At 31.6% G+C, this 113,400-nt stretch overlaps 2 protein-coding genes and 1 long non-coding RNA gene across 3 annotated transcripts; 2 read left to right on the top strand and 1 right to left on the bottom strand.

Annotated features, from left to right (window-relative positions):
* The first annotated feature begins 8,160 nt into the window (after positions 1-8,160).
* On the top strand, positions 8,161-29,894 carry LOC127720789 (store-operated calcium entry regulator STIMATE-like). The gene is made up of 7 exons (XM_052227544.1): positions 8,161-8,627; positions 12,480-12,528; positions 15,076-15,174; positions 16,098-16,219; positions 17,932-18,044; positions 19,119-19,202; positions 24,746-29,894. The coding sequence occupies exons 1-7, from the start codon at positions 8,453-8,455 to the stop codon at positions 24,971-24,973; spliced, it is 870 nt and encodes a 289-aa protein (XP_052083504.1). The 5' UTR covers positions 8,161-8,452; the 3' UTR covers positions 24,974-29,894.
* A 12,945-nt stretch (positions 29,895-42,839) lies between these two features.
* Positions 42,840-68,093, top strand: LOC127720757 (uncharacterized). The gene is made up of 7 exons (XM_052227514.1): positions 42,840-42,953; positions 62,092-62,180; positions 62,834-62,902; positions 63,704-63,897; positions 64,159-64,230; positions 64,623-64,677; positions 66,427-68,093. Exons 2-7 carry the CDS (start codon positions 62,138-62,140, stop codon positions 67,221-67,223), a joined length of 1,230 nt encoding a protein of 409 aa, XP_052083474.1. The 5' UTR covers positions 42,840-42,953; positions 62,092-62,137; the 3' UTR covers positions 67,224-68,093.
* A 36,811-nt stretch (positions 68,094-104,904) lies between these two features.
* Positions 104,905-113,190, bottom strand: LOC127720892 (uncharacterized). Its single transcript, XR_007990988.1, has 3 exons — positions 112,847-113,190; positions 107,415-107,506; positions 104,905-105,656 (listed from the first exon to the last, which is right to left on the bottom strand). It is a non-coding gene; the product is annotated as an uncharacterized LOC127720892 (long non-coding RNA).
* Between the last annotated feature and the right edge of the window lie 210 nt (positions 113,191-113,400).

Genomic DNA, 113,400 nt, shown 5'->3' with positions numbered 1-113,400 from the left:
AAAAGACTGAGCAACACGAACCCCACCAAAAACTGGGGGTGATCTCAGGTGTATCGGAAGGGTAAGCAGATCATGCTCCACATTTGGCACCCGTCTAGTTGCTCATGTTAGTATAAACCCGGTGATATTTCTAATTCGGTAGGTCACATTCGAGGAAAATGGGACGACATCGTAGTTACGACAATTGGAACATATCCGTCGTCATCTGTGAAACATATATTCCATAATGGTAAACCAACTCGTGATGGCGTCCGTAAAATTTACGAAGGGACGATTTCAACTTCACCACTTGGAACTCTTGGTTTAATAGCTTCCTTGTGAGCAGCAACCTCTATCAAGGAAATCATGATATGAAATACAAGCCCTCGAATATCGTATCAACTGGAGATATATACTCCGTATGCAGGCGCTGCTGAAATGTTGCTACATAGAAATGGAAAGTTCACAATTTGGAAGATGAAATCATCTCTTTTGTCGTAAAGTTTTGTTTTCAACCGATCCTCATTGTTAAATTTAGTATCGAAAGAGGTCATTGATCATCATCAACATAAATGAATCATTTTTTGATAGATAGACAATATTTAAAATATTATCGATAAAATGATGGTTTATTTGGTTGAGAACGTCCTTATAATTACTCAGAATTTGACAAAATTGAAGTGTTTGACCATATTTATATATAGGTATCTATAAGTTGATCAAATGTTCTGAAACACATGTACCGAAAGTGTTGTTTAAAGCTTAAAGTACCTCAAATGAACTTATGGTACTGTAGTAAAGATTGAAAGACTTTTGGTGAAAACAATTCATAGGAAATTAGTCCTACCTACTTTCTGTTTGATTTAGACAAATTTGATTATAAGTTTATTTCATTGTAAAGAAAAAACTGACATATTGTATATATTAAAAAGGAAGACGTGGTATGATTGCCAATGAGACAACTCTCCACCAGAGATAACAACTATAGGTTACCGTATGGCCTTCAACAATGAGCAAAACCAATACTGCATAGTAAACTATAAAAGACCCCAAAATGACTAATGTAAAACAATTCAAACGAGAAAACTAACGGCCTGATTTATGTTCAAAAGAATAAACGATAGCAAATATGATATACAGCAACAAATGAATTACAAGATCCTGGCTTGGGTCAGGCACATACAGAATGTGTCGAGGTTAAACATGTTAGCTGGCGCCGACACCTGGGACAGTGGTGTAACAGTACAACATCAGAACAAACTACACATGTATAAAAATCAGTTGAAAAGGGTTGAACTCATCAGATGGATACAAAACACAAAACACCTTAACAAATACATCAAAAGACACAAAATACAGATCTGAGAGCACTCGCAGTTACTGAAAGCTAGTTCAAAGCCAATAACAACTAATACAAACTCACGCAACTAATACTAAAATATAAATCAGTACACATCAAAAATCCAATAGATTTAGCGTAAAGACGTCATTAACAGTCAGAGAAAAGCAATGCCTTGCGCAATTTGTCCATCTGGATATCCTAATTTGTACCAGTAGATATTGTAGATTATGGAATTCTGATGTGTACTGGATTTTAATTAGCATAAATCAGGCTTCCAATTTCTAGTAGTAGATATGATACCTGTATACATTATACACCTATTGACTGATTATGAGGGTAATAGCAAGTTTGTTGTCCCTGAGATACCAACTATTGCTCGAGGCGAAGCCGAGGCCAATAGTTAGTATCAAAGGGACAACAAACTTGCTATTACCCTCATAACCAGTCATTAAGTGTTTTATTATACCAAACAAAAAAGTAAAATCACAAAAATACTGAACTCCGAGGAAAATTCAATCGGAAAGTCCCTAATCACATGGCAAAATCAAATGACAAAACACATCAAACCGAATGGACAACAACTGTCATATTCCTGACTTGGTACAGGCATTTTCAAATGTAGAAAATGGTGGATTGAACCTGGTTTTATAGCGCTAAACCTCTCACTTGTACGACAGTCTTATCAAATTCCGTTATATTTACAACGATGCGTGAACAAAACAGACATTATAAATAAAATAGTCAAAATATGGGTACAGCAGTCATCACTGTGTTACAATATCAAAACAAACAATTATTTACAAAAAAGAAAAAAATCATCTATCAAATTAAAAACCACATTCATTGCTTCGCGTGTCTTTCTAAAAAGACTACATGGGAAAAAACAAATAGTCACATAAACATGCACAAGATGAACTATCAGGGTTTTTTTTTTTTTTTTTTTTGCCCGTGTGGTATTTGTCAATATCTTATTTACTGTAATCAAGATCAGGAATCCTTGTGTAAAAATTCCCGTGCATATAATAAACGCTAGCTAAAATATACTACCGTACACCAAAGCAATCTCAGATTATGAAGACGACGACAGACCCATACCATACATTTGTTATGTTTTAGTTTTTAAAATATGTCGCGTAGATGTATTCTTTCTTCTTTAATTGCTTCTGGTAAGTAAATATCAATTTGAAATTACGACGACAGACACATACAGATTATGCCGTTTACGATATTTCAGAGTTTAACGTTGCAAAGCAAAATAGTCAATGACGTCATTGTTGTCCAATGAAAAATTAGTTTGAAAAAGTACGGGAAATATGTTTATAAGACTATTGACCGGGGTAATAGTCTTTGAAACTATTGACTGGCAAATAGTGAAATAGCACAAATATTTCATTCTTTTTTATATAGAAAAAACATACTGAGGTATAATAAAAAAAACTATTCTACATTGTCCATTATTTATTGGGGAAACATATTGTTGAACTTAATTAAACATGATATAATTGGTTGTAGAACAGCAATAAAACCAATTAATGTACCACAGCTTAAGGTTTTGTCAAGTGCATGCAGATTTTGAGTTGCCCCCACATGTTTAATTAGGTATTGCTGCAAATACCTTCATCCGGTTGTGAGGCTAATGACGTACAATGTTGGAGAGCACCGGAACTAACTTAAAGGGCCATATAGGGTAGCCTTCTATTCTTCACTCACACATATAAAGACAATTTCTTATCATAAACATGTACTGGGCATCTGAGAATGACCAGAGCCAGTTTAACTCCACATACGCTAGTCAATTGGTTTATCGAAACTGCCGTCCATCGGTATTTTTGTAAGATATGGCGACATCTGATTATGTTCTATTGAAGTAAAAAATTATCTTGCAGAATTTTTTTTCCAAAAGTTTTTAATATTAATTATTTTGTCCAAAAACATGATTCAGCCGAAATCAACTCTAATAATTAATAGGCTCCAAAGAAATTCTTACTCTTTTTTTTTAATTTGTGGTAATTTTATTTTGAGGTATTTGGCTTTGATAAGTTACATTGAATCGAGAAATCAAAATATGAATAAAGATTCGGCAATCTGATCAAAATTCGGATCTAGCTATCGTAACTCGCTTACTCTTTGAAGTCTATATTTGGATTAGATTGAAAAAGTCAGCGACTATTTGTGTTTGAACATTTATATTACTGAACATATATTACGAAAGATGAATAATTGTTGTTGTACTCTGTCTTCCTCTATGACAAAATTTAATTTCTACGAAACAAAATAAATACTGTGCATAAATCGCAATATTGAAACTAGGGAACTCCAATTGTATGCCACTAACACACACTGAAGAGGAATTGGAAAATTATTGGTCTCACAGACTTTTAAGTTCCATTTTAATTTCTACCAAATATGAAGAATCCAGTCTTCCTTTACTCTTAGTTGATGCCACATACAAAAGAGTTCTAACAAACGATATGAAATGATATAGAGATGTATGATCGTCACTGTTATATTACTGGGGTCTGCAAAACACCTTTCTTGGCTAGTGTTGATCACTACAAATGTCTTGGTTTATGAAGGGATAAGTCATACGTAAAAACCCTCCTTGATTCTTACCAATAAAAAAAAATAATGAATAAAAAATAACATGAAACTGAAATTACAATAATGCCTGAATTTTTGTGTTGAATACATACATATACTTGTTATATTTTGGTGAACGTGTTTTTTTTTCTATAGTCAGTCAGTATTCCTGTGGGATTCAACTGTGCTCCTCTTTTCGCACGCTGATTTTTCACATTTTTATTTTTTTTTACACTATATTCCAATGGATACTGTATTTCTGCAGTTATGTCTTCATCATTATTTCCTAAATTGATATAGGTTTGATGCTCACAAGGAAATTACTGACATCCTTTAGAATAGTAAAATAGTTGTCATTTGTATGACGTCTATTTTTATTTTACACGATTATTAACAACGAACACATTTCTTGCAAGAGTTAAAAGAACTAGGCCAAAGCAGTCAATAATTTGCATGATGTACCAAAAATAATGGTATAAAATTTTGAGTAATCTCATAAGGAGTTTTTTTTTTTCATTTCAAGTCTTCAATTTGATCAGCTGCTAGAAGCAGATCTCTTGATTTGTGTCTGCAAAACATAGTCACAAAATCTATCAATTTAGAGCTTGACAAGTAAGCGGTATTGAAACTAATCTTTAGTTGAAGACCGTGTACGCGTTGCACATAAAAATATCGGGCAGTACAACAGTCTACCCAACAACCAACACCCGACTCGTCCGAGAAAAAAATAGACGTACAAAAAAGAAAAAAAAAACGAGCAACACGTTGTTTGGTACAAGCACGAAACAGCGTGGGGTTATAACACAGTTTTACGTATGCCAAAACCTCCCTTTGTCTATCTATACCATGTTTCGTAAATCGTATACAATAGAAAATCTACATCAAGCAACATTAACAGGATTCTCAATGTACAAGGGGAAAAAGGTTGCTCATAATTTGGTATATATAGGCAAGATCATAGTTTGATATCCTACTACACTGACGGGATAGCTAAGGTTTGTACAGCTGTTGATTGCATACTGCCTCTCAAGAAAAAAATATCAACAACACCCCCGACACGTTTCATGAAGTCTCTTTGTGCATGAGATGTAATTGGAATCTACAGTTTTTATTATACCCCAATAAGTATTTGAAATCGTCAGATGATCTTAAGAAAATGAACAAAAACCTTGCAGAAATGATGTTCATTTCTCGAATTTTTTTGTCGGTGTTCATCCTCTTCGGTCTTTTGTTTTCTATTGAGTTTCATGTAGACTGGTGCTTGTGTTTTCGTCGTTTTTCGTTTTTGTCGGTGTTCATCCTCTTCGGTCTTTAGTTTTCTATTGAGTATCATGTAGACTGGTGCTTGTCTTTTCGTCGTTTTTCCTTTTTTTGTCGGTGTTGCAACAAAATGACACCATGGTGTCGTCAGTTTTTCATTGTCCCTTTGGTAACTTCTATCTTTTTTTTTAACTCTCAGTGTACCATCTAACCATGTCTGCTTTAATAATAACATGACCACACAATATAAATTAATCTATTTCTACGTAAGCATGCCAGTAACTACTGCTCGTCCGAGTTGCTTATGTTATTTAGACACTTCAAATTCTCACAAAGATGTCACGTTCAATACACTGCGTTAAAGATAAACATTCTTTTGGTTCGTGCATCTTCAATAAAAACATGCCTGGATACTGAAATATTTTCAAGTAAGATGCTACAAAAAGACAAAGACGCACCCCTTTGATCCAGAATAATAAAGTCAAGTCCACTATCATTGTAAACATTTTTGAAATTTTTTCTGAGGATGATAACTACTTTTGTTACTTGACGTTGTTTTCGCAAACGAGCGCATGAACATTTACATCGATTTCGATTTCTGAAGAAAATAATCCGATAATCAGATTATGCTAATTCATATGTAAGAGCCTCCATAATTATAACGGTCTCAAAAAGACAAGTGAATATGCCAGACCCCGAGGAGAAAGTGCATTAATCTTGATTTAAAAGCTCCAAACTCGGTATCCTTCTGTTACCAACAATAACACTACATGTGTATATATTTCACAACGGACTCATACCTACACCGACGTACATCTCTATTCAAGTGAATTATCGTAACAAACTTCATTAACGTCCATTATTAAAAACAAAAAAAGACATTTTTCATCTGCTCTTGAATCTACACATTACGAATATCGTTTTAAAAAAGATTTATACAAAATTTGACCAAATGATGTACACATAGATGAAAGCAACTATAAGTCATCGTAAGTCACCGTACGACCTTCAACAATAAGCAAAACACATACCGTACGTAGACTATCAACTGTAAGCGCTACTCTTCCGTTGGCATAATCTGATCAAAAATAGATTTGGCAAACTCCATGCATGGATTGGGTTTAAATAAACCACTCCTTGGACATTTGTTGCAAATAAGAAACGGGCGTTCTTTAAAAAAACATATGGGAATTTTTGTTTCTGGACATGCGCAGGCATAATTAAGCCTTTCCGATAATGTATTGGTTTGTTTTGGCAAGATTTTACATCTTAATATTGTAGGAATTCCTATGCATATACATGGGTACTTACTGCGCACCTCTAATTGCTTTTCCTTTTATTCGCTGTTACAAATCTTCTTTAATTGGAAGACTTCAGAAAGGGAATATTTACAATTTTGAAATAATATATATATATAAGTAAAAAACCTTGATAAATAAATCTGAACTTTTAACAATATACTACTATCAGATATCTTGATGATACGCAGGCTAACTGTGGCTAATCTCGACTTTATTAAACGTCGAATGTCTTTATACTAAGGAAATTTAGCTAAATAAAGCTAATAATAGTATTTGGAGAAAATAGTGTTTGATTGTATTTTAAAATTTCAGTATTCACAACTTCTATGATTCGAGATGGTTTAAGGCTTTGCATATTTTATAGACACCTGACTCATGATTGTTGGAGACAACATGTTGCCGTCTTGATGTCTTTTGCTTATTTTTGTCATTGGATTGTTGTCTCATTCACGAATACCGTCCACATCTCCTTTTATGCATACTCAACATTGTTTTTTTAAGCATACATGTATTAATTTAGTACAAAATCATAAATATCACAAACTTTTTTAATTTTTTATTGTCCGTATCATGATAGCTTGAACTATAATGTTTGTCGTAAATAATAATATTAAAAGGCATTCATCAACGTATTGTAATGTCGTAGTCAGAATGTAAATTCATGACTGATCACTGATATATTTAAAAAGGTTCGAACATCTCAGTTTCAACAAAAAAAGTTACATCGCATGTGCAGTACAAATGTGAAATAATTTAAACAAGAAAAACGAATGACCTGATATGTGTAAAAATCAACAACTTAACAACAACAACAAAAAGAAAAAGAAATGTCTTCAAATTCAATATATTCTAACTGAAATTAAAAAACGATACAATCTTTGGTGACATTCAAAAAGGTTTATTTTTCAAAATTTGGTAGAAAATATAGTAGTTCACCGCGTCGTAACTGAGACCATGATATACTACAACATTATAGTACTAGTATATACATATCTCTAATCGTACAACGAGGAAACTCTTTCTGCAATCCAGATTTGGTAGTTTCAAGTACTAAAGTCTCACCACATACAACAAAGACGTCAACAAACATTTAGAAATATATGTATGAACATGTTAACAGCTAAAATGTATAAAACAAGTGACACCATATATGTGCCATTCTTAAATTATGAGAGACTTCATGTATATAAATACATGTACATATTTACATCATGATCAATCTATAATCATATCAAACATGTAAAAGCTAGAGTAATTATGATATAACATACTCAGGCACGGTCCATACTGTTTCTCTTCGTTAAAACCTGTATAAAGTAGTCCCATTTAAAATGTAATAACAGGTTTTGGCAACTTTATAAAAAATATTTTGATAATTATCAAATAGAAATGTACTTTTTCTTCAAAACACAAATTAACTTTTTTGTTGAAAAAATAACAATTATTAAATGAACATGCATGGTCATATAGATCTTGGAACATTTTAAAAGTTCCATGTTTTCATCTTGCACAAGCAGTGATTGTAATTACTCTACAGTATAATTAATATTCTGAAAAGGGCATTTGACTCAACAGTTGATATCTAAAATTAAATGGGATTTCCAATCGTTCTCGCAGTTTTTTTAAAATATCTGTTCGGAAATTTTACGTGGTTTCACCGCTTGTTCCCGTGGTTATTATTTTTCATGTCAACTTCCTGTAAATGACAGATGACAGAATCACAGAAAATACCAAAGAAACGAATCACCATGATCATTCTATAGCCTAACCTGCTATTTTCATACTTATAAGTGAATTATCCATCATCTTCTTAAATGATGAAAATCCCATCTGACTGATTGCAAAGATATTTCACTGCATTCTTTGCAGCCAGACTGAGGCCCAGGATACACAAAATACTTTGTTGTATCTAAACCCAATAAATTCAAGAAACCAAAAAGTGTAATAGCATAAACAATTGTCAACGGAAGCCATTTTTATCTTGTTATTAATGGTTAATAATACCAATATGAGTACCAACCCAAACCATACCGTTCTGTCTGGAGAGGAACCAGTGAATCCTGACCATGGGTTTCACTATCATTGTTCAACAGGAGATTTGATGGGTCCACTAGGACTACTGGTGCAAGGACTGTTAGCTTTTCTGGCCTTTTCATCATTAATAGGTATATGAAAGTTTGTTGTAAATTGCTAAAATTAAGATCTGACTTGGTATAAAATTAAGTTCAAAATTAACAAAACTAGTCATTACCAAAACCATTTCACTTGGTTGTCATTTAAACATATGGTACAAAATTTGCCATTTTGTAAAGACAAAAATTTTTTGTTTAGCCTGCAACATTTATGTCGTAAAAGCAAGACATACCAATCCTGATATTCTGTTGTCGGTGGCAGCATTTTCAGTGGTGTCGTCATTAAGGTTCAGTCTGTGGTTAAAATTTTTGTCAAACCTTCATGGAATTCTATGATGAAGACAGCAGCAAAAAAGAGCAGAGAAAATTTTGGAAAATGTTCATCTTTTTTCAGAATTTTGATGATAAATGGACAGATTTTTTTACAGTCAACATTTAGATACATTTTACAGCCTAAGGTTTAAGTTTTTTAGCCATCAGTTACTTTGTGAAACCTTCAGGGAATTTTACTTAGGTTGGACAGAAGCTTTTTTTTTCTTTATCAAAAGACGGTATCCATGGTATCAAGAGCAAAACAATGAAAATATTTTTTGTCATTTTTATACGACCGCAAAAAAATTTTGAGGTCGTATATTGGTATGACGTTGGCGTCGTCGTCGTCGTCTTCGTCGTCGTCCGGCGTCGTCGTCCGGCGTCGTCGTCCGAATACACAATGGTTTTCGCACTCTAACTTTAGTTTAAGTGAATGGATCTCTATGAAATTTTACCATAAGGTTCAATACCACAATAGGAAGGTGGGGATTGATTTTGGGGGTTATGGTACCAACAGTTAAGGAATTAGGGGCCAAAAAGGGGCCGAAAATAAGCATTTTTGTAACTTCCAGACATAACTTGTGTGTTAGCATATGGATCTCTTTGACATTGTACCACAAGATTCCATATCACAAAAGGTCAATGCTGGGATTGATTTTGGGGTTAATTGCCTCAAAAATTTAGGAATAAGGGGCCAAAAGGGGGCAAAAAACAAGCATTTTTCTAGTTTCATGACAATAACTTGTGTGTAAGTGTATGGATCTTTCTGAAATTTTACTACAAGGTTCCATTTCACAAAGGGAAAGCTGGAATTGAGTGTTGTGGTAATTGCCCAAAACGTTTAGTAATAAGGGGCCTAAAAAGGGGTTTAAAATAAGCATTTTTTAGTTTCTAGACAATAACTTGTGTTCAAGTGTATGGATCTCTCTAAAATTGTATTACAAGGTACCATACCACAAAGGCAAGGCTGTTATTGAGCTTGGTTTGGGGGGGAAAGGGGGGTGGGGGTGATTAATCATAAGGGGGGCGGGGGTCAAAAAAGGGGTAATTTTTTTTTCTTTTTTTTTTTTGTTTAAAATTTACATTTTAAGTTAGTTATTTTTTATCACGAAGAGAAAGTAGGAATTGAGTTTTGGGGTTAATTGCTCAAACATTTATGAATAAGGGGCCAAATATTGGTCAAAAATAAGGATTTTTTTAGTTTGCAACAAAAACTTGTGTTCAAGTGTATGGATCTCTGTGAAATTGTATTGCAATGTACCATACCACAAATTGAAGGTTGTGATTGAGGTGGGGGATGATGAATCAAAAGGGGGTTGAAAAAATGTGTGGGAGGTAGGATTTTTTTTTTCCTTTTTTTTTCTTTAAAATTTTCCATTTAAAGATGGTTGTTTCAGATTTATATATGAAAGAAAATAATAACGATATGGTTATATATCATGAGGAATTGAAATTTAAAATTATGTATATTGGAAATTTAGGTTACATTGGAAAGTAATAATTGGCTTTGGGGGGGGGGGGGGGGGGGGGGGGGGGGGGGGGGGGGGGGTGGTTATGGCTCTAATGTTTAAGGAATAAGGGGAAAAAAGGTTAAAAAACAAGGGTTTCCATTTTAATAGACAAATAATTGAGTAAAGAACATTATTTAAAAGCAGTGTAAGGTTGGTAATTCAAACTCATTTAAATATCTCATCTACACTGCTTTTAAATTATGTAAATTGGAAATTTGCCAATAACTTTATTGTTAATAAATGCATTGGAAATTTGCCAACAATTTTAGTGTAATAAACTTCATTGGAAATTTGCCAATATAAAATTTTGCTGATGAAGGTTTTTTGTTTATCTTTAGCCTTGACTATGAAGTCATTTTCTATTTTTATAGCCTTATGATGTAGTTGAATTATTTAATACTTTTATGATGTGTTTAAATGGGGTTTTATCATGTTTATGGTTGCAAATTTATTGTTTTAGTATAATAAACTCCATTTAAAATTTGCCAATAAAAAAATTTTTGTTTATTTTTAGCTATGATTATGATGTCATTTTCTATTTTACTTTTATGGTTGCAAAGAAATTTTTATTTTTAGATATTACTGTTAAATGATGGTGATTAAGGTTTTTGCTATGTTTAGCCATGACTATGATGTCATTTTCTATTTTAATATCTGTTATGATGTATTAAAATGGGCTTTTATGGTTACAAAGGAATTTTATTTTTAGATATTACTATAAAATGTTGCTGATGCTGATTAAGGATTTTGTTTATTTTTAGCCATGACTATGATGTCATTTTCTATTTTAATACCTTTATGACGTAATTTCCATTTTTAGATATTACTGTTAAATGATGCTGATTAAGGGTTTTTTGCTATGTTTAGCCATGACTATGATGTCATTTTCTATTTTAATATCTTTATGATGTATTTAAATGGGCTTTTATGGTTACAAAGGAATTTTATTTTTAGATATTACTTTAAATGTTGCTGATTAAGGATTTTTGTTTATTTTTAGCCATGACTATGATGTCACTTTCTATTTTAATACCTTTATGATGTATTTAAATGGGCTCCCATGTATTTAGATTTTTGATTATTTATACATGTTACCAAATTGGTCCACATTGAACAAAAACGGTCCAAATTTCAACTTTATTACATTACATCAAACATTGAATTCTACATATTCTTTGATATATTGAAATAAACAAACAATTTAGTTTATGGATATTCCACCATAATAGGTAAATTAAATTTTTTCCAGTTCTTACACCACATTCATCCTGTGTCAGAAACCTATGCTGTGTCAAATATTTAATGACAATCCAAAGTCATAGCTGTATCAAGCTTGAATTTTGTGTCCATACTTGCCCCAACTGTTCAGGGTTCGACCTCTGCGGTCGTATCAAGCTGCGCCCCAGCGAAGCATTTTATTCTGTATTTTACGGATAAAAGGACTTAGTTTTTTTTTGCAGTTAACATGTACAATCAGGTTGGTGTGAAAGTTTGTTCGACATCAATTACTTTGTCAAACCTTCATAGAATTTTATGAAACTTTGGCAGAAGCATTTTTTGGATTAGGAGATACATTGTTGTAATGTCTGAAGCAAAGTTTGGAAAATGTATTTTTTTCATTTTCATTATTGTATAGAGAGAGGGTTTTTTTTGCATATGACATTTTCAGACAAGATTACATTTTTTGGACATCACATATTTGTAAACCTTCATGGATTGTTATAAAATTCTGTATTTAACTGATTGAACTTGCTTTTTACAGTGCGGATCCACTTTACACTGACAGCAGCAATCACCGACACAAAAGCCGGGTTCCGTGAAACCCTTAATGAGAATAAAATCTTGTTTGAAAAGATTACTTTATTGAACAAATGTATGAAGAAGAAAGAAGGAAGATACTGACAATTGGATTAAAATGAAAGCTATCACTACAATACAATTCTGTTCTCAATGACATCTTTAGAAAAATTTCTGTCCTATTGGACACAATTCATAATAGTAAGAATTAAGAAATATATGTACATAATTTATGCATTTTATATATGTTCTGTTATTCTTACAGCAAAGAGGTATTGTGAACCAAGATATGAAAGGAGACCATGGAGGATTTGGTAAATATGTTAAAAATAATGATAAAGATATTATAGACAGTAGTTAACTTAAATCTTTATTTAAATGTCTCCGACTCCCATTGCAAAGGTAGAAAAGGATGGGTATAATACCCAGATATCCAAAGTAAGAAGGTACATGTAGTTGTCAATCCAACATTGTAGGCACTCTCACACTACAGTTCTCATCATAATTCAGAGAAAGATGTACATAAATGTCAAAAGGTTTTACATCATCAATATCTTGGACAAGTTTGAAAATCAGGGCTGATCAATTAATTTTTTATTTAGTTAAGCCCCTTAGAAATGTAATTGATACAGAAATCAACACTGTCATGACTGTAAGCACTCTTTTGTCAACATTTCTAATTTCAGTTTTATAAAAATTATGTTAAAGGCTTACATCATCAAATCTTGGATGAATAAAAAAATCAGTAATACTAAGAAAGGTTAATTTTTGGGGGGATTGTATGCCCCTTTGAAAGTAAATGATATATATATATGTTGTGTACAAGTTGTAATTTCGTACAAATTATAATTTGAACAGGGTTTTTGTACAAGTTATCAGTATTTTGACACACACCTTCTTTCACCATGTGATACAAGTTTACCTTCAATAATTATCCAGTTTGGTGTTTTACTCACAAATTTATATACTTCAACCTAACATTAAGCACTGTCCTCTATGTCATAAAACTACAATTAAGGACACATCATTGGTTTAGATTATATTTTTATTTTTTGACTTATACCAAATTCTATGTCCACAAAATATATTTTAGTGTTTTTGTATAAACTTTTTGTCAGTACTATGTGCAAGACTGTAGCATATAGTTGTGGAAATAAAACAGTGATAAGCTTAACCAAAGACACTGTGTATTTTATCTAGTTATGTAAAGGTATTCACAAAATACTGACAACTTGTACAAAAATACTGTACAAATTATAATTTGTACAACATTACAATTTGTACACAACATATATATATATATAGGATAAATCAATACTGAAAGCACTCTCACACTAACAGTTCTATTAGTAAACGAAATTTATGTCCAAGGTGTACATCAGTAATATTTGAAGCATATTAAAACATCTAGTAGATCAAATGTTTTTTGGAGGAGTTTGTTCCATTTAAAGGAAATAATATGAAAAATTAACATATACAAAAGCTCTTTCATGCCAATTTTCTTCAATTTGAAGTTTAAAGATACTTGTGTTGATGGTTTACATTGGCAAGAAAAAATGTGTCAAGCTCTAAATTGCCAAGAACTCAGAAAAGAGGTGATTGCATTTTAGAGAAAGTGTGACTGGGATACACTAGTTTTAGCTCACCTGTCCGAAAGGCCAAGTGAGCTTTTTCACATTACTTGGCTTCCATCATCGTCGTCTTCCATCAATGTTAACTTTTATAAAATCTTCTTCTCTGAAACTACTGGACCAGATTTAACCAAACTTGGCCACAATCATTATTGGGGTATTTTATTTTAAAAAAGTGTTGGATGACTCTGCCCGCAAACCAAGATGGCTGACATGGCTAAAAATAGAACATAGGGGTAAAATGCAAGTTTTGTCTATTGTTTTGAAAATTGTTATAAATAGAGAAATTCTGACAAGGCAAAATTTACCATTTTTTTCATCTTTGTCTTTTATCTTAAAAACTATAATGGATGGAGAGAAACTTTAAAATTGCAAAAAAATCAGCAAGACAAGATCTATGAAAAAGTATACATGGTTGAAATCGTCAGTCGACTCCTAATTAGAGTTATTGCCCTTTGATGACAAATTTTACCGATTCTTGCTTTTTTGCCTTATATCTTAAAAAATTATAAAATATAGATAGAAACTTAAATAAGGAAAAATGATCAGCAAGACCAGATCTACATTTAAGACCATATGGATGAAATTTTCCGACTACTCCTTATTGGAGTTGTTGCCCTTTAATGAAGATTTTTACAATTTTTTGCACTTTGCATTATATGATAAAAATGATCATAGATAAATAGAAACTTAAAATAACAAAAATTATCAGGAAGGCAAGATCCACAAACAAGTCAAATTTTGCCGATATACATGTAGATACTTCATAGGAGTGATTGCCCTTAAATGAGGATTTTTTTACCCTCTTTTGTGTTTTGAGCGAAAACTAAACAAGATAGAAACTAAACAGACAAAATGATCAGCAATACAAAATCAACAAAAAAGAAATTTTTGTCATGAACTCTGTTCTTGTCTATAATGTTGGAGAATGTCCATTGTTGATTATGCACATAGACCTAGGTGAGCGTCACAGGCTCTTTAGAGCCTCTAGTTTTATTTTATTTCAACCAACTATCTTCATTAGTTAAACTAAAAAAAGGTGCATAATGAAATATACAATAAAAATGCCAGAAAAACATGATATATTTGTAGGTAAAGATAGGTGTAATATTTTACAAACATCAAGAAAGATTAAGAATTCAGTTGATATACTGGGGGAAGAAGGGGCTAAACATAGATGTTTGATGTTTAAGATGAGTAAAATATGTATATTGTTATTTTCTATTTTAGGTTTTTTGACACATCAAAGCAAGCTTTTGGAGCTTTCCTGATCCACTTTGCTAATGTTTTTCTAGCAGATATTTCCAAAGGTGGTGATCCCTGTACCTGGTAAGTTTCATTTCAGAAATGGTGATCAAGTTAAAAATTTCTCCCATTATTCCTGGGTTAGCTTTCAAAAATCACTGAGTTAATCAGGAGATTGGAGGGGGATTCACTCTGAATTATCTCTGTTTATACTCCATAGAATTAATATGACAGGATTGGAGGGGGGATTCACCCTGAATTATCTCTGTATACTCCATAGAATTAATATGACAAGGCTGTAAATCAGAGTGTTATCACCTTGTTTTACATTTTTCATTAAACACCAGGAAGGTTGATTTCTTATGCCCCCTCTGCCGTATTGAGTGTTACCCTTGTCTGTTCCAAAATTAGTTTCCAATCTCTAATTTTAGTTTGCTTTAACCAAAAGTTCTGAAACTTATACACAATGTTATTACCATAAAAAACAGATCAAGTTTTAATTTGGGTGGCATCACTTTTACAGTTCTCTAGTTATGTCCCTTTATAACGTTCTATGCAAGCTGGGGCTTCATCTTTGTCCAATGGACACATTCTCTAACTATTTTACATTAAACACCAGGAAGGTTGATTTTTTTTCATGAGACACCAGGAAGGTTGACTTTTTTCCATTAAACACCAGGAAGATTGAGTTTGAACTGAAATATTTGTAAGTACTGAACACTTTTAATAACTTTTATCAAATAATTCAATTTCTTTAGTTAGTGATATGAATGATTATGCTGACTTGCTTATTGTTTAAAATGCTGATAAAAAGGATTATTAGTCTTCGGTAACATCAACACCACACATTCTTATAATTTTATTAATAATATTTTGCAAGTTCATTTAATGTTTAAGACTCAAAGATTAAAATTGGGGTCAGTGTGGAGACTAAAAAATATATTTTTGTGGCCTAAGATGATTGTAAAGGACAAATACTTTTGATAGAATGATAATATTACTTTCAGGTATGTTGTCAGTTTCCTGTTAGATTCTACCATTGGATTGGTTGTCATATATATTGGTCTGAAAATCACTCAAGCTATTGTTGATAGATATAAATGTGAATCACTTAAATTTGGGGAGTATGGTAAGGATCAAGTACTGCTGAAGATTCAGTTTTAACTGTATTTGTTCTTTGGAAAAAAGCGCATAGAAATGGCACCTTGAAAAATTGTGCCAACAACAAAAAGACACTGAATATTTAAGACTTCTAAAATAATCTGAGTAAAAAAATTTAGCAACATATATTTTAAAAACTTCATATAAAAAATTTCCAAAGATCTGACAATAATTCTTAGAATAAATTCTTTGTAGATTAAAAATTGCACTCTATGGTTTATTTTCTTTCTAACAATAAGTTATTTATTGTTATGTTTAAAAGAATAGTTAAGTTTTGAATATAGAATTAAACTTTTTTTGTTGCTAAACTTTTTTTACTCAGTACATATATATACATGTATACATATACCTGCAAGTATGCTATTACTAAATAAACAGAACAGAATCCAGATTTCAATGTATGACACATGGTGTAAAATTTATATATTTAGAATTTTGTACATGTAAATGTTCATCTTTACAGTACAGAAACATTCAGTTTTAACTTTTATCAGTTGATCTATATTGACAGATTTTTAATCGCAATTGTAACTATATAATTAACAGTGAAAAGTTTTAGTATCAAATCATTATACTAAAGTAAGAGCTACTTGCAGAGATTTGGAAATGGCGATCTCTTCTAACAATTGTTGTCTATATGAATTTAATGATACTTTGGATTAGCATCAATGAGACAGCAACCTAACATATAAGTTACCTAAATCAGACAATAATAGTGTATTGACTTGACATAGTAAAAATATAAGGATGAGGATTAAAAAAGGAGGAAATGCAAGGTTCTGCTGTCCGTCTAGCGGAAGTGTGTACATTTCATTACATATTTTAAAGGGGTAGGTGTGGCTTAAAGCATTATATGGTAGGTGACTGTATATCACATAAATTTATACGGACAAAACATTTTGACTGCTCAAATAGAACTATTTAGGTCTATATACACCTATAATGATTATATTGGTTGTGCTAGTTAAAACTTTGTAAATAGTTTATGCTAACAAATATTTAAGGTATATAAACTAAGTTCCTATAATCTTGCAATCATTTTATTTAGTGAAGGTAAATTGTTGATTAAAAAAAATTGATCTGATTAATCCATTAAAATGTTTAAAAAAACGAAAATCTATAAAAGCAAAAATGTTTTTTTTTTAATGTAACTTTTTATGGAACCTCTTGACCTGAAGTTAAATGTAAGGATGGCCTTAAGCACCCAAAAAACATCCCTTTAGTACATTATGTATTTAACATATTTAACATATACACTTTTTTTTATGTACAATTCTCTGCAATTATAGAATAATAAAATCCTACCATTATATTGCATATTAAAACAGATATAATCGAAATTGACATTGGTCAAAATTTTCCAGCAGATACCAAACACTACTTTTATTAGTTGAAATAAGACGTGGAGATCTATTTTGTATGACATTCTGGCATGTATAATACTGTAACATTCTGACATTATTAGCATTTGGGTTAGTTCACATTTCATAAGATGCATATGTCAAATTCTTTATTTTTATAGGAAGTCCTCCAAAATGTTGGCATTGTAGTGATATAGCTACATCATACTGATGTGATTTTAAGCAATAATCAATCAATTTACATCCAAAATGCAGTACAGTATATATCGATTTAAAATATGTAAAATATTACTTTTTATTTGAAATGATTTTATTGCAGGAAGTCCTCCAAAATGCAATGCATTTATTGGTCAATGTGGACTCTATTTATTGGTTATGATAGTAGAAAAGATATTAATGACACTGCTGATTTCATTTCACTTCTGGAAAGATGTAAGTATGAATTATCTCCCTTCTATCATTAATGGGTGTTATCTCCTTTCTATCATTAATGGGTGTTATCTCCCTTTTATCATTAATGGGTGTCATCTCCCTTTTATCATTAATGGGTGTTAAATGTTTTTATATTTACTTTGCATTTAATAGAATGGAAAAATAAGTTCTTGTCTTGAATTTGCATGAAATATACTTTAAATATCAGTAATTGAATTGTTGACATTTAAAGTATATTTAATTGAGGTTTTATAGAATAAGATATATTAGTCACACTAGTGAGAAGGATCAGTTGAAAAAAGATTTAAGTACATAAAGTTCTACGATAATATGTAAATTACAATGATTTGACTTGTATAATCTTAGATATCTATAACAGTATCCCCAGAAAACAAATTGTGTGTTTCAGACTTCATTGAGGTATGATAAGTTTGATCTCACATTTCAGTGATCTGATATCAAATGACATACAATCACATTACTAGATTTAAGGATGCATTCATTGCCCATGATTAATGCTTTGATGTCTTAAGTTAAATTGTACAGCTGAGCTTATAACTGAAATACATTGTATTATTTAACTATAATCAAGCACCAGATACTTTGATGTTTTTATTTGTAAATATCAGATTAAATATGAGATATATGCATAAGAGAGAATATGGGGTATATATCATTGAGACAACAACTATATAACCCAAAACACACAGTCAGAGATCAAATTAGTGTTCTAACTTTTGTCAAATATTTCATGCTTTGCTATTTTTAAACAAGAATGCATGCATTGTCATTTAAAAAAAAAAAATAGACATACGCTTTTCAAAGTTAATTTTGATTGTTTTAAGCAAAACAAAAAACTTTTTATGTGCTTACATGTTATTTTATTTATGTGCTTACATGTTATTTTATTTATGTGCTTACATGTTATTTTATTTACACCAAAGAATATCAAATACTAAATATAATGATTATTTATTAGATATAGAAATGTTACTATGAGTGGATGTGATATTAAACTGTTTCAAGGATATAATAAATAAAGTAACAAAGTAATAAATTTATTGTCTATTTCAGGTTAGAAAATTCATAATGTCACCTGTAAAAGATCCTCATGTAGAATTAGTCATAGTTATGTTTATTATACCGTTAGTAGTAAATGTAAGTATGTAATATTTGGTACATTACACACATGATAATTTAGGTAAGAATATCTCATAGTGAAGATTTTGGGGTATGGGTGGCATAGTGGTGTACATAATTTATCTACAGTGATCACTAGCCTATCTTCTCTGAGGTTAATGCTTTGAACCCTGCTCGTGGTTGTGTTCGACTCTGATCTTAATTGTGGAGGATTATCAGTTTTCCTACCTAAGTTTGTTGGTTCTCTCGCAGGAACTTGGGTGTCCTTCCCCAATATAAACTGGCTGCCATGATATAGCCAAGCTAATTGAAACTGATGTTAAATACCAACAACAATCAATAGTGATGATCTTTTTCCATGCATGTGAGATAGTTAGTTTTGAACATCTACATGTTAAAAAGTTAACTTATTAAACCAAATCAAAATACAGAAAGATATCAGATTAATAATGGAAATTGATGGAGTACATCTGCCATGAGACCTTTATTTTTAAAAGCATTTACTTTTATTGTCATTTTGTAAATGCCATTTTGTTGCTTGATATAGAGTATATACATTTTTCATTCTACAATTCTTTCAAGATTGTGTAAAAGTGTGTGTTTGCTAGATTTTTGTATTGAAAATAAGTTATTTTGAGTAAGCATTCCTCATACGCAATATTTAAAAGGAAGTTTAATAGTTAACCCTTTTACTTATAAATTTTGATCCGTTTAAAGTTACGCAACAGACTTCATTTTCAAACGCAGTGATTCAAGAAATTCAGCGCCCTCTATCGGCTAATCTCGATCCATCTTATAACCAGTTTAAAGTGTACCAACGGGGTTAGTTTTATTTTTTTACGAATTAAATTTTGCTGTCATTAAAGAATAAATTTTGGCTCTCTTGCTTGTTTAAATATCAAAATACTTTTGTTTATTTAATCAGAGTATCGTATTGGTAAACCTTACTGTGTTTGCGGATCTGCAACAAGTCGTGTTTATTTCCACGTGGTAATTTGTGGTATTAAGATATAGCATTACCGGACTGGTTTACGATTCCGGGTATTTCGTAAGGAAACACTGAGTTTAAAAGAAACAATCTAGATTTTGACATTTTCTGTAAGATATGGATGGTATATGGCAAATGCTTTTTCCAGCGCTATCATGCTTTGATTTATATGGGATTGCTTTCAAGTTCAAAATAACTTACTTTATCAAACCTTGGATGAGTAGGTCATACAAAAATTTAGGAATAAGAACCGTTTTTATACTTAGGATATGGAAGCTTGCTCATATAACACTACAAACCAGTAAAGTCTGAAATGGCCTATATCTTTACTTGACTGTACTGATTTTTACTCGACCAGTCTGAATTGGTCTGAATTTTACTCGACATTACTCGACCCCAGTCTTAACCATACTCGACCGTACTGATTTGTACTTGACCCTTATCTTTGCCATTGAAAATAGTCTGAACTATTACTCGACCAGTCTGAAACAGTCTTAACCCATTCTCGACCTGTACTCCACCAATTTTTTCAGTCTAAACCATACTCGACCAAAGGTCTGAACAATACTCGACCAGTCTGAACCATACTTGACCAAAAAACCTATATTTTTTTTAAATGTTAGCTGTTAAAATTAATTTCTTTTTTTCTGACAATGAAAACAGCCACAATAAAATAAAGATATATATAAAAATATATTTTTACATCCTTACATGATTCTCAGATTTATCAAATAGAGATAGTTAAATTAAATTATCTTATATAATAATTTAATTATATTAATTTTAAAGTTTTAGAGTTTTGTTAAAAAAAAAAATTTCTTTTAACTAAAAACCACACCTTTACTGAGAGTAATAAAACCTTAATAAGGTGCTTCTTGTTTGGCATGTGTGTTTTTTTTTTTAAACTTAATTTTCCTAAATTCCTAAAGAAAAACTATATAGGTTTCATGGTTATATACAATAGTTATATAATTATCTTTTTAATGAGGTAACAACAGCCAAAAATTCACTGAAATTGTTTAACCTTATATTAGAAATATATCCATTTTTGTTATAATTTGGGATATATTATATATAATATATATCAAAAGGGGATAAAAAAATTAAAGAAATAGATAAATTTTTTCTTCTGATTTATAAAGTAATACCTCCTGCTTGGGGCAAACTCATTAAAAGATCACACCTGGTCAGAGAGTATTAATTTCTAATTAACATTCATTAAAAATTGCAACATCCTGTTAAACTTAAATCACAAGGCCTTTCACTAGATAAGTAATACACGAGTTTAAGAAAAAAAGGGCTTTCTTTTTACCTGTAAAACACACATGTACTGAGATAAATAAACCTTATTAAAGTGCTTCTTGTATGCCATGTCTTTAATTTTGACAAAAGTTATTTAAATTTAATTGAAATAAATTTTTTCTGCAGCTTTGGAACACATTTCCTTTTTTAAATGGTTATCAAGGATTGCTATGGAAGTTCTATTATCATGATTATCTTAAATTCTTGGTTTTACAAAACAAAGGTGTTATTTTTTAAATTTATTAAGTTGCTTTATATACTATTTTAAATATATTTTAATAAAAAAAATGTTCACTGCATTATTAACTAAACTCAACTGACACCATAAATCTATACAAGGCTTAAGTAAATGGTGAAAATTGTCCAGTAACCATAAAATATATCTGAAACATTCAAAAAAATTTGAATAACATTGAAAATGTTAGTCCCAATTCGGTTTGAGATTATTTGATCAGTTTGTTTTATTTTTATTTTAAAGGTGATATATATATATATGTAAGTGTTGATAAATATGGTGTTGAATTTATATTATGTTTATTGTGAAATTTTGGTTTCAATATGCCATATTGAACATGTTGAATACATTTTGAATTTCAAATTGTTGTTCAAATTTCTAGCCAGGGGAAATAGCTGTTAAAAACAGTTCCTAAATTGATGAAATACAATAGATAGATACAAAAATTAGGTCTAGGTTGGTTAAGACTTAGTCGAGTATGGTTCAGACTAGGTCGAGTATGGTTCAGACTAGGTCGAGTATGGTTCAGACTAGGTCGAGCATGGTTCAGACGAAAATAAAATGGTTAAGTACTGGTCGAGTACAAGTTCAGACTGTTAAGTATGGTTCAGACTACAGTCGAGTATTATCAAGTAAATTTCAGACCAATTCAGACTGGTCGAGTAAAAATCAGTACAGTCGAGTACAAATATAGGCCATTTCAGACTTTTACTGGTTTGTAGTGTAAGGAATTGATGGGGTGTCTGAGTGGTCTAAGTAGTTCATCTACAGTGGTCTTTAGCCTGTCAACTCTGGGGTGGTGATTTGGAACCCACCTTGTGGTGAGATTTGGACTCTGATCTTAATTGACAAGGATTGCTAGTTTTCTTCTAAAGGTTGATGGTTCTCTCCTGGTACTCAGGCTTCCTCCACCAATAAAAGCTTAGGTTGCTGAAAGTGGCATTAGACATCAACGATCAAACTAACAAATGTAGGGAATTGTAAACAACAAATTTTGTATTCAGTAGAAGAGACAAGAGTTTTCTTGGAGAACAGTTATTTAGATTCATTTAGTTTTTATACGACCGCAAAAATTAAAAATTTTTTGGTCGTATATTGGTATGACCTTTGTGCTCTTCGTCGGCGTCGTCCGAAGACACATTGGTTTTCGCACTCTAACTTTAGTTTAAGTGAATGGATCTCCATAAAATTTTACCATAAGGTTCAATACCACGAAAGAAAGGTTGGGATTGATTTTGGAGGTTATGGTACCAACAGTTAAGGAATTAGGGGCCAAAAAGGGGCCAAAAATAAGCATTTTTGTAACTTCCAGACAATAACTTGTGTGTAAGTGTATGGATCTCTCTGACATTGTACCACAAGGTTCCATATCACAAAGGGGCGGCTGTAATTGATTTTGGGGGTAATTGCCTCAAAATTTTAGGAATTAGGGGCCAAAAAAGGGGCAAAAAACAACCATTTTTCTAGTTTCATGACAATAACTTGTGTGTAAGTGTTTGGATATTTCTGAAATTGTACTACAAGGTTCCATATCACAAAGGGAAAGCTGGAATTGAGTTTGGGGGTAATTGCCTGAAACGTTTAGGAATTGGGGGCCAAAAAGGGGCCAAAAATAAGCATTTTTCTAGTTTCCAGACAATAACTTGTGTTCAAGTGTATGGATCTCTCTGAAATTGTACTGCAAGGTACCATACCACAAAGGGAAGGCTGGGATTGAGTTTGGGGGTGATGAATCATAAGGGGGTTCAAAAAATTTGGGGGGGGGATTTTTTTTTTTTCTTTTTTTTTCTTTTTTTCATTTTTTTTTCTTTAAAAATTTTCCATTTTAAGTTGGTTATTTCTGATTTATATTTAAAAGCAAATAATAATGATATGGTAGGAGATACACACCAAACAGGATGTGTAAATTATTATATAATAAGTATTGTGCAATAGCAAGAAATTTTCAATTGCATTGCACAATAGCAAGAAATCTTCAATTGCACAGTATTGCGCAATAGCAAGAAATCTTCAATTGCACAGTATTGCGCAATAGCAAGAAATATCCAATAGCACAATATTGTGCAATAGCAAAAAATTGTCAATTGTACAGTATTGCGCAATAGCAAGAAATATTTAATTGCACAGTATTGTGCAAAAGAAGATACTTCGTATAAATTGCTTATTTCTTGATCAATTTCAATGGGGTTTTATTCTTGAATTCTTTGGGTTCTTTAATATGCTGAATCTAACCGTGTATAAAGTTTTTGGATTTTGGGCCCCGTTTTTAAATTGGTCCACATTGAGGTCCAAAGGGTCCAAAATTTAACTTTGTTTGATTTCATCAAAAATTGAATTATTGGGGTTCTTTGATATGCCGAATCTAACCGTGTATTTAGATTCTTAATGTTTGGTTCCGTTTTCAAATTGGTCTACATTAAGGTCCAAAGGGTCCAAAATTAAACTTAGTTTGATTTTAACAAAAATTGAATTTTTAGGGTTCTTTGATATGCTGAATCTAAAAATGTATTTAGATTTTTGATTATTGGCCCAGTTTTCAAGTTGGTCCAAATCGGGGTCCAAAATTAAACTTTGTTTGATTTCAACAAAAATTGAATATATGGGGTTCTTTGATATGCTGAATCTAACCATGTATTTAGATTTTTGATTTTTGGGCCCCGTTATCAACTTTGTCCACATTGAGGTCAAAAGGGTCCAAAATTAAACTTTGTTTGATTTCATCAAAAATTGAATTCTTGGGGTTCTTTGATATGCTGAATCTAACCATGTATTTAGATTTTGGATATTTGACCATAACAGGTGAATGTCCAATTTAAGATTTTTAAGTTCTTAGACCACATTCATTTTGTGTCAGAAACCTATGCTGTGTCAAATATTTAATCACAATCCAAATTCAGAGCTGTATCAAGCTTGAATGTTGTGTCCATACTTGCCCCAACTGTTCAGAGTTCGACCTCTGTGGTCGTATCAAGCTGCGCCCTGCGGAGCATTTTATTAAAACATGCGAGTAATATATCTTATATTTTTATATTGCAGGCTTTTATATTTTGGGTGGTAGATAATTTCTTGAAGAGAAAAATAAAGGGGACAAAAACCATTTATGTCACAGAACATGATCCGTCAGTCACTTATCACAGACGACTAGAAAAAGCTCACTCTTATAATAAAATAGAAAGGTCAGAAGAGTCAGATTTGCTAGCATCCACAGATGAAGAAATAGACATAAGACATAGGTCTTCATCAACTGACCATCTGCTGTCTTGATGTAAGAGGAAGTTGATAGAGGGAGATAACTCAGATGAGATGCTTGCCATGTGATACTGTTTGGTTTTGTGATAATGGGTGCTAAATCCTGTCAATTGTCCAGTTGAGTGATTTCTTGTGCAATAATAGTTGGAGAATCTTAATACTGGAAATGAGAAAAAGAACTGTGTGACACAGTTTACATGATTTGTGTTTTTAATCAAGATGGAATTTATTGTCTTTTTAAAATAAAGGGGTATTTGCTTGTAACATATTCTGTAGGAATGTTTTGTTTATGTACATTGTTTGACAGCCTTGCACTGAAAGTTCTACTTAATATTTGTTTTTTGTGTTACACTTGTTGTCTTTGCATGTTGATTGGTGTTTGTTGTTTTATAATGTGCTTTTTAAAATAGTATAATCAATTTATTTAAGAATACTAGTGTAAATATTATCTTATTATTGCCAAAGATGTTGACATCATAGTTTTCAATAGTGAATGTACCACAGAAGAATTGATGCAATGGAATTTAAAAAAATATATGATTGTAAATGATAAGGAAAATGTAAGAGATCGTTACAAGTATACATAGTTTTCTGTTGAAGTGATATATCAGTTAAAACTGGTAATAGTCTGCTGTCAACATATTATGTCCCGGGTAAAAATATCCAGTATTAATCACCATCAATGTATAAATGTAAAATTCTGAAACTCTCATAATTGTACATCTATCATTGCAAAATGTATGGTCATAATTATTTTTGGAACAGTATGTCCAAATGTTAGTAACGTAGTTTTTAAAAGCAAAAACAGATGCTTCTTCGAAGCAATATACAATAAAAGACTGCTCTCTTTATGCCACCTTTAAATAGTGTAAATTGGGTATTAAAGAATCAGCTTTTGTTCAGCAGTTAAATTATAAAGAATGACTTTTATATTGTAAAAATAATTTGACTTTTATAACATGGGTAACCATGAATTTTTCTTGCTTAATTTCCATGGTAACTTATAAAATCGTCATGTGTAATTTCAAATAATGCAAACAATCAATTATATTTATAAAAAGCAAGGAAAATTTGTAAAATTTTTATGAAAAAAACAATTTTAAAGAGCGTCAATTTTTTAATAAACAACGATTATTTTCACCTTGCCACTAATTTGTTAATTCACATCTGTTGTAATTTTTTGTCCCATCAAATTTGATGAGCTCAGGGAAAGTTTTACAAGTTACATGATCTTAATTCAGTTGCAGTCCCAGTTTCACATGTTTTTTTTTAGAATAAGTTTTATTTAAAACTTTATCAATTTGTTGATTTTTGTTTATTTTCTGCATTATGTACATCCAGTTTTGTAAAAAAAGTTATAATAATTTTAAGTTTAAGATATAGATTTTTCTCATAGATGTTTGAAAATTATTGTTTTTGAAAAAGGTAATTTTTGTCTCGCCTTGATGGAGTCAAAAAGCGAGACATAGGTATGCTGTTTCTGGCGTCGGCGGCGGCTGCGTCAACAATGTATTAGTTTGTGATTAGGTCTAGTTCATGGTGAACCACTAGTGGTAAGTCAATGATATTTGGTATGCAGGTGTATTAGCATTGGCACATCTTATTACCATGGAGATTATTTGGCCCTGCCCCCTCAGTCGAGGTCTATTGACTTTGAAACTTTTCATAGTTTACATGTATTAGTTTGTGATTAGGTCAATTTATGGGGAACCACTAGTGGTAGGTCAATGATATTTTTGGTATGCAGTTGTATAAGCATTGGCATATCTCATTTCCATGGAGATTATTTGGCTCCGCCCCCTTAGTCATGGTCTATAGACTTTGAAAATTTTGCTAAGTTAACATGTATTAGTTTGTGATTAGGTCAGTTCAAGGGGAACCATTAGTGGTAGGCTAATGTTAATTGGTGTTCAGTTGTATAAGCATTAGCACATCTCATTTCCATGGAGAATATTTGGCCCCGCCCCCTCAGTCATGGTCTATTTACTTTGAAACTTTTGCTTAGTTTACATGCATAAGTTTGTGATTAGATCAGTTTAAGATGAACTGCTAATGTTAAGTCAATGACATTTGGTGTGCAAATTTATTGGCATTTGCAAGTATCTTTTCCATGGAGATTATATAGCCCCACCCCTGATCATGGTTCATTGACTTTGAAATTTTTACATAGTTTACAAGTTAATGTTTGTGTTTAGGTTTGTTTAAAGGGAACAACTTATAATAAGTCAATGGTATTTGGTATGCAGTTGTATTAGCATTGGCACATCTCATTCCATGGAGATTGTTTAGCCATGTACCTTCAGTCATGGTTCCTGGACTTTGAATATATGCATAACTTACATGTTAAAGTATTGCTATTTTAATTTCAACATTTGCATTATCAAAATTACAAAAAGGCGAGACATATCTCTGTGATAACAGTTTATATTGAAATTTAAATCATTGGCATTGAGCATAACTATTTCAATTCAGAAATTGCAACTTAAGTCATAAAGTACATGTATACAATTTTGGATGTATTTTTAAATCAATATTATAGTTGTGAAAGATATAAATATTGCCATGATATTAGGCTGAGTTAGTAAATTTTACATGGTATTTAAGTGGGTTAGTGTTTGGAATTTTTCAGAAGATTGTGGATGGGGCATTATTGTCAAATTTTTAATAACACCCTCTTAATTTCAGGGGATATTAGACATGTTTGACAAATCCAACTAGAGAAATTCTTGTAATATATTGTTCCTATGGGTTTTATTTCAGTTTTTCTTCTTTCTTTACTTTGACTGTTACATTCGAATCAAGATTTGTTTCCAAGATGATTCTTAAAATTTTGGACAGATTATAGTACTAGAAGTTTGTTGATCTGCTAAAAATCTTTCTTTTATTTTTGGCAGATTTTGGAATTTTCATTTTAATTTGTTTTGCGTGTTTGTGTTGAGAAGATATTTTGAATAATTATAATCAGTACAGATAGCAAAACACTATCCTTTTGTATTAATAATATCTGCATAGCTTTCAATGTACTATAATATCTGATTATTCAATAGTTTTTTGTCATACCTTCTAATAAGAGGACAAGACTTAGTTTAAGCTAGTACTTTTCTAATCTTAGATATAATTAACAATCCATATACTGTGGATTCATTTATTTTCGTGGGTACCAATTTTCGTGGATTGAGGAAAACTTACATTTTCGTGGATATTTGATTTTGTGGTTTTGCCAAAGTCTGCATGTAAGACTATAGGAAATTTTTTTATTCGTTGAACATTTAATTTAGTGACAAGGAAATCCACGAAAATTGTTATCCCACGAATAATAACGAATCCACAGTATTTATTTGTATACCAACTTTCACATGCATCAAACAAAATTTATATTGATGTTGTTAATGTTCAGACTTTGCCGTCCAGTCATTGACATCCTTGGAATCATTTTCACTCCACTAAAGTTAGGTTTATTGATTTTCAAAAGTTTTTTTCTTCCTTTACCATGTGATAAAAGGTCAGTAATTTATTTATATGTGGATTATATGTATGCAGTAGATGATAATCTGACACATTGCCCTGGACTCATTTTCAAGCTTTAGTGATCAGGTTAATTTTTCAGTATTACATATTTTCCTCAGTTACTGTATATGATATATAGAAGAATAGTTGGTTAGTGAATTTGTTGTAACAGCCAACTTACATCTAATGGCCTTGATCCCATTTTCATGCTCTAGTCATTATGTTTTAGTATTTTGGATTAGTTAGTATCTAAGAAATTATACATGGGAGGTTAACAATAATGTGATACATTTTGAGATAATCATGTGCATATTTCTACAGTTCAGCAGGCTAGTTATTATCATCTTTACTAGCCAAGGGTTATGATCCAGTTCCTATCTCTCCACCCTAGGGGGATTAAGATAGAATTTTGGATCCACGAGGTGAGGTAATGATTTTCATTGGTCGCAGTTGTAACTGGCTGCATCCAATCAAAAAGCACCTTTAAGATGATCACATGTAAATGTACAAAATGTAAATAAACAATTGCCACATGCTGATTGTGCAACAAGTCTTTATCACCAAAACATAGGACAATATTTAGTGATAATTCTAAAGTTCTTAATCAACTGATTGAAGTTCCTGGGTATATTTCTCGTGGAAATGTTAGAATGTCAATGTATATTTTCGGTTCCTGTTTCATGAAATTTGTAAGTGCTAGACACAACAACAATTACACCTCCAAACTGAAGAGAGTATAAGTGCTGTCATTGGTAAAAAATGATGTAGTTGGAATGGGCGTGACTTTTATCTACTGGTAGATGGCGCAGCATTGTATTCACAAATGTTGGCTTAATCTGCCAAGGGTGGAGAGATGGGGACTGTATTGTAACCCTTGGCTAGCGAAGATGGGTATTATAAGTGGTCAACTCTTGTATTCTTCAAGGCTTAATGATACTTATAATTAACACTCATACCTTATAAAACAGTCATGTATTTTATGAGCTTTTTGTCATAGCACTTTTACTGAGTCACTTAAGTTGTTTTTGTGCATTTGAGTCATATTGTAATTTCTTAAGTGATACTGAATCCAATTGCTCAATTATTATGAAAGATTTCAGTTTTTCTGTAAATTGAATTTCATAATGTGATAGCAATAAACAGTTACAGAATTCTTCTTGACTTTAATAATTGTTTTAGAAAAGGAAAACCTTAGACATTTAAATTTATTTATGATATAGCATGTTTGATATTCATTGAAATATAGTCTTGCAGTAGGAAGTAATTTTAATTATTTTAAGAAGAGGGAAATTTGTTGATTACTTGATATTTTGATTTTTTGTCAACTTTGTGATTCATCTGACATTGTATTTGCAAATTTTGGTGTTTTAATTTGAGTCATAGTATGTGCCATTTATTTGTCTTGTGTACTTTAATGTATGTGAACAAAAAGTGTTGTCTTTTTATTTATTTTAGTTGATTTTTTTTAGATTTTTAAATGCATTTTCATTTTTCATATGGTAAGTTTTAGAATGTCATCTAAATCAATAGACATTATGATGTTAATAACACAAATTTCCCAATATAAAATACCTTTGTGACACAGGTTTTCAATATATTTAAGCCCTTTTTGAATAAAGAAGGTGACATTCAGTTACAGGCAGTGGACTAGATAATTACATGTACAATTAATGGATTTTTTAAAAGTTATATTAGTCACTTTGGGAAGAGAAGTTGGGGTGTTTAACGCCCTACACAACAAGTTAATGCTCTTAGTTTGACAGAAAGGGAATATTAACAAGTTGGTAGAACATTTGATATTGTTGGACGGTTTTTATACGACCGCAAAAATTGAAAATTTTTTGGTCGTATATTGGTATGACGTTGGCGTCGTCGTCGTCGTCGTCGTCGTCGTCGTCGTCGTCGTCGTCCGGCGTCGTCTGGCGTCGTCCGAAGACACATTGGTTTTCGCACTCTAACTTTAGTTTAAGTGAATGGATCTCCATGAAATTTTACCATAAGGTTCAATACCATGAAAGGAAGGTTGGGATTGATTTTGGGGGTTATGGTACCAACAGTTAAGGAATTAGGGGCCAAAAAGGGGCCAACAATAAGCATTTTTGTAACTTCCAGACAATAACTTGTGTGTAAGTGTATGGATCTCTCTGACATTGTACCACAAGGTTCCATATCACAAAGGGAAGGCTGTAATTGATTTTGGGGGTAATTGCCTCAAAATGTTAGGAATTAGGGGCCAAAAAAGGGGCAAAAAACAAGCATTTTTCTAGTTTCATGACAATAACTTGTGTGTAAGTGTTTGGATATTTCTGAAATTGTACTACAAGGTTCCATATCACAAAGGGAAAGCTGGAATTGAGTTTGGGGGTAATTGCCCGAAACGTTTAGGAATTGGGGGCCAAAAAGGGGCCAAAAATAAGCATTTTTCTAGTTTCCAGACAATAACTTGTGTTCAAGTGTATGGATCTCTCTGAAATTGTACTGCAAGGTACCATACCACAAATGGAAGGCTGAGATTGAGTTTGGGGATGATGATTCATAAGGGGGTTCAAAAAATTTTGGGGGGGGATTTTTTTTTTTCTTTTTTTCCTTTTTTTTTTCTTTTAAAATTTTCCATTTTAAGTTGGTTATTTCTGATTTATATTTAAAAGCAAATAATTATGATATGGTAGGAGATACACACCAAACAGGATGTGTAAATTATTATATAATAAGTATTGTGCAATAGCAAGAAATTTTCAATTGCACAGTATTGCACAATAGCAAGAAATCTTCAATTGCACAGTATTGCGCAATAGCAAGAAATCTTCAATTGCACAGTATTGCGCAATAGCAAGAAATCTTCAATTGCACAGTATTGCGCAATAGCAAGAAATATCCAATAGCACAATATTGCGCAATAGCAAGAAATTGTCAATTGTACAGTATTGCGCAATAGCAAGAAATAATCAATTGCACAGTATTGTGCAAAAGAAGATACTTCGTATAAATTGCTTATTTCTTGATCAATTTCAATGGGGATTTATTCTTGAATTCTTGGGGTTCTTTAATATGCTGAATCTAACCGTGTATTAAGTTTTTGGATTTTGGGCCCTGTTTTTAAATTGGTCCACATTGAGGTCCAAAGGGTCCAAAATTTAACTTTGTTTGATTTCATCAAAAATTGAATTATTGGGGTTCTTTGATATGCCGAATCTAACCGTGTATTTAGATTCTTAATTTTTGGTTCTGTTTTCAAATTGGTCTACATAAAGGTCCAAAGGGTCCAAAATTAAACTTAGTTTGATTTCAACAAAAATTGAATATATGGGGTTCTTTGATATGCTGAATCTAACCATGTATTTAGATTTTTGATTATGGGCCCAGTTTTCAAGTTGGTCCAAATCGGGGTCCAAAATTAAACTTTGTTTGATTTCAACAAAAATTGAATATATGGGGTTCTTTGATATGCTGAATCTAACCATGTATTTAGATTTTTGATTATGGGCCCAGTTTTCAAGTTGGTCCAAATCGGGGTCCAAAATTAAACTTTGTTTGATTTCAACAAAAATTGAATATATGGGGTTCTTTGATATGCTGAATCTAACCATGTATTTAGATTTTTGATTGTTGGGCCCCGTTATCAACTTTGTCCACATTGAGATCAAAAGGGTCCAAAATTAAACTTTGTTTGATTTCATCAAAAATTGAATATATGGGGTTCTTTGATATGCTGAATCTAACCATGTATTTAGATTTTTGATTATGGGCCCAGTTTTCAAGTTGGTCCAAATCGGGGTCCAAAATTAAACTTTGTTTGATTTCAACAAAAATTGAATATATGGGGTTCTTTGATATGCTGAATCTAACCATGTATTTAGATTTTTGATTATGGGCCCAGTTTTCAAGTTGGTCCAAATCGGGGTCCAAAATTAAACTTTGTTTGATTTCAACAAAAATTGAATATATGGGGTTCTGTAATATGCTGAATCTAACCGTGTATTAAGTTTTTGGATTTTGGGCCCTGTTTTAAAATTGGTCCACATTGAAGTCCAAAGGGTCCAAAATTTAACTTTGTTTGATTTCATCAAAAATTGAATTATTGGGGTTCTTTGATATGCCGAATCTAACCGTGTATTTAGATTCTTAATTTTTGGTTCCGTTTTCAAATTGGTCTACATAAAGGTCCAAAGGGTCCAAAATTAAACTTAGTTTGATTTTAACAAAAATTGAATTTTTAGGGTTCTTTGATATGCTGAATCTAAACATGTATTTAGATTTTTGATTATGGGCCCAGTTTTCAAGTTGGTCCAAATCGGGGTCCAAAATTAAACTTTGTTTGATTTCAACAAAAATTGAATATATGGGGTTCTTTGATATGCTGAATCTACCCATGTATTTAGATTTTTGATTTTTGGGCCCTGTTATCATTTTTGTCCACATTGAGATCAAAAGGGTCCAAAATTAAACTTTGTTTGATTTCATCAAAAATTGAATATATGGGGTTCTTTGATATGCTGAATCTAACCATGTATTTAGATTTTGGATATTGGACCATAATAGGTGAATGTCCAATTTAAAATTTTTAAGTTCTTAGACCACATTCATTCTGTGTCAGAAACCTATGCTGTGTCAAATATTTAATCACAATCCAAATTCAGAGCTGTATCAAGCTTGAATGTTGTGTCCATACTTGCCCCAACTGTTCAGGGTTCGACCTCTGCGGTCGTATCAAGCTGCGCCCTGCGGAGCATTTTATTAAATCTTGTAGCGATATGGCAGCTGCATAGCATAGTAAGTTGATTTATCCAATCTTAATTATATTTAGATAACCACAAGGTATGGGAAAAATTGTAGAAAATGTATATATTTATGTGTTAGAGTACTTAAGGGGTGCTGTGGATTCATTTATTGTCGAGCCTTCGACTTTTGTCGAAAAAGCGAGACATAGCGATCCTACATTCCGTCGGCGTCGTCGGTGGCCACAAATATTCACTCTGTGGTTAAAGTTTTTGAAATTTTAATAACTTTCTTAAACTATCCTGGATTTCTACCAAACTTGGACAGAAGCTTGTTTATGATCATAAGATAGTATCCAGAAGTTAATTTTGTAAAAAAAAAATTCCTGTTTTTCCGTATTTTACTTATGAATGGACTTAGTTTTTCTGCCAGGAAACATTACATTCACTCTGTGGTTAAAGTTTTTAAAATTTTAATAACTTTCTCAAACTATCCTGGATTTCTACCAAACTTGGCCAGATGCTTGTTTATGATCATAAGGTAGTATCCAGAAGTAAATTTAAAAAAAAAAATCCTGTTTTTCCGTATTTTACTTATAAATGGACTTAGTTTTTCTGCCAGGAAACATTACATTCACTCTGTGGTTAAAGTTTTTAAAATTTTAATAACTTTCTTAAACTATCCTGGATTTGTACCAAACATTGCCAGATGCTTGTTTATGATCAAAAGCTAGTTTCTAGAAGGAAATTTTTATTAAAATTTTGTACTTGTTTATCCATATTTTACTTATAAATGGACTTAGTTTTTCTTCCAGTTAACATTACATACAGTCTGCAGTTAAATTTTTAAAAATATTTATTAGATTCATAAACTATCCTAGATTTTTACCAAACTTGGACAGAAGCTGCTTACAATAAAAAAATTGTATCGAGAGGAATATTTTTATTAAATTTTTTCCTCATCTCATTTTTGTTGAGCCTTGCTTTACAGCAAAAGTAGGCGAGACTCTGGGTTCCGTGGAACCCTTACGAATTTTTTTCATGGGTACCAATTTTTTGTGGATTATGGAAAAGTTGTTTTTTGGTGTATATTTGATTTTGAGGTTTTACAAAAGTCTGCACACAAGGCTATAGAAAAAGTGTACTTGTCGAACATTTAGATTCAAGGTTTTCCTGTACCCATAAAATCAACAAAAGATTGTATCCCATGAATAATATTAGTTTATAATTCTTATATGATTTGCATATCTATAAATACTTGAAACGGATTGGTTAATTAGAATTTTTTACCTTGGTTTACACTTCGATAAACCATGTTTCCGAAACTACTTTCGTACCATCTATTCATGCGCGATACACATGCATATGCAGGGAGTCCGGGATTTTCAGCAAATTGAGATTGAAAAACAAAAACATAACAGTTTTTTTTCTATTTTAATGCATATGTAACAAAAAAAAAATATTGCATTAAAGCTCTGAAAATGCATAAAATTAAAATTCATGAAAAATTCCGCGAAATTTCATGAATGATTTAGCGCATTTACGTCATGGCAAAACACGACGTCATACAAATAAAAACTTTCAAGCGAAAGATTATTTCGTTACTTGTACGCTTCAAATTCGGATAATATCTCATTAAAATGCAGTTTTTGAGGTAGGTGCTATTTCATTTTAGATTCTGTTGCATTTATCGAACATTTACGGATATTAGAAATTCAATATGGCGGCTAACTCCTTAGTTACGACATGTGCATTTGATGGTAGTAACCATCAAACAAAAAATCTTATCTAAAAATCGCGAATGTTTGACTGAAGAATTATAAGGATTAAACACATTTTTTCTAGAGGTTATTGATGTGTAAACCGGGGCGATTAACTCACAAACTGAATAAAAGTCCTTCGGACTTTTATTCAGTTTGTGAGTTAATCGCCCCGGTTTACACATCAATAACCTCTAGAAAAAATGTGTTTAATCCTATAGTATTTTCTGACCCCATATTCAAAGTCTTATTGTTTTTTTAAAGGGATGTAACACCACTACTAACTGTGTATTAAAATAAACCACGCCTTCTAACCTTATATTAAAAATATACAGAGTCTCCATGCTGTCGCTTTTAACCAATCATATTCCTAGAAATGTATTGGAGGTAAGATAATAATGAATCCACAGTAACTGTTTTATTTTAAGGATGTTCGCTACTCTGTTTCAAAATAACAAGCTTTTTAAAAGTGTGTTATAAATTAACTGTATATAAATAAAGGAACTAAAAAAGCAGAAAAAAAATATGGGTCCGTGTGCTCGCTTTTGAGATATAAGCCATTGAAAATTTGGCGGGAAATCATTCTCTCTAGATTTTTCATACATTTAACATTGGCACCTTTTTTCTTTTAAAAACTATGAAAAAAATAACAAGGATTTTATAAGATTTTATGATTTGGGTTTTTAAACTATATTTTATAAAATTATGAAAAGAAAAGTAGGTGTTAGCTTGCAAAATTTTTAAAGGCACTACATGGATAAAACCAGAGGATTCCGAATATCTGGCAAAAATTTTAAAACAAGAGGAGCGAACATCCTTAAACAATACAAATATGGATTGATAATATAGATTTCCCCCTGTCGGTTTGTTTTGCCTCTACCTATTGTGTGTATTTATTTATCAGAAACCTTTGATACATATTGATAATAATTTCACCACTGATAAACCATTGTACATTAAAAATGTACACTACATCTTGTATCCATGTATAGATTATGACACATTATTTTTTAAATAAAAGAAATGTATTTCATTGTAATTGACAATCAAAATCTTAATCAATTATTATTATAATAAACATCAGACAAACTTAATATGAAAGGATGTGTTGTCTCATATATATTTATATATAGAAATATACTAAATTGTATTAATATACCAATTGTATACAGTATAAGTCTGTAATTTTTTTTAAATAGCTTTTTTTCAAGAAAATTAATTAATTTTCTTTAAGATGAAGCTTGTGCCCAATAATTTGCTAATATGATATCTCTATTTTCAATTCTATTTAATATATGTTTGTTATGATGAAAACATTGCAATTCATCTATACGAACAGGATGAGTCGTCAGCTTTGAAAGTTTTTCTGTTTTAATAAAATTAAAAAAAAGTGCATTTATTTCACAATGCTAATAAAACATTCAATTGCCTTATGAATAGTTTTCCCTAACATGTAGTGTATTCTCTAATATATTTGTATTGGGTTGTTTGAGGTTTTTTTTGTCCTATAGATTTTCAATTTCTTCTCAATACCGTAGAACAGCTTTTGTAGTTGTCTCACCTAAAATATGGCTGTAGTTGAGATAGACAATATGATTTGAATACCAATTTATATAATAAATTATAAATGAAATATTCCACTTCAAAGATAATTTTTGTTTTTAACATTGACCTATCCTAAGTGTAAAAGGTCTTTTTCTGATTCCATACATTTTCTTTTTTTGTAACCTTAATTTTTTGTTGATTTCAATTAGATATAAAAAAAATATACCGATTAATATTCTACTGCTGAAAAAATCAAGGTATTTTGTAACTTAAAAGGAAATGAAGTATTTTATCACTTAAAATTTAGAAATAAGCTCACATAAGAAATCCAAAAAGATGTACCTGCATGCCTTTATTTGAAACCATGAAAACTGCCATTATATATTCATAGTCATTTTATTGCCAAAAGGTTTTTTTATGAAATAAAGGTTCTAAGTATATCAAATGTGTTCAAAGTAACGAAATACATAAATGCATTTTTTTAGTGCCAAATATATATAAAAAAAAGTCAGGGCTGAAACTTTCTTTACCTTTTAGTATCTAAGAAATATGAAAAAAACTTTTTTTTTCCTTTTCTGAGAAATATAACCTGTAAATTGTGTCAAAAGTATAAACTTGCCTGTTTACTAGAGATTTTGTATTATCTTATTTTAGTAATACTGAATATTATTTATACACTAGGATTCAGATTTAAGGTAGTATTACAAACCTTTGTTGGAAGAAATACAACACTAACGTTTTAAAGTAAATGATATTTGGATGTAATTTTGGAAAATAATATTGTATAATCTCTGTATATCATCTCTAATAAAGCTTCTGAAATATTATGTATATTTTCAATATTTTGATGTTTCTTGTGGGTTTTTCTATATCATGACTTTAGTACATTGTTAGTAAAATTCATTTTAATGCATGTTTTAAAACAAAATGTTATGAAACATTGAAATATTTCCTCACATGACAAAACAATATGGTTGCATTAAAATTAAGGCCCTTTTCAGTAGACCTACTTTTTTTCTATTTTTTTGCTCAATAATATAGGCATTTGCTTGTTATACTAACAGTTTTATGACATTAGTTATCAATTTAAATCTATTAAAATTTATTTAATGTATAGTATTTATAATTTAATCAAATAGCACTCTTTAATACATTAATATTTCCTATCTTCTTGTTGTTTATCTTGATTTTTATATGCAGGCAAATTTGATGCAGCCATATAAAAGTGAGGATGAATTGTTATCACCTGTTTTTTTAGGCACAATGTTTCTCACAACAGTTTTACCCGTTTACCTACTGATTTCATGAAAATTCCTCCAGAAATTATTATGTCCATACATTACCATGTCAAATATTATACCGTGATTACATTTGCTGGATATTAAATTGTTGAAGGTTCACCTGTTGACATATTGCAGTCCTATCATTCTATGCCCAGCAATGCCCCGTATTTAAAAATCATTTTATTTTGGGTCCTCAATGCTATTTTACTTTGTACTTTGTTTGGCTTTTTAATTTTTTTAATTGAGTGCCACTGATGACTTTTTTGTAGACGAAAAGGCGTCTGGCGTAAAAAAAAATGTTTAACCTGGTATCTTTGATGAGTTTTTTTTATAGCCTTCAAGATTTCTTTTTTCTTTCTCAAAATTTAACCTATATTTCAATATCAGAAACAAAAAATTCACCAATAGATAGGTGAATAAGTCATGCTTTTAACTTAGTTTTAAGACAAAATTACCATTTCATAGATGGTCAATAAGATATTAATTTCCTTTCAGATTTAAAAAAAAGCCATTATTTACATTCAAAAGAAGACTTTTGTACAAGTCACAGGAATATTGTAATCAAAAGATTATTTGGTACAATTGAAACATTCATTATAACAGGCTGTTATATAAAATTTCAGAATTTTAATAAAATATTTAGTTCTTATTTTTTGTTGTTGTAAAGTGTACAGTTCACAAGTATAGGTTTAGAAATTGTACATATGTGTGAAAGGCAGGTAGTTTTAATTTGGTTTTGATACATTTTATTAGATTGGTAAACATCAATTAAGGGCATACGATACAGTAGCAGGGGCAGATTATAACGTTTTCAAAACTTTTCCTGTTGTTTTTCGCGACGTTGTTAATCAGAACGTTGTTATTTCGCAATGTTTCTAATAAGAACGATTACATTTTGCGACGTCGCTTTAGATGTAGTCACATTTGCGGAAATCCACTGACGTCATAATCCCGATTGCGCGAATTTGAAAAAAGTACCTGCAATGAAAATCGGCCAAATCACAAGAATTGTTATATTTCTTCATTAATAACGAAGTCAACAATATTAACTTAGAATGGGAAAAAAATCTAATCCACATTCTTAACTTTGTATGTCTGTTATTTCATATAGGAAATGATTAAGAGATATGTTTTTTAGGCACAATGTTTCTCACAACAGTTTTACCCATTTACCTACTGATTTCATGAAAATTCCTCTTGAAATTATTATGTCCATACATTACCATGTCAAATATTATACCGTGTTTACATTTGCTGGATATTAAATTGTTGAAGGTTCACCTGTTGACATATTGCAGTCCTATCATTCTCGTATTTAAAAATCATTTTATTTTTGGGTCCTCAATGCTATTTTACTTTGTACTTTGTTTGGCTTTTTAATTTTTTTAATTGAGTGCCACTGATGACTTTTTTGTAGACGAAAAGGCATCTGGCATAAAAAAATTGATTAACCTGGTATCTTTGAGGAGTTTTTTTTATAGCCTTCAAGATTTCTTTTTTCTTTCTCAAAATTTAACCTATATTTCAATATTATAAAACGTCGATGAGAGAGAAACCCAACTACACAAAAAAAAAAAACATAAGTAATTTATATAGTAACTTGATATAGGAAGATGTGCCCATTTGGCTAACTCTTAATCGTGATGAGAATTGTACAGATAAATTTAACAGAGACTATCAACAAAATGACAAAAAAACGTAATAAATAATGACAGCGCATCTTACTGTTCCTGACTTTGAAAAGGTACATTAAAGAGTTTAACGGCATTTTTAGAATTTAACCCATGGAATATACAAGTGTATGAAGAAGAATTGTCAGTTAAAATGACTCAGTTTTAAGCCCCGTATTATAGACCAAAAACAAAAACACACCTGTTGATGTGCTAAGCATATCCTATATGTACATATTGAGAGAGAAAAATCGGCACACAGGAATTAGGTATTTGACAGACCAGAGTTGCAACTCATTGATGTTAAGTTACTGACCAAATACGAAGTCTTTTTGTAAAGTAGTTTCTCAGATAAGAAACAAAATATTTGTTGGACCGGACAAACAATGTGGTTTCACTCACTCCTAGATTGAAGGTATAATACAGACAAGTAATTCAATGACTATATGTACCGTAATAAAAAAAAAAATACCCTGAAGACAAGCGTAGGTAACTTATCTATTGATACAGAATCATTAAATTTCATGCTCTAATATCGACTGCTGTATGAAATGTTATACTACACTGTAATGGACTAAGCTGACCCAATTTAATGTGGGTATGATTTTGTATTCATGTTATGCCTTTAGAGTAGGTCGTTAGTTTTCTTGTTTGAATTATTTCACATTTTCATGTCGTGGATTTTTAAAGCTGACCATACGGTGTGGCTTTTTCTTTTTCTTTTTTTTTTTGTGTTGAAGGCTGTAGGGTGACCTTTAGTAGCGTTTTTGAACTATGGTTGATAGTTGTCTCATTTGCAATCATATCAAATGTCCTTATTTTTATATCATCCCCTTACTTTATAATTGTTGCACATTTTGTCATGTCGGGGCCATTTGAATAATTAAAACTATGTTCAAGCTGTGTTGTCTACATGAATTGTATGACTAATGTCGGACAGAGATGCAATTTAATTTTTTTATTATAGATATATAATTGTTTTTTTTCCGAACATTTCTTTTCTAAAAGTAATTTACTATAAGTTTTTCTATCCAAGTTTGAATTCGTAACAATTCATAAAGGTTTGGCAAATATGATGCTATTTTACGAGGAGCCAGCTTTATTAATTTTCATGATTAATATCATTGGTTTAAAAAAAAAAACACCTTGGCTCTACCACTGAAATTGACAACGTAGTAGTGAATGGCGGGAAAGATTTCACGACATCATTGCGAATAAAACTTATTTCAATTTAGTTTGGCGCCTTATTGGCAAACGTCCCGTTTGCTAATAAGAATTAAGGTTTATTGCTTTTATTGAAAAAACAAGCACATGGACCCCCAGTTTTTTCTTTTGCAATCGATCAAATTCTGTTTCAAGAACCCTCCGCCAAAATTTTAAGAAAAAATCAACGATAGAATTTTTTCTGCACTTCTGTGTAGATGCAAAAATATTTTCAACTTCTTTATTTCACTTGTATTAAAATAATTTTTTTGTTGAAAAACAATATTATTCTGACATATAAACAGAAGATTTTGTTAACTTAGATACAGCCTATGGCTAATAATAATATGGTCCCTGAGTGATGTCAACATCTTTTTTCCAAATTATCTCTCTGCTTTGAAGTTTTAGCAGGGATAAAGAAACCCCATCGTCCATCTGTCTGTCTATTAGTTGGTATGTGTCTGTCCTTAACACAAGTTCCACCAAACTTTTGTATATTGGGTCATCATGAGGAGAACACTATTAATTTTTCAGAGATCAAGGTTACATCATTATGTTATAGAAAAAGCTTTGAGAAATTATAGATCTTCAATTATTCAACCAATCTTCTTTAGTGTAAAAGTGTTGGACCATGTATCCTCTGTTGTTATAAACTTTAAAATATATTCTGAAGCCGCTGGACCAGTTTCAATTAAACTTAAACTGATTGATATTGATATAGGTTTTCTGTCCTAAAGTTTGTGTGTGTTTTCTACATGACTAAAAATAGAACCGAAGGGGTAATACAAGTTATTGTCTAAAATCTTGAAAATTATAATAGATATACATTGGAACATCAAAGAAAACAGACAGGGACACAAATACTTATAATGTCAAGATCTACTTACTTTCTATATCATTAAAATAAAAAAAAGGCATAGTACTAACAGTGGCGGATCCAGAACTTTTCATAAGGGGGGACCCGCTGACTGACCTAAGGGGGCCCGCTCCAGTCATGCTTCAGTGATTCCCTATATAATCAACCAAATTTTTCCCACAAAAGGGGGGGCCCGGGGCCCCCCTCCTGGATCCGCCTATGACTAATAGTCCTTAAATGATGATTATTTATACATTTTTACGTTTTGGCAAATTATCTTGAAACTATAATACTTTAGTAGATAGAGAGAAACTGAAGATGAAATTGGTATACATGTGCACAAGAGGGAATCAATGACGAATTTTCCGAGAAATGTATTCCGGATATATAAAAATAAGGAGATCTGGTATGCTTGCCAATGAGACAACCATCCACCATCGACCATCTGATTTTAGCTAGATTGAAAAGTTCGGAGAGCCAAATGTACAAAAAAGCATTAAGGAGTGCAACACAATAAAATAAGTTTATAATATTTAAGAATAATATTCCTAATAAATCCCCAATGCAGAACATAACGAACTACTGGTAGTCATTTAGTGACTTGCAATCCACCACCAGTGGTAATAGATAAAAGCAAAATGTATTGCTTAAGATGGGTTCTATGCATATTTATTGATAAATGTTCACCAAGAACGATAAAAACTAACGTTTGGATAAAAATAAATTGGGAAGCAGCATAACTAGAAGAAAGTGCTTTTCTCTTTTGAGTTGTTTTACATTTGTCATTTCGGGGCCTTTTTTAGCTGACTGTGCGGAATGGGTTTTACTCATTGTTGAAGGCCGTAAGGTGACCTGTAGTTGTTAATTTCTGTGTCATTTGGTCTCTTGTGGAGAGTTGTCTCATTGACAATCATACCACATCTTCTTTTTTGTTTGTATTTCTACATAATTATACAAGAGTAAATAACGAATAGCAATTCCAATTGCATTAAACCAACAAGAAGGGTAAAGCAAGTATTCAAGTATGCGTTATAAACTTCTGCCTTTTAAATTTACATGAAATGTTGTATTCAAATTTATATTTGTAATTGAAACCGCAATAATTCATCTATTTACTTTTTCCAATTAAAAACCAAGCGATCCTTTTTATAATTACTTTAAAATTTATTAAAATTATATATACAAAGGATTACGACTTGACTACTCGTAAATTACACTGACCTTTCATGCTATAATTATGTTGTTTACCAAAATATAAGATTTTAACCTCTTTGATGGTTCTTCATTTTCTGAAAAGTTGTCCATTGATAAATAACCTTTAAACGAATTAACGTATTGGATTGCAATTATTAAATGAATAAATGAAAAGTTGAAGACGTACACAAACGTAACATAATGCAATCAACATATTTCACAATGACAAAATGGACGACGGTTAATATGGATACTTTTGCGGGTGAATATATTACATTTATATTTTGTTTACTTATTTAACATGAAACATCCGTCATTGCTTAACTTACCCGTATTGGAATTAGAAGTACTTCATCTAATAACCTTTAATTGTACAAAAAGATGTAATTTAATTCGGCATTGTAACGTTTATTTTTTTAAGTTGCACTCTTTTAAACTGGGTTTCTGTTTGATACTTTTTGTACACATTTATTGAGGTAGTCAGCATTTGTAATATGCATTCAGTTATCTATAAATTCATGACTTTAATTTTACTTGAAAACTCAACTTCTCTTGAAAATCGTTATACATGCCTGATTGTCTGAAGTTTCCATCGTTGTCCTTGAACTCTATTTGGTATAAATGATCATTGCTAGGTAAACCTGCCCGCGAGACAGGTTTCACCTGACCTTAACATCATTTTTATATAAAAATAAGGAGGTATGGTATGATTGCCAGTGAGACAATTATCCTCCAGAGTCATTTCAGTGGTTCATTAATCAACGATAGGTCAATCATATTAAGGATTAAAACGATTGTAATGGTTATGTTCCCGACCATATGAGTATTTGGATCGTACGCATACGGTCTGGTCTGGACCGTATGCGTACTTTTTTAAAATACGCATACAGCTGGACTGTATGTAAAGCAAAATATTGTCCTATGAAATATTGTTCCTCAAGACAATATTTCATGACTATGTATCTATGAAAAAATGTCCAGAGAAGGACAAATTTCCTGTGTGAAATTTTGTCTGTATATAGACAATATTTCACAGATGAATATTATGAAATTTTGTCCAGTTAAAGGGAGGTTATATTTTGTGTGTATTAAGATAATTTTTCATAGACAGATTGTCATGAAATTTTGTCTCATGAAGGGGAGGTTATCAACACATATCATGTAGGATAATGATATTTTATTTGACTGATAATAACATATAAACACAAATTAATATTCCAGTTACATTCTACTGCTGTACCTCCAAAACTCCTTTACCAAAAGATTCGTCAATCTAGTATTTACGAATACTATTAGTACATTCAATTTTGAACATAAATAAGTGATAGTCAGTACATTACTTATATTCATACAGTATAATGTAGTACAATGGAACATACGTTAGACAATTCTTTAATCTATAACAAACAAATTATAAACTTAAAAGTATCTATGCAAATTTGAAACTAGCTTATGTTAAAATAGATATTAGTTTGAAATATAAAATACTTACTTTACAAAATAATTTCAGTTATAAATCTAAAAATGTGCATGCTGCATGCTTGTGTACTATTTCTAATTTTGTAATAATTTGATTAAGAAATATTTTCATGGGCAGTATTTCACAGTGAAATATTGTCATGGACAGAATTTCCCATGAAATAATGTCATAATAGACAGTATTTCATAGTGAAATATTGTCATGGACAGAATTTCATAATGAAATATTGTCCAGAAGGAGGTGACAAAATTTCATGGACAAGGACACTATTTCCTAATGAAATATTGTCCTGGAAAGTACTTCATTATGAAATAGTGTCCGCGGACAATATTTTATTGGGGATAATATTTATGTTACATGTACGCGTAGTGTCTGCCTAATTTTAAGAAGTTGGTCAAGTTTATTAGATACAAATGTATATTACAGATCAACATAACTAATATTTCGAATTAGTTTATGTTAGAATATAGCAAAGTGCTCTTGACCAATGAATTGTAGGATTTAGTGTCTCTTAATTGTGAAGAATGGATGTAAATCATGTTCTTAGTTAGGGAGTATCCTATTATTTGGGTCTATTTACAGTTCAAAACAACGAGCACATTTATCAGATTGAAAGGATTTATCACACAGTGATTGAAACTGACTAAACGTTGAATTGTGAAACAAACAAACAAACAAATCTAAGTATGTTGAAGTTTACTGGTGGGGGTAAAATTGGTACCGTTAATGTTATTATGAAAATATCAATAACTTAAAATTACTAAAAAAATTAAACAATATCATAAGCAATGCAAAAAAAGAAAAAAAGTTTTAAAATAGAAAAAAAGTTTTAAAATAGAAAAAAAACCTAAATCTTTATCTTTCCAAAACTTTGATTACTGGATCAGCGATTGGGCAGATTAGTTATTTCCAATATTTCGATAAAATAAACAAAACAAAACAAAAAACAGGAATTTAATTGAACATATTTAAAACTTTAAAGGCATTTTATTTGACCATTTCCCTGACATAATGAAATAGTATGTCATGTAAATAGCCGGCTGTGAAATAAAATGTAGTTGCAACTCAAATGTATTTATTGATTTAAACTTTAAAAGAAAAAAAGCTAATTCCTCTCTAAAATATTACATGATTTACATTCATATTCACAATCAGGAAACATAAACAATTCCTACATTTTCTTTGTACTGTTGTGTCATCTTATGTCTATAACCCTTTTTTTTTAATATTTCCCAAATTATAAGACAGTCCGTACATCGCTAAAACTATCCATAAATGAAATGCCGAAAAAGGAAGTTATGCATCAATTATAAACATTGCATTGACAATGAATCTAATTCCTGAATACAACCAATCAAGAGATTATATGAGCCTTAAGCACTTTGTTATATTCTAAGTTTGTAAGAAAATGTTAATCCCTTACTTCATGATAAGTACTCGCTAACTCTCGTACTTAATCATAAAGAAAGGGATTATCATTCTCTTACATATACTAAGAGAATGATAACTATGGAACGCCACAGCTGTCTCATGTGGAACTCTGATATTACTTTATGTTGTTTTATTATTACTTGATGATATTTTGTCTTTACTTAATATGGTTTTGACATTACGTAATGATGTTTTGATATAACTCAATATGGAATAGATATTACTTAATGATATTTCGATATTACACGATATGGTTTCGTATTGACTTGATATAGTTTTGTCATTACTCAATATGGTTTTGTCATTACTCGATGTGGTTTCACCATTATTTAATGTGGTTGTGTCATTAGTCAATGTGGTTTTAACATTACTTGATGTGAATGTGACTCAACGTTATGTAGTTGTTTCATTACATGATGTGGTTTTGTTATATCGTAATGATGATTTGCCTATTCTTTATATGGTTTTAACATTATGCAATGATGTTTCAAAATTTGACGATTTTACACTACATGATGTGTTTGTTTCATTATTTGATGTGGTCCTGTCATTCTTTGATGTGGTTATCCCATTACTTGATGAGGTAAAACCACGTGACCAATTCGGAAAAAATATGTTCTATTTTTAAACAGATTTCAATACATCGTTTGTTTAATGTGCTTTGGATGGGTATCGCTATCCATTGAGTTAAAGTTCAAACTAAAGTTCGAGTGGTTGTTCAGAGTTATTTGGTATGAAAAAGGGGAACGGCAGACAATAATAAGAAAAAAGTATTAAAAAGTTTACAGTATTTCGGACATAATTGGGATATCACCAAACCACTTGGTCCTGTTGTTTTTATCCTAAGTTCTCAAACGGAAGCAGTATTTTTGTAATAAATTTGTAAAATATTCCACGGAACCATGTGTCTCGCTTGATATTGCTGCTTCATGGAGGTTTACAAATTTATCATGTCAAAACAGTTGAATTCGGTTTTATTTAACTAAAACAAAACTGTATGGTTTTCAACAATGAGCAAAACCCATACCCTATAGTAAGCTATAAAAGGTCCCGAAATGAAAAATTTAAAAAACTAGAAACCTAACGATCTATAAATAGATACATAGATACTTTATTCTCTAAAAACTAAATACAGGTTTACAGAGAAACATACAATATAAATACAGATACAATAGTCGAGGTAAACAAATACAGTATGATATTAATTATGATGGCATACATGTTTAGTAACATATATAATGAAAGGTTAAACTCAATAGAAATAAAAAAAATGGAGATGGAGACGCCGACGCCACTATCGACGACGAAATATAGGTTTGTTGTGTCTCATTGCCGCTACATTGATGTCGCAGGCTCGACACAAATCAAAAGACTTGAACTTTATTGTTAACAAATGAAACACTTCAAATCAACTGACACTAAAGTTACAGGGAAACGGGGGGAGGGGGGCTCGGACTAAGCGACAAAGCATCAATACTATAAAATAAGAATTCTCCGAATTTTTTTGTAGAGTAAATCATCATGAACTTATACGAATATCAATCTTTTATTTGTAATCAATTGAATTCCCTGATCTACCTCGCACTAATTGAAAAATAAACTTTTTGGAATATCTGTTTCACATGTGACGACGGACATGTTCCAGCGGTCGTAACCATAATACCGTCATCTTTTCCTTGAATGTAAACTACCAAATAAAACCAAATCACTGGGTTTGTACTTTCTCAAATAACACGACGGGTGCCTTTCTGGAGCATCCGAGATCACCCCGATGGATTTATATTACCCAGTCATACCGATCTATTGAATCAGCCAAATGAAACTGTTTTGCATGCCACCGCAACTGAAAGTTGGGGGGCATATTGTTTTACCCCTGTCTGTCTGTCCGTCCGTCCGTCCGTCCGTCCGTCCGTCTGTCCGTTCCATTATGGGTATATAGTTATTCCGCATAATTCCTCCTACAGTTTGAATCCTAGGAAGTTTTCTCTTTACTGTCTGTTTGTACATATATTGAAGGTGTGCATGTGGTCAGGGTTTAATGTTTATCAATATTTGCTCTTCTGAGAGATAGTTGAACTTTGTAATTTTTTGGTAAATTTACTTGCATAAGAAGAGCGTTTCCAGATAACTCCTCCTACAGTTTGAATGCTATGGAGTTTTCACTCTGCTGGCTGTTTGTACATATATTGAAGGTATGCATGTGGTCAGGGTTTTTATTTTTATTATCTTTTGCTCTTTTGGGAGATAATTGAACTTTTTTTGGTCATTTTGGGGTATAAGCGGTTAAATGAGTTGAGTGCGGGGGCATCACTTTGTCTAGTTTACATTTTTTTCTCGTGTTGTGCTGTTACACAACTGTAGCAGTCCGATGTAAGGTTAGGATTTAGCGCTCACATACATGTTAAACCCCGCCATTTGCACTTTCTTTATGTACCTGCCCCAAGTCAGGAGCATGAAGTTCAATTGTTGTCGTTGTATAAATGTGTGTTATTTTTTTTTTGTAGATTGTTTATTTATAAATAAGACCGTTTGTTTTTTCGTTTGAATTTTTTCACATGGTGCATGGTGGCCTTTTATAGCTGACTATACGGTGTGTTGAAGGCTGTACGGTTGCCTATACAGTTGTATATGATTTCTTACATCCACTGCATTTAAACTCTGGTGGATAGTTGTCTCATTGTCAATCACACCACATCTAGCTTTATTTCAACTTCTATGTTGCGTTTTGTATACGGTAACATTGTTTATCTTTTGTACGCATACCCCGGATCCCTCTTTTCGGAAGCCCGAGCAAAAGTCCTTGTTCCGCGATAGAAAATTTAATTACGAACTCATATAAAATAGCTCGAATTTCAACTCATAATCTTAATTAATCTAAATGAGACTTAAATTCGAATCATACCCAAACTCTACCTCAAAAAGTGACTCAAATTTAATGTTGTACATACCCAAGAATGAAGGACACTAATGGCCGATTACCCTTATCAGCGACACCCGGGGTACAATGTTTTTAATGATGTTCGATTAACATAGAAAGTAATGGGAAAATAAATGGGTACCCTTCATTAATTCTTCATATTATTTTTATTAATCATCTGAATTCTTATTAACACATACGACCGAATTCTACATAGATTTACCTTTCTGGTGGTATTTAAAAATCCAGTTTATCTTATCTCATTGTTAGGTCTCCGATTTTTTGAAATTTCATTATCTAAATTCCCTTACTCACATCAGTAAATATCGATGAATTACCTCAAAAGAAACGAGACAGCAGTAACTAAAAAAATTGAAGCACACTTAATATGCGGAGGAAATACTATTAACACATACTGTTGAATACTCCTGTCAATAAGCTATATTTTGATGTCAGAAAAGTCAGTTTAAATTAAGAAATTCTTAGGTCTCCGGCGTTTTGAAAAATTGTCTTTGAAAAACTTTGAATAACCAACACAAATGTAATATATATATACGAAAACAACGTACATTAACGAGATCATACTGTTATACATGTAAACTAAATTCCGGTTATTCTTAAATAAATGAAATACACGTAATACATAATAAGTTCAAATTCAAAGTGTTCACTGTGGCTATTTTTAATTGTTCAAAATGAAACGATAAATATTGAATACAAAATAAAATTATATTTAATTATATTAAATTGTATTCGTCGGGATAGCTCATCTGTTCAAAGGACAATATGGAGTTTTACTATAAGGGTTCTTGTTCATGATAGTTCATAGTTCGTATAATTTCATATAATAGAGACTATAAAGATATTTTTTTATTGATATTTGGTGATAAATGATAAAGTATATATTTACATTTAAATAATAATAAACGATTCGCTGTTTAATAAAAAAAATTTCACCCGTAAAACATTTTTCCATCATTTGTATTTCGATAATATTTAAAGAAAATGAAAAGGTGGTATATTAAAAAAGTTCGAAATTGATATATTGTCAAATGAATTTTATTATCAGCAGGCACCCTGTCGCTTGATTGTCTTTCCTATCTTCAATTACGATGTCTTATATATGCTCAACAGGATGCCACTGTTTGTTTTATTAAATTGAATCTGATACAATACAACTTGTGTTAATTGGTGACATATGTACATGTAATGAATGTATGCACGGTTTGTTGTGGAAGTATCATCCTGTAATGACATTACATCAATGTGGTGGAACTATTAAAACAAATTTGAGAACTCGAAAACTAATGCAAAAAATATTTCAAATCACTCTTTTTTAGGGAATCGTGTTCCTCGCTCTTTAGTTTGACCATGGAAATAAATTGATTAGTGTTATCTATGTATAGATAGTTTAATTTGCTGCTTTTATTTTTTTATTTCTTCTTTTAATTTGTCATTTTCTATATATATGTTTTTTTAATTACTTAATGGTGCAATACGAAACACATGTAAGTTGTCTCTCGGTGACATTTTAGAAATACACTGTTCAAAATGTTCTTGTGTGAAAAAATGTAACGCTTACAACACGTTGAATGTTGGTTTCTGTTATAATGATGAATGTGTTGTCATTGTAAATGAATATTAAAAAGCCGATTGCTGAAGACCTGGTGACAAGTTTTAATCTTATGCACAGCAAAAGAGGCCCTTCTTCGTTGATATGTTGGGTTTTCCTTGCATTTCAAAACACCTTTTGTCTGGTGCATATGCCACGACTCATAAATACTAACTTATATTTATCAATTTAGTTTTGTCCGACGAATTTGTGTCCCTGATTTGTTTTTAATTCAAATTTTCGATCTTTATTGCTGTTTGGAAAAAAATCTCAAACAAGAAAAATGTTTCCTAAGTTTTTATAATCAATTGTTAAAGGCGATTTATATATCAAAGACAAACTATGAAACAAGTACAAATTGCTGCAAGTTTTGTTTATTTGACATCGATTTTACATATATCTGTATTGGTCAATCAATTTTTCCCAAATTACGTTAAGAGGGGGTGGGGGTCAGTGAAAAAACTACGTGAATTAAGTTTGCCTATCCTACATTGAACTTTTGATGTCGTCCCTTATTGTCTTTTGAATTTTTATACGTGACTCAATTCAGGCAAATTTTAAACCTTTCTTGCACTGTTGAAAATAAGGACAGAGGAACATCAGATATAAATACTGTTAGTATTAAATCGCACTGATAGCAGTTAGAAAATTTTAGATGGGTGAAAATAAGTTGAAATATGAAAGAAAACTTTCAAATAAGAATTACTCCTAAACACACATAAAAAGGGAGACCCACTATAAAAGCGCTTGCGACCTAACTCGCTTCATGATGATGTCTTTAGTTATTACAATTGATAAATCTTCACTTATCAATCAGAGAGAGAGCTCTACTTATCAATATCAATAAAAATATATTTAAACTGTTGAATGACTTATTCTTCAATTATTTAGTCTTAGAATATATATCTTTAATTTTCACCAATTGTCTAAATTTGGTTTATTGAACCTTTTTGTCTGCTTACGCCTTACCTAACTAAAGATGGTTGAAATATGTTTAGCCGTTTTTTACATAAAACATTTAAAAAATGAAAAACATCTAGCCTGTAAGTTATTTCTTCAAAGACATATATAGCATCATTTTAAAGCAAACTTATTTGTCCAAGGCTTAAATGAATGATTGTACTGAAATGAATGAATGTATATAGCCTATTGTTAGAAAGCAGGACAAACTTGTGTTTGCTGGTGTTAATATGTTTATAAAAAATACAGCTGATATTAAGCCATATAATTATTTCATTACTAATGGTGATTAAACTGCAATAAGCTACGGTTCGGTACCAATTTCGTCGTCAGCTCTGTTGCATAAGGACAAATAAAAATATTAAATTTCTTGATCACAAGGATGTCATATAACCTCCTAGATGGTATTTTTTAAGATATATGAACATCAAAACTCGTGAGATACGTTTTATGACTGTTTGTTAAAAAATGTCATTCAAGATTAATTAACAAAAATTATGGATTTTTTCCCAAATTTTTCAAAATAATTTCCCCTTCGTACATTGATTCTCGACGAGGTTTTGATCTCAATATCATAGTCCTTTTAAAGACCACTAACTCAAGTATCGTAATTCATAACTCCCGTGAAGACGCTAATTAATTTTTATCAGAGACATGTCTCTGTTGTATTTAACAAGATTAGTAAATGCAACGACATCTATTGGAAGGAGTTAATAGTTATCGTTAATTATCTACTGTCCATTATAAACAGATTGGGTTACCTCGCTTGGAAATGTGACATATTCTTGCACATGACTAGAACTCTACCTTTAAATGTGACTCAAACTCGAAGTCCAACTCGAAACTCAATGCTAACTAAAACTTTAATTCTAATAATGACTTGAATTCGAAATCGAAGACTAACTCAAAGTTTAACTCAAACAGTAACCCGAACTCTAATTCGATGGATGGCCACACTCATCCAAGGCACATACAACATGGAAATCTATCCAAAAATAGAACAGGTTTTTCCGAATTGGTCACGTGATTTTACCTCATCGAGTAATGGGATAACCACATCAAAGAATGACAGGACCACATCAAATAATGAAACAAACACATCATGTAGTGTAAAATCGTGAACATCATTACGTATTGTTAAAACCATATAAAGAATAGGCTAATCATCATTACAAAATAACAAAACCACATCATGTAATGAAACAACTACATAACGTTAAGTCACATTCACATCAAGTAATATTAAAACCACATTGATTAATGACACAACCACATTACATAATGGTGAAACCACATCAAGTAATGACAAAACCATATTGAGTAATGACAAAACTATATCAAGTCAATACGAAACCATATCGTGTAATATCGAAATATCATTAAGTAATGTCTATTCCATATTGAGTTATATCAAAACATCATTACGTAATGTCAAAGCCATATTAAGTAAAGACAAAATATCATCAAGTAATAATAAAACAACATAAAGTAATATCAGAGTTCAACATAAGACAGCTGTGGCGTTCCATAGATAACCCCTTTCTTCATGATTAAGAACAACGGTTAGCGAGTACTTATCATGAAGTAAGGGATTATCATTCTCTTACAAACTTAGACTATTGTAAAGTGTTCAAGGCTCAAATGATCTCTTAATTGGTTGTATTTAAGAATTAGTTTCATTGTCAGTGTAATGTTTATGATTAATGCTTGTCTTCCTTTTAGGCATTTCATTTATGGATTAGTTTTAGTGATGTAAGGACTTTCTTGTTATTTTGGAATTTAAAAAAAAAATGCGTTATACATATTAGGTGACACAACAGAACAAAGATAATCATATAATATTTTAGTGAGGTATTATTCTTTTTTTTTAATTTACAGTTTAAATCAGTTGATACATTCGAGTTAAAACTAATTTTATTTAACAGTCAATATTTTTGTCCGGCTTTTTACATCAATTACTATTTCATTATGTCAGGGAAATGTTCAAATAAAATGCCTTTAAAAGTTTTTAATAATATTCAACACTTAAATTAAATTCCTTTTTTTTTTGGTTTTTTTTTTTTTTTTATTTCATCGAAATATTGGAAATAAATATTCTTCCAAACCGCTGATCCAGTGATTAAAGTTTTGGAAAGGTAAAGATTAAGGTATTTGTTTTATTTTTAAGCTTTTCTTTTTCTTTTTTTTGCAAATGCTTTGATATTGTTTAATTATTTAGTAATTTGAGCTTATTAATATTTTCATTATAACATTCACGGTACCAATTTTACTGCACAGTAAACTTCAACTTATTTTGTTTTTTTTTGTTTGTTTCACAATTCAACTTTTAGTCAGTTTCAATCACTGTGTGATAATTAAATCCTTTCAATCAGATAAATGTGCCTCGGGGCAGTTGTAACTCATTTATAGAAACTCTTTGTTTTGAACTATAGAAAGACCCAAAATAATAGGATAATCCCTTACTAAGAACATGATTTACATTCAGTATTACCTTAACTTTGTATATGTAAGAGAATGATAATCCCTTTCTTCATGATTAAGTACGAGCGTTAGCGAGTACTTATCATGAAGTAATGGATTATCATTCTCTTACAAACTTAGAATATTGTAAAGTGCTCAAGGCTCAAGTGATCTCTTGATTGGTTGTATTCAAGAATTAGTTTCATTGTCAGTGTAATGTTTATAATTGATGCATGACTTCATTTTTTGGCATTTCATTTATGGATAAGTTTTAGTGATGTAAGGACTTTCTTATAATTTGGGAAATATTTTAAAAAAATGCGTTATAGACATTTAGTGGCACAAGAGTACAAAGAAAAGGTAGAAATTGCATATATTTCCTGATTGTGAGTATGAATGTAAATCATGTAATATTCTAGTGAGGAATTATCCCTTTTTATATACAGTTTAAATCAATACATACATTTGAGCTACAACTAATTTTATTTTACAGCCAATATTTCGATCCGGCTTTTTAAATTAAATACTATTTCATTATGTCAGGGAAATGTTCAAATAACATGCCTTTAAAAGTTTTAAATATATTCAAAACTTAAATCAAATTCCTATTTTTTGTCTATTTTATCGGAATATTGGAAATAACTCAGAGTTTTGGAAAGCGAAAGATTTAGGTTATCTTCTACTAGTATCTTAAAACTTTTTTTTCTTTTTTTTCATTGCTTTGATATTGTTTAATTTTTTAGTAATTTGAAGTTACTGATATTTTCATAATAACATTAAAGGTACAAATTTTACCGTACCAGTAAAATTTTTTGTTTGTTTCACAATTCAACCTTTAGTCAGTTTCAATCACTGTTATAAATCCTTTCAATCTGATAAATTTGTTTCGGGGTAGTTGTAACTCATTTATAAAAACTCTTTGTTTTGAACTGTAAATAGACCCAAATAATAGGATACTCCCTGATTAAGAACACGATTTACATTCATCTTCACAATTAAGAGAAATCAAATCCAACAATTTCATTGGTCGAGAGCACTTTACTATATTCTAATTTCCCATAAATACATAGTCTTTAATAAAACAAAACAATATATTCGTATTGCCAAAAACCCAATATAACTCATCAGCATAAATACTTAAATAAATCATTACAATTATAAATGATGACCGAATGCTGGTATGCTGTATTTTTAAGTTAAATACCAAAAAATGACAAAGTCTCTATCATCGACGATCCCGCCGGCCAGGAACAACCAACTAAAACGAGTTAACTCGGTCAAACTACATTAAAAACTTAATATGTAGTGGAAAAAAGTTGGAAACCTGTGTCCAAAACCCAATGCTTTGAAGACCGTCTCAAGAGGTATACTAGAACAGTATAAAAAAAAAAATATATATATATAATTATTCGAAACAAAACACAACTCAGAATATGAATTTAAACTAAAATTTATTACATACCTGAAATATGTAAAATAAACTTGACACTACGACTGTTGGGTAGAAAGTGAAGGCTTTCAAAATATTTTCCCGCACATGAAAATTTTCACGTGACTAAATTAGAAAATTCATACGCATCGTTAATACAAATGTTTCCCGCTATTCTTTGAAACGTGGGAACATGTAATTCTTCACAAATAAGAGGCATCAAATCCTACAATTTCATTGGTCGAGAGCACTTTGTTATATTCTAAATATAAAAAGTTCATTGTATTTGAAATAAAAACTTAATATTTCAACGATTTAACAAAGTTACGTTAATTTAATCTGTTAATCTCCTGTATTTAGCATGTCATTAATACATGAAATTGAACTATGCTCACTGAAATTGAAGTTATCGGAGGTAAACATAGTGTGGGAAGAAAAGTTTTTAGAATGTTTAGGAACTTTACTACAAACCCGTCAAACCAGCTGTTTACTTGTGAGAAGACTGATAGAATAAAAAATGTTTTGATAAATGGGAAAAGTGTTTTTCAGCGAGATTCCGACAATATGTTAAGGAAAAGAAATTCGCATTGATAAGTTGTCCTGAGTTTGGAATGAAAATTACTTGAATTTATAGACGATGTTTTACACAACATGGAAAATGGTAAACAAACAGATATTTTAGTCATGGATTTCTCAAAAGCATTTAATAAAATTCACATTCAATTCTCACTAATAAACTTCACCATTACGGGATACAGGGGGAATTAAATTTCTGGATACAAAATGTTTTAAGCAATCGCAAGCAGGCAGTAGTACTTGAGGGGAAAAATCTGAGTATGTAACAGTTGAGCCAGGGGTTCCACAGGAGTCAGATCTTGGACCAAGTCTTTTCTTGTACTATATAAATGATATTCCAACTGGTCTTACATCTACAGTGCGTTTATTTGCAGATAACACCATACTTTATTTGGCAATTAAATAAAATTCTGATTCTACATTGCAAAATTATCTTAACAAATTGGCATCATGGGAAACAACGTGGAAAATGGTATTCCACCAAGATAAGTGTAATGTTATCTCAATCACCAGGAAAAAAAACCAATCACATTTAGCTACACGTTACACAATCATTCTTTAGAACATGAAACAACAGCAAAATATCTGGGGTAACCATCAGTTCAAACCTTAAATGGGATGTAAACATAAACAACATATGTCAGAAAGCAAATAGCACACTAGGTTTTCTGAAGAGGAACCTATATATTAGCTCAACATCCATTAAAGAGCAGGCATACAAGTCCCTAGTAAGACCATCACTAGAGTATGCTTGCTCTGTTTGGGACCCTTACTTACAACAAGACATAGATAGCATTGAAAAGTTCAAAGGAGGGCTGCTCGTTTTGTTACCAAAAAATACAGAAATACCTCAAGCGTTGGTAACATGTTACAACACCTTGAATGGCGCAGCCTCTCTGACAGAAGAAAAGATGCACGATTGGTAATGCTATACAAAATGGAAAACGAAAAGGTTGCAATACATAAAAATGATAAAATAGTTCCACAACAGAGACAAACAAGAAATTCAATCTCGAACAGTTTCCTAATTTCATCCTGCAAAACACAGTACAAAAAAAAAAATTTTTTCTCAAAGAACAGTAACCGACTAGAACAAACTATAATTGGAACTTCTTATATCCAATTAAATAAATATTTAATTTCAATTGATTAGAAATAAGAAGATGTGGTATAAGTGCCAATGAGACAACTCTCAATCCAAGTCACAATGTGTAAAAAGTAAACAATTATAGGTCAAAGTACGGCCTTCAACACGAAGCCTCGGCTCACACCGAAAATCAAGCTATAAAGGACCCCAAAATGACTAGTGTAAAACATTTCAAACAGGAAAACCAAGGGTTTAATCTATATAAAAATCCAGAAACGAGAAACACTTAAGAACCATATCAACAAACGACAACCACTGAAACAGGTTCCTGATTTAAGGACAGGTGCAAACAAATGCAGCGGGTTTTAACAAGCGCCAACCTTCACCCTAATCTGAAATAGTAGTGTAACATTACAATATAGAAAGACACACTATATATAAAATATCAATTGAAATGGCTTAACTTAATCAAAAAGACAATTAACAAAATCAAGTAAACATACACAGAACGAATAAATTTGATCTATGACACAATGTCAAAAAGACAACTATAACCTTGGACAAAATGGCGTTAAATAAAATAACGTACACAGGTAAATTTAAATATAATAATTTTGTTGTTAGGAGTACGGAGATATTTTTTACAAAATAAATAAATTTGTTGTTCATAGTACGAGAACAGCAGTGAAAATTTATCGTCATACTAAATACTTATCAAAGGGGGTACATATTGAAAATAGTGAGACGAGATATAACACGAAATAAGTTAACACTGAATAACAAAAAATGCATTACAAATTATGTAACAGGTCAAATTAACACGAAAGTACGATTTGAGAGTACTCGCAGTTACTGAAAGCTAGTTAAAAGCCACAAACAATTAATAATAAAAAATCATGCATCAGAGACTAAAATCAACTAAAACATATCCCAGGGATTTAGTGTTTTAACGCCATGGACAGTCAAATAAGACATGACTTGTGCAATGCCAAAATAAAAGTATCGACAGGCAGTAGGATAGTTTTGATTTAACCTTATAAAAATATTTATAATGTTATATATAAATAAAGCAATCTCTATATAGAAAATGAACGTGAATGTGTATTTATACATCCAAAAAACCATTCGAAAAAAATACAAATTTTGTTATGTTTTAATTTGTTGATGACAAAATCGATATTTTTGCCAATGTAAACAATATTCAAAGATCTTATTACAACATTAATAAGATAATCTTTACTAATAAGTTTGTTTAAAGGTTCGATGAGTTTACACGGATCTTATAGTGATTTCCGCGCTTTAAGTACAATATTTCCGTAAAATTTAGGATGTGAAATACCGTTTTTAATAAGTTTTCTACAGGTACAACCTAATTTACTAATCGAATCTTTGTATCTATGAAAGAATTTAGTAAAAGTTTTAAGTAATTTATGGTAACGAAATCCCTGACTTGAATTATTTACCAGTGATGCATTGATTACGTTCGTTAAAATCTATGACATCACTACACACACGAGCATAATGAACGAGTTGTGATATGTAAACACCGTATGACGGAGCCAAAGGAACATCGCCGTCTAAAAAAGGAAAATTAACAATAGGGAATGAAAAATCGTCTCTTTTGTCGTAAATTTTAGTATGGAGTTTCCCTTTAGAAATTGAAATGTCTAAATCTAGAAAAGGACAACTACTGTTTATGTTATATTTATTTTAAGTAAGTTCCTTTGGGTAAATTTCGGTAGTATATATTAGGGAACTCTGGATTATTTAACGAAAACAATATCATCAAAATAACGGTAGATATTGTTGAATGTGTCAACCAAATGTAACAATGATGTGTCTTTACTGAGTTTGGTCATAAACTGAGATTTATAGCAATACAGGAATGAATCTGCTATTAAAGGGGCGCAATTAGTGCCCATAGGAATACCTACTACCTGTCGATATACTTTATCGACGAAACGTACATTTAATGTTGTCCAGGAGAAAATTTAAAGATTCAATCATATCTTCACGTTTGTATCCAGCATACTTTCCTTTTTCGTTACAGAAAAAGGCTTAAAACGAGTTACAGTAAATAAATTTGCATCTGTTCACTTATTCACTTTATTCATCTAATTGTAAAAATATTAATTTGTAAAATTCGATAAAAGATTTTGATAAATGTTTGTCTAAAATTAACCCATATGGTCCAAACACTCATATGGTCTGGAACAGTTACATGTACGCTTAACGGGTCTTTTCTGACCACTATCCCATTTTCATACATCATTGATCAACGTTTAGTTTTCGTGATTTGTTCAGTTTCTCGGATACTTTAAGGTCTTTTAGGTATAGGTCAACTATATTTAGTGTATACAAGAGTGCACACGCTGAAATGTCTCGCCTACTATACTAACCATTGATTTTATGTTGATAGTCCTACATATAAAGTTTTACTACAAGTATCACATTAACATTTATGATCCAAGAAAATGAGGTCAAGGTCAGATAAACCAAGCCCGAAATACATGTTCACCTTTAAAACAATCATTCCACACACAGAATATAGATGGCCTATTGCTTATAGTATAAAAGAAACAGACCAAACCATGGAAATTCTATACTGACCAATGAACCATGAAAATGAAATCAAGGTCAGATGAACCCTGCCAGACAGACATGTACACCTTAAAATCATTCCATGCATGAAATATAGTTGACCTATCGCTTAAAGTATCTAAGAAACAAAGTTAACCAGGAAAACTGAACATTGACCAATCAAACATGAAATTGAGGTGAAGGTCAGATGATACCTGCCAGACAGACATATACTCCTTACAATCATTCCATACACCAAATATAGTTGACCTATTGCTTAAAGTTTAAGAATAACAGACCAAAACACAAAAACTTAACATAAGCAATGAACCATGAAAATGAGGTCAAGGTCAAATAAAACCTGCCAGACTGACAATTACATCCAAAAATATTACCATACACCAAATATAGATGACCTTTTGCATACAGTATTAGAAAAACAGACCAAAACACAAAAACTTAACATTGAGCAATGAACCGTGAAAATGAGGTAAAGGTCAGGTGAAACCTGCCAGACTGACATGTACATCGTAAAATATTTCCATACACCAAATATAGTTGACCTATTGCAAATAGTATTAGAAAAACAGACTAAAACACAAAAACTAAACTATGACCACTGAACCATGAAAATGAGGTCAAGGTAGATGACACCTGCTTGTTGGACATGTACACCTTTCAATCATTACATACACCAAATATAGTAAGAGATAAATGGGGTCGAAATTTTAGACTTTTACTCAAAATTTCGGTTTTTGGGAAATTTCTATCCTTTGGATAAACAAAAGCGGATTTTTGTAAAAACGTTTGGAAAATCTTCTTTACATAAGTATGCTCTAAATTGGATAACAATTCTTTGGAAATAATTAATTTTTATCAAAGATTCATGATTTTAGAAAAAACGACATTTTTTGCTAAATATTTATCTAATTTAAAAAAATTTCATCGGTGTCTTTTTCATGAAAATTGGTACAAATAATCTTCATACGTAATCAAACCTAATGTCATTTTAAAAAAGAGTGGTCCATGGACTCGTTTTCAAGTCTGTATGATAAAAATCTGTCGAAAAATGCATCTTTTCCCAATGTGTCCTGTATGCTTCATACTTTGTATATAGATGACTAATGATATGAATTTTCCGTCTGTCATATGTCAATTGTCCTTGACCTCATTTTCATGGTTCAGTGACTACTTGAAAAAAAAGTTCAGATTTTTTGTAATGTAAATTTCTCTCTTATTATGAGTAATAGGATAACTATATTTGGTAAGTGCGTACCTTGCAAGGTCCTCATGCCTGCAGACAGTTTCCACTTGACCTAGACCTCATTTCATGGATCAGTGAACAAGGTTAAGTTTTCGTGGTCAAGTCCATATCTCAGATACTATAAGCAATAGGTTTAAAGTAGCACATGAAGGTATTTTTTTTTTTACATTTTTGAATTGACTAGATGAAAAATAACTTGTCTGCAAATTTTCGTAAAACACTGTGGGATCAAAACTGTATGGTATGCCCTTAAGTTAGTTTCTCAGAAAATGTAAGCACTATTTTGTGTACAGAATTAAGTAAGATGAAGTTGTTCGTCTGACAATGTTCAAATGGCTTGCTGTTCGGTGTGAGCCAAGGCTCCGTGTTGAAGGCCGTACTTCGTCCTATAATTGTTAACTTTTTACACATTGTGACTTGGATGGAGAGTTGTCTCATTGGCACTTATACCACATCTTCTTATTTATATTGACATCGTTTTCATGCATGCGTTATACGTCAACGTTAAAGGGGCATTAGCTGTCAAATTCATGTTCTGGGTTTGACCCGAATTCTCATATTTGATTTATAACATACTAAAACGTACATCAACATTACAAAAGGTCAAAAGAAACAATAAACAATGCATGTAAAAGTTATAATGTATCAGCATTTCGTGGGTATTTTAAACAAGACGCCTCCTAAATATAAATTAAGATGACCCCGAAGACTGCCAATGGTCATACAACCCGATATAAAAATAGATATAAATATAAATAGACAGACAAGCACGTGCAACCGTATATTGTCGATTTTTCGAGGTCTGTTTAATTTCATGTTTAAGATTAACTATATATGTAAATGTTTTACTTGTATAAGAATGTTTTTAGGGGACCGAATCAGTCAGCGAATGGTTATTCTTCGTGGCTCCCTTATTTCACTTTTCAATGTTGCCATTCCTTTCTTTTTAATAAATGAACATGCTGACCACATACTGAACACATGCGCAACACATCCCACTTAATGTCAAACTAAAGGTTGCATGGATACGGTTTCAAATGAGGTTTAATTATTGACTTGCAAGCCAATAATACATCAGCGATGTTTTAGCTTATTTTGACGAAATGAACCAAGCTGACTGTAAAAAGCGAAATTGTATATCTATAGTCCGCCTTTATAAATGTTTGAAACCATTTTTTTAATTCGTAGCTAATACCCCTATAAATCTTCGTGAATAGATCTTATAGAAAAAAACGACAAAACCTACAAAAAAAATATACATTTCGTTAAAGAAAAACACAATTTTATATCTGAAAGTTATCGTGTATGTAAAGTGTATAACACTTTTTAAAATATTTGATTTCAATGATCATAAAAGACTCCTTTGATGATTCTTTTTATGTTGCCCAATTAAGTGTGATTAAAAACCGAACTGCTTCCGCTTGGAAACAGTGCAATAGCGGAAATAAATATATAAATTTCCATTTTCAATTGAAGGTTATATACTTTGTTAATAAAAAATCAGCCGTATTTGTTAAATGTCTAATCTGGGATTAATGCAGTATCTATTGGTCCCAGGTCTAATTATACATAATTAAAAGTTCTTTGTTACAAATTCGTTTCAGCTTGGTACAACGCATATAAATGACAACGAAGGAATGAAAACTCAACATGTATTTTGTTATTGCTGTATTTATAATTGCTAATACTGGAGGTAAGATAAAAACAGATTTTTGTGGTAATAAGAATTGACAAATTGAAACATATTTTTTATCTGTGTATTTGCCATGTTTTCTATGTGTCAGGATATAGATTATCAACTGATATGCACACAAAAAAACGGCAAACTGAAACTAGCTTTTTATTACTTTTCATGAAATGAGTTATTTCAGCAAGAAATACAAAAAATAAATGACCAGGATTGTCATATCTCATGAATCTGAATGGTCCATCATTATTTGTAAGCAAGTCTCTGTAGTGTATAGTTCATGCCGACATGACTACACGACAAACATACGATTTTTAACGTACATTGTTATTTTCTTAAAAAGGATACAGACGTTTAAAACATTCTGTTCGATCAAAGGCAGGACTACAGGCTAGTAACAGAGCAAACTCAGTACACATTTAAAAAGCATGTTATTCAATAAAAGGTTGTTTTTTCTGATAAAAAAAACCTTATGTCTGTTATCATAGAATCAGTACTATTTGTCAATTTCATACATTTACTGGCAAGTATTCTTTTTCCTTTGTATTAAAAATGCTTACTTATATTCATACAAATTAAAAGAATACATATATATTATTCAGACCTAACTAATTAAATGTATTTTATTCCGCTGGTAGCACTATTTCATTGTTTTTCAGCTGTCGGAGCTCACTTATGTTCTGCAATAACCAACATTGACTGTAGGCACCCTAGCTTAAATGCAAGAGGTACGTTTACGACACAAAAAAGTAATAATAGTCAAATAAATCGAGTATAAATCGATACAGTAGCAAAGAGGTATTATCTGTCCCCTGTATCTGTTTCACTCATAGGGTCACATGTCGTTGAAACCTACAGGAATTTGAGTCTATATAATTTACACAGGATTTTTGTACAATCAACTCTAATTTTTTTTTGTGCAATTTTGCATCAAAGAAGTCATTTATCACGGATTAATTTCCATTTGAAAGACAATACATAGTTCCAACTCCAATAGAAATGACTTCTAAGAATATCTTTCTTGTTCATGGTTTTTCTCTTAACCCATATGGGTGTGATTTGTAAATATAGTAATAAATATCAATGAATAATCTAAATTTGAAAAAAAATCTATCAAGACTGCAGTTTTAGATATTCCTAAAATTTTGTTAAACCTTTGATTGTACATTAATGATTATTTAAATTGAAGGATTTTTTAACAATGGCCCTGGTATGAAATAAATTCGTGGAAAATTAGCCGTACCTCTTAAAAACCAAAGTACCTAAACATGAACATTTAATGGTTACTATATAAAATAAAAATCACATATCTAACTTCATATTATGTAGAAAGATCAGTTGCTAAACAAATTTAAGATGAACACGACAAATCTGAAATCTTCGTAAATGAAAACGTTTAGCTCCAGGAGTAATCCATGTTTAGACAGGGACTTTCCATTGTGAAATTGGCGTGAAGTGTATAGCCGATTTCTTTAGGTAGCCTGTGCAACATACGTTTATAATCCTGTAAAATTATAATTTTATTGTAGTGTGTTTCTGCAGATGTTTGGATGCTAAAATCAACAGAGAATATTTGGAAGTTACATTCTCACCTTGTGAAAAACTTTTGCAAAAATGCCATTTCTATAGATTAGGGTTTGAGATTTCGTTTCAAGATGAAGAGGAACATTTCATCGGCAGTACAGAAGTCTACATAAATCATAAAATGGGAAACAGATCTGAGGTAGTTTACATGACAGTGTTTGCAAATCGGATGATTTAAGTAAAAGTGACTTTGTGTTGCTTTAACAAAATTTACTGAAGGATAAAATTGAGTGATGAAAAACTTTACTTTGATTTAATTGGCAAACACTAACTGTTCTGAGTTCAAGGGATGATTTATTATTTTGATTCACTTTTATTGAATTCAATCACGTACTGCTAATGCACAATGGACCATTTATGAATTTATTTGTTTAAAAACAATATTCTTCTTTCATTTCAGATATTTCCTTTGTACGAGTTGACAGATTCACTTAAACATAAACTGAAATTGGACAAACGGTATACAATATCGGTATGAAAGCAACATTCAAAATATCGTCCATTCCAACATTTATTTTTTAGTTACTATATCTGTGACGCAAATAACCACGTATATCTTTCAATAATCGTAGTATGCACAATTCGTCCTGTAAATGTTCTGTATTTCTAATTGCTATTTCGTATCGTCTTTGTTTTTTTACACTGCAATGCTACAATCTAAGTTGTTAGTGATGCCTTTTCCATGCAATTCATCTTATCAGCCAATTGGGTGAATATGTAAACAATATACCGTTTTATTTTTGAAACCAATAGCCCTATAGTCCCATGTAATTGAACTGTACAGATATTAAAAAGTCATGATAAAGAATAACGAAAGTATGAGATAAATATAAGTCTTATCATTCCATGTTTTTTCCTCTTAAGATTCAACCAAGATGTACAAGTTGTGATGATTTCTGTGAATTCCTGCAGGATATGGGTAAGATGTCTCTCAAGCTGTTAAAACATTAAAATAAGGCAACAGTAGTTTACTTATGTTCAAATCTGACAAATCGACGAGGAAGATACAAATCAAGATAACAAACAAAAACTGAGGTAATCGGAGAAACTCCAAAAAAGGGCGAGACCGGGCCTTATAGTCATCAATGTTGTGAGAACAATTATTTTACTCAGACTCAAAACTCAATCAATCAAAATACTGGAATTTGGAGTTTCGAGCAAAGTTTTTGTAATCCGAGCACTTAGTAAAGTTGTTTGACCGTAGGCCCGGGTGTGTTGACAGGAAATCGTGCAACACCCGCCATTAACATTTCATTCTTTAATGTATGTTGGAAATTCAAAGTACTAATGAGATATTTCAAAAGGCTTAACATCATGTACTGTGTTACAATCCTATAGATTAAGCCGTCGAGAAAAGGTATTACCCGAGTAACGAAAGCCATATTTTTCATTTAATGTAATTCGATTAGCCTATGTCATAGACATTGTGCAGGTTGCGTCTCCGATACAAAATTATTCAGATAATTACCTTTTAAAGTGATTAAAGTGTTGTCTAGACCACGAGGCACTAAGGAACACAATATTTATTAAAAATTTAATTGATAATCCGTCCTGTAATTGAAGGGAAAATAACACATAAGCCTAAAGGAATGGTATGTCATATCACCCAAAAAGCATATGAAAGTTAATGAAATAAAACTGAATTAAAGTTTTGTACATATTACTGCAACCGTCATGACCGTTAAATTAATTGAGGAAATTAATCAAAACAAATATGCAAGGAAAGAAATTACCGTTATAGATTTTAAATTTGTAAGAAACTCCTATCGATAAAGTTCCTTTGTTCACACCCTATTTCCGGCTATCACTATTGCAGACACAATAGGATCTGTGATCCCGAGTGTCATTAAAATCAATTGGTTTTTGCTAGCCTGAACAGTAGATTTTTGTAGGCAGTTTCGATTGTCATTGTAATACAATGTATTTTGCAATCGTATACAGGAGATTTTGTGTTATCTATTGCATCTAGGACCGAAAGCCGGTAAAGGGACATGTTGGTTCTTTATATGAAAAAGTGTTATAACATTGTGTAATCATATAAAGCTTTCAAAACATCACAGTGGCAAAACAAATGTGAGCCCGTAGTACGTAAAACCCTTATTCAATTGAAATAAAACTATTTAACAAGATTTTATGACAAAGTTTGAAATTAAATGATGAAGTAGGTTAATTCTGTAGTGGTTTTGTATATTTGAATTTCTGAACTTTTTTTGCATTACATCGAAAATGAAATTATGCAAAAAAAAAAAAGAAATAAATGGCGAAACATTCAAACTCATCCTGGGATTTTCCCAGGTATTTATGATAGGAGCAGAACTTTTCCTTTGCAACAGGCTATTCAGGAATCCATCTAAGATTTTTGGAATTGTTGAATTGTTCTTTAACATGCATATAACGATGAACGCTCACAACACAGGCCATCGGATACAACTTTCGCAGTTCAACCGGGCTGTGTATTATACATTTGGCACGGCCAAACCAAACGCCCATTCAGAATGTGTCTTGGTGTTGGACTGTTTAATGTCCAGGTAATTATATTTCTTAACCGGAGTCGTACTTTGGGTAAAATGAATATGAAATGGTTCGACATTTGATAATGAACTAATAGTACCTTCCTCCTGCCACATGAAAGCATAGGGAACAAATTTGATTTAATTTTAATTTTCAGAAATACCACCGGCTGTCGTAACAAGTTCAATAAGTATAGAAAAGGTCGAGACAAGCAAATGGTTGTATGTTGCAGTTGTTATGAGCGTATTTGTTGTGATAATGGTTGCAGTTGGTGCTTTGATTTTGGTCTGCAGACATCAGAAGACTCATCAAGAATCACCACTGAACAACAGAAATATCCAGTATTCAAATGTAGGAAAAGACGTTGAAAAAAATCCATCAATATTTTCAGTGGACCAAAACGACATGCCCTTTTCCAGGCAAATTCACATAAATTTAGAGCAAGGAAAACCGGAAAGCAACTTGCACAAATCAACGAAGACCATCAATATCATATCATTAAACACCGACAAGACATTTATAGAGGAGTTATCAACATTCATACCTACCACCGTTTTCAAGTATAAAATATTAGATCCTGCAGACATTGTCGTGGAAACTCCAACCGGATACTCATTTAAAGAACAAATGCTAGAAAATAGAATAAACCTAGTCGTCCTTAACAACAGTGTAGTAAGAGATTTGTTAGGAAATAGCGATACTAATGGACCGATCACAAATGTATGGTTAACTTTGATAAACAGGATAACCACCGAAAAATATCTCTATCTTCCAACATATTTTATGTCGTTCGAAGATGATTTCGAATTATTCATTATTAATTTTGACACTTTCAATATTTTCAAGAGCATTTCACAGAAGTTTGTTGATCTTTCTGGTACATGGAAAGAAAGGGTTAATAAATTTAATAACTTTTTAAATCGGATAGAAAGCACTGAATCAATCACCATTTAACAGAGAAATTGTTTAGGACAGAAGATAAAATACATTTTTTGAATATCAGCATTTAACATCTTTCTCGGATCTAACTTATCTTTAAAGCAATTCTATATGCTCAGTATATTTTTTTCTCTTACTTTATATTAACATTGTAACCAATAAGAACAAAAAGATGATGTTCAAATGACTAATTTGATTAATGTTTAATGCTTTAACCAAACTAACATCTTAAAACATTGAATAAATAACAGATTATTTTGCAATTTTTTATGTAATGCGTTATTTAACGGCTACTTTTTGTCGTCAAATTCACAGTTGATATGTCATAAATGTAGGGTTTCACTTGAGTGAGACGCCATATTGAAGACTTTTAATAAAAAAACGAAACTAAACCTACATTCAAAAGACCATGTAAATGAAATATCTTCCAAACACGATAGGTGCATGTAACGAACAAATTGTAAATTGTGAAAATTTTCCACCATATGTCGTCATTTTGTGATGAATATTTACTCTTCGACGCCTCTAAAACTGCATTTGCAACCATCAAATTTTTCAACTGGCGGAAACAACTCATGCACACAATACAAATAAACATTCAAGATTATTTACTAACAGACATTAAGTTTCTGTTGTTATTTATTTTAATGCCATTAAATACATTATGAATAAATGATCTCTCCTTGAAATCAGTAGTTTGTGTTGTCTTATTCAAAGCTCATTTGTTTTCTTTCTGTTACAAACATATTTATATTATGGTAGTGTCTGGAAGTTGTGTATCATTTATTGTATACACATAGTATCTTTATTGTTTGTCACATAGATTAGGACCTATGAATTTTCGCTGGTATTGTCATATTTACAAATAAACTGTTTGAAAAACTATGAATTGTTTGAAATACTAATGATTTTCTATCCCAGGAATATAAACCTTAGCTTTATTTGACAAATCTTTCGGAATTTTGGGTCCACAATGCTCTTCAAATTCGTAATTATTTGGCCTCATAACTTGTTTGATTTACTGATGAGTCTTTTGATAGACGAAACGCGCGTCCAGCGTACACAATTGTAATCCTGGTATCTTTATTGAATTTTATTAGTATAAATAAAGATGTAACAACTAAGAAAAACTTTAAATGCGATCGTCAGCACAGGCACATCTACTTTTTCTTAGGCTACTTACTGCACAATGTCGGGTTCCTCGTTTGTTTTGTTGCAATATTTAACACGGGCGTTTATTTGCATTTCTTGTTTCTTATTTTTGTTATAATTATGTGGTTGCTGATATATATTCGACAAGTCTGATTAAGCTGGCTATTTTTTAAAAAATCCTCCCGAACTGTTGAACGGTTTTGGTTTGAATGCCTCTGATCAGTCTAATGTTGATAAACGCACTTCTGACGTACCAAATTACAAACCTGGTATCTTTGATGAGTGTTATACTGTTTTAGATGAAAATTACATTCATTCCGAAATACTTTCCTCGTGTTGAGACACTAGCCAGAAATGCATAAATATAAGGTGAGTTTACATTAATTATTGATGTACTTTAAATTCTTTAAAGTTAAATAGCATTGGATCGAGTTCGAAAGTTAGAAAGTAGGACGTCATTTTGTTGTCTCGTCCGATTTGACAATCACGAAACGTTAGGAAATAATCGAAAATGTTATTTGTCATTTTTGCGTAAGGTTGAAGTGTTACATTCCACACTACAAAGCTGTGATATATGAGCGTTACAGTGAGTTGTCAATAAGGTAGCAGCTCAATTACAAAAGATGATAGTGTTTTTACAGAAGGTTCCTAGTTACTAATAGCAAGATCAAATACTTAGTTAATGATTTAGAAATAATGTAGTGATACACTTAAATACCAATAAAATGTAAACAAAAAAAGTTAGCTGATATTAGTCAACAGCCCAACTTTCAGAGAGCGCTTATACATGTATCATTGTAACCATATATCCCTGGACAGTGTTCCATTAAAACAACTTGATGGTGAGAAGTCAAACATGAACTTGAGGAGCATTGCAAACACCTAATTCGAAAAATTGTTTTTAAATCTTTCAAAAATAGTAAAGAAAGTACAGTGAAAGTCCTTCATCTGAATCTTGCAATAGACTTGAATTAACCTCCAACTGACCCATGATTTGATATCAGCAGTTTGAGGACTTCTAGCTTTGTGCATTCTTTTAAACGGTATTATTTATTAATGTTTTGTTTGAAATTGTGTCATTGTTATCTTTAACGTCATCAACTAGTTAAAAATGCTTTTCCAGTAGATATATTTCTTTACTGTTGTACTATTAACCATACAAGTATGTTATTTTACTGATCGAGTTTAAAGGGATGGTTAAGGTCTAAATCAGAAAATAGTTTATCGTGGCACACGCATATGTGTCTGTTCCAAGTCACGAACATCGTCGGTGATTGTCGTTTGTAATATTCTAATGCTATTGTCAATTTGAGTTTTGGAGGTTGATAGCAAATCTTAGAAATTCTGTCAAATTTATTCACAACTTATTAAACTCGTTGTGATTTAGAGCTTGATATATTGTATAGACATTTTCCCATTGTTAAAGGCACTTTGTTGACCTGTATATGTCTTTTTCATTATGTTATGGTAGTGACCGGAAGTTGGAGTATACCCAGGACATTCTACTTACATAATTAGAAAGACCTTATAGCATAATCTATTCAGCAATACTCATAGTTCAAAATCTGGTGCCATAGAAAATGACAACTCAACATGATTGAATAGTTTTCGAAAACCAAACTTAGCTAACGTTGAATATGCAAAAACGTTTAGTTTAAGAATAAAACGTCGTTCATGTATACCAGTAAAAAAAAACAAAAAACAAAAGATAACAATTTAAATTTATCACAAACGTGATTATGCATGTTATGAAGAAACAAAGAAAAGAAAGGAAAGGAAGTTCAAGGATTTACATAGTTACTAGTTTATAGTGCATTGAATTACAAAAAAGAGTTTTGAATTGTTCCTTCATTTATCTCTTATCGACATAAACTAGTTTAGTGTATTGATCATATCTACAGAGCTAATGAAATTTTGAAGGACACACACTTTAAATAATTCTGTAATTATCATTTGTTGAATATTTCAATGGAGGCAATCTGACAAGTACTAATTTTATATCAACATGTTTGTTTAAATTCAGAATCTCTTATTTAAACATGTAATGAAATAGCAATCTGTTAATCATTTTCATACAAGTATATTATGCAAATAGTTTTCCTATATATGCAAATTTCCACCATAGATCTGTCTTTTTTTCTCTAAATATGTGAACTGTGAGTAGAAGATTTATCCATTACCAATGTATTTGATAAAAAATATATTTCTAGTTTTAAAATACGTAATTGCGTTTACCTCAATATGTCATGCTCAAATATGGTGTTTGGTACAACAAAACATTACACCCAAAGCAGAACATTTTTTGAAGATCAGGTTGGTGCTAACCTTTTCTAGTAAAGTTTTAGCAGTATGTCATAACCATTATTACGAACACCACCGACGAGTCTTATGTTAACGGGACGCGCATCTGGTGTACCAAATTATCAGACTGTTATCCTTGATTTTTGTTTAGAACCACAGGATCGATGCCACTGCTGGTGAAACGCTTGGTCTTAGATAGTCCCAGTTGTCAATGCTTTTTGTGCTGACATATCATACCATTGATACTGTCCTTTTCTTTAAATATACTGTTAAAAAGTTAAAATCATTCGAAAAAATAAAGTTTTTTCGACCTAAGGCGACAGTTACGAGATTTGGCACAACTTTTCAATACTTTTTAATTATATGTTATCGATTTGACTGTTTTATTGTTATGACTCCATGCTCATGATGAATATCGGTATTTTGTTTTATGCATGTTAACGTGAAGTCCGTTGACAAGATGAATGCCAAGATACCATGAACAATATACATCTAACTACTATGATACTCAGTAGTAAAGCTGTAATAGCCAGCGCCAGTGGAATGTATACATCTTAGTTAAACGCAATTTCTATATGATGTAGAAAACTAAAAAAACATTATCACACTAGGTTAATTATTTGAGAAGAAAGCATATTTTCAGTGATACATATAATGAATATAGATAAATATTTGAATAAGGATAAAATACAAGTATGTAACTTCTGAGTTTCAAAACTTTTAGATTACGAAATATATTTTAAAAGCTTAGATAACTATAATTGTAAACACTGAACACCAATTTACTTCAATTTCTTCAAAATGGAAAAGTTTTAACTACTTGAATGCTGAATAAAGCAAATACTACAACAATGTTGTCGTTTTTGTGCCAGATAATATTTCTGAAATTAATTCTAACATAACTTTTGATTTTTTAACCCTGTATACCAACATTCCCCATGTGAAATTATAAAATTGTTTTGAATAAACATTGAATGACAAACTTTTTTCTTATGTGATTTTTACATTTTCTGACGTCAGACACGCGAAGCAATGAATGTGGTTTTTAATTTGATAGATGCTTTTGTGCTTTTTTGTAAATAATTGTTTGTTTTGATATTGTAACACAGTGATGACTGCTGTACCCATATTTTGACTATTTTATTTATAATGTCTGTTTTGTTCACGCATCGTTATAAATATAACGGAATTTGATAAGACTGTCATACAAGTGAGAGGTTTAGCGCTATAAAACCAGGTTCAATCCACCATTTTCAACAATTGAAAATGCCTGTACCAAGTCAGGAATATGACAGTTGTTGTCCATTCGTTTGATGTGTTTTGTCATTTGATTTTGCCATGTGATTAGGGACTTTCCGATTGAAATTTCCTCGGAGTTCAGTATTTTTGTGATTTTACTTTTTTTTTTTTGAACACAGTTCATGTTAGACTTGTTTACTATGCTCAAACTTTCATATAACAGAGCCTCCAAGGAGCCTGTAATTGCTCACATGTGAGACAACTTTCAAACTAAAACGAATTGTGAAAATTTGACAAATGACAACAAAACTCATAAGTTATTGTCAATTAAAGTCTTTTTGTGCAAAAATTCATTTATTAAAAACAAAAATCAATTCTTAGTAACGGTGGCTATTTAGGATGGAGGAAGGGCTATCGGATATAAAAAAAATGAAAGGGGACTTTCCAATGTTTTGCCATGTAAATTTTGGTTTCAGTTGGCCTTTGGTTTCGGAGGACAAAATTAAAATGCAAAAAGTCCTATGTTAAAGTATGTTACGTAGTGGCAGCCATTTCGTAATTTTTTATCAACCCCAAAAACAAAACTTCGTTAAGAACCATGATCGGTTGAAAAATGCTTAATTTCATTTCAATTGGTCATACAGTTCTTTAGAGGAAGCCTTTTTGTTTTTATTTCTTCAAGGGTCCTATATGGAATTATGTCCTGCGCTGGCAGCCATCTTTGATTTTGGATAGACACCAAAACCCAAATTTAATTATATACCATAGACTGATCATTTAGGCACAATATCAATTCCATTTGTCATACAGTGAACTGAACAGTTGTTTGTATGTACTCCCCATAGGGTCATATGTTAAGCTACCGTGGTGGCATCCATCTTAGAGTTTCGATCAACATTAAAATTACTAATATAGCAGAGGACAATTATATTTTACGATCATCCAGACAAATTATCCATTCAACCTGTCAAACCATTTCTAAGAGAATATGTTTGTATTTTCCCCATTAGGTTCTGTGTTCACTATGTCATGCAGTGGTAGCCATTTTGTGTTTATAAGACAATCATTTAGGCATATTATCAATTCAATCTGTCAAAAGGTTTCGTCGAAGAAGACATTTGTATGTATGTATTTTTCATGAGGTCCTATTTTAACCTTATTCAACGGTTGCGGCCATCGTAGATTTCCAAGCGACACCAATATTTAAAATTTGGTAAAGGCACATCTGAGGAATATTCCGGCAGAGTTTGTTTTTTGTAAATTATTAATAGTGCGTTTATGATGATTTGAAATCTACCCTGAATCTTCAATATATATTCATATTCGTTACTTTAAAACTGTCTTCGTTGTATTTTTTAGCAGAAGGTGCATATTCGTGTCCGTTGACAAGAAAAGTTTCCTGTATGTAACCAGGCGTAGCAAGTATAGGTAGAGTTACCAGATAATATCTTTTCGAATTACTACACCATATTCGCACAACAGTTATTTAGAAAAAAAGTTTACTCTAAACATATGAAAAACGATTAAAGCAGGATATCGAGGAAGACTTACTGAAAGATATCAAGTTTTAAGGTCACCACTACGAATTTGTTGACTGTTAAAATGCCTCAATGTCCCAACTTACTAGAAATGCGTTATCTTAGTCACTATTACTGTGGTTATCGGTCTTGTCATGCTCTAGACCACTTCACACTGGATATGATTTCTAGCTGTTCAATAAAGATTGTTGCATGCATGCTAGTAGGTCTTTGCACTTGTCGAAGCACGTTGTCCCACTTTATTGAGACTTCATGTGCTTTGGGTTCTTTTCTTCATTGCCATGCTTTTGTGTAACTTAACTGACGATAGTTGAACTAATATCGGTATATTATATCACCCCGTAGCAGATACACACTCCAAACTAAGATTAATCAATTCCGTGTATATTTCTATTTAAAAGAAAGCTTTTACACATGTGAGACAACTTTCAAACTAAAAAGAATTGTAAAAAGTTGACAAATGACAACAAAACTCAAGAGTTATCGTCAATTAAGGTCTTTTTGTGCAAAAATTCATTTATTAAAAACAAAAATCAATTTTTAGTAACGGTGGCTATTTAGGATGGAGGAAGGGGCTATCGGATATAAACAAAAAATGAAAGGAGGACAAAATTAAAATGCAAAAAGTCCTATGTTAAAGTATGTAACGTAGTGGCAGCCATTTTGTAATTTTTTTATCAACCCCTATAAACAAAACTTCGTTAAGAACCATGATCGGTTGATAAATGCTTAATTTCATTTCAACTGGTCATACAGTTCTTGAGAAGAAGCCTTTTTGTTTTTATTTCTTTAAGGGTCCTATATGGAATTATGTCCTGCGCTGGCAGCCATCTTTGATTTTGGATAGACACCAAAACCCAAATTTAATTATATACCATAGACTGATCATTTAGGCACAATATCAATTCCATTTGTCATACAGTGAACTGAAAAGTTGTTTGTATGTACTCCCCATAGGGTCATATGTTAACGCTACCGTGGTGGCATCCATTTTAGAGTGTCGATCAACATTAAAATTACTAATTTAGTAGTCCCAGCTTTTAGTACAGCTTTAACATTTAAATTAATTTCTTTCTGTATTGCAGTTTGTTTCTATGAATGTTTAGTTGTTAAAATAAACAGAATATACTTTGAAATTACGTACTTTCCATGTATGAAGCTTCTAGAAAAATGTCATATCTACGAATTATGGTTTGAGTTCCATGACGAGAATAGTAATATTGTCAATGAAACGAAAATTTTCCCCAACTACAAAACAGAAAACGGATCAAAGGTGAAATGTTTTTTATACAACAGTTTTCAATTTTGTTTAGTCGTGTGCAGGGTTGTATGCATCGGTGGAAATATCAAGACATCCTTTAGTTTTATCACAAATTGATAATTCTTATTGTTTTTTTCTCAATAAACATTATTCAATTTCTTTCTAAATAATTTAAAACATTATTTGAGCTATTGATATTTTTCGTCCTTATCTGAGGCCAATACAATGACGATTTGTTCTTAGGGTCAATAACTTTTCATTTTTTTTTATTGTAGATGTTTCTTCTAAACGGATTCACAAAATCAATTGATTGCAAACTGAAGCTAATCAGTCCTAAAACAATCATAGTAAGGATATGTTTATAATAAAATATGTCAAATTTATATTCATATAGAATACAATGGTTTAAAATAATATAAAAGATCTACAGAAAAGGCAAATACTTAATAAAACAAAAACAAAGTATTTGTATTTTGTTTGGTATAGTGCTTATAAAGTTAACACATATTGCAACTACTAGTGTGTGAGAAAAAACCCAAGAAGCAACTGACTTTTTTTGGAGACATGAACAGCTTTTTTACTTTATTTTTGCTTTTAATATGTATATAATGATAAATTTTAAAATCGAAACTTATCAAAAGTAACGAAATGCAATTCAGGTAGTTGTTAACTTCTATGTCATTTGATCTCTGGTGGAGTGTTGTCTCATTGGCAATTATACCACATCTTCTTATTTTTATATTTTCCTAGATGATTGAAAATGATAGACATTAAAACTAAAGTCACCAAATTTGATGCATCAATTAAAACAAGCTAAAATCACAAAGTAGTTGTATATCAGCTTGTAATGAAACAAATATATGAAATGTAAACCTTCTTCCGATGAAGCATGTTATTTCAAGAATTCTTGTCCATTAACACCTAGTTAACAGAAATCGCTTTTCTTGCGTAGCCTAGTACATGAACGTCAAGAGACTCAAGTTTCGAAGATCAAATAAAACGAAACATTGTATAGGATTTCATGGCAATATACACACAAAATATCTAATTTAGGACGCATCACTCGTGCTTTATTTACTTTTACTTACTTTTACACAAGATATTTCCAAACAAGAATAGGTCCGAGTACACAGTTATCGTCCTTAGATTTTTGTTGTCCACAAATATAGTCCCAAGTGTGGACAGTGTGTTACTTGTCAGTTTTTTTTTTACCCCTTTCAAATTTATTTCTCCATGTTTTATGCCTCAAATAGCAAGTAGGGGGATGAAATTACACTTTAAAAAAATGTGGGTCATGAATTTGAAGGTAAAGTAGTGATTTGGTCCAGCTGAAAAAGGTTAAAACTTAGCACTTCGGAAGCTGTCAAAAGATTTCAAGACCCCCTTAACATAAAATTGTCCATATTTTGAGTTAGAGCCGATGAAGTTTTCTATAATTTAAATATAATTTGTCCCAAAAGTAGTACAACACACTGTAAAAATATTATTGAGAAAGCGCAGGTGGTATTTTTTTAATTTTCATTTATTGTCTAAAAGAAATGCACTACGAAATAACTTTGTACTCGGACCTAAGAGGTGAAATCAGTAAATATAGAATCTGTACTTTGGCAACTTCCCTGAATGATTTGATGGTGTCAATTTGTCAAATAGCATGAAACTAAAGGATTTAAACTTTTATTTGATAGAATTTCTGCAAAAAATGACCAATTTTGGCATTATATGGTCAAAATAAGCATTTCATACCTTTTTCAATTTTGATGCATTAGTGGCATTCTGACTTTCTATCTGACAGGTTTTCATGTGTCAATATTTGTGTTTCTATGCTTTAATCCAGTTGTATTACTCATTTGTGAACTCTGAATCTACAGAAAAGAAGATTATCTCAGACAATGTGTGCAAAATGTGTTGTATAAATGACCCCCGTCTAACACCTAGTTTGGATCAAGTTAATTGTGAGGAGCTTGGTACATAACAGTTGAAGTCCATAATAAAGACCTCACTAAATTTGTATAAAAAACACTTTACAATGTCTTTTGTACCTGTTTCATTTCACATAATATCTTTCTTTTCTTCTGTAGGATAGCAAGTGGTTCAAATATAAGCCTGTTGAGACTAAAATTGCATGCAAGTTTTTCACTAAAAAGTGAAAAATCTTTGTGTCAGACCATACTGTCTGCAAAAAAAATTGAATGCAAGAGTCTTTTTGTGCTCAGATTTATTGTATCATGTCACCTGAGTATAGAAATGATAAAAAAGACACAAATATTTATTTCCTATAGCTTCAATATGCATTTTTAAATGTAAATATGTGCTACGGCCTAAATTGACTCTAAATTATTTTCAGTCTTACTTGGCCTAAGACTCTTTTAAACTAATATGATATGTTATTTGTAATTTTTCTTTCCATTTAAAGTACATTTAATACATATGTAAGGATTATTTATAACCAAAAAGCTTCACAAATTTAAAATTGCCGGAAAATATTACATCTTCATGTAAGGCCCCCCTTCATTGGAAAACCTCCATTTTTAGGCACAGGCTCATATAAATTTGACTTTTTAATAATTATGCTAAGTCTGATAAATCAAATGAGTACTTTATTGCTTTTAATACATGATATATTATATATTAAGGCATTTAAAAAGTATTTTTTTGCAATATTTTAATTTTTAAAGCCCCAAATGTTGATAGTTGAAATTTTTCAATTTTAACGTCAAAATTTAACACGCAAAGTTGAATATAGAATTTATCATGTTGTCTATTATGTATATCCTATTGCCATGAAACTTTGTAAGCAGTCTTATAATTTATTAAGCTTTGGTCATACCAAGTTGTATTAAGATTGGTCAACTTTTTCTATCCTATTAGGTCCGAGTACACAGTTATCGTCCTTTGATTTTCGTTGTCCACAAATATAGTCCCTAGTGTGGACAGTGTGTTACTTGCCAGTTTTTTTTATACCCCTTTCAAATTTATTTCTCCATGTTTTATGCCTCAAATAGCAAGTAGGGGGATGAAATTACACTTTAAAAAAATTTGGGTCATGAATTTGAAGGTAAAGTAGTGATTTGGTCCAGCGGAAAAAGGTTAAAAATTAGCACTTCGGAAGCTGTCAAAAGATTTCAAGACCCCCTTAACATAAAATTGTCCATATTTTGAGTTAGAGCCGATGAAGTTTTCTATAATTTTAATATAATTTGTCCCAAAAGTAGTACAACACACTGTAAAAAAATTATTGAGAAAGCGCAGGTGGGATTTTTTTAATTTTCATTTATTGTCTAAAAGAAATGCACTACGAAATAACTGTGTACTCGGACCTAAGAAGTTTTGAATGCTAATTTAAACCTTAGGGGGCAGGCAAAGAAAAAAAAATAGAAGCAGCTAACACAGAAAAACACTAACAATTGGTCAAATCACTCCAAATATTAGTTCTAATTGATTCTATAGAGAGACGATACTTGAAAATATCATTATCATTTTCAGATTCAACCAGGTTGTACTATTTGCGATGACAATTGTGCATCTATAGGTCAGATAGGTAAGATTTGTTTTTTTCAGTTTTTCAGTCAAATTTAAGTTAATCTGTTCTTGTGTTGTTAGGTTTTAGCTCTATGATTCACGAATTTTAAAAATCCAGTGCATTTAAAAATATAATTTTTCTAACTTCAATATATACTGAGTAAAAATAGTTTAGCAACATATATTTTAATCAAATAAATAAAAAAAAAACATTTTAGATACTAAATCTTTAAAATCGAGTTTTTGTCAAGTAAAATTGCACTACATGGTTTATTTTCTATGTTACAATAAATTGTTTTGTTGTTATACGTAGAATTATAGTTAATTTTTGAAAATTTTAACATAAAATAAAAAATATTTGTAATTTTTTTTTAATCAGTAAAGTATAAATATTAGTTAGGAAATTGATATGAATATAACATATAGATGTATTATATGTTCTTTGTGCGATTTCAACAGAAGATATGATATCTAGAAACACCAAACATAGATGAAATTCAGGAAATCGGTATCTAGAAAAATCGCTTCGAGACATTTTAGAACAATTCATTTGATCATTTCTAACCGGATTTTCTGAAGGAAATTACGGTTATAAAATTAGTAAAGTGTGGCAGGTGGGCGGAGGGCGGCGGTCGAACGGCCGATCGGTCGGCTGCCAACAATTTCCGTGCCATAACTTATGAACCGTTCAACTAATGTTTTTCAAATTTTAATATGTTGATATTTATGACAAAATAGAGGTCAAGTTCAATATTGACGATTTCATGTTTGCTGTTCAGGAGTTATGCTTCTTGATAGATCGGAAATTTGCACTTTATGGCGTTTGCTTGCAATGAACTGTTCAACTAATGGTTTTCAAATTTTAATATGTTGATAAGAAGTGAAAATGAATGTAAAGTTCGATTAAGATCATTTTCACTTCTACCTTTCAGGAATTATGGTCCTTGATCTATTGGAAAATGACACTTTATGTACCAAGTCAAGAATATGACAGTTGTTTTCCATTCGTTTGATGTGATTGAGCGTTTGATTTTGCCATTCTATAAGGGACTTTCCGGTTAGAATCTTCCTTGGAGTTCGGTAGTTTTGTTAATTTACTTTTTACGTGCAATTACTTATGAAACACTCGATCAATGCTTTTAAAATTTCAATATGCTGTTACTGATGAAAAAATTCAGGTCAGGTTCAAAATTGACGATTTTCTTTTTTGCCATTCTGGAGTTATGGTTCTTAATGGATTGAAAATGGAACTTTATGTCGTTTCCGTACAATTACTTCTAAACAATTCAACCAATGTTCTTTAAATTTTAATATGCTGTTACTGATTACAAAATGTGACTAAATTCGATATTGACGATTCTCAGTTTTGCCGTTCAGGAGCAATGGTCCTTGATCGGAAATTTGCACTTGTCGTTTCCGTGCAATAACGTATAAACCGTTCAGCTAATGCTCTTTAAAATTTTGTTATGCTGTTACTGTTGACAAAATTGTGGACAAGATTTATAATGACGATTTTCATTTTGGCCGTTCATGAGTTATGGTTCTTGATAAATTGGAAAATAGACAGATTTAGCAGGTAAAAAAGGCATAAAAGCGTCTTTAAAAATGCAGAAAACCCGGGTTGCTGTCAATGTGACAGCTCATTCCTTGTTGCTTTTGTGTTTTTTATTATGAAAAAAGGAAGTATACAGCCATAGTCCTTCGGCGTGCATTGTTTTGAGTTCAGTGTTAACACATCTGAGTTTAGTAACGCATACTATAATAACTAACAATATAATTGGTATTTTTCGCCTCTCTTATCTAACAAGAAATCAAAGAAGACAACACATTAATACAATTATTACTTGACAGCACGATTATGATATGATATTAAAAAGGTGGCTACTTGCAAGAAATATATATTGGAATAACAGGTTACAGTAGTCATATATATTTGAGTGGAAAAGGACGATATAATTTTAATTGCATTGGCAGCTTGTATAATTTGGCAATTTTTCTGTATAGGTTCATTTTGGTCGTATAGCTGCTTAAGTTACAGTGTATTTACTCATCCCTGGCTGTCAAATGTTTAGATTTGAGCATTTCTGATGAAGGTAAATCTAGAAAAGCTTTGGACGCATCCATAAAATGTTTATTTTATTAAATATTTTTTTTATTATTCAAACCAATCACTAAGTCATAAGACTGATTTTAAATGAAATATTTAATTTTGCAACTTTTAAAATACAAGAACATTTGTAATAATAATTGCAATAAAGCAATTCTTTATCTTCAAATATACATTGAAAGGATATTGACAAACATTTTTTTTGTTGGAGGGGTGGGGCTTTAGACATCTACAGCAACGGAATATTGAATAATTGTTTCGCTATAAGTTGTCAGTTCGGTTCAATTTTGTCAAAAAAAAAGCTAAAACACTTCGCTGATATTATTATTGTCTTATTATATCTCATTTCGATCCCTATGCATGCGACCTGTGATGTGATCTCAGTTGGAGATCGATTGAGAATATGCTTAGAACGTTTATGCATTGAAAAAATGTCAGCTTAAAAACTGAAACTAGGCAACCGATTTTGTCGACTGATTCGACCTACCGAAGAAAATCTTATACACGAAAAAGGATCATTTACATCATCTATGACAAGAAATAAAAAACAAGTAGGAAAATCGGTTTTATACTATATGTATTCTAAAATACGCACGATATTTATATAACAATTCCTTGCATTGTTTATTTTTTCTACGGAACCTTTATAATTTTGGTGATACGTCATAATGTTATTAATCAATTTTGAGATTTGAGTCAACTCTGTCGGTATTTTTTAGCAATTTTCCGCTGGTAAATTCGAAATTAGTAAAAGACTACATTTCCAAATTCCCAAGAAAAAAATAGAACTTATATGGTTTTGTCTATTCTTTTAAGGTCACATTTAATGATATAGCTCCTCAAGTATTCATACATCTGCGGCTTCCAAACGTTTCGTTTTAATTTGGATCATCGGTATAAATTTTCTCAAGTAGAATCTTCCTTTACTTTGCCAAATTGGAGATTTTACCATGCTCTTTTAAAGAATATCAAAAAAAAAAAAAAAAGTAAAAAAACAAAAATACCGAACTCCAAGGAAAATTCAAAACGGAAAGTCCCTTATCAAATGAAAAAATCAAAAGCTCAAACACATCAGACACATCAAACAAATGGAAAACAATTGTCATATGCCTGACTTGGTACAGGCATTTCTTTTTGTAGAAAAAAATGGTGGATTAAACCTGGTCTTATAGCTAGCTAAACCTCTTACTTGTATGACAGTCGCATTAAATTCCATTATATTGACAACAACGTTTCAAAAGTATGGGTAACCGTGTTATTTTTCATGCTACAAGTCGTCGAAAATTGCCCAATTTTGCATAGATTATTTATGAAAAAACACTTTATTGTGAATAAAAAGAAATCTATGTGATAGAATTTTGAAAAAAAGACGATGTAAAGATAGGTTTCATAATATGCTTTCAGAAAATAAAAAGAAAAATTGGTGTCATTGAACTTGTTTTCTTGCTACAAGTAAATAATGAAAATTCCAGTATACAATTTGTACTATAAGAGTTATCTCCCCTTATATGACTAAGTTGAAAATTTGAATCGAACAAAAACAAATATTTAGTTTTTGTTAAAACAGTCTCAAAAATGCAATAAATCACTTATTTTTCTTTAAACGAACAGTCTTACCCATTAATTGCCAATCTGTCTAAATATTTGTAGATTTCGGGAAAGAACTAGACCGATTGTGTACTGCTATTTTACAATCCAAGATGGCGATATACAGTTAATATACCTTAAGCGTTCTTGATGAAGGTGAATCCAGACAAAACCCTCAGACGTACCAACCTTATAAATAGTTTATTCTATTTAAATGTATGAAGAATTCTAGAATTGTTTTATCTTACACGTCTGTCTAATTATTGTTTTTTTCTCTTAACAATTCGTTCTTCAGAAAATAGATATTGTCTTTCCTTAACGAATAATGACAAACACAGTATGTTAGGATTGAGTCACTCGTTACTATCTTATTCATATACAGTACATAAATCACATGAATAACACACCAGTAATTATTATATCATTTGCATCAAAAGTTCAACAACTGACGCAAACTACTAAGTTTACTCCTTAAAATCCACAAATATCATCCAAGAAAAAAATTGACGAGACGTGCTGTGGTTTCGTGTAACTAGACTCGATAAAGAAATACCCGTCAAACACTTGATATAATACACAATAATCAATGCATGTGGAACTACTCGACTTTGAAATACCTAACGGACCTTGTTTAATATCGTACAGAAATGAATACCGGGTATATTGAAATTAATGAGTTATGAGTATACAATATTTTGTTAGTTCAGGTTCAAATCAAAGCTTTAATATGTCACCTTTGTCCTATAATTGGTAAAAAGAATGGACCAGAAAATTGTATGATTGTTCCGATTGAAGTGGGTATTCTTACTGTATTCCAGATGGCTGTTACTGCATTAATTGTTTACTTTAGATGTCGACGAACTGCAAGTCGATTACCCGCTAACAATATAGAGTATTCGAACTCATTACAACAGGTTCAAATACATATTACAAACTAAAGCAAAATATTCATAAAATGTGTTCATATTAGAATTTCCAGAATAGCTGATTCCTGTAGCACTTGAATTGAAAAATAAAAAAACTTTTAAATTTACTGTATAATTTTTTTTATTAATTGGGTCTTGCTTCTTTTATGACATTTGAACATCAGTAAACGATGTGGCCATTAAGTTATTTATAATAACTGTTGAGTTGAAAACCATTTTGCTTGACTTGACAAAACTCAGAATATGAGTCATGATAAAGCCAAGTAAGTACCATTAAGGCATCTTAGGTCTGAAAAATCTTATTTGTGAAGAACCACACTAATTCAAACATCAAATATATCAAAGGTGATATCATGAAAATGCTGGACGTTTTGATCAACAACAAATGTGTTGAGTTTGATGAATTGATATATCAACAGACAGTCAGTATTAGTCGTTCATCCCTACTGGCCGAATTTTTTTTGTATTCATATGAAGCAGAGTTCATACAGAACCTTGTCAAAATACAAAAGAAAAGTATCTTACAAAGTTCTTTTGATTTCACTTTCAGATATACTGATGGTGCCCTGTCAATCTAGTACCCATATTGCAGGAAGTACTAGGATCTCATATACCCAAGTAAACTTTGAATTAGGATTACTACAGAAACTACCCCGGTTTTGGTGGGTTCCGTGTTGCTCAGTCTTTAATTTATATGTTGTGTTTTGTATACTGTTGTTTGTCTTTTGGACTCTTTCGTATTTTGTCATGGGGGTTGTCAGTTTTTTTTTTAGTAATTAGTTGAATGTCTCTTTGGTATCTTTCGCCATCAAACTAGTAAAGATTTCAACTTTCCAATTGTTAACTTCACATTTTTCAGCAGTAACATACCCTCTTATCTTGGTCGTATAGCTGCTTAAGTTGCAGTGTATTTACTCATCCCTGGCTTTCAAATGTTTAGATTTGAGCATTTCTGATGAAGCTAGGTAAATCTAGAAAAGCTTCGGACGCATACATAAAGTGTTTATTTCATTGTATAACTTTAGTATTTTTCAAACCAATCACTTAGTCATAGGACTGATTTAAAATTAAAGATTTTATACAAGAACATTTGTAATAATTTTTGCAAGAAAACAATTCTTTATTTTCAAATATACATTGAAAGAATATTGACAAACATTTGTTCGAAATTACAATTTATGCATACGATATATTTATGTATTTGACAATTTAATACAAATAAAACCACAGTAACGATTTCCTTGAAATACGGCATTTCATTGTTTATTATCTAATTGTTTTCAAATAACTATGTTGAAAACGTCAAAATCAGCATAGAACATTTTGACGATGGATTCTTAAATTCTGTTAATGGTTTTAATTTCTATTATTTTTGGACAAGTAAAAGCCCGAAGGAAATAAATCTATGAAGGTCTTATTTATATAATTATATAATTATTCGTAAAAAAAGCTACCCCTTATTGTACTCTTGTATCAATTTAAATCATAGAAATTATTTTACATTACTGAGGTTATACTATCATATTTAGTTTATCTTTTTCCCTATTTTCATATTTGGCTGAAAAATATCTTTAAATACTTGTCAAAAGCAGGAAGGGCTAATTATGTTACAAATATCAGAAAACAATTGTTAAAACGTTCAAAACAAAATTTTGAAAATTACTCTGTCATAAACTCAGAATACGAATGTCCTCAGAAATCGATAAAAGATTCAGGGAAATTTGATAAATATTCAAACAATGGTTTAAAACCTACATGAGTGTCAAATTATAACTGAATTAACCCATTAACCTTTCAACGACAAATATACAATTGATCAAGTCAAGTCTACATTTCTTTTCGCCATTAATTGTAATATTTTTTCAGTCGAGTAGTGACGATAATTGAAACTTTCTTTTACAAATACGACACTGCAAAGCAAACATTAAAAGTAGTGAAAAATGTATAGTCCATTATTACTTATAATAAAGTTCGAAGAAACTAACTATAGTATTTCATTATAGTATTTTGTATAAGTAAGTCGGGTCAACAATGAAATTGAGAATGGAAATGGGGAATATGTCAAAGAGACAACAATCCGACCAAAGAACAGACAACATACTACACATTATAACAGTCTTCGACGGACGTATTACAATCCGTTAATAATTATTCTTCGATCTGATTACATTTTTTGTGTATAGTAAAGGATATATGTGAAAAGATTGAAGCATAAACACATATTTTTCAGTTTTACATACTCATTGCGAGTATGTGCAATTGCAATGGTAGCCAAATTAAGTATTCTTCCCTTAACATTGTCAAATCTTTGATTTTTAGTCTTTGGTCTATGATCATAAGAGTATAGACCATATCAAAAGAAAATGGCCAATGAAGTTTCATCAAAATATTCATACGAACTAATCTGATTAAAATAAGATCTTTCACTTCGCTCAGATAGATTCGCGGCGTGTTGGATCTAAAATCATCCCATAAGGAATCATTTTACGTGATCAAATTTTAATAATGGACTATAAAAATACTGTCCGATATACTGTGCAATATTTATGAATAAAGTCCGAAGTTCTATTTTCTAATCAGTTTATTTCCTGACAGATCTGATTTCTCGATTGAGTCGAAGGATACAGAATAATTGATTTATGTATTTTGTTTATTATAAATCGTAAGTTGATGAAACGTTTGATCACCAGAACGATTAGATTATGATTCATTACTTCAAGATTCAGATTCAGATTCAATAGAATCATGTGCATAACAGTGTAGCCGAGACCATTGATTGGCGCGCTAAAATATCCCATTGACTGGGTCATATTAGGTGAACGTTCGTCTGTTACGCCCACTATTCACGACGTATTTATTATAGACATTTAAACTGTGGGGTCACCAAAGGGTCTCAACGCCTAAATAAAATAATTCGAAAAACTAATCAGGAATTTTGTATTGAATACTTAAACGTTCTTTACTTTTGTTTTTGTTATGTTTTGATAATCAATTTTTAGCTCACCTGGCCCAAAGGGCCAAGTGAGCTTTTCTCATCACTTGGCGTCCGTCGTCCTGCGTCCGTCGTCCGAAAACTTTTACAAAAATCTTCTCCTCTGAAACTACTGGGCCAAATTTGACCAAACTTGGCCACAATCATCATTGGGGTATCTAGTTTAGAAAATGTGTCCGATGACCCCGCCAACCAACCAAGATGGCCGCCATGGCTAAAATAGAACATAAGGTAAAATGTAGATTTTGGCTTATATCTCTGAAACCAAAGCATTTAGAGCAAATCTGACCAGGGATAAAATTGTTTATCTGGTCAAGATCTATCTGCCCTGAAATTTTCAGATGAATCTGACAACCTGTTGTTGGGTTGCTGCCCCTGAATTGGTAATTTTAAGGAAATTTTGCAGTTTTTGGTTATTATCTTGAATATTATTATAGAAAGAGATAAACTGTAAACAGCAATAATGTTCAGCAAAGTAAGATCTACAAATAAGTTATTTGACCAAAATGGTCAGTTGACCCCTTAAGGAGTTATTGCCCTTTATAGTAAATTTTTAACCATTTTTCGTAAATATTTATGATCTTTTACAAAAATCTTCTCCTCTTAAACTACTAAGACAAATTTAACCAAACTTGTCCACAATCATCATTAGGGTATCTAGTTTAAAAAATGTGTCCGATGACCCCGCCCGCGAACCAAGATGGCCGACATGGTTAAAAAATAGTACATAGGGTAAAATGCAGTTTTTGGCTCATATCTCTGAAACCAAAGCATTAAGAGCAAATCTGACAATGAAAAAAATTGTTCATTAGGTCAAGATCTATCTGCCCTGAAATTTTCAGACCAATCAGGCAACACGTTGTTTTTTAAATTTGCATTTACGTTTTTGAATAGGTAAAATGTATAGTTTGGTGAACTTTTCTGCTAACTACTATACTTGTGAAAAACCCTTGGCAACAGAAACATATTCAGCTTTTTTTTAATCGACCCAATTTACATAGTAATGGACGACTTCTTACATTTTATGATCGCAAATGAAATATGTATATAATATACTGTGCACTGTAGTTCGTATATTCATTTTTTCTTTTTTTAATGGATTTTCCCGTCTTTCTGGGAGTGAATATTTGTTATTTACTCCTTATACAGAACTGCAGTCAAGTTAAGGGTTTGGTAATTCATTGATAACATTCTGGCGTATCATAAACAAACAACTTGTAACGTCTCATTTCATTGGCCGAAAGATTTAAATACAACAACAATCGTAAAGTGCACGTGAATTAACACAGGTGACCGACAATGGAATGTTTAAAAGGAATTAAGTAAATGTTTTTGTTATGCTGTGTCGTTGCTTGATTTTTCAAATAGTGGGGTCGAAACATTATTGTGTGTAAGACAAAAGATTGAAATGTATCTTCGGCGAGGATTTTTCTTTTGCACTGATGTGTAGAACTAAAGAATGAGAAAAAAAAATACTTGTGTCAGAGTAATGTCGTTGTTTATAAGGAACAATATAAATGTACCATTTCGGTTTTAATTGGACGCACATTTGTCTTTTGATTTCATACTTAAATGAACCTACCGGAAGAATAGAGCTTTGCATAACATGTTTTGTGCAAATACAAAAAAAAAATCTACATACACAATTGATTATGAATGAAATTGAATTATTAAAAGAAACATTCACATTTTCTTTTAAAGTCTGACTCTAAAAGTAGTTTTATTTTAACATAAAATTAAAAAAATATTTTAAATTTTTTATATGTCGTGGTTTAAATGTATAAGACACAATGTTATCAAGACTATGGATTTATAACATATTTCATTGGCGGATTCAGATGTAGGATACTGGTATTACACCTAGAAAATATTTCGTTTCCAAAATCTAAGAACAAGTTTATCGAGAAAGATACAATATTAATAGAAGTACAATAAAATTAAAGGTAAACAATTGTAGCATACAAAAATAAGAGATGTGGTATGATAGCACATGATACTTGGTCTTTTATGGAAATATTTACAATATATATAAATGTGTGTCGGTTTTTCAATTGAGAACAGCAAAAAAAAACCGCGCCAATGTTTTGCCATATCCATTTTTCTCTAAACAAATCATGGTTACCTACTCTGAATTAACTGACAATTTCGGGATTTATTTTCAAAAGGAAGTAAACTGATAAAAAAAAAAAACACTTTCCGAAGTTGAATCCCTAAAACCCAATCCTCCCTGCCTTAAAAAAAATACTAGATTATTCCATGAAATGATGTAAATGTAAATTGTCATCTATTCATTGTAATTCCTTTTTTTCTATTTCTATGTAGTTTCATATATACTGGAATATGAAGGGTTATAATTATCCAGAACTATTTGAGAGGAGACAGTTGGATTCAATATTCCGTCGTTACAACCGTTAAGTCTTTGTATATAACAAATTCAAAAATTTAAATAAAAAGACCTTATTAAGACTGTTGCACAAAATTATATTATCAATACATCTTACATGCGATGTAAGGTAGTATTACAATGAGATAATCAAGTACGCAATTCTGTACGTAATCATTCAATTAAATTTTGGATCATTAAAGTACATGCGTTCTAATTTCGCAGGTGTGCTTGGGCGGCGGTGATTGAAAATTGAATTGACCAATGAGAACGATCGTTCCTTGGTGAGTTGATCTAATAAAGTTTGTTTGACTGATTACGTCGCACGGCCTTTCGCTAAGCTTGGCTGCATTTAAGTGTAAGCTTACTCGCAAATAATTTAAAACCAAGACTTGCATTATAAAAATGTCCAAACAAACCTTTTTTTTAAACATGCATCTCAGCCATAGATAAGGACTTAAATTCGCCAGGTCTTTAATTTCAAGTTAGTGAGTTGACCAAAGTATCATTGCGGACCATTTGCCAGTTTCCATGCGGTATCCATGTTTTTTCACTCGCTCTGTTCTGCATCCACTCAACTTTCGTGTTTGTCATGACAAGGCCATTTGAAGCTTTCATGCTATTCAGTGTGTGTTTTGCTTATTGTTGAAGGTCGTACGGTGACCTATATTTGCTAACGTCTGTTGACCACTTGAAGGGATTTGTCTGACTGTCTATCACACCACATATTCTTATTTTTATATGCAGTTATATCTATAATAAAATTGAGAATTGAAACGGGGAATGTATCAAAGAGACAACAACCTGACCAAAGAGCAGAACATTTGTTTATCGGTAATGGTTTTGTTGTAGATTAGGCCGTTGGTTTTCCCAATTGAATTGTTTCATATTTTTCATGTCGGGGACTGTTGTAGCCGACTATACGGTATGGGTTTTTCTCATTGTTGAAGGCCGTACGGTTGCCTTTAATTGCTTACATCCACTTCATTTGAACTTTGGTGGATAGTTGTCTTATTAGCAATCATACCACATCTCCTTATTTTTATATAAAGTTGTATCAATTGTGATTTTAGAGACATTGGTGTATTGATTTTTGTTTGCGTAACGTCTAGTGTCAAATTTGTCATGCATGTTTAGGACTATTAAATATATTGCAGATAGTTTCGTAATTAAACGGCTTTAGATCTGTTATACGACAATAATACATAAAAAGATAAAAGGTAGGAAAATTAAAAGACCACAACAACAAAGACCATCGAGTCCTGTCCATAAATAGTAAAATAGACGTTTAATCAACAATTAACAAAACAAAACCCGGATAGCCGGATGTTTGGCTCAAAATTTAGTGGGGCTAATCCAGTTTAACATGCAATCCCTCCCTGGCTAGACTTGGTGCAGGCACACAATCCAATGGGTTAAATCAGTATAACATGCACCCTCCCCAGCCCGAATATGTAGCAGTGTATTGCTGTGTGTTTGTTTAATCTACATAGGTTAGAGGTATAGGGGAGGGTTGAGATCTCACTAAACATATTTAACCCCGCCGCATTTTTTGCTCCTGTCCCAAGTCAGGAGCCTCTGGCCTTTGTTAGTCTTCATTTTGTATGTTTTTTTTTAATTTTTGTTCATTTATTTGTGTAGGAGTTCAGTGTGACGTCCATTTTCACTGAACTAGTACACATTTTTGTTAAAGGGCCAGCATACGTGCTCCTTCGTGCGGGATTATCTCGCTGTGTTGAAGACCCATTGGTGGCCTTCGGCTGTTTTGTTTACTCTTTGGTCGGGTTGTTGTCTCTTTGAAACATTCCACATTTCCATTCTCTATTTTAACATGTAACCTTTCAAACATTTTTTGTCTGTCTTGATTATATTTGTCAATAAACAATGAAAGAAAAATAAACAACACAGCGCAGCTTCCAACAGGATTACAACAAGAAAATTAATTTTAAAAATGCGGTCAACAGTCAAAATTTGCTCGCAGCGGAAAAATGCAGCAACCTGATATTCATTTGAAATAAAATAATTGTAATGATTTACACAACGTTACTTTTTCCAATATAAACATTCAAATTATTTTGTTTTTTGTTGTTTTTGATTAATTTACAACATCTTTACAAAGACCACATTCTGACTTCGATATTAAGTAGACAATAAAAGCGATGTTCATTATATTTCTTCTGTTGTAAGTTTAACTTAGTTATTTTGTGTCATGAATTGGTATTGATGTCACTCGTATGTTTTTAAATATGAAGAGAGCGGTAGTCCGGTTTTCTCATACGTCAATGAGACACAAAAAAGCGACAAAAAATAAAAAAGGGGCAATATTCATTCTTCAACAAAGGAATACATCACAAGAATATAAGTTTTGTAAGAAAAAGACCAAATTCGTGAGACGTTTGTAGGACTTGAATAGCCAAGACAAACTGATAAATACCTGAATGAATGAATCGATTTATGTAAAAAAAAAATCAATGTATTAAATAAAAAAAATAAAATGATTTTTTAATTATCCGGAACTCTTCACAAACAAAACCTACATGTATGCATTGAATAAATAGTAGGCCACTCTTTTAAAATGATAACAACGTAGAAGTACTTATTCTCGTAATCAATAAGATATTTTGTGAATAAACAACATCAGAGACATATAATACTTGTACTTGTATATATGTCTCTGACCCCATCAACTTAAAGTTTTTTACAATTAATAAACGTATTTTTGGATTATTTAATTATATCAGCTCTGAACATTATTATTCTTTAAAACGAAACTGTTGTATGTGATGGTATAAAAAAAATATTTAAAACAAATCTTTTAAAGTTTTGTGAAAAGAAAGTTTCATTTTATGTATCGAAATGTGTAACAAGTGTTCATTATTTAATTCCCCACTGGAAGGCCTCTGACAGACTGAGTGAGCATAAAATCATTGTTATCGATAGCCAATGGAAAACAAGTAAAAGGTAAACAAAAGTTTAACGGTTGTCTACGCTGTTATGAAAACGATTCTATTGTATTATAGTCTCACTACTTGCAATACATAAATATACAGTACATACAGAGTATATACACAATATAAAACAGACAATTTACAAATATGAAATACAAGTACCATTCTATTAAGAATTATGTAAAATAAATTTTACATTGAGGTTCTGAAAATAGAAATCACCAATTCACCAACATTCCAACTGACTCCATTTTCAGAAAACGACATCTGTAACAAACATAAACTTTTAGCTACCGCTTTACAAGCAGAACCAAATACAATGAAAGTCCCAACTATGTATTGGCTTCCGAAGCTACACAAAATACCTTACAAATATAGATTCATTTCGTCTTCAAGCCATTGTTCCACTACTAAATTGTCTATTCTTCTTACCAGTACACTTGGTACAATCAAAAACCTGATAATAAATTGTTCAAATAAGGCCTTCGAAAATAGTGGAATTAATTACTTTTGGAGTGTCAAGAACTCGTTGGAAGTACTTGATAAATTGCATGCATATATTGGTGATTTTGAATCTGTTCAAAGTTTTGATTTTTCTACCCTATATACCACATTGCCTCACATTCTCATTAAGAAAAAATTCACACACCTAATTAAATGGGCATTTAAAAAGTCAGAATGTGAATATATATGTTCAAACTCTTTTAGGTCATTTTTTAGTAGCAATAAACAAAAAAACTATGTCAATTGGACATGCTTTGATACTATATATGCCCTTGAATTTTTACTAGATAACATTTTTGTTCGCTTTGGAGATTCCGTATATCGTCAGGTTATCGGAATTCCAATGGGGACTAACTGTGCACCACTTATTGCGGACCTTTTTTTGTATTGCTATGAGTTACAATTTATGACAAAAATCAGTAAAGACCCATCGAAACAACATCTGATACACAAATTTAATAATACTTTTAGATATTTGGATGATATTTTGGCTCTCAATAATGACGACTTCAGTACGTATACTAAAGAAATTTATCCTGTTGAACTTACTTTAAATAAAGCTAATACTAACAATGACCACTGCCCTTTCCTCGATCTTGATATCTATATCATTAACGGAAAGCTTAATACTAAAATATATGATAAAAGAGATGATTTTTCATTTCCTATCGTTAATTATCCATTTTTAGATGGTGACGTTCCCTTGTCACCATCTTACGGTGTTTATATATCTCAACTTGTACGATTCGCTCGTGTATGTAACAATGTTTTAGATTTTAACGAGAGAAATTTATGTATTACTGAAAAATTATTACACCAGGGTTTTCGATATCACAAACTAGTCAAAACATTTACTAAATTTTATCATCGGTATAAGGACATCATTCGTAAATATAGCTCAACATGCAGACTTCTTATACGTTCAGGTATTTCACATCCAATTTTTTATGGAAATATTCTTTATAAAGCACAAAAATGTCAGTATTCACCTCTGAAACTAACAAAACCTTTAAATAGACTTATCAAGAAGGGATATAGTTACGATACTGTTGTCAGGTCATTAAAGATTGCATATTTTGGCGTTAATATTGATTCACTTATAGGGTCTTTGCATCGGCACTAAACACATTTATTTAAAAACCAGTTGTTGGCATGACACGGTTTATGTTCTTCTCATATATGTTATGATGGTATGATACTAAACCCCTAACGGGAAGGATTGTGCCTGATATTCATATGATGAAGACATAATCTTTCAATCAGTTTAATTGAAGTCTGGAGCTGGCATGTCAGTTAACTGCTAGTAGTCTGTTGTTATTTATGTATTATTGTCATTTTGTTTATTTTCTTTGGTTACATCTTCTGACATCAGACTCGGACTTCTCTTGAACTGAATTTTAATGTGCGTATTGTTATGCGTTTACTTTTCTACATTGGCTAGAGGTATAGGGGGAGGGTTGAGATCTCATAAACATGTTTAACCCCGCCGCATTTTTGCGCCTGTCCCAAGTCAGGAGCCTCTAGCCTTTGTTAGTCTTGTATTATTTTTAATTTTAGTTTCTTGTGTACAATTTGGAGTTTAGTATGGCGTTCATTATCACTGAACTAGTATATATATTTGTTTAGGGGCCAGCTGAAGGACGCCTCCGGGTGCGGGAATTTCTCGCTGCATTGAAGACCTGTTGGTGACCTTCTGCTGTTGTCTGTTCTATGGTCGGGTTGTTGTCTCTTTGACACATTCCCCATTTCCATTCTCAATTTTATCTATATAAAACTATTTTATTACATAAGACTGTTAAAATAATTTCATTTTAAGAATATAAAAAGGTATTTCTTCTACTCAAAATATTAAAGCAGGTTTTGGCACCCATATCATAACAATTAATATTTTTAAATAAATACACAAATTTATCATCATCAGACAAATCATAAAAATCTACATTATACTTCACTATATAAACAAAAACGCAAATCTGCATATAACGGGCATGATAATGTGACATGTTTTACATCTTCTATTTTATCATATACATAAAACACAATCTTTCGTCTACAGTTTTATTTTCATACCGCCCTGTTTCGATTCTCAACGGAGCTACTCCGCATCTAAATTTTGCAAATGCACTTCTTTATCTATACGATAAATTTTTAGATAAATATAATTCACTTCCATAATTGTCTTTAAGCAATTTATAAGTCCATAATTTTTTACCAACATTTTGTGTCAATATTCTATTTTGCCAGTTTTCTATATAATTATCATTGACAAATAAAACTTCTATCTGTGTAATCTCTTATTTATACAATACATTATCTAAATTAACATACAAATCTAAATTACATTCTTTAAACTTAGCCATAATCCTATAACACCAATTTCGTCTCTTATTAAGAGCATTACTGTAACACCATTTAAATATTCTATAATTCAATCTATCTGTGCACATTATGTTACATCTAGCCCAGTGTCGAAAAAAGTTCACTGCTTAACACTAGGAGTTTTCCAGCCCATATCCCCTTAGATAACATCATTCGGGGTATATTTACCCACACCCATAAAAGACCTGATAGCTCTGTTCTGGACAGCATTAATACCCAAATGGCTGCACCATAACTTATAACTGGCCATCACTGGTATCAAATAGTTTAGTAAATGTACTGTACTAGAAACCTTCATGTACCTTACTCTTTACAATAATCAAACTTTATGCCCTGTTAGCTGACTTGTCTACAGCTTTAGCCATTACATCATAGTTACAAATTCAGTTAATAGTAAACCCAGATATTGATAGCTTTGTACAATACAAATTTGCTTATCATTAAATAAAAATAATGTTTTGTCTGTTGTACAGACGGATTTCTAAAATGTACAATTTCAGTTTTCTCATGATTAATATTTAATAACTTATTTTTACACCATGTATTGAAAACATTTAAGAGTAATTGCAAATCGTTTTCATTCTCTGCAATCAGTACAATGTCATCTGCATATAATAAAATACCAACTTTTTCACCATCAATATTAATACCAATATCTAATGCTTTAATATCTGAAACTAAGCTGTTTATAAAGATATTGAACAATATTGGAGACAAAACACAGCCTTGTTTTAGGCCTGTATTTACACTAAACCATTCAGTCATATTCCCATTTAGTTTAATAGCACATTTAACTTGAGAATAAATAGCTTTAATAACACACAACAATGTTTACTTATACCAAGATCATTAAGATCATTAAACAATAAATTTCTATTAACCGTGTCTTATGCCTTTTAAAAATCTACAAACACTGCAAACGTAGATAATTTTCGTAATTTTCTGGTTTCAATAATAGATGTAAGCGTACTTAAATGATCATATTACTTCTACCAAAACGAAAACCATTTTGCTCATCATGTATAACATGTTTAGTTTCTAACCAAGATACAAGTCTATTATTCAAAATGCTACAAAACAATTTATAACTACATGGTGTTAATGTAATACCCCGATATGACAAAGGATCCCTAGTGTCTGATGTAGAACACTTAGGCATAGGTGTTATCATCCCTTTACTCCACATGAAAGGGGTTTTACCAAATTTGAAACACTTATTAAATAAATTATGTAAAACACGTAATAATATATCATTTCTATACAATTCTACATGTATCAAATCAATACCTGGCGCTTTACCATTTTTGGCTTTAATCAATACATTTATAACTTCGTCAATACTAATTTCACAATTTAAAAATTCATCTGAAATATCGTTTGTTATACTTTGTGGCAAGTTATCTTTATCTTCACAATTCAATAAATTATCAAAAGAAATTTTGCATTCATTCAAAGCTACATCAGTATCAGTACAAATCGAACCGTCATCTTGTAAAACTTCCATCGGAATGCACTTCTGTCTTTCATTTCCAACGCCAATTTTTCTTATTTTCTTCCAGAATTCCCGGGGGCCATTATTTTGGACGGCACAAAGTTCTTCTTGACTACGATACCAGTATTGTCTTTTCGCTTTTTGACAGTTTTTGTCAAAAGTTTTACGTTTCTTCACAAATACATGACGTGCACTTTTCCTTTCGTTACGGCTATGATTTTTAAGCCAAATACGTTCGGCTGCACACACTTCATTCCATAGTACTGTAAGGTTGTCATTCCACCACGGCTTCTTCATCTTTCTTCTCTTATTACTGAGACCATCCGCGCAATACACCTTGTGCTTAACTAGTTTGGAGTTCATTTCATCTTGAATAACATTAATAAGCTCGTATTTATTGTCTAGTTCTAATTGATTGTTTTCAGAGCGTTCAAGATCAAGTATGAGTTGGTTTAACTTGGATACTACTCCAACATCTGTTAACCAGTCATTTGGAACATTTCGTGTATCAAATTTCATAAGTTTATTTGTTCCGTTATTCGACTGAGCCTGACGAAACATATTTTGGTCATCATAAACTAAAGTATTAAATGTCCAGCATATCAATGAGTGATCAGGAATATGTTTCGGGTCGTACGCTCCTGTGATAAAAGTACTATTAACAAGACTTTGAGCTCTAATGACTTCGAAATCATCAAATTTATTCAGATATGCATATGGAACCATACAGTAGTCAACAACAGATGTCCCTCTAGTCTATATAAATGTAAAATCGTGGCTTAAAAAGTTCCTTCCGTTTAAATACAACAATTAACATTACTCAAAAAACTCACAGAAAATGTCTCCGTAACTGTTGTTAGTAAAATCAACAACATTTCGCTCAGGTAGAATATCTATCCCTTCTATAAAATCAGGTATATCGGACACTCGACTGTTCCAATCTCCAAACAAATAAAATGGACTACCATTCGGGATTGTATAGCGAGTCTTAAAACAAATAAATATTCACCGATCGTGCTGAGTTTTCTGGAGGTAAATATACCACACACATATATAAAAGGACGTCTCCGGTTTGTCTATTTCCGAAAAACGTATCCATAAAATTCCATCAACAAAATCATTCACTTTATCAACATTATAATTCACTAAAACATCGTTTCGTACTAATATACCAACACCTCCCTATCCCATTCTTGCACGCACGTGTATATGTTTACGGTTATGTCCAAACCACGTGTAACCTTCAATATCAACAACTGACTGACCAATCAGGTGAGTTTCGGCCAACCCTAATATATGCAAATAACGTTTATGTATACATGAAGCTAGCATAAAATTCTTTTCACTATTTACAGTTTTGCTCCACCCATTAATTTCCAAAACCCGCAAGTTAACTAATAATACCGCTTCCAACGGCTACGCCTACTGTTGCCTTCGTAACTCTGCCATCCATCTGAATAATCACGATGATAATCTCGACCATTATGTCTATTTCTATCGTTACGGGTATGTGAATAATTGTTTACTCGTTGATCATTGACCCGGGGCAAATTGTGAACACTAGTATCATCAGACTGTTTCCTCACTACACGTCCAGATTTAATCATGAAATCGTTCTCCCTGCCTAAAGCTTTTAATGGTGTACGATTGTTATTGTTAATACACCTTTCTTATGTTCTATAGTAGCGCAAGTTATTACCACAATACCCGGTTTATTGTCAGATCTGCTAGTTTTTCTGACTACTTTATCTACATTTATATCTGCAAGTTTCAGGCCATCCTTTTATAAAGCTGAAACCTTATTTTTAAGTATTGAATTGTCATTTTCTTTTCGTTTGTCGAAGGGCAGGGTTTTCACAATAACACTTAGCTGGTGTTGGTCTTTTAGTTCAGAGTTAATAAGTTTACCGCTAGATGCCGCAACTACTGCATATGATTTTCCAATTGAAACAATCTTTTTTTTTAATTCGCTAACTTCAGTAGAAATTTGGTCTTTCAATTTACCTACTTCACATTTTACTTTGTCATCAATAACGTTGTTGAATTTAACAGTTAGGCGTTTTTCCACATTTTCCTCAATTTCAGAAATTCTGCTCTCTAACCTGCTAGCTACACTATCAAGATTTTCTGATAAGTTGCTAATCATTTGAACAATAGCATTAAAATGAGTGTTGTCAGAGGTTGGTAAATGCGAGGAGGGGGAGGCGGAAATACTGGATTGCACCATCTTCTAATTTCCGACATGATCTGAGTCTGTTTCTGATAAATGACGTTTTCTGGGTGTATTGGCTGTCGTTAAATGTGGTTTATGTATCTGAGCTACAGTAGTTATAGTACTCACATTATTCTCTATATTTACAATTGGACTTCGCGTCATTACTGTTTGAACGAAACCCATGGCTCCAAATTGACTAAGAAGATTTCCATCAAAACACTCAATAAAACTAGATTCAAATTGATTAAGAATCATCATCAAGTCTTTTACGCACTAATACAACTCTAAAACTTCAACTTGAGTTACACTTTTTAGATTTAAACTATGAAAATATAACTATTTTTCGCTACAGATATAAACACAACTGGTAACCTTGATCACGTCACAATGCTCCGGCGGAGAAAAATTTATTTTCAAAGTGCCAGCGTGTCACTAGAAATGATTGGTCGATTAAAAATAAGCTTGAAAGGCCGTACGGTTGCCTATACTTGCTTTCATCCACTTTATTTGAACTTTGGTGGATAGTTGTCTCATTGGCAATCATACCTCATCTCCTTATTTTTATATTAAAAGGTCACCAAAACATAACCCCTGATGGTATGTCTTCACATTCAGTTTTAGTTTTGTCACTACTGCTTTATTTGCAATGTAAAATACAATTTGGAATTTGCAAATCACAAATGGTATGACACAAGTGTCATAACAAACATTAAATGAAAATGAAGATCGATTGTTTTGTCAAAATATTGAATGGCGTTCTCATGAGGATTGGAATTCATAATCCTTTCTCTGTTTTTACGAGGAGTCATCCTAGCTGTCAAAAATGTTTTTGCTATTTCATGTCGTCTATATTCCTCTTCATAAGGTTAACATATATATATTTTTCCTATGAGTAATTCTTCGGCGTGTATGATAAGTTGTATTTGCGAAGACCCATTATAACTTGAAGAACAATTTCTGTAAAAGTTCTCGTTTACTAAAGTTAAGATTTTTGTCTTGCATGTAATCAACGCCACCTTTCTTTACAATTTCTTAAATGTTCGATAACTTTTTTTAAAAAAATCAGTAATTGTCTTTCTGACTATAACTGATATCATTGTTTACCGTTAAATTTACTCTCCACAGAAGATTGAATCATCCATTGAGCAACACCTCATCTTAATATGTTGACCTCTGAACTAACAGCGTTAAAATGTGTAGTCCTTGAGCGGTCATTAATATCTCTTTGCATATTTGTTTTGATACATAACGTTTTTGTCTCAAGTCAAATCGTATTTCGGAAACACTTGTCACTTCGATTTCTTTTTTGGTATAGATCGTTATATATTTCTCATTTATGTTTCTTTATAGGCCATTCCCCATTCAAGATACAATGTTTTAATAACTGGCTGGCAGTATTTGTTACAACTATCACCAACCAGTAGGTTTCGCAAAATGACAAAATAACGAAGCGAAAATTCCATTCAATAAACATTGTCAAACATTGATTATATTTAGAAAAAAATTCTAAATTTCATTAAAAAATGTTCATTAATAATTATTTAAAGTTTTATTTGCAATTATAGAGATGCTTTAAATGTGACATAAAGCTATCAAGAAAGAAAGAAAACAATCTGTAATCAAGTATACGATCAGTTAATCCACTCTGTCAGTCACTACTTACTTTTCGATGAAGTATTACATTACACGGCAATGTGAAACACGATTTATAATAAGCAAACTAGACAAATAGACAACATTGCTAAAAGTGTGTCATTTACAATCGTTAAAGAAAGTCTATTTCAACATCGAATTCATCAATGTTTTGAATGACGTCTTCTCGAAGATTAGAATCTTTAATCCTTTTCATTAATATTTGATGAGGAGTCATCCTAGCTTTCAAAGATGCTTTGGCTATTTCATGTCGTCTGTATTCTTCTTGATATATTTTACATAGGTCATGAGTCTTTCTCGTCACTAATTCTTCGGCCTTTTCATAAGTTGTACTTGTAAAGTGGTCATGACCCATTGTCTTCGCTGTTTGTTCTATTATGTGAAGAACACTTTCGACTAAAATGTTTCGATTACAACAGTTAGGCTTTTCATCTTTAATGTAGACAACGCGACCTTTCTGTACAATGTCTTGGATGTTCGGAGAACTTTTAAATATTTTCATAAATTTTCTGTCTGTTTGTACGTCTCCAATAACAGTTACCATAGTGTATTGTAAAGTAGACTCTCCAAAGTAATGCATTATGGACTGTACCATTTCAGTCAGCTGCACCGCATCTGCCTGTGAAGTCTGGACAGCCATTATAAAAGCGTGTGGTCCGGGTGCTGTCATTAGCATCGCTTTACGTATTTGTTTTATTACATCCATTGTTTCCCTTGAGTCAAATTGCATTTCGGGAGCACTGGTCACTACAATTTTCTTTTTAAAGTGTAGATCGTTGTATGTTCCTCTTTTAGGCTCCTTCTCAGACCCATTCCCATTTAAGTTACAATTGTTCAATAGATGGTTCGCAATAACGGTTTTTCCAAAACTATCGCCAATCAATACAATTCGTGTTTCATCAAGCTCTACCAAATTGATAAAAGAAAAATGAGAAATTATTAGTTACATTTTGTATAGCCGTCCACATATACTAATAGCCGTTTCCCCTGGAGTTCATTTACGATAATATTACAACCGCAAAGAAGGAATTACTGAAGACGGTCACATCACCTTCGTTCCTTTTAAATTCTGAGACATTTGACTTGGTAAGTTGAAAGCAGAGGACATTGGAAAACTTCTCAATCGAATTTCATCACCTTCGTTCCTTTAAAATTCTGAGACATTTGACTCGGTAAGTTGAAAGAAGAGGACACTGGAAAATTTCTCAATCGAATTTCATTGAGAAGCTGCTTTCGTAACCAAACGAAACATGAATGAAATTCACTATATGATCTCATAAAGGTATTGTTAAGGAAAGTTAAAATTTAAACGATGGTTGCAATAACGGATGAATGGTGTGGATTTTGTACAACCAGATAATAAAGCTCAAAGACCCTGCACGTATCAAGAAATTGATACCTACTTAATTCAAAAAAAAAAATACGTGTACTACGCATGATGAAAACAAAACATGCAGATCAGTCCCACATATATCATATAGAGGAAATGACGGTTGGATGCAAATTTGAAACCAATGGTGACCAGATGTGATTCTAAATCTATGTTTCGTGGTTGTGGCAATGCCTAATATAAGGGAGTAATGAAATATTAATTTGGATATCATTCACGTAAACAACTACATGCATGCTTGTCAATTTGAAAATGACTAGAGTCATGACAGCTTGTTGATATTTTTTGTTTAATTTATAGGCACAAGATATTATCCAGCTTTTTTCTATTTATCAATTTTATATTCGAATCACTGCATCACATTTAAGATTCCGTTTTATTTGACATAACTACATTTTTATGCTGTCTAACTACTCTTTGTAGTTTTGAACTACTGCATTCATGCATTGATATGTTTAATTTATAACAAAAAATCTTGTTATTCAGGGTTATTTGTTTAGTGGGACTTAATTATCTGTTTTACCGAAATGTTAAGCGTTGGATTGAAAACATTGTCAATTCTGAGTCTTACTTTGATTCCAACATTGTATAAGAAGCTGGGGTTTTAAAATTACCACAAAGCGGATTTGTTATCAATTTAATTGGCAACAAATCTTGCAGAGCTGTGTACAATGAGATTGAACTATACGACGAGTCTACTGACAGAAGTAGAAACTTTTTATATAAGGGATGATATAAATTCGTATTGTTTTTTTTTGTAGCTTATTTCTGTAATGATTAAAAAGAAAATGAGAAGTGTAATGTTCCGAACGGATACAGGCGGGAAAATTAATTTAACGTGTGATTTATAAAAATTTAAATGCACACAAAATTAGAGAAATGGAATTATAAATTCGGTGTCTTCAACCTATGCCAACATTTGATAAATATATATTCAACCTATGCCTACAAACAAAATACAATAGGTGTTGTTATAACAATTACTAATAAATAATAGGTAAAATACAGTCAGTATTTTTAAGCATTAAAATATTGCTCTTTGAAGAATTAAAAAAAAAAACAAGAATAAAATATGTGCAAAAGTGTTTTGTTACTATTAGGTAAAAATTATTTAAATAAAAAAAAAAGACTACGCAGGGGCGTTTCAAGAAATATCCCATTTTTATACACAGGAAAAATCATATTGAACTCAAAGTTAGTTTTCTTTGCTTAAAGGTTAAAATGCACGTCAAAAGCGTAAATAGAGGGAAAAGGGTCTATTCTGAATCACATTCCAAACTTTTATTTATAGAAAAATATAAATACACTAGTGTCACGTGACTTCAAACTGAAAGTAAGGACATTTCCTAAAAAAGTCAAAAGGGCAGGTGCAAGATGAAATCCGATCGCTCTGGTTTTTGGCTCCCTGTAATCAGGAAAACTTATTTTACTGGAAAAGTGCTGTGCCTAGTTTTTAATAGAGGTGTTGTAAATAAAAAAACAATAAAACGTGGAGAATTTTTTCGATTTATTGACTTTTTAGCACTTCTGGTTGTGAAATATCTTTTACACGAACGCTATATAACTAGGCACAGCACTTTTTGAAAAATTTGAAATGTTGCCTTTCTACCAATACCAGAATCAAGTGGGTTGGTATAGCTCTTGCACCTGCCCTTTTCAATTAATTTAGCATGAAGTAGCATTATCGCCTTGAAATGCGAGAGAAAAACGTTTGAATGACCCTGGAGTAGTCGGATCGGCTGACGGAAAAACTCAGTGTATTTTTTGTACTCACCGTGAAGCGTTTCATATAATAATAACGTCATGTTGGAGCGAATAAACAAATATTCTCTTATTGCTTGCTTAATTTATTAAAGCTTCCTATTCAGTATTGGGTTTTTTTCAGGGAATTTTCATAGTGACAGGCTGAACTTTCATAAAATAGAATATTTACATCTTCTTGCATTCCGCCTCTTGTGTATATCACCGCAAATGGCTGAAATGGCAGAGACGGATTCATGTGGGCTCTGATCCCTTGTGTATCAACCAATTTATGGTTAATGTATTCACTTCTTATATGTCCATAACTTCGATTAGTGTTGGGACACGCAGCCCCCCCCCCCATTTTCTGTCAAAATCCGGAATCCGCATCTTGGTTCATAGTGCAGTTCTCATTTTTGCAAATGCAAGTTCATTGTATAATTAATAGTATACTATAAAGTCTCTTCTAGTGCTTGCATATTGGGAACCATTAAAATTTTAATGAAAAAAGTTGCATTTTCATACAGAACTTTATACCAAAATTCATGATTTTTTGGTTTGCTCTTTGTCATTGACAATGTTTAAATCATAAATATTAACTCCTACCTGCATATAAATATTCACATTTTACTAGTTGAATATCTCCTGTATCTCAAGTGTGACTGGTATCAATTTGTAAATCATGATTGGGAGGTCTTTTTGAATTTTATTTTGGTGGGTAGAGTAATTTTTTTGCCAATGAATGAATATGAATTTTCACCAGTTACCAGGCCAGTATTTTGTATGGCTTGCTTTTTTTTATAAAAAAAGCTACGGCATTGAGTACCCCATACTTCAAAAAAATGTACCTTGAGCTCTCATTATTTATGCTTACACTATATCATAAAGTGATAACCAGTTCGACAAATATCGGATGCATATATATACACGACTAATTTTAATCGCATCTGTATAAAAAACCCACATCCAATTAGTTTCAGATACATGTACATGTACCTATGATTCAATCAACAACCTTGTCATATATATATCATCTCAATTTCTCAACCTTATAGTTTATATTTAATTTTATACCATGAAGTTGGAAATAGTGACCTATTTTTTTCTGCTGCTCATTTCATATTAAATCCCTGCCTACCAGTGTTCACCAATACAAATGGACAGCCAAAAGTGCTTACATGACATTCAGCACAATCAATCAACTGTTTTTTCATTATCAAGTGCCATAATATTTTAAGGTTCATCTCAAACATGTCAAAATCAGAAAACTTATTTCCCATCACCTGCTGAGATTGGAGGCAACTGAATGGTATTTCTTTTCTGTCAGAATAAAAGAAATTCTATGTACCATATATATAATAAAAATACACAGAAATGACTAACTCAATCACAATTAATACATATATACACAATCCAAAAGTTTCAGGAAGTGTCAGGTGAATTAATCATGACATAGTGGACAGGACAAACTAGTCAGCATGGAAATTAAAATGATGTGTAAATGCTTATAAAACTACTGCCTACAAATATCATTGACAAGGGTACAATCAGTGGTTAATATTTACCTGAACCAGTCACAAGAGTAAAAAAATTACTTAATTGTAAATCAAAACTTCATTGGCAATTATACCAGATCATCTTTTTTTATATCAAATTCTAGCTGTAATACAAAAATATGTGTGCAATTTCAAACTGAGAACAAAGCAATTTCTGTCTATTTTGGGGATGCTGTCTCATTGCCATACATGTATACCCAACATCTTTTACTAAACATGCTAGATATAAGAATCTCTAAAACAGTAACTGTGAAAATATTCCATCACAAGTTTCCAAGTTTATATATCCTTCAAACATGTCAAAAAGACTCAGAATTTTTTGAGTAAATTTATTCCCAAGATAATTTCAATTATTGAACAATGTAAGGACAATTAAAAATGCGAGATTAATTATTGCAGTTTCAGAAAATCCTGGATACAAATAATACCATCATTTAAATAAATTTATATTTTTTTTTGCCAAACGTATACAATTGTATAACCTATTTTAATTTAGACAAGAAATGAAAAAAAAATCTGATTTCTAAGTATAGACAAATATATAACATGTATAAGTATAGATAATATTTTTGTTCAAACATTCTGTGGCTGTTAGAGGTCTTGCTCAGTATTGAAGGCCAACATCAATATGACTAAGTCACTTTAAGATGAACAACAACTGCAATTAAAACACTTTTTTATGCTTCTGAACTTATTGTATACCTTTATTCTGTGTTAACTGTTATGAAATGAAATGAAATTGAAATATAAATCATGATATAATATAATCTTCTTGTTCTCTGGTCATGCTGGTGGATAATATATAATATGACTATTTGTTCTCTGATGAAGAGTTGTTAATTTATTGGCAATCATATGTCATATTCTTAGTTTTATAATAACATGTAACTCCATTAGTGGTGCATCAGTGAATTGTATGCCTACATGTATATGATAGTATATCTCATGTATATCTAGGTAGGATTAATGTTTAAATCAATTACTATTTTTTCCCCGTAATTGCCATAAAAATAACAAAACACTCATACAAGTCTTATAAATGAATATCTCCTTCTTTACAGTTCAACTGAATATCATATGTCTATTTGAAGATCTCTCACTTGGTCAGATACAAATGTACTGCAGATTTTTCAAATATTTCATGAAAGAAACGACAAATTACATCCATGAAATATAATTTTGTTAAATGAAATCCTTTTTTGAAACTCCAATTGTAAGAAAATTCACAAATCTCCAAACTGTCCGTATTTAGAATTCATTTTAACTGAGGTAAAAGCTCTTTAAGATGGTAAACATCAACTTCAGTGATACATGATGATGAAAAAGAAGCTAAATTGTCTAGTTAATTTTCCTCTGTCTCTCAGCATCAAAACACTAAATTCCAATTCATTTGGTCTTGAAACAGTCAATGCTTCTGCTTAGTACATATATGTACATTATATAGAATTGCTGTCTTTTTTCTACTTTTCATGGACATATTTGGTGGCTTTCTAAACAAATTTTAATCAGATCTGCTGTAATGGCCATGATGAGTTATAAGGAACTTTCTACTGCAGGTCATCATCCCTGAAATATGAAAAAGCAAATATAATATATCAAATGAAATTTTCAACATGTGAAAAGTAATCAAAAGTTAGTGCAAACATATTTCTTCAAGAAGTTACTGTTAAAATGCTAACAAAATAATTTCCTTGTCCTTATTTAATAATGAAATTGAGAATGGAAATGGGGAATGTGTCAAAGAGACAACAACCCGACCATAGAGCAGACAACAGCTGAAGGCCACCAATGGGTCTTCAATGCAGCTAGAAACTCCTGCACCCGGAGGCGTCCTTCAGCTGGCCCCTAAACAAATATGTATTATAATATACTGAACTTGCTAGCAAAATTTTTTTAGCTGTGGATTACTGATATTGATATTGAAGTATTCCTGTCTTAAAAAGAGATACAAAACAAAGTAAATTAACATAAATACATCAATTTAAATATTTATTACAGAATACATCTTATAGGCACATCTGGGTTTTTGTCTCGCCTTGACGGAGTCAAAAAGCAAGACATAGGTATGCTGGCGACGGCGGCGTCAACAATGTATTAGTTTGTGATTAGGTCTAGTTCATGGTGGTAGGTCAATGATATTTGGTATGCAGTTGTATTAGCATTGGCACATCTCATTCCATGGAGATTGTTTAGCCATGTACCTTCAGTCATGGTTCATCGACTTTGAATATTTGCATAACTTACATGTTAAAGTATTGCTATTTTAATTTCAACATTTGCATTATCAAAATTACAAAAAGGCGAGACATATCTCTGTGATAACAGTTTATTTTTCATTTAACTTTAAAGTTTTATAAAAGTACATGTAGTGCACCTTATTAAAATGTGTGTAGAAAATTAAATCCTTGTTCAAATGATGAATGAAGACATTATTGTTGTACGTTTATTTTTCCAAATTGGCAGTAGAGGTATAGGGGGAGGGTTGAGATCTCAAAAAACATGTTTAACCCCGCCGCATTTTTTGCGCCTGTCCCAAGTCAGGAGCCTCTGGCCTTTGTTAGTCTTGTATCATTTTTTATTTTAGTTTCTTGTGTATAATTTGGAGTTTAGTATGACGTCCATTATCACTGAACTAGTATACAATTTATTGTATTAATATCTGTCATGTCTGTGTAAATAAATTTTATTGCTGGTACAGATACTTCATTAACATTGATTAAATTAAGAAATTATCATGATTATTGGGTACATTTATTTTTGCAATTTTTGAAGAATGGACAAAAATGTGAGATTTATAATTGCGATTTCAGAAAAATCTGCATACTTGTACAGTTATATGTATAGATTCCGGAATGTGAGTTCCTTTTATTGCGATATTCAAAGTTGCCTCATAAAAACATTGCAATAATTTCTGAGTTTACATCATACAATATTCTTACAATGTACATGATGTAAGAACAGAAATTTATTTGCACAAATTATAAAACAGGAAGAAAAGCCAGGCTCGCTAACATGTTTAACCCATCCACATTCTGTATGTACAATGTATGTTCCTGGAATTCAGTGGTTGTCGTTTGTTGCTGTGTTACATATTTCTTTTTCATTCATTTTTGATTACATGAATTAGACCATTAATTTTCTCCTTTGAAATGTTTTACATTTGTGATTTTGGGGCCTTTAATAGCCAAATATGCAGAATGGGCTTTACTCATTGTAGAAGGCCATTCAAAGACCCATAGTTGTTAATGTCTGTGTCATTTGGACTCTTGGGGAGAGTTGTCTCATTGTACAATAGTTAGCTGATATCAGGATAAAACAATTTACCTGTCTATAATAATAAAGCTCTCCAAATAAAACCATTACTTTATTTCATCAAAGCTGGAATGGCATACTGTATCTTGTATTTGACAGGGGAGCTAAAAAAAATAAGAGAAAGTAATTATTTAATTACATATAGGTACTTTATTTAAAATAAGGAGCATAAACATATGTATAATGATTCATATAATTTTTAAAATAAAGAAATTACGTCCGCCACTCAACCCTAATTTGATATCAGGATTTCCTCCATAGATATATAAATGCCTATTTTTTCTTGGATTTCTAGAATTGCTGCATCCTATGCTAAATAAAGAGCTGTGCTAAAAAAAAGCCAGCCCCCCCCAAAAAAAATCTAAAACAAAAAAGTGAATCTGTGAGCTACTAATATACCCCCATACCCTTAAAGTAAAAGGTTGTTGAGTGATGAATCTGAAAAAGCATCACACGGTATAGCTGACACATATAAACCCTGATGGCCTGAAACCAAATTTCAGAAATCCTTGTAATGTTCCGGAGAAAGATGCAAAGAAAAATATTCATGGGACAGACGGACGGACTGACTTGAGGATGTACAGATCAGGGAAAAAACTTAACGGTCGCCCAGTCGCCCATGGCGACCAGAAAATGACCTGGGCGATCTTTTTATTCAGTTGTGGTAGCCCAGGTGGCGAATTGAAAACAAAGTACTCGACAGACGGAAATCCGCTGTTTACCGTGGCTCCAAGTGCCAGCTACTTCACTGACAAAAATTTAAATTCAAAAAGAAAAAAAAATCTTTTTAAAATGTATACAGGCAAGTGTCGAGAGTCGTAAAGTCGCGATAAACAAGGATGTAAAATCAGTGTTTACCTTTGACTAAATATAGTTCACGTTAATTCAGGTCACTGATTGGTCGTCTAATTAAAGTCCGGAAAGTATCGTATGTTTGTAAGGATAACAAGAGAGATGTTCCGATGGTCATTTACAATATGAAGCGATCATATACCCTGTTCGGTTTTGGCTTCAAGAAAGCGAAGAAATTCAGAGAAGATGACAATAGCATGTTATTAAATAATATCAGTCAAATAAAAGAACGTATAATATATAATGTTTTTAAGAATCTGGAAAACAGTACCTTTTGTAGTTCCCTTTTCAAAGCCCACGTGGTGTCCAGAGAATGAAGGTCAAAAACGAAAGTAGAATATTGTCGACCACAAATAAATAACATTAGTTCAAAATGATTTTAGTTTCCTACTTACTGAACAGTTTACAAAAAAGAGAAAATCAGAGGAGATATCAATTTCATGACAATGCTTTTGAAATTCGTGTACAAGTCTTTGAGAAAAAAGGGGGGTCATTTGTTAACAAATGTACGTAGTTACGCAAAATAAATCGATCAAGATATCTAATAAATTAGATTATTAAAGAAATAAAATTAAACATTTCATCGATCATCTACATGTTTTTAAGGACAGAGAATTCTTTAGTTGTCTTAAAAAGATATTAAAAAAAAAACTGGTACACAGGGTATGAAGATTCCCATTTTGTAAATGATTTTTTTTTTAATTAAATTTGATTGAAGTCAACAACAAAAATAAGACAAAATTTACATTTTCCCAAGCATCTAAATCACCTCCAGGTATGCTCAGAATGCAGGGTTTTGAGTCTAAAATTTCAAAATTTTCTTGGGGGGGCATGCCCCCAAACCCCACTAGCAAGTTCAGCCCGATTAGCAGGCTTCACCGGTGATACTCATAGTGAAATAAAGTGGGCTACTAACTTTTTGTCTGGGCTAACTGATTTTCAAGTCTAGTAGCCCAGTTGGCTACTGGCCTTACAAAGTTAAGTTTTATCCCTGCAGACAGAAGTAAAACAGTATACCCACCCCCACTTTTTTAAAGACTAAAAGTGGGGTATAAAAATTAAAAAAAACCAAACTTGCGCACAGTGGCACAATTCATGAATAATTCTTATGAATAAAATCCCATAACTGGAATAAGTAAAATTTAAAATATATTAAAAATCGTAAGGGAGCTTACGTTACATTTCAGCAAGTTTCATGAAAATGTGTTTAAGCGTTTTTGAGACATTGTCCAAAAAACGCGATAATTTCGACCCGTTAATATGAATAAAGTCCCTATACTCCAAAACCAGGTATCAAAAATATCTAATAGAAATGGAAAGGAAACTTATGTCAATAAATTTAAACAATTCACCAAAGTTTCATGAAGATTGGTGAAAGCTGTTTTGAGTAATCATCTGAATGATTCATCAGCAAGGCATTGCTCCAAATAAAAATATATTTCTTTCAAATATGTGTGATAGCTATTATTTAATTTATGATTATCAATTTTTGTTTAATTTGTGTTCATGGTGTCTGGTTCATTTTAACCGTTACGCTAGTTGGTCCATAACACTTGTACATGTCGTAATTTTTTTTCTCAGCAGTTGGTGGTAGACTTACTTTCAGAGCAATAAGAATATGAGACCCCCCTTAATCTATGGGTTCCTACAGAGCTATATGAGACCCCCCTTAATCTATGGGTTCCTACAGAGCTGTGGCCTTTTCCTTTTATAAATTGATTATGTGATTTGCGTACTTTAGTGATTCCACAAACTGGTCTGTTGTCACAGAATAAACGACTTTATTACAAATGGGGCTTTTTTCTGCCTCTCTGACTAGTACTCTCCCAAAGAAAATTTTATAAATGGGTCCCTTCTGTTTACCGGGGATATATCTTCGAGTAATGGATTTAATTCCTGCCAACAGGGATACAGTTCAGATATTTTATGTAATACTCTATTTTCAGAACGATGATGCATGCAGTGTTCTATTCAATTTAAATACTGTTTTACTTATATATATATATGTAGGACTCTAAAGTGAGATGGGGACGCTGAAACGCGATGGTCACGCTAAAGTGAGATGGTTTGATACGCTAAAGTGCGATAGTCTGTGCCATTTAATGGAACACGCTAAAGACTGATGCCGCGATACGCTAAAGTGCGTTTGTTCGCGAAAGTATTGACGTTTGCAACATTAAATCGCATTATGACGCTACAAGCCGTTTGTACAAACAAATGCTGTGTCGGCGGGGACAAACATGATTCTGTCAGTATACTGGAAAAAAAAATACTTTCATAAACATAGACTGAAACTGACATTAGTAAGGGGAAGGTGTATATCATAAAAGAGAGAGAAAATGGCAAAATACACCAAGTGTCAAAGTATTTAATTCGTCCCATGTCATTTACTGGAAAAGCATATAGCTCTGCAACTGTTTCAGTACTTATACATCCTCGGATTTCAAATGTTTGGCTTTGAGCGTTCCTGATGAAGGTAAATCCAGAAAAGTGCTTCGGACGCATGAAATTATTAAACTTGTTTTCAATTTTTTACTTGCGTGAAATAAAAGCTACTTTTTAACTTTCTAATTGAATTATTTTGTAAAAACAATTTTTAAAATATGGTTCGTCATGTCTGTAAAAGAGATGGATACTCGTCAACAAGACAGTAACATAACGACCAGAGGTGTAGTATCATAATATGATTGCCAATGCGACAAGTCGCTATCCAATGCTAATGTCATTAATGTAATTAACTATAGAATACCGTATGGCTAACCCCGCAGATAGTATTCTATAACGACCAAAGAGTATCAAAATGACCAGTGTATAACAATTCAAACGAGAAAGATAAAGGACTGATTAATATACAAAATAAACAATAAACAAAAAAACAGATAAAAAGATGTGGTGTAATTGTCAACGAACAAATATCCAGCAAAGACCAAATATCTTTGATCTATGCACCTGTTAACGTTATTACCTTCAATGTGGAGCCTTGGCTTACGTCGCATAGAAAGCAAAACAGGATCACGAAATGACTTGTGTAAAACAATTCAAAAGAGAATAACGACATGATTTAGAAACAATACAATAAACGAAAAACTAATATGAACACAGCAAAAAACAAAAACCATCGCACTTTAGCGTGTCATCTGATCGCACTTTAGCGTCGGACACCATCGCACTTTAGCGTAGATCATTGCACTTTAGCGTGACCATCGCACTTTAAGAGTCATACATATATATAAAAAGATTATGTCAAAGTGGGCAGTCTTGATGAGCAAACTACATATTAATTTGTATAATATTATTGTGTCATGAAAAGCTTCTTCAATTTTTTGCTGCGATTCCTTCCTAATAATGACGGTCATAGGAACATGAGGAAGGCGTCCCAGTTAATCATTAACAAAGCCTTTCAAGAAATTATAATATTATTTTGACTATGTATTAAAAATTGTTCTATTTAGCCAGCAATTTAAGTACATAAACTTGCAATTGGTTTTATATATATTTCTGACTTGGTAATGATTTAAAAAATACTGGTTCACAGATAATAAGATAATTTATTCAAGGTGCACAGGCTTTTTCCAGAGAAAGACGCACTGTCCAGGATATTTCCAAATAATTACCCAGATACTCAGCCTTCTGTAGTCATTTTTAATGGACATAAAGATGTAATCATGTTGCTGTCACCTTTTAACTTCCTTAAAAGCTTAAGTTGCATCCGATTTCAAAAAATTATTATTTATAGTACATTTAAATTTGAATTGAAGTTCTTTATCACATACATGAACCATAAATATTCAATAGAATTGCAAAACTTTTTTGACAAGCATGAGAAATAAATTGTACGACAGGAAACATGGAAATAAATAAGGGGAAACATGTAGCACGCACATCGAACAAAACACGAGATACATGTATTGAGAGGTCAAACGTCAAAACACGAAAACAAGTGAAATAAAATATAAACACTGGGTAAATAGAAAACATTGCATAAAATTAACCCTTTACTGCCCTTTTAAAATCAAAGTTGATTAATACCAACAGCACTAAGCAGAAAATAATATAGTATGGACTTCACACTGATTAAATGGTGGGAGTAGAAGTTGGAAAGAGGGGGGGAGGTAGTCCAAATAATTATGTCTTGCAAGGCTTCCTTTTGAGCAAGTTTGTGTGCCCTGTGTTACAAATTAAGAGCTCCATGCTTTGAAAGTATGGGTCATGGCTCCAGCAATGTGGGTGCCGGAGAGAGGTGAACGGTGGAACGCCCGCCCCCCCCCTTTCGTTGAATGGCTAAACGAAAATTAGAAACTATTAAATTTCAGGGTAAATGTTGAGAATGGGCTCTCGGTATAATGGAGGGATCTTGTTTCATTCGATATTCTGTTCATTTATTGACGGGATTCGATAAATTATTCAAATTTCAGATATCTGTTGCAGTCTAGTTTCGTTTTGACCACCATGACCACGTGTATATCATGCTTGCCAACACTGAACTCGTTTTTATCTATAAGTATACAGTTTTTTGATTTCTGAAGCGAATGATTAACAAAACAAGCAACGTATGTTTCATAAATAATACATATTTGGAGGCTCACACTTACTTTTCTGGTTAGATTTTCACATAGAAGTGAAAATAATTTTCGCTGCAAGGTTCTTTCCATTCTGCAAACTACAAACATCTATTTGACGGCGATCGTCTACTGATTGGTTTATCTGCAAAAGGAGGCGGGGTCCACAAGCCGACAATCTCGTCAACAAAAACAGCTATTGCAACTGTTTGCCATAATAATTAAAGCACAAACATACAATATTCGTGTTTCGATAAACAAATTACATCATACGGATACCCGTTTTTAGTTAACAGGCATGTATGTAATTTGATTTCATACAGTTTCATCGATAGACGCAGCTTACGGAATCTTCGCCATTAATGAATGTATGAATACATAATGAGGTCCTTACGGGGTTATCTGCCCCTGACAAAATCTTATCGAAATTGCCTTAACATCGCTGCGTAAAATGATAAAACAGAACACTTGATTCTAGCAAAATTGTGTTGAAGTAAATACTAAATTAATTATAAATACACAAAAATTGAACACTAAGCTATTTTATTTGAGAATTTTCATGATAAACTTTCCTATACTAAATATGC

Source organism: Mytilus californianus, unplaced genomic scaffold, assembly GCF_021869535.1.
Source record: "Mytilus californianus isolate M0D057914Y unplaced genomic scaffold, xbMytCali1.0.p SCAF_1, whole genome shotgun sequence".
In the NCBI taxonomy this organism is placed as follows: Eukaryota; Metazoa; Mollusca; class Bivalvia; order Mytilida; family Mytilidae; genus Mytilus; species Mytilus californianus.
Note: the sequence above shows the minus strand (reverse complement) of the source record. Positions and strands in the feature narration are given on the sequence as shown.

Excerpts from the sequence above, each read along its gene's own strand:
- LOC127720789 (XM_052227544.1), top strand. The coding sequence starts at position 8,453 with ATGGTTAATAATACCAATATGAGTACCAACCCAAACCATACCGTTCTG. Across the intron at positions 8,628-12,479 it reads GGCCTTTTCATCATTAATAG|CAAAGAGGTATTGTGAACCA; the intron begins GTATATGAAAGT and ends TTATTCTTACAG. Across the intron at positions 16,220-17,931 it reads ACTTAAATTTGGGGAGTATG|GAAGTCCTCCAAAATGCAAT; the intron begins GTAAGGATCAAG and ends ATTTTATTGCAG.
- LOC127720757 (XM_052227514.1), top strand. The coding sequence starts at position 62,138 with ATGTATTTTGTTATTGCTGTATTTATAATTGCTAATACTGGAG. Across the intron at positions 62,181-62,833 it reads TATAATTGCTAATACTGGAG|CTGTCGGAGCTCACTTATGT; the intron begins GTAAGATAAAAA and ends ATTGTTTTTCAG. Across the intron at positions 64,231-64,622 it reads ACAAACGGTATACAATATCG|ATTCAACCAAGATGTACAAG; the intron begins GTATGAAAGCAA and ends TTTCCTCTTAAG.